We start from the raw sequence: 133,578 nt of genomic DNA on the forward strand, positions 1-133,578 counted from the left end.
ACTTTTATGGGCTTTGCAGTTGAGTGTGACCCTTGAATATCAATCTCATTTCATAATTGGTTGCACGATCTCTCAAATATGCAGTTTGGTCAAACAAAAAAACACTTAATTTTCCTATACTCTTTTGGCATAGAGATTTATACTAACAATTAGTCTTACTGAGAGTTAATATTTGGGGCAGGCAGTCTAGATTTCAACTTGCTCTATTCCATATTGGGAACATTCTCTTGCTGTCCCAGACAGGACAGCAAAATAACAGCTGCTAGTAAGCCAGACCTGCTGGCTCAGTGCTAACAGAAAGGAAAGAAGCTTGTGGCACCTGGGTGGCTCAGTTGGTTGAGTGTCCACCTTCCACTCAAGTCATAATCTCACAGTGAGTTCGAGCCCCATATCAGGTTTTCTGCTGTCAGCCTGTCAGCACAGAGCCTGCTTCAGATCTTCTGTCCCCCCTCCCCTGCTTGCACTCTCTCAAAAATAAACATTAAAAAGAAAAAAAAAAGGTGAGGAATGGGGCACCTGGGTGGCTCAGTCGGTTGAATGTCTGACTTCAGCTCAGGTCACAATCTTGCGGTTCGTGGGTTTGAGCCCTGCGTCGGGCTCTGTGCTGACAGCTCAGGGGCCTGGAGCCTGTTTTGGATTCTGTGTCTCCCTCTCTCTCTGCTCCTCTCCTGCTCACACTCTGTCTCTCTCTCAAAAATAAAGATTAAGCAAAGTTTTTTTTTAAAGGCTGGGGGAGAAAGGAAAGAAGCAAACCCCTCTGAGTTCTTGATAACCATGCACAAGTTTTTCAGGACCTTTGCAATAATCCTTGTTCCTTGGGAGTCATCAGTGTTGCACCTTCTCAAAGCTGCATTCTTTGGCATCATTAGTGTAACTATGGCTTCCCAAATTCCAGTTGGAAAGATACTTAACAAAACCATGTTGAATTACAGTCCAAATTCACTTCTTGCAGATTTTGTGAAATTGCTTACTACAATTTATTAGTAACCCTCAAATCAGAACTTCTGTTGCTTTCATGGGCATGTGTATGTTGCAGAGTAGCAGCAAATCTGTCATCAGACATGTATGGGCCCAAATGAAGTGAGACCAGGTGACACTGTCTTATCTCTGCTCTCATACTGTGAACAAGTGCCCTTTTCATGGTATATATTTTTTGCATTATATATTTTTGCATGGTATATTTTTTTGTTGGTGATTTTGCTGTTTAAAATGGTCCCTAAGTATAGTGCTGTGTAGTGGTTGTTCCTAAATGCAAGAAGGCACTGATGTACCTTACTGAGAAAATGTTAGGTAATATTTGTTCAGGCCATGAGCTGTTGGTTGAGTTTAATGTTAGTGAATCAACAACAGATTCTAAATAAAATATCTTAAAACAAGGTTATGTATTGATCAATTGATGAAAATGTGACCAGAGGTTCACAGGAACCCAATCCTAGATTCCTCCCAGATGCAATGCTACAATATTCACTAATTCAGTGTTTGACTTTATAGAAATAACTGCGAGTAATAAACTATATACAGTTACATAGTAGTGAACTAGAAATTAGAATATTTAGGACAATGGGTGTGCCATTTAGAGCTTTAAAATTATAAATTTAAAAGACTACATACAAAAAATATCGTATTACTCCATTATTACTCATCTCTAAGTATATGGCTGACTGTAGTGCATTGTTTTTGATGTTGAATTCAACTGAACTATAAATCTCAATCTTCTATTCCTCTGTAATACCTACCCACCTCCTTTCCTTTTTCCTCCTATTTCTTATCATCCTTTCCAGGGTAATTGCTCATGGCCTCAAATACTGTCTTCCAATCAGAAAACTCAAACCTAAATTTCTAATCTTTACATCTTTTCTGGCTCTGGATTTGTATTCCAAATGCCTGTCTGACATATCCACAAATTTCCCTGTTACAAATCATGCCCAATTTTACAAACAAAACTCATTTTTCCCCCTCCATAAGCCATTCTCTTCTGCGTATATACCTCATCTGAAGTAATGAACTTTCTTATCATATAGACCAGAAGTTTACTCTCACAAAAATCATTTTTTTTTTTTAAATTTGCATCCTAGTTAGTTAGCATATAGTGCAACAATGATTTCAGGAGTAGATTCCTTAGTGCCCCTTACCCATTTAGCCCATCCTCCCTCCCACACCCCCTCCAGTAACCCTGTTTGTTCTCCATATTTGAGTCTCTTATGTTTTGTCCCCCTCCCTGTTTTTATATTATTTTTGCTTCCCTTCCCTTATGTTCATCTGTTTTGTATCTTAAAGTCCTCAAATGAGTGAAGTCATATATTTGTCTTTTCTGACACAATCTTTTCTTAAAAAAAAAAAAAATGTTTATTTTTAAGGTGGGGGGAGGGTCAGAGGGAGAGAGACAGGGAGACACAGAATCTGAAGCAGGCTCCAAGCTCTGAGCTGTCAGCAGAGAATTTGATGCAGGGCTCGAACTCACGAACCGTGAGATCATGACCTGAGCCCAAGTCAGAGTCGGACACTCAACCGAACCACCTAGGCGCCCCTCAGTGAGAAACTTTATAGATGCTTAATATATTTTATAATCTAATCCTACGTTATTAGCCTGAGATCCATTTCTAACAAGCTCCTAGGCAATGCTGAAGACCATAATTTTCACAGAGACCACAAAGCAGGAAGTATTATATGGAAGTCTAAGAAAGAGATGACACTTTAGTAAGTTATTGTATGGTGGGGGGGGCAGGTGTGGTGGTAAGACTTAGACCGGAAGGTAACTAAATTTAGAAACTCCAGTTACTAAGTCTATCTTATTAGGTGCATATTCCGCTCTTCACCTAATGTTCCTTGTTCCTTGCCTTTTATGCATCCATCCCACAACATGTAATGTAGAACATCCTTATTGTAGCATTTCCTGAATTACCAGTGTTTGTTCTAATTTTCTCTTTGCCCAAGTTATTTAAGAACATTCCAAAAATTCCAAGTGTGTGATTTTCCAACATCTAGTCTTAGCTTCAAGGCTGTTTTGCAATGTGGTCATTTGTGCAATGTGATCATACATTAAAGTTTTCTCTGTATCCTAACGTTAGATCATTTAGACATGTTTCAGGATAATCTGAAAATACAAATGAAGTAGCAAAGTAATACCTACTATACATACATACACACACACACACTCCTATTTAATTACTTTATCTCCTTTCACTTACTTTACTAAGGACTATGAACGTTTAAGAGTCCATCAGTTTTTGCCATATGTATGTTAAGAATTACTTTATTAAATACATAAAATGCAACAATTTTAAGTCCACACTTAAAATGACTTATGTATACATCAGTAAAACTACCACTCAGATACTGAACATCTTACATATGAATGCCACGTTATTTACCACATAAAGCTTAAATATTACATCCTACAGCTTTATACTTTGTTATAGCTTAAATTCTGATAAGAACATTGCTCCTACTTCAATTTCTAGGACTTTGTTTCCTTGCTGTTTTTCACACTTCCTCTCCAATCCATAAAGCTGGTATATTCTAATTTACCCATAACCTTATTTCAGTGCCAAATTTACTTATAATGAACTACTACATGAAGCAGGAACTACTGCTTTTCCCTGGACAAGATGTACATAAAACAAAGTTTTCATCTACCACCTCCCCAACCAGGAATTTAGAAATTTTCTTTTTACACAGTATTCACATTATAGATAAAATTGTTACTTTTTTCCCCTCTGTAATTAAAAATAGAGGACACAAAACTGTACCGATTTCCCATTTTGTCAGATTAACACTTGGAATGCCTTTACTGTGTCCTGTCCACACTGACAAAGCCCTTTTATTTTACTTATGTTTACCTGAAGAGCTTGCATATCTTTGTCTACAATGCATACTAAAAATAACAGCTCTTACTTGCTTTCTAAATTAAACATTTACCACACCTTTGCAGTTTAAAATGAGAGAAAGTGAAATTTTACATTTAACATTTTTTGCACTTAGTCTTATAACCCCACATATAACAAGTTAATCTTAAGGCTGTTTAACTAGTTTTAATGCTTACCCAGTTTTTTTTTTTATCCTATTTTTTTCATACAATTGCTTCACTACCCTTGAATTGTTTTAACTTATGGTTTTTATGGGTTGCAGTAACGTCATTTAACAAATTTTTCAAGGACAGCATTTGGGTGATATACTTTATACTTTAACTCCTGAGTATCTGTGAATGTCTTCCAGTTGCCCTTGTATAGAAATAACTTAGCAGGATACAGAATTCTTGGCTCAAAATTATTTCCCCTTAAACCTCTGTAGACATTGCTTGTCTTTTTGGCATTCGGAGCTGCAAAAGAAATTTCAGGTCAGTCTGACTTTTACACCTTTATGAGTAACCTGCTTTCTCTAAATACTTGTAGAACTTTTTCTTTATCTTCCAGTTTAACGTCACTAGGGTATGTCTAAGTGTTGCCTTCTTTTCGTTAAGTTCTGGTAGCCTATGAGCTTTTCTATTTGCCGATCTAGTTAGTCCCTCAAGTCTGGAAAATTTTCTACTATTGGTTCCTAAATTTTGTCTCTGCTTCAATTGCTTTGTCATCTATTTCAGGTATTCTTATCATGCGTAGATTGCATCTCTTGGACAGATTCTCTAGTTGTCTCTTCTATCTTTTCCCTTTTTTGCCTCATGCTTAGTTTCTTTTTTCATTTATTTCTGTAATTCGTTTTTGTGGCCGACCGGGTTTGCATGTTTCCGTTCTCTTTCAATTCTCTTATACTTTTCCAAGTGCTCTGACAGTAGCCTCTTTATCTTCGAGCATAGGTCTGTAAGCTCCTGTACCATATGATGGTCCATCCTTAAAACCTCTTCGGTTTCCACTTCTATATCCATTTCAAGAGGCGGCATTTTCTCAATTGTGAGCGGTTTCTGAACTCAGGTATTACGACCTTTAAAACAATGAACAAAACTTAATTCCCTACCGTTTGACTGACTCAGCCCAAAGATTCCCATGGATAATTATTACAGTTTTACTTATATGTTTTCTTTTTCTTCCTTACCTTTTGAACAGCACTTCTCAGGAATTTGACCAAAAGAAACGATTAGAGAACGCCGTCCGTCTGAAGACCCAACGAAAGGTAACGAACTTCCAAAATGGCTCCCGTCACGTCATCACTGCGCGCCTCACGTCAGAGCCGGTAGCCTGGCACGTAGCTTTATTCCTGAAGGAGCTATAACGCGCTAGCCAATCACGAAGCAGCAAACTGCAGCGGTCAAGCCACACCCCCACGCGCTGTCGTGCCCACCCCCCCACCGCCTCGCCTCCATAGACCAGAGTCACGGGAGTGCGCATGCGTCTATCGCATCGCCTTTCTCTTCGGCCCAATGACTCTGCTTAGATCCGGTACCGCCTCGAAGGCGGGACTGGGTCCCAGGCGCGGCCAATGGCACCCCGGGTGAGGGTGAGGGGTGGAAGGTGCCTGTTAGCTCGTGGTGCAGCTACCAGCGCGTGTGCTGGGCTACCTGGTCGTCATGGAGGCAATCTTGGCGGAAGAGCTTGCTGAGGAGGAGCAGCTAGTGAGAAGGCATCGCAAAGAGAAGAAGGAGCTGCAAGGTGACCAGGGGGTGGGAAGTCTCCCGGACCCAGGAAAGGGCGCGTGGCGGGTCGGTTCTGAGGAATCTTGAGAGGCTTCTGATCTGGCTCCTCCTAGACTTTCCCAAAGTAGCTAGTATCCTCTTCCCTCTTAATCCCCTATCCCGGTGGTCCCTTAATCCGCCAGATCTTCAGAAGCTTTCTTTTCTTAGATCCGCCACGTCTCGGCTTCCCTATGTCACCGCCTGGGTGCTGGTGTCTGAGAATACCTCCAAGCCGTGATGTTGGGCCCAGACTCTACCGCCCCCTCCCCTGTCTCCCTTTCCCGTTCCTGAACCTGTTACCGACACTTGGATCTAATGGATGCTCTTAAAATACCTCACCTCAATTTTGAGGACTCAAAAGGGATAGTTAAAAGATTTAAAACTTGAGTCATTTTTCTTTTTCCTTTTCCTATCACACTAAACAAACGTACAGTTTTGAGGATTTTCTTTTTGTCTCCATCTGAGCTCTTTATCTGTAAATGTCTAATAACGCAGTTACTCTTCTATCATGATTTGTTTCCACCTTTCTCCCCTTATTGTCCCCATTTCTCATTTCCTCTCAATCCTGAATTGTTGACTTAATGATTTTGGTGGCTTTTCAGCCAGAATTCAGGGTATGAAGAATGCTGTTCCCAAGAATGACAAAAAGAGGAGGAAGCAACTCACCGAAGATGTTGCTAAGTTGGAAGCAGAAATGGAACAGAAACATAAAGAAGAACTGGAGCAACTGAAGCTGACTTCTAAGGAAAGTAAAGTATGTAAAGTAATGTTTCTCTTTGCCTACAGCATTTGAAAGCCACTGCCCATCTCTAATATTAAACTGTTGACTATATGACATCGTACAATTAGAGGGAACGGAAGTCACAATCATGCGTCACCATTCATTAATATTTCTGTGACCAGGTTTACATGGTAATGTGTTTTAGTAAGGGAGGTCAGCAAAAAAAGTACGTGTCAACTATTTACTTGCCCCATAGAGGAACAGATTGATAAAGTGGACTAGAGGAAGCTTCACCAAATGGAAGTTAGGACTTCTAGTCCCAGAATTGCCATTAAATAGTATTGTAACCTTGGTAAAGTTGCTTAAACTTCCTGAGCATAAACTTCTCCACATATAATGTGATATAAATACTTCTGCTTAAGCACAAGATTCTGTAAGAATCAAATGGGACAGCAAATATGAAATCATTTTTAGATTATAAAGTGCTTTATGAACAAGTTGTAATGAGTGAAAATTTACGTTTCTTGGGTAAATTGGAGCATACTGTCATTTTAACTAATACTGTGGCTAATAGGTATTGTGTGCCAAGCACTTCAACATATTTGTATTATCTCATGTAATTTTTATAGTAACATACTAAGATATTATCCATGAAGTGAATGTAAAGAATCTCATTTTTCAAGAGGGAAATAGACTCAGAGAGATTAAGAACTTACTTCTGAACAGCTATTAAGTGCCAAAGCTAGAATTCAAAATCAGGATGGTCTTACTCCCAAGATGTGATGAATTCTGTTACAACTTTGTATGGTGTGGTAGTTTATTGCATGAGTTTGGATACCAAGGATCACAGCCTCCATAACATTATTCCATTTTCGATAGTTAGAATGTTGTTATGTCTGTGCAAAGTTTTATCTACCGTAATGTGGTTTTATTAAGTTTATTTTTGGTCTGTTCTTGACAGGGAAAACAACTTGTCTGTACTGATTAACAGTGGTCATTATATTAAACATATTCTCCTTTTCTTTAGCCCTGTTAGCTAGTCATCAAGATCCTGGCCTTCTGTGCCTTAACATATTTTAATAAAAAAAAATTTTTTTTTAATTTATTTATTTTTGAGAGACAGTGAGACATAGTGAGAGTGGGGGAGGGGCAGAGAGAGAGGGAGACACAGGATCCGAAGCAGGCTCCAGGCTCTGAGCTATCAGCACAGAGCCGGATGCTGGGCTCGAACCCACAGACCATGAGATCATGACCTGAGCCGAAGTCGGACACCCAAACCAACTGAACCACCCAGGCGCCTCCGTGTCTTAGCATATTTTATTCCCAAGTAACCTAGTATGATGCCCAGGTGTTTGTGTTGTCACAATCATGGTATTCCAATTATCTTCTCATTTGCAATTTTGAGCTTTCCTACGTTTCCAAGGACAAAAATGTTTGATTCTTAAGCTACATGTTGTTTGTTAAAATACAAGCTCCCATTTTACTTTGACCTATTGTCTTTTTCATTGACTTAAGCTTGTTTTCTTTCTGAATGCTATATGAATTCTTATGTCATTGCTTTCCAGATGCTTTTCTGTTTCTTGCCTATTGTCAGCATGGCAGTTTGTAGATTTTAGCAGATTCCTCTGAAAAATATAACAATATTCATTTTATTAAAGTTGATGTAACTATTATTTGAAATCTTAATTTGGTTTTGATATTTTGATAATTTGGGAATAGCCTTGAAGAGTGCTGGCTCTATTGTTACTAGAGGTCTCTATATGCATTATGTATGTATCCTACTAAAAACTGGTTTAAGCTATAGTTGCAATAATAAAATGCTAGCTACTAATCCCTATCGTTAAAAGTCTAGCATCTTCTTTAGCAAACACATGATAGCCATTTGATGATTAAGATTGGTTGTGCTATCTGAACAATACCTTAACTTTTCTACCTATAGTTATCAGTTTGTAAATGGGAAAGGATAGAGAAAGCTCAATATTTACTACGGTCAAGAAGCAGGGTTCATCAGGTTCTGGCTAATTAAGATGGAGAATGGCCTTTCCTGCCACATTTGAGCTTATGAAGGCAGTAGTGAACTGAGCCAGTGCAGGACCTTATGTATCCTATAGGTACTGTCAACACTTAGAGAAGGGAAGGGTGGACTGCTGAATGAGTTGGCACATACAGAAAGTATTTGGGTTAATGGAGTAGGAATTGGAAGCAAGAAGGAAAAGCCTGCAGGGATGAGCATTATCTTTGGAGAGCTGTAAGAAAACCTTTTGGGAATCGGACGAATTCTCCCTTAAAAATAGAGAAAGGAGACACAACCATGTCTTGTAATAACGTATCTAGTAGTATTATTCAAATTTGAGTTGTGGGATTGCATGCATTTGTGATTTTTTTCAATAATTTAATAGTCTAATACTTTGAATGATAAAAGTATTTTTCATTAATTCGTTAATGCTTTTTGTTTCCTTCAGATAGATTCTGTTGCTGTTAACATTTCAAACTTGGTTCTTGAGAATCAGCCACCTCGGATATCAAAAGCACAAAAGAGACGGGTATGAATGTCATGTCACCAAGTAATTAAGTTAGTGCTGTATGCTTATTACTCTCTTAGGTGTTGTGTAGGAAGGGAGTAGGAAAAAAAATGATGGAGTTCCTTGTCAAAGGACCTGAGCTAACATTTATTAGGCATTTGCTGTTTGCTAGGTACAATGCTAGGCTTATTATAGATTATATGAAATCTCATTTACTCCTGATTATAATCCTGTGAAGTAGATTCTTAATCTCATTTTAAGAAAATAGGCTTAACCAGTATAAAATAACATGTTCCGTTTCTAGTTCTCTTAAGAGAGTGGGCATAGAAGGGGAGTGTGCAAAGAATATTTTTTACAAATATATTATCCCAGACTTAATAATTTAGAATCTACACAGTGTGGGCCCAGATGGTTCTGATGCACAATTTTGGTTAAAAACTATGGTACTAAGTGGTGAAACAAGGATTTGAATCTAGAAATTAAGCAAGATACACAGGTGTCCAAAATTCTGAGGTTTATGCAGGTACCTATGTAATGGTTAGCTGCAGTGGGAATTCAGAGAAGGAAAAGTTCATTGTGACAAGTGTTAAATGAGTTAGAATTTTAAGAAAATAGTTATTTAAAGAGGATATTTGAAGTACGATAAATAGCACGCATGTGGGCATGAAATAATTCTGCATCATGGTGAGAGCTATAAGGAAACTGATTTGTTGGAAGTAGTGAGTTCATGAAATCAAAACTATGGGACTGAGATTAGATAAGTAAGGGCTGTTCACTTGGGAAAAGAAAAAGGGGTTTTAAAAACAGTCTGTTTAGTCTCTAGTATTGTTTTACTAACACTTGATGTTTTATAGGATTTAAATACTTATTTTTAAGCTAACTTAGCGTTTTATAATTTAGTAGTACCCAGTTTAATTGGGCATGGTATTTGGTATCAGACTTTTGAAGGTTTTAATCCTACTTACTGTTGTGACTCTGGGTAAGATTCTCAACCTTTTTAAACCTCAGTTTCATATGTATAAAATGGGTGAAATAATACCTGCTTTGTAGAGCTATTGTAAGTATTAAGTAATGTACTGTTGCCAAAACCCTAACACAGTGCCTGGAGAACTAGCGGGTCAGCCAATGATAGTATGTTTACTGTGTTCAGTCCTGCGTAGTGTGCCTCTTACAAATTCAACCCAAGACCAGTAGCTTGTTTTTTGTTGTTTGAAAGTTGATTAAGTTGCAAATGGTCAAACATTTTCATGCTTACATAAGATTGTATTCTTGAGTAAATATTATGATTGTGAATTTCACAGAATCATGAAACTTAGATTTTATGGTATCTTGGAGGTTATCTGTTTTAACTCCGTACTTAAGATACATGTTCTCTTTGTGATAGCCTTATAGTTGTCATCTAGCTGCTATAGATCAAAAGCAAAGGGCAGAGTTTTTGCTTGGCAGTAGCATAACAAAATATTTATTGGGATTGCCTCTACTTAGTAATTGATACATCTTGGAGTAGCCTATTTAATTTTGGAAAACATAGGCCCCAACTCCTTCCTGTCTGTATCTAATCTTACTCATCCCCAGCTGGACCAAAACAAAAAATTAAACTCCCTTTTCTCAAACATTTTGTTACTTTTCTCCTAAAACAATGCATAGCTAAAATGCATACCTTTTTAACTATATCCTCAAAAAATTTAGTATCTTTTGTAGTCAGCTGCTTAAATACTTGGCAGAGAAAACACCCTAGAAGTAATTCCCAAAGTTTTTTTTTATTGCTTTGTTATATTAATAGTATTAATAAGATTCTGGAACTGAAAACACTTAAAAGTTTATATAAGAAAATGAAACTTGAACTTTTTTTTCTTTTTTTTTTTTTTAGACAAAGGCACCAAGGAATAAAAAGAATGGTGTTTGTCTTTGGGAGAGATACAACTCTCTTTTAGAAAAACATAACAAAAATTTATAAATATTTATTATTGGAGTATCGTAGGACAAATCTCTTATTTTTAATTGAGAAAAAAAGGGGAGTATTTTATTTAATTCAGCAGACTTGAATGGAAGAAGCTCTTTGGTATGCTGGAAAGAGCCCCAAGTAGAACTCAGGAGAACTGGGTTCCAAAAATAGGAAATTTGAGAGCCAGAATGAGTTCTAGTTCAATTTCTTCATTTTTCAAAATTGTCAGTGGCATACTGAAAGTTTGATACCAACCCAGGACTGGTACCCAGCTCTTAAGATTCCTCTTCAGAGTTGATTTTGCTGCATGACTTCAATGACAGGACTCTAGTTTTACTGACAATATATTTATGAAGTTAAGTGCTGTTTTCATCTTACATATATGCTTTTATTAGGTTTAATTGTTGCCATTCTGTCTCCAGCACTTGGGCTGTAGAAACCACAGTGCCTAGTGCCACTGGGAAACTATTAGTGGCTGGGAAAAGAATCCAGTGAATTTCCCACCTTGTGCCCTGGAAAGGAAACATAGTTACTGTGTAACATTAAAGTGGAGCTTGAGGACAAAAGTGAAATGCTTGGATTAGATTTTAGAAGCTTAAACGGTTTAGTATAAAATTCCACTCTTCCAGTAACTAGTACATAACATCATTAACTCCAGCTCCCATCTGCTCCAACTTTTATTCTGATTTAGGTGCCTGGATAGAAGGAGCGCTCTGTGTTGTCCTTGGTCCCACTCTGCTTCTAAACCAGCTGTATGGCCTTTGGAAATCTTTCTGCGTGCTGTTTCCTCAGAGGAAAATGAGGGGTTTTGGATTAGATGATATCCAAGGTGCTTATCCTCCCTCTCCCCTCTGAAAATGTTTTTTAGACTTTCATAAAGTAACAGTGCCATCTTGTGTTTTAAGATTTTTATGCCGCTGTGATGCACAGTTGTAGGTATGCAGTGAAATAAATTTGTTCATGTTATTTCTGGCATGGTTGGATTTGGGTGGAATAAACTTAAACAGGTGTATATTTCATTAGGAAGATAATACTGCTTTTGATTCAGGTAACTTACAAATCACTTTAGGTTCTAGTATGGCACCTACCAGGCAAGTAGTTCAAATGTGTGACAGTAGGTTACATTGAAATTTGCCTTTCCATTAATTTTTCTGCCCCAAGGAGGAATGAGAGCTAGGGACATGACAGTCTTTACCTTTTCTTACTTTTTCTTGATTTTTATTCTCTTAAATTGAAAAGCAGTCATGACCAGCATATAAATGAAGCATATTCATGGTAGAGAATTAGATGCAGAAAAGCATGCATATGTGCACACACACAAAACAAAACTTATTTTGTAAACAAAAATGAGACTCTTAAATACAGAGAACAAACTGATGGTTGCTAGAGGGGAGGTAGATGGGGAATGGGCATGGGGGGCAAACAAATTATTTTGTAATTGTACCATCCAGAGAAAAGCACTATGAATATTTTGTGTATATTTTTCTAATTTTTAACTATGTATGTGTAGATTTAATATATATTAGCTATATACATATCTTTTCTTAGCTCTTGACATGTTTCTGTGGTACCCTAGCTATATGAACTGTGTTCAGCTATGAAACAGTGCTTTCTGGCTTTGATCCTTGCTAGTCCAACTGTCAGGATTTCTTTCTTTCCCCCCAGCCTTCCCACTCTACTTCTCATCCATCCTTCATGTCATAGATCTCATGCCCCACCCATACCTAATCCTTGCATATGTTGCCATGGGAAGAACTCTTCTGACATTTGAATAAGGAAAGCAAGTTGCAGAATATAATGTGATACCATTTTTGTTAAAGTATTTTTTCTATACTTTGAGTACATCAATATTTGTTAAAGCGCTTAGGAAAAAAAATCTAGAAAGATACACACCTGACTTCTACAGCAGGCACTGAAATTGGCATTGGTCATTAGAGGAACTTTTGTCTATCATGATACTTTAATTTTTTATAAGAATGTTTTTATCTGTTGTTTCAGTTAAGTGTGTGTGTGTGTGTGTGTGTGTGTGTGTGTGTGTGTACGTACACATGCACTGTTTTTTTCTTTAGGCTAGATAAATAGAATTCCCCTACCCTTCTAAAGTCTTTGGCATATTAATACTGCACAGGTGATTTAGCATGCTAATGCCTCAGTAGTGGAGTGATAAGTTAAAAAGCTTGGATTAGCTTGGCATAAATATGATAATGATGTTGCTTTGAGGCTTAGCACAACACAGTATTAAGGCAGTACTTTGAAATCAGTAACTAAAGCTTTTAGAAACGCATTAAAAAAAAATTTTTTTTTAATGTTCATTTATTTTTGAAAGAGAGAGACAGAGACAGAGACAGAGACAGAGTGCAACTGGGGGAGGGGCAGAGAGAGAGAGGGAGACACAGAATCCTAAACAGGCTTCAGGCTCTGAGCTGTCAGCACAGAGCCCGATGCGGAGCTTGAACTCATGAACCGTGAGATCATGACCTGAGCCAAAGTCAGATGCTTAACCGACTGAGCCACCCAGGCACCCCTCATGTAGTTTTTAAGTAGACTTTAAAGAAAAATTTGAAGGTTTTTTTTTTTTTTTGTCCTGGTATAGAGCTCGGTGCTGGGTACATGCAGATGAGAAAGATAGTTGCCCTTAAAGGAGTTCCCAGTATAGAAAATTCTACAAGTGATGAGATCATCAATATGATAATGCTTGTGGGAGAAGGGACAAAAATGGCAAAAGTCTTGAGGGTCTTACATTTCTATCCCCTTAATAAATGTAAAATAGTCCTCATTATTGTGAATTAACTTTCCTATATTCTCCTCCTAGGACAAAAAAGCTGCATTGGAAAAGGAGCGGGAAGAAAGGATAGCTGAAGCTGAAATTGAGAACTTATCTGGAGCCAGACACTTAGAAAGTGAAAAACTTGCTCAAATATTGGCAGCAAGACAGTTGGAAATTAAACAGATTCCATCTGATGGCCACTGTATGTATAGAGCCATTGAAGATCAACTCAAAGAACAGAAATGCCCTTTGACTGTGTCTGCCTTGAGAAGTCAAACTGCTGAATATATAAAAGGCCATGTGGAAGACTTTCTGCCATTTTTAACAAACCCTAATACGGGAGATATGTATACTCTAGGTAATTTATTTTTCTTTACTATGTCTTGTTGCTGCTGTTAAATAAAGTGATTCCTGGCATTGAGAAGAAGAAAAACCTATTATAGTTCTTATGGAGGAAAAAAGTCTCAAAATTTAGGCAGAATTGTTTTTTATATTATAATACATACTAGTATATTGTTTAAGGCAAAAGTGGAATAGGATTCATTATTATTACTGAGAAAATTATGTTTCTGAGTTCACATGTCACAAAGTAGGCATAGAGGGAGGTATGCTTTGACTAGTCTGTGGAAGTATAGGGTCCAAAGACCATAAGCAGAGAATGATCGGAAAACCAAATCCTTTTATCCTATACTTTGGGAAATTCAATTTTACTTTCAATAAGCCACAATACTTAGGCAAAATTTGACTCTGCAAAACCAAAAACAAATGAGTTAATAACCTGCCTTATTATTCTAATACCTTTGACAATTAAGATAGAATATTTATGGGGAGGTAAAAAAAAGAAAAAAGAAGAACTAGCCAGTAAAGGAGAGAGCAGGTGAAAATCTGAAAGAGTGTTGGGGAGAGTCAGAGATATAATAGAGGAAAGTTCGTCCTAAGAGAAGATTGCAGGTGTGGCAGTATCCATTGGCAAGTCAAATGACCAGGAGGGGTAGGAGAAGGGATGGTTAAGGTTGACTTTGCTTTAATGGAGTCCCTGACTCTGCTAGTTGCAGGGCAGTGGAAAAGAGTTGGCAACTCAGCATGCTGAATTTAAAAAAAAAAGACTTAATTTCTTATTCACTTAGTCAATATTTATTGAAGGCCACTATGTGCCAGGGACTCTTCTAGGCACTTCTAGGACCCTGAGTGCTGGGAATATAGCAGTGAATGAGGCAAACACACAGGACATACTTTTCTGTACATGTCCATAATTTTTTTCCTTTCCTCTAAACAGGAAGGGTATTAGTTTTCCATTTTTAACTTTCTGTATAAGGTGTGTATGCTCAAGATGTGCCATTAAACTGCACTTAGGTCCTACTCTCATGACTAGTCCAGGAAGTCCTTTCTTTGGCTAGAACTGATACTGAAGCAAATAAGGTAAATGCTTTAAAAATAACAAATAGAGGCACTGTTTGATGCTACTGCTGGCAAAGGAGTTTCAACTCCTTTCTAGTTTTACCCTGATTCTCTTTTCACATCTTTTTTTTTTTTTTAATGTTTATTTTTGAGAGAGAGAGACAGAGCGTGAGCTGGGGAAAGGCAGAGAGAGAGAGGGAGACACAAAATCTGAAGCAGACTCTAAGCTCTGAGCTGTCAGCACTGAGGCTTGATGCAAGGCTCAAATTCACAGACCGTGAGCTCATGACCTAAGCCAAAGTTGGATGCTTAACCGACTGAGCCACCCAGGTGCCCCTCTTCTCACATCTCTTGTGGGGTCTTACAGTGGACCCAATTTAAGGCTGCAGTGTTTTAGTTCAGTGTATTTTTTCAGATGCAGGTTTGGATTTTAAAATACATGTCAAAATATTGAGTATGGTGGCAGTTTTGAGGGTTGCTTAGCTAAAGAGAGAATAGGCTTGCTATGTAATTAAGGTCCCTAGGCCTCAGCGTGAGGGAGAGAAACAGAAATGAATTGCTTTCCTCTCAGATGGAGAGGTGGTGGAAAGTTGGAGCGAGTTAAGTTTGGATCTGGGAATTGGATTAAATTCTAGAGAGTGCAGGTAGAGAAAGGAGTAGGTTTACAACTTGAGTAATGATCAGGAATTGTGGGAGCTATAAAAGGGATCTGGTAACATGAGTTATGAAAATTATTAAGTGCTATATTCTCATTTTTTCTACAGAAGAGTTTAGGAAGTACTGTGATGATATCGTCAACACAGCTGCATGGGGAGGTCAGCTTGAGGTAAGTTTGTAATTATTCATAGTATTTGTGGATTGTTAAATTACTTCTAAATCCCATATCAGATGTATTTTTCAGATGATCCCACTTTCTTTTTGAGTATCCCTTTTTGTTACGTATTTGCCATTTGCCGTTTCTCTACTCATGAAGCATTGAAATGGGGAATTAACATTCTTAGGCCGTTAAGTATGTATCTTTGGGAAGTAAAGCACTATTATCATTTTAAATAGCCCAGTGGTTGATTTGTGGGTTGGTAAGGCTAATGTTACTCTTGGGTGTTTCCATTTGTGATGCTGCTCCTGGCAATATATTTGATTTTCTGGACTTATGAAAGTGATGATTTTATTCAAGTATAGTAAGATTTAGCCTAGTGGCTTAGCTGATGACAATCACTATTATAAAGTAAAGAGAAAACCGTATTTTTATGTGAAATTATGGGTCAGATCCTGCCACAGTGCATCATAATTGGAATTCCAGTTGATACTGACTTCAGAGCAGTATCTGATGCATCAAAATTCACATGTAGGAAGACAGTATGTTCAGCCACTTGTAGGGAATTCATCAGGATTTTTTTAAAGCTTTATCTTACTTTAACTTTGTTTTATTAAAACAGAATAAACATCTAATAGTTCCAACTGGTGATAAGGCAGCCTGGGGTATTCAAAAGTCAGGGGATAGGAGAGAAAGTCCTAGGTTTGGGTCCTGGCTTTCCTTCTACCTTTCAGTTTTGAGTCAGCCATATTTCCTGAGCTCGAGTGTCCTAATTGAATAGGGATAATAAAACCCCTGTGTGTACTTGGTAGGTCATTTGTGGACATTAAATAAGACAAGTATTGTATGCATAGAACTTTGTAAGCTAACGTGCCAGATGGATGAATCTAGCAGTAGAATTAATATTGTGTAGTGGTAATTAGTCACCTTGAATGCTTTGTGGATCTGAGTATTTCACTTCAAGAACTATACTTTTTAGAGAAATGACGTGAATGCTTCTTTAACGTCTTTTTCTCAGTAAGTCTGTATTTGTACCTCTTCTGAGCCACCAGAGGGAACTGTGTCCATTCGTTTTGTATGCCTCTCCTGGGTCTCTGAAACTCAGGAAATTGTCATAGTAGCTTTGTGACTACATTAGGAGTAAAGGTGCTTGAACTTTCTTGAGGAGCACAAATTAATAGAACTACAGACCTAAGCAAGTCTTTTTAAAGAGAGAAAAAAAACTTTACAACATCTTTTGAAGGACATTTACTCATAAATTTTTGGTCTATGAATTCATTTGACATAGGAATTGCTGTTTTTACAATGGGGTAAATTTAAATTATTCAAGAGAAATTCTTTATATGATTCTTAAAGACTTCGAAGGGACGTTAAGATTTCCAGAGCTTGCTTCACACTCTCCATTCTGTGCTGGCTTTTAAAAATGTAATTTCAGGTGTAAGAAAAAAATACCTCAAAGGAACATTTTATGAGGTAGAGTGTGGGATTAAGTTTGCTACTGTGCAGTACAGAATTTCCATATATTTGAAGAAATTTCTTACCCTTCTTTTACAACATCCTAAAAGGACCATGTTCCAGACAAAATGTTCTTATAATTGGGCAAATACATAGATGTGAGGGCACTAAGATTGAGGACTGTTGAATGATTAATTTATGAACTTGGGCTCCAGAGTCAGACTTCTCAGTTCAGTTGCAGGTCACTTTATTTCTTTACGCTTGACTTTGGGCAGGCATCTTGACCACTCGCTTTAGATTCTAGGTCTTTACCTATCCCATAGGATTATTGTCAGGATTGAATGAGTTAATATACATAAAATGCTTAGTGTTCCTGGTCATAGTAGGTCTAAACAGTGTTACTACCAATATTTATTATTAACTATTATTCATCTGCCTTTAAACTCTATTTTTATAATGTATGGTATGAAATTAACATTGTGTATTAATCATGTGGAAAATCCATGAAAAGATAGCACAATTCACATACATAACTTAGCTACTCATGCCTTGAATATTATGGAACAGTGGTTTTCAGCACTAGTACATTAGAATCATCTGAAAGCTTTTAGAAGAATAAACCTCCTAATATTTCCTGTTCTTTCTCTCCTTCTCCCAGCCCCTCCCAAATTGTAATTGATTTGATCTGGTGCCTGAGTGATAGTATTTTTAAAAACTGGCAGTTTTCAAGCAGTATTCAAAAGTAGAGGGACTAGTATAATGAACCTTTACTTCATTAACTATGGTATTGCTATTTCTAAAAAGCTGTTGTGTAGCCAGGGCTTGAAATTTCTGCGTTTGATTTAATAAATATTACATTTGTTTTTTCAACAAATCGTATTAAATGTCTACTCTGTGGCAGGCAGGCTCTTGGTGTATAGTGAGGAACAGAGTAGATCTCTGTTGGATGATGGTTGCCCTATTCATGCATACTCAGTAGTTTATGACTTGAGTAAGATTTACCTTTTTATTTTCCTTACTAATACATTTTCTTTCCTATAGCTAAGAGCCTTGTCTCATATTTTACAAACACCAATAGAGATAATACAGGCAGATTCTCCTCCTATTGTAGTTGGTGAAGAATATCAAAAAAACCCATTAATACTTGTGTAAGTACCTGGAAATTTCTACTGTTACATTTTTCATAGTTAAGACAAAAAGAATTATTCAAAGGTGTTAGGTTGTATATGTTGATTAATTAGAAAAAATATGTCTTCGGTTGTATTAATTACGCTTATTTTATGTTAAAGGCAATTATAAAATTAGAAAGCATTGTCAGTCAATATGTGATTTAGATAATTGTTTAAACTTCTACTGGTTTATTCTTGTGTATGAGTTAAGAATAAAATCATTTCTAAAGATTACAGATTTTAGGATTAGTTTTCATACTGTCTTAGTGTGACATTAATAATGCTAAGTTTCAACAAGAACAAAAGCGGAAATATATTCATGTTGCCTAATTGGTTATTCCTTAGAGAGTTTTTCTTCGTATTGTCAAAGTATTTTACATGATTGAGAATTCTTTTTTGAAACACAGCATGGAGAGTTTGCTGTTGGCTTTAGTGTTGTTTATTAGCCAGACTACCAAGGTAATCATTAATGGCTTAGATTTAGGTAAAAATTTAAGGTTATTGAGTACTCAGCATCTCAGTAATTTTCCTTTGCCCCCTAATGATTGTGTTTTCCCTGACTTAAACTCAGCAGACAGAGTTATTGAACCAGATTTTACTGACTGCTGAAGCTTTTCAAATGGGTTTGAACTTTTAAGTAATATGTCAATGAAGTCTTTGAATGATACCCCTGTGGAGTGATTCATTGAGTGTTTGGTTTTATATACATAATAAACATTTATGTACAATGAATTACTTTCGTCTAAACTACTCATTTCTCCTTTTCTCATTTCAGATATATGAGACATGCATACGGCTTAGGAGAACATTACAATTCTGTTACACAGTTGGTGAACACAGCTACTGAAAATTGCAGCTAGTTTACAAAATGTTACACAATTATGTTTTAGTACAGTGTGCCGATCTGAGTCTTCTTACAAGTGCTGGATTGTTCTGACATTACTGAAAAACACAACTACCTTAAATCAGTTTTATGGCAAAGCTACTAACAGATTTTTTTTTAAAGTATGCCAGAGATAAACTTTGACCAGTGTTCCCTTTGTGGTATTTAAAAACACTTGTGAGTCGTTGTGGAATACATCATTTACAGACCAAGATAGTACCTATTTGCTGATATTTTTACTAATATAGGGTCTTGAACATTCTGTTATGCGTTGAAATAAATTTGATTTTTCTCCTTATTACTAAAAGCTTTCAGTAACCATTTTAATGTAACTTTCTTGAAGAAATGAAATGACTTGGTCATTGCAAAAATGTGGTAAAGGTGACAGCAAATCTAATTAATGCTTATAAATGTATCTGATTTCAGTAACCCTGGTACATGATGGAATTAATACTATGAAGCTTTTTATATAACCCCATCAAAGTGCAGCTAAAAAGCTTGCTTTAATAACTAAAAATTTTAAAATATTTATTCACATGGGAATCAGTTCAGTGTAAGAAATGAGAAATTTAAAGGTAAATAGGTGTTCCTATCAGATCAGACCTCTAAAGAAGTACCATCATGTTTTCTTACAGTTTTTTAGTGTCTTTTATTTTTTTTATTCTATTTTTTTATTTTTTAAGTAATCTCTCCACCTAACATGGGGACTTGAACACATGACCCCACAATAAATAAAGAGTTGCCTGCTCTATCAAGTGAACCAGCCAGAAGCTCCAGTACCATCATTTCTTGATCATATTCAAAACTGCAAATTTTTATATTCTTCATTATGTTTTCCTTGTCACCACTTAGCTGCTTTGCTTTCCTTGTGGTCTTTTCCACTTATAAATAGTTTGTGGCCTCTCATTTTTTTTTTTTTTTTTAACTTGTACACACCGAAGGAGTAGCAATGTAAAAGGGTCCAAGGCCAACTTTACTTCAAATTCTCCTCACTTTCAATTTGTCTTACCAGACCTCTGTTTTTGTTTCATTCTCCAGGATTAGAAGAAAGTTAGTTAGCCTACGTTTATTTCAGATATGTGAGAATGTTTATGTTACATATAGGGATCAAGTTGAAAGCCACTGTTTGGGAGCTAAGACTGAATAGTAAAATCAGTATACAATACTTTCTGATAGGAATGATTTATCTGGCTCAGATTTCACATTATTCTTAACACTATTCTAAGAAGATAGTATCTGTATGTAGAAACATGTCTCGCTGATAATTTGTTATGTAACTAAGTATTAATGAAAATGAAACTTTTGGTTTCATCTGTTTTTCCCAAATTAGGAGTAAATACTAAGATTTAGCATCAAATTTATAATATTTCAATTTTTGCTCCATGAGCGCAACTAATTTTTGTAAGTAAATATTGGGTTTTATGATATTAAAACCAGTTGTTAGTCTCACATGCCCACCTGATGACAATGTGGGAAGCTGGTAGGGACTGTGGTCAGCTATAGCAAGTACTGCACGAAGGTGTTCTAGCTCAAATGATGAAAAACTGTTCTGTTTGCCTAACAAAGTATATTCTGAAGGCTGACTGTTTTGTAATCCTTGATCTGAAATTGTTTGGGTCTGAAATTATAAAAGAATTATAAAATGGTAAATGGCTGACCTTTTTTTATGAAATCATCTGTTACTTTAAAATCAAAAGATAAGCATTAAGAAGTAATAAAAAAAGTATCATAAACCTAGTTAGTACAGATGCCATCTATATTTAAAATAACTTCCTCGTAATTATTTTTTCTTAATAAGATGAATGGAACCTTCTTGATTATAGGTTTATTTTTATTATTTTTTATTTTTAAATGGGCAGATATTGTTATGAGTAAGATTTGTGTGGTCAGCTTCTATTCTTCCATAAAACTTCAAATAAAAATCATTTTAGCTGTAACCAAAAACTGAAGTCTTTAAAAAATGGCAGATGTAATTTAAAAACAGTATATCCTAATTTAGTTTGCTGTATGATTATGGTCTAATGGAAGTTTCATAAGCTCTCTTTTCTCTTAATTCAGAAAAGTATATGTCAGAGTTTTGGAATATGTCTTTAGCCAAGAATTTTATCCACTTACATATGTTTACAAACTTATATAAAGCAAAAAAGAATGTATGTAACTATAGTGAGCAATATAGTTTTGCTCATGTTATCTGATGTTTGCCAAAAGAAGAATAAAAGATGTATGAATTAAATCATTTGTTCGTTCAAATTGTTATTTTTTTTTTTTTTAATTTTTTTTCAACGTTTTTTATTTATTTTTGGGACAGAGAGAGACAGAGCATGAACGGGGGAGGGGCAGAGAGAGAGGGAGACACAGAGTCGGAAACAGGCTCCAGGCTCCGAGCCATCAGCCCAGAGCCTGACACGGGGCTTGAACTCACGGACCGCGAGATCGTGACCTGGCTGAAGTCGGATGCTTAACTGACTGCGCCACCCAGGCGCCCCTCAAATTGTTATTCTTAAACAATTTTACAATTTAGAAAGGGAAAATCCTCTGTTTTAGAATTTTATCCTGGCTTTATTTTGTCCTTATATATAATTGAGAATAATACAATCCCAAATTCTTGCTTTAAGGGTTTTAGAATAAATATATAAACATAGCACTATGTCTCAGACAAAATAGAGGAAAATAAGGAGATAGGCATTTAAGCCATGGCTCTTAGAAATCAGGTTGAAGCTTAAAACCTTTTGAATAATGAAGGTTATTTAGGGTAAATGAAATTGAAGAATATTCTAAGACTCATGGGTGTTGAAGAAGGAAATTTGCACAAACTAATGCTGGTACAGGATTGTTAATGTATTGTTTTGGTCCAGGTGTCATGAACTAGCTGAAGGAGCAGATCTGTTGTGTTTCTGAGAATTTAATTGGTAATTTCATCATATTTTTACTGTTATTGAACAAATGAGTGTGATTTTTTTCTTCCTTTCCATATGTTTTCACATACTGATTCTTCTTGCCTGTCTTAGATCTTCTTTAAAACCATTTTCCATCTTGCAGAAAAAATATAACTCAAAGGGTTTTGATTTTTTTTTAAAGCCAAGTTGTAGGAATTATCATTTCTTGTTCACCACCCTTCCTACTTGAAGGCCTTTGAGCTGCCATTGGGAGTTGAGAACTTCACCCAACCTATTTCACCTAGCTTACTGTCCTGGTCTCCATTTCATCAGCACCAACTCCCACCTGGCCAGGGCTGGGTACCCCAGTTCATACATGTTGGTTTCTAGTAACCACACACTAGTAATTAGTATTATTTGTATTTAGTTTATTATTATTGTTATTATTATTTTCCTTTAGTCTGTAAGTGCTTAGAAACAAGAACTTGTTGACTTACTAAATTATCTAGCACACTGCCTGGCCTATATAGTAAGTGCTTATTAATAAATGTTGACAGTCATAAGATCAATTGAGAGGATAAGATTGGACTCTTAAGGAGTTGTCATTAGGTTAATGGACCATTAAGAGTACAGAGAGGTATTGACTTAGTGTTGTGTCTGCTCACAAAAGGGCTGCTTTCTAATTTTCCTAACCCCTTGGATAAATCCTTAAGTCTTTAGGTCAATTTAAGGGAGGAATAGAACCCAAGAGAGCTTTTCTTTTTTCTTCTGACACTGCTTTGTTTTGTTTTGTTTTGCCTTCACGTATCAATCTACAGAATATAAAGATTCTTTATAAGTATACAGACCAAGAAACTATTAAGAACTTTGCTAATATATTGGCCAGGAAGAAGTCTGTAGTTGTCTTCTTTCAGTAGAATAAGGATGATGATTAGTGTAACTTATTGAATCAGATTACAGCTCTCTGCTGAAACTATCAATGCTCTGAACAGAGATGACTTCCAGTCTTCCTGCTGATTTTTCTTCTCCATGTTACCCTTACCTTGACAAAAGGAAACCCCTGTTTACTGTTTATTTACTGTTTATAATCTTAAGCAATACAGTATCAACCTGAGGACTAGTGAGAACCCAGTGTAGGAGTTTGCTGAGCAAAAATAAGAATCTAGTTTTAAAGAATAAACTGCTGTTTTTGAATCAGATATTTTCTCCCCTGAAATGAGAAGGGCATTCTACACCTATCTCAGAGTTTGTCAACAATGACATTACAGACATTTTAAGCTGGATAACTGTCATGAGGGCTGCCCTGTGCATTATAAGACACTTAGCATTGCTGGCTTCTAGCAACCAAGTGCCGGTGGTACTCTTCCCCGCGCCCCCCACCCCCGGAGGTGTGAGGAAGGAAAATGTCTCCCAACATTTTCAATGTCTCCCTGGGGACAAAATCACCCCTAAATGAGAACCACTTACTATATCATAAGTTGTACTGCTAATGAGGTTGGCAAGTTTTAAGGAAAACCATTTAGAATAAAAATGGGGCACATTAGAGCTATTCGTCTGTTTTTTGTAACTTTGTCAACTGCCTAAAGCTAGACTTTACATGAACCCCCTTTGAAAAGCTCAATGGACCTTCTTTTTTCCCTTCTATTTTCAGACTGTATCCTGACCCAGTGAGATGTGTTTATTTGACTTTTGAGACCACTGGTGGTAGTCAGGATAGACTAAGTCTGTGGTAACAACTCAAAAATCTTGGTGGCTTGTTCGACAAAGGAGTGTTTCTTGTGTGTGCTATGTTTTTGCCAGTTGGCTGGGAGCTGTGCTCCATGTCTGTATACTCTGGGACCCAAGCTGTCACCATCTTAAACTTTTCTAGGAGAGAGCATTCTGGAGAGTTTCACTCCAACAAATAAATTCTGTGGTTCAGAAGGAACAGTCTGGTTTCCATTCGTTGACTTCAATTCTTCATACGGCCTCACCCAAACAGGAAAGTACCCAGAGGTATAGCCCTGCCATGCATGTGTCCTTAAGACAGCTGAAATAATTGGTGAACATCATTAAGGATTTTCATATGTACTGGAGAGACTGGAATTTGGAATCAGACCTAGATTTAAGTCTTGACTGGCACTTAACTAACTTTTCAAACTGTGCATAAATTGGGGTGCCTGGACGGCTCATTAGGTTAAGTGTCTGACTCTTGCTTTCCACTCAGGTCATGTTATCTCAGTTCGTGAGTTCAAGCCCTGCTTCGGGCTCTGTGCTGACAGTGCAGAACCTGCTTGGGATTCTGTCTCCCTCTCTCTCAGCCCCTCCCCCACTTACTCTCCATCTCTCTCTCGAATAAAAATAAACTTTAAAAAAAAGCGCATAAATTTAACTTTTCAGAACACCAGTTTGCTTGTTCTAAAATAGGAATAATAACATTTACCTAGTAGAATAATAAAATATGAAAGTTTAGACAACACATCTTGCATTTTAGCATATGCTCATAGCATAATTTATGGTAAATAAAAATAATGGTTATTTTGCTGTGGTGTGTGTGGGGGGGGAGAGGGGGGATGTTTTTGCTAGTATGTCACCAGAAAGGGAGGCAGACATGATAGAAAGGCTGTTGATTTCTTTTGGGAAAGTGGGATTGGGATTGTCGAGGTGGTTCACAAAGCAGAGCCCGGAGATGCTAGAAGGAGGGGGAGTTTCACTGTTGCCCTTGGTATTCAGCATGGAGGAATTTTCAGTAGCTTGTAGGCCATTATGACACGTAGGAAGCACTGAGATGGTAAAGTGAAAATTCTCATAGTATTTGTTTAGCTTCCTGTTATCTCAAAGGTTGACATTTATATTCTGTTTGGAATTGAGCTGTCAAGATTCTTGATCAGAATAGAATTTTTCAGGCTTGGCTGGGATATTCTTAACTGATTTTTTAAATGATATTGGTGAATTAATGTGAATTAAGGAAACACCTTTAGTAAGCTCCACAAAGAACGCCCACAACTGTCTGGGTTTAATCTCCACCACTGCACTGAAACTGCTTCTAGAAGCGGTGCCACTGATCACCTTCCTGTTCTTATGTCCTCCTGGAAATTTCTGCTGCATTTAACACTGTAGACCACTCACTCCTTGAAAGTCTCTCTTGCTGTTCACCACACTACTCTGCTGGTTCCTCCTCCTCAGCTCTGTTCTTGCTGCCCCTGTTCCCTTGACTGTCTTTCAGGATGTTCTCCTTGACTCCTTTTCTCTTGCTCCACCAGACTTCCGAACTGGTGGGCTGAATGTGACCCAAGAGGTATTTTGTTTGACCTATGCAGCGATGTAAAGAAAATTAGAAAGTGAATTAGTTGATAGTATTTACAAACTGGGAGATTTCACTTAATTAAGATCCATATTTCCACTTCTCAAAAAAATCAAAACTGTCAACACGGGGCCAGGTTTTCCTCATGGCAGCACTCAGCATGCATGTTGTTCGTCCACCACCACCCCCAGCTGGTCTGTGAAAATAAATTTCATGTCTCCGTCAAGAATGCCTCGGTCTCACTTTTGCACTGCTGGTGGGAATGCGCTCTGGTGCAGCCACTCTGGAAAACAGTATGGAGATTCCTCAAAAAATTAAAAATAGAACTACCCTATGATCCAGCAATTGCACTATTAGTTATTTATCCAAAGGATACAAAAATGCTGATTTGAAGGGGTACATGCACCCCAATGTTTATAGCAGCAACAGCCAAATTATGGAAAGAACCCAAATGTCCATCAACCAATGAATGGATAAAGAAGATGTGGTATAGGGGTGCCTGGGTGGCTCAGGTGGTTAAGCGGCCGACTTCAGCCAGGTCACGCTCTTGCGGTCCGGGAGTTCGAGCCCCGCGTCAGGCTCTGTGCTGACCGCTCAGAGCCTGGAGCCTGTTTCGGATTCTGTGTCTCCCTCTCTCTGACCCTCCCCCGTTCATGTTCTGTCTCTCTCTGTCTCCAAAATAAATAAACGTTAAAAAAAATTAAAAAAAAAAAGATGTGGTATATACATACAATGGAGTATTACTTGGCAATCAAGAAGAATGAAATCTTGCCATTTGTGACAATGTAGATGGAACTAGAATGTATTGTGTTAAGTGAAATAAGCCAGAGAAAGACATGATTTCACCCATATGGGGAATGTAAGAAACAAGACAGATGAACACGGGGGGAGGGAAAGAAAAATAAGATAAAAATAGAGCGAGGCAAACTATAAGAGACTCTTAAATACAGAGAACAAATTGCTGGAGGCGTGCTGGGTGGGGGGATGGGCTAAATGGAAGATGGGCATCAAACAGGGCACTTGTTGGGATGAACACTGGGTGTTATATGTAAGTGATGAATCACTAAATTCTACACCTGAAACCATTACTACACTATATGTTAACTAACTTGGATTTAAATAAAATTTAAAAAATAATATACGTGTGTGTATATATATAGATACAAGAATGCCTTGTTCTCAAGTCAAAATCTGGCTTGGTATTATAACATCCCACTTAGATTCCCCTTTTTGTTCTTTAATTCTATCTTTAGATTTTATAAATGTTTAGCTATTTTATCTTACTGGGCTTGGTTTCATCTTATTGTTCTCTTTCCTAATCCTTTCTTTTCTAATTTTAATGGTTACTCCTTTCTGTTTTCTAATGTATTTGAGTTTTGGTAGAAACTTCCAAAATATATGTATATGTGTATTGTATGTGGGTGTTTAAGTAGAATCTAAGAGTTTCATCTAGCCTAGTAATCAAATGCTGATGTATAAGCTGATACCATTTGGAAAATAAAATTTTGTATAAGATGATGAATTTTTTATAAAGCAAACTCACTGTAAATAAATTTATTTATATTCCTTTTTTACCAGAGGGGTTTAAAATGTCCTTTTATGAAATTATGGTGGCAGTAGAGGAAAGAGAACTTTTAAAAATGACTTTACTTGGCAAAATTAAGAACTGATAACTGAATTTCATACAAATGTTTGCTGTGTTAAAGCCTGTGAACCACCAATGTTTCTAACCTCATGGATAAAGAAGAGGACAGCGCAGTGCAGGTCACGGTAGAGAGACCGGTCTTTGGAACAGTAGGCTTATATTCGCACCATATATCAGTCCCAAGAATGGTACGTGCACACCTGAGATTTCCCAAAAGGTGGAGATCTTGACTTAAAATGTACAACAGGGGCACTTGGGTGGCTCAATCGGTTAAGCGTCCGACTTCGGCTCAGGTCATGATCTCATGGTTCATAAGTCCGAGCCCTGAGCTGAGCTTTGTGCTGTGGAGCTCAGAGCCTGCTTTATGTTCTATTTACCTCTCTCTCTGCCCCTCTCCCACTCACGCTCTCTCTCTCTGTCTTGAAAGTAAATAAATTTAAAACAATTTTTTAAATAAATTTAAAATTAAAAATTTAAAATAAAAATTTAAAATAAATAAATAAATAAATAATTTTAAATAAATGAATAAAAAATTAAAAATGTACCAGAAAAACCACAACTACCTTTTACTGAGCATTTACTATATGTGCGCTAACTGCTTTACATAAGTGGGCTTATTTAGCCCTGACAGAAGGCCGGGTTGGTATTCTCATCCCTGTACTAGACATAATGGGAATGAAACTTGAAGAGCTTGGGAGCGAGCAACTTGCTAAGCCACACTGCCAGTGAGTGGTAAGGCTGACCTCAGAAGGCAGGCTTCTGAGAATCCAAAACCCTTGAAATCAAAACTTCCATTTCCATATTTAAAAAGAAAATGAACGAAGACAGAGGCAATGCCCTTTTTTATTACAGGACAGAAGATTTCTACAGTAGGATTCTAGTACATGAAGCATCTGCTCATGTTTGAAAACTTTTATCCCAAGTTTCAGACCATGTTTTCATCACGAGATAAGATTGCCAAAACAAATCAAGTAAGCATGTTGTTTTCTGCCATAACCTGTTTGCTGAACTCCTGTTTTTAATGCATTTTTGCAGCTTTGAAAATCCTTTAATTTGTCATAGGGGCCCGTGTCATAGGATTGAGCCAGATTCTTTTGTGTTTTAGGTGTTAATCAATGTATTAATGTAATTACTGAGTGTTTTAAAGTCCTTTAGATTCTAGGATGCTATATATTTTAGCATTCCTACAGCACTGTATACTTCCAAAGTATTTTATAATCATTAGTTAGATGTTTCCCATACAGTCTCAGTGGGATAGATTGGTATTCTTTCTTGTTATTTTACTGATGAGGGCAGAGATAAAGCCAGTTTGACTGACTTGAAGTTTACAAGTCACTTGCTCCATCTAGATTAACATTCAGTTTAAGGTTCCTCATCTTGCGTTGAGTTCACAGGATGAGGCTGTCTCAAAAAATTGGTGATTTTTCAATTTGCCTGCAAACAGACTGGTTTCTGGTTGTGGGAAACTCTGGATGCCAACATCCCATGGGGCCAACCCACACAGCAGAACTCACAGCTCTTTTAGCTGGGTGTTTCTATGGAACACGTTTAGATGCAGGTCAAAACTCAGGTCTGAAATGGTAAATCCCATCTCCTTTACTCTATTTCTCTTTGTAGATTTAAAAAACATTTTTTAATGTCTATTTCATTTTTTTTTTTTTATTTGAGAGAGAGAGCATGAGCAGGGGAGGGGCAGAGAGAGAGGGAGGCACAGAATCCAAAGCAGGCTCTAAGCTCTGAGCTGTCAGCACAGAGCCTTACGTGGGGCTCGAACCCACGAACTGTGAGATCATGACCTGAGCAGAAGTCAGATATTCAACCGACTGAGCCACTCAGGCTCCCCTCTTCGTAGATATTTAATGCCTTCAGAAACTGGGCTTGTGCCACAGTCTCACCCTGCCAAATACTACCCAACTCTCATTGCCCCATTTCATACCCTAAGTTGTGGTTCACCTCATCTAATGTACCTACGAGATCACGTTCTAGCGGCAATCTTACCCACATTATACCTTCTCATTTCTTCTCTATCCCTTTTTCCTCTCACCTAGAATAGTACACAAATGTCAAATTGCCATCCTGCCCACAGGGCTACTCCCTGAAACTCCCCCTTCCTTCATGCTGCCAAAGTGAACGGCCAGAAATGCAAGTCTGAGTCCTATCTCCTAACCTAAACTTGCCAAGTCGCTCCCTGTTCCTACAGGATGAAGTCCACTCCTTAACATGGCATTTAAGGGAGATCCTTCATGACTAGTCCTGTGTACCTCTCCAGCATCACTTCCCATCACTTCTTTCTTTAGAATTATGCCCTCAAATTATTTATATTCCCTATGGCCCCATTATTTCATGCCTGTCAACATTTTTCTCACACTCCTTTTATTGAAATACATCCCCTCCCCCCCCACACACATGTATTTTGTCAACTGGTTAATTCTTTTTAACACTTTATGAATGGACTCAGCAGTCAACAGCAGAAAATATTCCTTGAGCCAACAAGGTGCCTCAGTGCAAAATGGCACCCAGCACGTAATGGGCACTTAATAAATATTTGATTATTGTGGTATTCATTTTGGAACATATACACATATCAGGTCATTATTTTGTACATCTTAAACTTGTACAATGTTAAGTAAAACTGAAAAATGATAAATACCTGAGGAATGAATGACCTGTTTACACTTCTAATTTCCCTCTAGATTTATGCCCCTTGAAGACAATGACTATTATTCATATTTGTCTACAAGGCATCTTGGACAGTGCCTAACAAATAGTTACTCAAAGTTTTTGTTTTAGATTTTAATTTTATTTAAAAATCTTTTTAATGTTTATTTACTTTTGAGAGAGAGAGAGAGAGAGAGAGAGAAAGTGAGTGGGGGAGGGGCAGAGAGAGGGAGACACTGAATCCGAACCAGGCTCTAGGCTCCGAGCTGTCATCACAGAGCCTGATGCGGGACTCGAAGTTATGAACCATGAGATCATGACCTGAGCCAAAGTCGAACGCTTAACCTAGTGAACCACCCATGTGCCCCTTGTATTGTATTTTAGAAAGAAAGTGTGAACTGTTGAGAGGGGCAGAGGGATAGAAGGAGAGAATCTTAAGCAGGCTCCATGCTGACATGGGGCTCGATCCCACGACCCTGGGATCATGACCCTACCCAAAATAAGAGTTGCATGCTCAACCGACTGAACCACCCATGTTCCCTGTTACTCTGTGTTTTTAACTTCTGTGCCTTCACATGTCTTTTCTTCTATATTTTCATGAACATTGATTTATGCTACTAATAGATTTTACATAAGGTGCTCTTTTAGACAACCCCTAGCCATAAAATTCAATTTAATTTAATGAATATTTAAATTAAATGTTGGCCTGCTCTATGCCAAGCATGGTGATAGAGATTGCAGTTCAAAGGTATAGCAAGGGAGAAATATGACAAGAACAATAATACAAAGTATTAAGTGTTAAATTAGAGTTTGTACAAAGTCTTCTTGAAACAAACATGGAAGCAATTCTGCTTGGAGAGAAGATCAAGGAAAATGATAGGGGAAATACTTGATCAGATTCTTCGAAGGATTAGGGACAGTTAGGCAGATAGGTGCGTGGCAAAGACATACAGGCACAAGGAATGGCAGGAGCAAAGGACTAAATACAGTTGACGCTTTTGACGAATAGCTAGTCGTCTTCTAACGGCAGCATACTAGGTTTGTGAAAGGAAATAACACAGAATGAAACTGGGGCTAGACTGGTATTTTGAGCCCCAACTCAATAGTTGGGATTTTAACTTCTAAGCAATGAGAGGCCACTGAAAGATTTTATTTAGGGTTATGGATTTATTGTCGAGGAAGATGTATTGTAAGATGACTGATGGCAGCGACAGTGTATGTAATGGCAGAGTGGCAGAATACGTAATGGAAGCGGTAATAGGTAGAGATAAGGAGAGATGAGGAGATGAGGAATAAGGTAGAGATGAGGAGACTTTGGACAGGGATAGCAGCAGTAGAAAGAAGCAGATAGATGTGAAGGGTGATGGTGTGGTGGAATTGTACTGGATCAGTTTAACTAAGCTCAGATTATATCTCAGAATCCCCTTCCCTGCATAGTTTCAGGCCAATCCTGGCCACAAGAGACATTTTGCACAAAATGTGGAAGGCACAAGTCTGGCGGAAGCTTGGAAAGTTTTTGTGAAGGCATCAAGTGTCAGTAACATGCGTACTGTTGTGAATCTGCTGGCTCACTTCTGGTATGAATCAACCATTGAGCCTGTGGCTTCCCCGACTTCTGCCAGATCTCCTTCAGCATCTCTGAATCCTGGGTCAGGGGCGCCTGGGTGGCGCAGTCGGTTAAGCGTCCGACTTCAGCCAGGTCACGATCTCGCGGTCCGTGAGTTCGAGCCCCGCGTCAGGCTCTGGGCTGATGGCTCAGAGCCTGGAGCCTGTTTCCGATTCTGTGTCTCCCTCTCTCTCTGCCCCTCCCCCGTTCATGCTCTGTCTCTCTCTGTCCCAAAAATAAATAAACGTTGAATCCTGGGTCAGGCACAGCACCACACATCAGCAACAGCCCTACATAGATGGCTTACACGGTTCCCATAATTATCTCAGGCCAAAGTCTATATAATTCTTGTTGGTCTTTTTCTCTGATACAAAATTTGCTGCTGTAACAAAAAACTTAAGCCATGTAATGGGTTCTGGGACTGGGCCTCAGGGTAAGTCAGACAGGTCTTGAAGAGACTGTTAGCAGGAGCCTGATGCCACCCCAGGAAGGTGTTGGTGAGGGGTTAAAAGAATATGAGGGAGATATTACTGGAAATGTTATTGTTATGTTGTTGGAAGAAAGGTGACTCTTGTACACAGTAGCAGGAAGGTTAGCAATGATGCCGGCAGCATTAACATGGAAAATAAAAAGTATACCTCATTAACTGGATGATCTACCTATGGGGATTTCTAGACAGAATATTGAAGGTATAAGATTCTTCTAGATGCCTATAGTAAAAGAGGAGAAAGGCAAGCAAAAAGAACTGTAAATGAGCCACAAATTGGGAGGTTTGAAAAATAAAATTTTCTTATTCATAGCCTTTCCAGACAGTAAATGTTGCTAAAATTAAATGAATTCCAGACAGAGAACAAATCAGGGAACTTTCAGGAAAATGAAGTCTGAAGAAGACACCACGGGTATGTTGAGACCTTTGCTGAGACCTCAAGAGGATGAAAGATGCTTTCTAGTCAACACATGAGAGAGCTTCTCAAGTTCTTAAGGCTTTTGTCCCGCGGTAGTCTCACAGGGAACCCAAAACAGAGAGGAGCTCTCGAAAAGACATTCTGGGTGTGGCTTCTGTTGGATGAAGAGAATTGTAAACTCAAGACAAGCCTACAAAGTTTTAAAAGGGACTGTATCAGTTTGGCTCAAATGTGACACCATAAAATGACACGATGAAGCTTCACATGCTGCTGGTAGGAAGGTAGACTGATGCAGCTACTTTGGGAAACCGTCTACCAGGTCCTCAAAAGTACTCTATGACTCAGCAATTCCTCTTCTGGATAGACACTCAAGAAAACTGCATGCAAATGTCCGTGGCATCATTTGCAACAGTTGAAAAGTAGAAACAGCCTAAATGTCCATCAACTGGTAAGTGGATAAATAAAAGTAGTAGAGACCTACGATGGGATCTTGTTAGGCAATAAAAAGGTACAAGGTACTGGTACATGCTGTGACACGATGAAACTCAGAAACACTGAGTTAAAGACAGTTGCAAAGACCATGTGTATGATCCCATCTATAGAAAATGTCAAAAATGGGCAAATCTACAGGGCTAGAAAGGATGTCAGTGGCTGCCTGGGACTGGAGTGGGTGGGAAAAATGGGAGGATGATTGCTAAAGGACACATGGCTTCTTTTTGGATGATAAGAGTTCTAAAATTGATTGTGGTGATGGTTGCACAACTTGGCGAATATACTTAAAAAAGAAAAAAAAAAACCATGAGAAGACCTTTGGAGCCTTGAACTTCTATGGACAGAGAAAGGTCTGAGAAAAAAATAGCAAACATGAGCTATGTTCTATGAAGAAGGAAAGATAATTCAAGAGCCCAGAGAGAAGACCAAGAACCAGTCCCAGGCAGTAGGGCTGAACGTTAATCAGGGATCTGACAGCATGTACCCAGTTGAGTTCCAGAATTGCTACAAACCAGGGCTGCCTCGTGCCTCTAACTTTTCCCTTTTTTGAGTGGTGCTATTGCCTGTCCTATGGTTCACCCATTGTTAATTTCTGGGTACATGAGGATGAGATAACTTGTCTCTTTAGTTCCTAGGTTTTCAGATCAAGATGGACTGTCCGTGAAACGGACTCAAAGAACTGCCTTTAAGGAGCTGCATCCACCCTTGTTACTTGATTTAGATGACGAGATTCTGTAATCTGATGCTCTCAACAGATCAAAGTTTTGGGGAAGGGGGCTCTTGGGAGAAAGGGGCCCACTGAGGTGGATTTTAAGATATTTCCACTTACCATCAAGAGGTGGGGTCTAGTTCATCTTCCTTTGAATATGGGCCATTCTTAGGGACCTGAGTTCTAAAGAATAGAATGTGGCACAAGTGAAGCTACCTGATACTGAAGCTAGGTCATGAAGTGATAAGGCTTCCATTTCACTTTCTCGCTTGAGATGCTCACTCTCAGAACTAAGCCACCATGCTGCGAGGCAGCTCAGGCCCCCTTGGATAGGCTACGTGGGGGTGTTCTGGCTGATTGCCTGAAGGTCCCAGAACCTACCACCAGATACAGGTGAATGAGTCTTTACATGATCTCCACCTCAGCCTTTGAGTCACCCCAGATGTCACCAAGAGCAACACTGATAAACTTTCTCCACTAAGCCCTGCCCAAATTCTACATTTGTGAATAAAATAAATGTATTAAGCCGTTATGTTTTGCAGTGGTTTGTTACCTAGCAATGGATAACCAGAACAGGTGGCATTTATGGGGCTGACTGCATGTTGGAAGAGAGGAGGAGGAATCAAGAATTACCAGATTTTCTAGGTTAAGCAAATTAATAGAAAGTAGTATCAGCTTGCAGTGGTTTTACCCCTTTAAAGCAAATTACCCGTGTTTGGGTAGTGTCAGCTGGTGTCCTGGCCACATAGAGTTATTTCAGAGGAGATGAGTGTCCATAAGATTTTTTTTTTTTATGCCTCATGATTAGTTTGTTTAGATAGTAACATGTTGGTTCCTGGAAAACATTTAAGTGTCAGAGTAATGAAGCTGGAAGATAGGTTTGGAAGAGATAAACCAAAGCACAGAGATTAAGTAGCTGAAAAATGATTCTACTCTAGCAACTGGAAGTCACTATTAATCAGCACCTCTTGTTTTACTGTTATGATGATACTGATGCACCTAAGACTCTTTAAAAATTCAATGATTCTCCTTTAGGACTTAGGCATTGCTTTATTCTTTTACTGGAAAAGCTCTTTCCCCTAACAGCAGCCTCTTAGTGAGGCCTTCTCTGGACGTCCTGCCTAGAACTGCAAACTCCCCACTCTCACACTCCCTATTTTCCTTACCTGCTTTGTTCCTTTTCCCCTTCCTAATGCCATCTAACATACTAGACTTACTTATTTATCTTGATTGTTCTTCTCCCCCTACTAAAATGTAAATTCACTGACAGAGGGATTTTTGTCTTTTTAATTCACTTTTTTCCCCAGTGCCTGGGACAGTATTGAGCATAGAGTAGGTGCTCCTTAAATATTTGTTGAATAAATAAATAAAGTGATTTGTGAATTACAAAGAAAAGATTGAATTGTGTCCTGAATACTTTCAATACAGTACATATTTTATAGTGTTCAAGTTTTTGGAAATCAACAACCAAAATAGGCATATTTATTTATATAACCCAAATAACCCAAATGCCTCCAAGCCTCATATGGACTCAAATCGAGTGTTTTTTTTTTTTAATTTATTTATTTTTGAGAGAGAGAGAGGGAGAGAGAATGAGAGTGGGGGAGGGGCAGAGAGAATTGCAAGCAGGCTCCACGCCATCAGTGCAGAGCCCAACTCTAGGCTCAAACTCACGAACTGCAAGATCATGACCGAAGCTGAAACCAAGAGTCGGTCATTTAAATGACTGAGCAACCCCAGCACCCCTCAAGTGGAGTTCTAATAGTAATCAGATACCACTGGTTTCAGCTCCTCCCCATTCCCGTTATTTTTGTCTTTGTCCTAATCTTTTCTCTGAATAATGAGAATAGTATAATGTACTCATATGTACCCATTATGGAGCACCAATAAGTTAGATCTGTTTCTTTTCACTCACTCCCCACACCCAAGTTATTTTAAAGAAAGTTCAAGATATCATGTCATTTCACCTGCAAATTTCAGATGCATTTCTAGATGTTAAGTACATTTTTAAGAACACTACCAGCACACCATTATGACAGATAACAGAATTAGCAATTCCTATCATCTAATAACCCGTCCGTGATCACATTTCCCCAAACAACTCCACAGTATTTTTATTCAAATCAGAATCCAAACAAGGTCCACATACTGCATTTGGCTGTTATTTCATGACAGTTTCTCCTCCCTTTTATTAATACCATGGATTTGTTGGTTAGACCTCGTGTCATTTTGCCCCGTAGAATTCCTTGTGTTCTAGATTTGGCTCACTGCTTCCGAGATGAATTTAGCTTGTTTTCCCGTCCTCATATTTTCTGTAAATGGTAGTTTTGTCTGGACACGTGATTAGGTTCAGGTTAAATTTTTAGGCAATAATATTTCATAGGTGGTGCCGAGTACTTTTTATTGTATCATGTCCATGAGACTTATAACGTGACTGTCTCAATTGTAACGATGCTAAAATTGATTACGAGTTTAAGTTATAGCCTGATTTCTTACTTATGAAGTTCTCATCAACCTCATACCTAATGCTTTTAGCATCCAATTATCATATTTCCTTAGATCTGTTATTTCACTAGGATCTGCAAAAATTGTGATTTTCCTAAATCAATTTTTCCTTCCTCATTTACAGCTTCAATTTTTCTTTGAATAGGAACTTTGTTAACTATTAGATTACACTCAAATGAACTTTGTGCTGAAAAAGCAGAATGCTTCCTTTTTTTCATTTATCAATTTTCAGACTTATGAATGAGTTGGTTCCCTAGCAATCCCTGTGTAATCAACACATTTATTTTTAAAATACCATTATGAACTCTCAGATTTTAATGTATTTTTACGTGTTTCACTCTAGATTATTCCTTATGATCCTCAAATTTTCCATTTTAGACCAATGGGAGTCCCTAGAAGTTGATTTCTGTGTCCTTTTGATGTGATCTCATTAGTCTGATAACATCCATGTCTCTGGCATAAGGTATCGTAGGCTCATCTTATACATTAACTGCTTTAAATGAAGAGTCAGCTATTTCCTATCCGTACCTTTTACACAGGAAACTATCTGATGTCTCCCGTCTTCAACATGGTACATCTCAGAATGTTTTTGTTTCCATGACACCCTAATTCTGTCATTAGAGGTTCTGAAGATGCACAATATGTAACTTAATCCCTAGTGATTACCTTCTCCCTTTTTTATTTCTTTTCTAAGGCCATGACTGAAAAGATGTTAGTAAGGGCACTGAAAGGTGGTAAAAATACTAAGATTGTTACCTTGAGTGGGAAGAAGATTACAAAGATGCCCTCATCATTAGATAAACTGCCTGGCCTCAAGACCTTAAACCTTCAGAATAACCGAATTTCCAAGGTGTGCTCAGAGATAAGCACCTTGACCCAGGTGAGGAATAAATAGCATATCTTTTTGGACTGAGGTTGGAAAACAGGAAGCGAGAAAAGAGGTGAAAGAAAAATAAGGCTTTGATCTCTGGAGACGTAGCTCTGGGGAGACTTACTGTGGAGTGTTATTGGAGAGGCATCAAAAAGCTTTCTCCCTTAGGGGATTACATATGGTAGGGGAGAAGATGTTTCAACTTATTCATGTGCTCTTTGGCCCACATATGGAATCAGAGGATTAGATCTCTGACACACTCATCTTTCTGGAGGCTGTCATCTGGAAAAGGGTTGGGAAACTGGATCTGCTTGTCTACCTTGGGGGCTCCATCTGGAAGTGAGGTTGAGGATCCCAGAGATGTTGTTCACCTTGGGGACTATCCTGAAGCTTTTGCATATTGAAGGAAGAGGCTTTGGGGTTGTAGGAAAGGGGTTCCTTTTCAATTTCCTAGAGCAGGCTGAACTTTGAAATGGGAGTGCTGGCAGGGAATGGGAAGGAGGAGACATTCATTTCTTCTGAAGCAGTCTTTTAGAGAAGATTAGTATTTTAAATAAAGAATACCCTTCTTAAAGAGCAACAGTTGACATGAATGAATCCCAGATGCTCGTGTTAAATATTTCTGCCCAACAATGTGAAACTTCAGCTGCTAGAAATCTTGAGGTTGGGAGAAAGCAAGGGATATTAACTTGTGGTTTTCTTTTTCTCACTTCTAAACTGTTACCAAGCACTAAAAGAACCTATAAACAGTAAAGTCATTGCAGTTCACTAGTTCTGAGTTCAGAGTTACAAAACAAACAAACAAAAGACAAAAAAACTGTCTATTTTCTTACCTACCTCATTTCCTTTTAGGCTCATAAAATCATTTGAACTTGCAATCTGTGGTTGAGTCTTTGCCAAAAATAAGACTAATATTCACAAACTCCTCCCTTTAATGATAATTTCCAGAAGTGCATATATATGGTTATAGGATGAGGATTTGGACTTTTCTGATAGGAGAGAGGAGTTTATATACAGAAGAATTTAGGATTTGACTGAGCCATGAGCTAATTTTCTCCCCCCTACTTGATTGTTTTTTTTCCATTAAAGTAACACAGTGCATTGTTTGAAGATAATCAAAAACCACAAAACCCTGTAAGAAAAAGCTACTACCTTCTGTCCCACTCTCCCCCATCTCCAATTCTGATCTCCATATATAACCATTTTTCACTCATCTTTTTTTCCCCTTGATTTGTGCATTTTAGATATCATTGTTCTTCATTCTTCTAAATATAACATATTTAGTTTCTCCATAGCTATCTTTTAAACTTAATATTACTGCACCTTCATTTCTGCTTTTCCCAACTACAGTCTCTTTTTAGTCCCCATTTGTAAGATGACAATGTTAGCATCTCTACTCCATCGTCAGCTCTCCTTCCCTCTTCCCCACCAAAAATTTTAAACTTGTTACTTTAAAATTTTTTTTAAGGTTTATTTATTTATTTTGAGAGACAGAGAGCAAGCGGGGTAGGGGGAGAGAGGGAATCCCAAGCAGGCTCCTCACTGTTAGCACAGAGCCCAATGTGGGGCTCGAACTCATAAACCATGACCTGAGCCAAAATCAAGAGTCAGATGTTTGACTGAGTCATCCAGGTGCCCCTAAACTTGTTACTTTGATAACATGTAGAGCGTTTACAGTATAGTCAGTTATAACTGTGGTTAAATCTCTGTCTCTTGGAGAATTCTAAACTTCTAAAATATGTGTCATTAATAATTAAATATCATTCACACAGAATCAATTAATGTATTATGATCATACCTTCTTCCTCATATACCATTTTTGCTCCCTTGGAGTTTCCAATTGCCTTTCTTTCATTCTTGTGTCTTTTGCCTTTGTTGTGGCCTCATTTTCTTTCAAACTTGATTATGTTGCATATTTTATCAAATATGCTTTTTCCTTGAGTGTCTTCCCTCCAGGAGCCTCCATTCTCCTGCCCCAGTCTAAGCTGATTACTACACAGGTTCACTGGATACTGTCAGTCTAGGGCATCCCTTTGCGGTTCTCCTGAGTTGGACCCACTGTGTCCTGTGGCCCATATGTTCCTCTTTCTTGGTTTCCCTTGTTATTTTGTAGAAGTTAAGTCTGCAGATACCATCCGAGTCTGGGTATGCGGTAGTTTAATTTTTTGAACTCTTGAGTATCTGAAAACATGTATTCTTCCTTCATGTTTGGTTAATAGTTGTTTAGTTGAAAATTACAGACTGTAAAATACATTTCCTCAGGAAAAAAAAGCCTGGGTCTGATTATCATTACTTTGTCTTCTTGTGGCTCTCCCAGTACTTACCTCCTTATCCTTTTATTTATGAGAGCCTCTAAAATTCTGACTTCTGTTAACTCACAATTTCCTTAAATAGGGAGCTGGCAAAACTCAGTCCTTAGAAATTAGGTTTCTTGTGGTCTCCTTTGTATTTTTTTTTTAAGTTTGTTTGTTGATTTATTTATTTATTTACTTCCTTACTGATCATGACCTGAGCTGAAATCAAGAGTTGGGTGCTTCACTGAACCGCCCAGGCGCCCCTATTGCAGTCAACCTTTAAAGCACTATACAAGTCAGATTCAGGCTAATGCCACTGTTTAGCTATTCATGAGTTAGCAGTTTTCTCAGATTGAGTCTCCACGGTTGTGGAATTTTGAAAAAAATCAATCTCTCCTTTATTTTTCTTAAGTTTATTTATTTATTTACTTGAGAGCAAGAGCACATGCACCTGTATGAGCGAGCGAGTGGGGGAGGGGCTGAGAGAGGGAGAGAGGACCTTACGCAGGCTTCAAGCTGCCAGCACAGGAGCCCAATGTGGGCTCAAACCCATGAACCCTGAGACCATGACCCCAGCTGAAACCAAGAGTCAGACGCTCAACCAAATAAGCTACCCAGGCACCCTTCAATCTCCCCTTTACAATGGGAGTTCTAGAAGTAGCTCAAATAAAATGTGCTAGATACCTTCAAAAGATATAGATTGTTCGTGCGGTTCAGAAATACTGCATAGCTATTCCCACGATTTCTAGCGGCAAGGACAGACGATAGTTTCTGAAAAGAAGAGAGGTAAGAGGGGCTGCTGGCCCTGGAGGAGCATTTGGGAGCCTTGGATATCTTAACTGGTGCAGCCACTTACCGGCTAAATAAAAGGAGCTTAATCCCCGTGGGTCTCAATTTCTGCCTTCATTTACTCAGTCCATGCAGAAGTATTGAGCACCATCTGTGTGTCAGGTGCTCGGAACTGGTGATTCAGCAATAGGTGAAAACCCCTGCCTTCATGGAGCTTCCGTTCCAACCAGAAGGGCTGTAAGAAACAAACAAGCAAAACAAACAGGACGTGAGGCAATGATCAGTGCTAAGGAGAAGAACACAGCAGAGAAGGCAGGCAGGGCATGTCGTGGAATTCAAGCCCAAATGTTGAGGAATGATCTAAGCCACAAAGTGTCCTTGTGATCTTTATAACCTGGTGATATGTATGTCACAGTTCTAAGATCAGAATTTTTCTTCTAACCATTTTCTACAAACCCCTGAATGTATTTTTCAAAAGTTAGTTTGAACTCTTTCTTGTATTGCTTCAGAGCCTACCTTTTATTAGTAATTATTGAAAGTATCTCCCTACCACATTTTTGAGGGGGTCTATACTGTGCTTGCTTTTTGGACTAGCCTTTTTATTTTATCATCGTAGGAAGTCCACTTTGCCCCAGTATTCTGATTTTTGGTCATATTTTCTACAAAATAAAAAACATGAAAATAGTCTTGATATTTTTTAAGTTCCTGAAACAAAAATAATACTTTTAAATTTCAGCACCCATAAAATGCTATCGAATAGAATAACAACACAAATCATTTCTTGAGAGCCAGGCACAACGCTAGGAATTCCGTTCCTCTTCAAGGAAGTTACTATCCTCATATTGTTAAATAACATGTATGGTTTGGTAAGAGGTTAAGTCACTTGTTGAGGTCACTCAATCAGTGACTACATCTATAAAATGAAGTCTCTTTCAAGGTTGCTTTCAGCTGTACAGGTTCATTATTTATATATTTAGTGTGAAATTTACCAGGGTGTGGTGTTCAATTTGTAGTTGAAACTACAACTAAACTAAACTAAAACTAAACTATAACTAAACTAAAACTGGGTTGCCTAAAAATTGCAGGTTTGAATGCTACATGGATTGTCCCCACTTTCCATTTGTTTATGTATGTGTTTGTTTAACAAATATTTACCATTCATCTTCTTGTGTCTGTGCTGGTTCCAAGAATATAAATGTGAAAAACACATGGACCCTATCTCCTTGTTTGAGGATTAAGTTGAATGTTAACATATGTGAAGCTCAAGGCCTGGTGCATAGGAACTTTTCAAATAAGTTATAGTTGCTATTATAATTAGTATTACCATTATAGTGTAACTGGCAACAAGGGTAAAGCGGGAGGAGTTTCTTTAGAAAATATAGATTGTATTTCTTCTTTCTTTGCTTATTTGACTAGTGAAACTGGAAAATTTTAATCACTTCTAATGACATGAAAAATATGAGTTGATGCCCTATAATTTATGGTGAGTGCATTTGGTCTGTGACTGATGAAGTGCTGGGATATCAACAATTTTCAAAGAAGCATTTTATAACTCTTGAGGGCGGTGACCTTGTCTTGTTCCTAGTGCCTGGCACCTAGTAAACCATATAACGTAGACTTGAGTGGAATGGGATGGAAGCCATTTTCCGAGTTCAGCTTAACCAAACACAGTGTTACCATAATTATGGCATCATCAAGGAACAAAGTTCCCTCATGGGTAAATCAGTCATAGTTTCAAAATCCCCAGAGAAACAAATAGCCATCATCTCTAATTGTGTGTAGCAGTGTTGACATGCATCATAAGGTCCAATGGCAGTACAGTAATACTCCTTTATGAGGCTCACGTGTGTGGCTGCCCAGAACAAAGATACGGTCTACCAAAATTTCTTATTTGACCATAAACAATTGACAGTAAATAAGGCCAACCCTAAGCAGAGTTGGGTAGTTTGTAAATTTGTTATTGTGTTCCTGGTCTCTCCTTTTTCTATTTTCACTGTCCTCCTTGATGACCCCTAACACAATCAACTTCCTTTTTGCCTCCGACCCTCCCTCCCTCGCTTACTAGCTTGCTTCCTTCTATCGGTCCTTCCTTCCGATGTTCAGCAAATAGTTATGTGTGCCTGCAGTGGATGAGGCATCGTGCTGGATTTGGGCAACAAAGAAAGGAACAAAAACACTCATGTGTCCCAATTCTCAGGTTTAGTGGGAAAGGCAACCAAAAATACAGACAGATGTAAAATTACTATTGTGAAAAGTCCCATGAGGGAGAATTATACTGTGCTAGGAGCATCTCTATTTAGAAAATTAAGAGAAGGTGGTCCTGAGAAGTGCAACGGAGTTAAGACCTGGAGGATGGGTTATGCAGAGGAACACAGGAGGGATGGCACAAGCAAGGACTCCCCTCTCTCCCTCCTTGGGTGTTCTGGGTCTCACTCTCTAAGCTTAGTAGAACAGAGGGAGCTGATGTCATCTGTCCTGTTGGTCAGCAGTGCTATCCTTTCTTCTGTCCTTATCCACTGGAAATCTCTTCTTCTTCCATCAATAGGTAATGCTTCTGTTTTCTAAGCCTGGCTTTTCTATCAAACAGAGATTGATTATCCTGCTTTCCTGTATCTGTCCAGGTACAGAGGCACCTAGGAGTTCCTTCTCTCCAAGCTTCTTTACTCTTCCTTTGCATCTGCTTCTTTGCCCAAGCCTGTGTTAAGCCTCTTACACCCTTTCTGGAACTTCAGCATCCTCTGCTAGAAGCAGTCAGCCTCTAGAAGAGACTAAGCCTCTTTTCTCACTTGCTGGCTGGGTGATGTGAAACAACTCACAGTATCTCTGTGCCCCGCCTGTCTCATCTCTAAAACACGCTTCATTATTCTTAGTGCCTAAAGTTGCTATTAACATTACCTTGGATAGAGTGCCTTCATACTGGTTACTTAGAAAGTTTTAGCTCCTACCCTAAAGGTACCTAAATATAAGGTATTAACATTACCTTGTATAGAATGCCTTACCCTACTGGTTACTTAGAAAATTTTAGCCCCTACTACCCTCAGATATCCAAACGCTCCATTCTTCCAAATACTTCAGGTTTTACATTTTTAATTGAATGTCAGTTTTGTGCTGTAATTCCCCTTTTCTGAAAGTTTGAAACTCTTGTCTGTTTCCTCTGTATTCTTTCCCTAAGAAGCTTCTGACAGGATGCTAACAGGTAATTCTTTGTTAATGATTTTAGTATAAATGCTAATCAGAGAGCCCTTCTTATACTGAGTGAATAGGACTTGCCCATTCCATGACACTGGATTTAACCCTGGGCTCTAAGGGGACAGGGCTTAAAGGTTGCAGGAATCTCTGGAGATTAGATGCCATGCTGGACCTTAGAACTTTTGCCTCTCTTTCCAATGAAATTACAATTGTTTTGAGAAATCTGACATTGTGTACTAAGAAGTTTCTGTGAAATTAAATAATAGTTTTGAAATCTGTAAACTTATTCAAATAAACAAATTCTTTCAGAAATAGCTGGACTTAGAAGAAGCATTTGGCAATTGTGTTAAACTGTGGTTTTAAAGATGCCACAGATTCCTTTAAAAAAAAAAGCATTTATAAGAATTAGCAGAGTGAGCCATAATGCCACCCTCCCTGATAGGCCTTGGCCATATACACGCTAGTAAAAAATGTAAAAATTCTGTTAGTTTTCTTCTCTCATTAATTTGGTTACATTATTTTTATTAAAGAGCTTACAAAACTTAACATTATATTATGTACTACTTAGGTATAGCAAATGGGAACATTCACTGTCCTTAAGGAATTTAAGGATTAATAATTACATACTAGATCAAACATATACATATACATGTTATAGGCAAGTGATCGAACAGCTTATTCCAAAGTGGTATCATCAAGCATGATTTAGCTCAAAAACATGTCCAGATAAAATGGACATTTGAACTCAGTTTTTTTACACTTCTAAAAATGTTTTTATCCAAGTTAATCATAGATATCAATTTTTTTTTTAATTTTATTTTCAACGTTTATTTATTTTTGGGACAGAGAGAGACAGAACATGAACGGGGGAGGGGCAGAGAGAGAGGGAGACACAGAATCAGAAGCAGGCTCCAGGCTCTGAGCCATCAGCCCAGAGCCTGACGCGGGGCTCAAACTCACGGACCGCGAGATCGTGACCTGGCTGAAGTCGGACGCTTAACCGACTGCGCCACCCAGGCGCCCCCATAGATATCATTTTAAACATCAAATAAACAATTGAAAGACACAATAAATAGCACAAAGTTCTCCAGTGGTAATTAATAGCTACAAGCACAGTATAATTAAATGTTAGGAGAAGGTTCCTGGTATAAGTTCTAGGCATACATATGATAGGTCTTACATTGAAATGAGTATAGGGGCTAGTGAAAATGAGCAGATGGCTAGAATAAGGAAAGCAGGCAACCCCTTAGAAGAAAGTAAATCAAGATGGGAAGATTGGAGCTGATTGAGCTCAACAGATACTTGGTTTTGAAATTAAAAAAACATGATATAGAGCCATATGAGTATTCCACCCACAGTATGAACCATTAGCTCGCAGAAATGATCTAAGCAGGCAGCATTCAACTAATGTTTATTGAGAAGCTATTCTATCTCAGCCACTGTTCTTTGAATGCTAGATGAACACAAAGAGACCCTGTCATTGCAAAATTTCCAACTTAATAATAAAGGTATAACATATACATGAATCACTACAACACAGAGCAGAAGATAATAATTGGTCATAGAAAGCACGTAGTGCTTGGGGTGCCTTGGTGGCTCAGTCAGTTAAGTTTCTGACTTTGGCTCAGGTCATGATCTCATGGCTCATGAGTTTGAGTCTCGTGTTGGGCTCTGTGCTGACAGCACGGAGTCTGGAGCCTGCCTTGAATTCTGTGTCTCTGTCTCTCTCTGCCCCTCCCCTGCTCACCCTCTGTCTCTCCCTCTCTGTCTCTCTCAAAAATAAATAAACATTAAAAAAAATTAAAAACAAGAAAGCAAGCAAGCAAGCACACAGTGCTATAAAACTACAAAAGGAAGGTGGCTTCCTGGAGAAGATGGTTTATGCCAAGGGGGACCAGTAAATACAAAAACCTATTACAATAATTGGAGAACTAAGGTATAGTGATAGTTTAATGGAAACAGAATCCTGAAACACATTATCACTAGAAACAATAAAAATTTTTTTCCCATCAAAATTGACAATTTAACAGAAAGTCATTATTCTGTGGCCAACATTTTTCTCTTCCCTGAAAACGTCATCGAAAAGGGATCATGACCTCAGCCAAAGTTGGCACTTAACTGACTAAGCCACCCAGGCACCCCTGGGTGCCTGGTATTTTTGAAACCCTTTGTGAATTGAATACCATTTGGAACAGTCTTGTCAAGGTATCTCAAATACCTCACCTCAAACAACTTGTCAAGAAATCCCAGTTTGCTCGGCTCAAACATCACTTTCTCAGGGAAGTCTTCTCTTATGACCCAATCTGGCCTTGAGTACTTTCCAACCCATTATCCTGTTTTCTTTCCTTTATATGAAGCCCTTAACACTAACAGAAATTACTTGTTTACTTATTTGTTGCCTGTCTCGCTTCCCAACATATAAGCACTATGAGAGAGGGACCGTGGGTGTCCTTGTCACTCTAGCACTCAAAACACCATGCACATAATAGACACATAATAAATATGATTGAGTTAATAGAGCATTTAGGTTGGGTCTTGAGGTGTTTGTCACAGGTAATTCAGTCCTGTTATAGTGTCTCTGGAACTTCTGTATAATTTATGTAATCTAGGCTGAACTTCTGACATATTTGTTCTGATGACAGTGTAACCCCACAGTCTTTCAGATACCTTTATGAATTTAAAGGTCATAACCAAATCTTCTTTTAGTTACCCTACTCTATCAAGAATAATTCCAGTTCCATTCACTCCATCTTAATGTTAACACTGGAATCCTTTAAATCTTGAGGTTTTCATGTCACAGTTTTGGTGTGGAGCTCAGAATTTCACATGGTAGCCTTTTCTAGCCAAACGGCCATGTATTTAATGTGTCCTCCAAAGCAGGTGAGTTTTCCTGGGTCATCTATCCATTTTATATCATCTTTGGAGCTGTTCAATCAGAAAACCGGCTGTGATTTTCACAGCTACCCTACCACATTTGCTCAGATTGCTCTTCAAAATTACATTTCCTCAAACCTCATTACATCTCCTCCTCCAAGCAGATGGTTTTGTTTCATATTTCATTGAAAAAATAGATACTGTCAGTCAGGAACTCCCTCCTATTTTATCACCCAATCCATCCATGGCCCTGATCTGCATGTACCTTCTCCACCTTCCTTCATACAACCTTGGTGAAGAGTCCTTACTCTTATGCAGGGCCAGGACCCACATGTACTCTGGATCACATCCTTTCTCATTTTCTAAAGGATTTTTTTTTTAAAGTAGGCTCCACACCCAATGTGGGGCTTGAACTCACCATCCTGAGATCAGGAATCGTATGTTCTACGAACTGAGCCTGCCAGGTGCCCTTCACTTTCTAAAAGATTTTGATCCTGCAATGATCCCTCTCCTTATATCATTAGTTTCTCATTCTCTGCAGAATTATTTCCATCAGCATATCAATAAGCTATCCTATCTTTTATTTTTGAAGAAACAAACCCTACAGCTCCCTGATAAGTTTTTAAGATCCCTTTATAGCAAAAGTTCTTAAAAGAATTGTCTGTTACCCATTATCTTCACTTTTTCACATTTTCTCCATAGCCCACTTCAATCAGCATTTCTTCCCCAACACTTCACCCCTATTGCGAAGGCCACTAATGATTTTCATGTTGCTAAATCCCGTGGTTATTTCTATGCTTTTATTTTACTTAACTTTCCCTTGGGATCTGACCTGTATCTTCTTTTTAAAAACAGCTTTCTTTTCCTTTTCTTTCCCCTTGGCTTCTGTGACACCACGTATGTTGGAGAACCTAAGTCACAGATTTTTGTCATTTATTGAAGCTGTGCTCTCAGAATAAACCTGTAAAAGTGTGAGGAAGAAGAACAGGGCAGGGAAAGAATTAAGGTTATGATGTGATTTCAGGAGAAATTTAGCCTCAGCCTTATCCCATCAGAGTTCTGGAACATGCCTTGCACCACAGAGGCAAAGGGGCTGGCTGTTACATCCCTGCATCCATTATGGGATATAGGCCACCTTAGGAGGATGGAGTAGAGGCATAACCTTCCAGGCATTTCCAGCTAAAGTGTCTCCTAGTAACCAAAGGAAATTCTTCACAGAAGGATGCAGGAGAAAGTCCTCCATAGGAAAAATCCAGTTCCTGAAGACTGAACACTGTCTCAATAAAGCAGATCTGCTCTACCAGACGCTGTAGGTGTCACACCCTCCCTGTCTACCTCACTGGCCATTCCTTCTCCTCCTTTGCTAGTCTCAATCCTCTCCTCACACCCTCATCCTCACTGATCTCTTACCATCCCACATGATACCTTTTACCTGGTAAAAGCTCAGATTTCACCTCTGGTCTTGACTACTGCAGAGAATTCTAGACTTGCATTTATAACTGTCTACTTTTCTCCAGAAAGAAATGCAGCCCTGTCAACCCTTTGTTTTTAGGTCAGTGAAACCCATTTCATTTCATCTGATAATAAATTTGCCTTGTTTTAAGTCGCTAAGTTTGTGGTAATTTGTTATAGTCCAATAGGAAAGTAATATAAGCATAGACTCTGGATTAAGTCTTTCCACTAGAATGGCTACATGAATATATTTGAACGTCACCTTTACAAAAGAATAAAGCCTTCAAGATGGTATATGATGGTCATTTGCAGTGGAAGGCAGGTATAAAAGCAAAACCTTTTCCATGAATTCTCAGGACATGGAATTTCATTGTAAATATACTATGCTTTATATTACTTTAAATCGTTAACATACATCCAAATCAAATACCAGATGACATTGAAATATAAACCATAATTTGCCTAAAAATTCTTATTTTTCTTGTCTTATGTTAAAGTCATTAATTTGTCAAGACTCCCATGATTCTGGGGCACCTGTCTGGCTCAGTCGGTAGAGCATGTGACTCTTGATCTCGGTATCGTTAGTTCAAGCCCCACCTTGGGTGTAGAACTTACTTTAAAAAAAAAAAGAGGGGCGCCTGGGTGGCTCAGTCGGTTGAGTGTCCGACTTTGGCTCAGGTCATGATCTCACGGTTCGTGAGTTTGAGCCCCGCGTCGGGCTCTGTGCTGATGGCTCAGAGCGTGGAGCCTGCTTCAGATTCTGTGTCTCCCTCTCTCTCTGCCCCTCCCCCACTTGTGCTCTGTCTCTGTCTCTCAAAAATAAATAAATGTAAAAAAAAAATTAAAAAAAAAGACTAAAGACTCCTGTGATTCCTTTTTTATACCTTTTAATATTAAAACTCTGAAGGCTGGTATTGAAACCAGGAGTTGGTATTGAAATATGAATGGTAAATTCTGTTTGGGAGTGAAAGAAAAGACTCTTTTTATATCTTAGAGGTTACAATTAGATCTCAAATTAAAAAAATTATAATTTTTTAGGGACCAATCCTGTATCAGTGATATACTGGATTAGAAGATCAAGGAGTATCTTTCTTTCTTATGTGCGGTTCTTCCTACATCTGACCAATCAGTCATTATATGATAGGAGGATCTCAGATCCTGGGTCATATTTCTAATTTCAAGAAATTAGCCCCTTTGCAGAGTTTTTTCTTTTTTAATTCAAGTATAATTAACAGACAATGCTATATTAGTTTCAGGTGTACAATATACTGATTTAAGTTCTATATATTTCTCAGTGCTCATCAAGATTAAGTCTACAAGATAAGAGGGGGGTGAAACAGATAAAGGGGATTAAGAGTACACTTATCTTGATAAATCCTTTGCCAACTTTTTAAAGGTTTTGATTCTGTGGGTCGCAATATTAGGATACTCTTTGAGATGCTCAAGTGAATTACGAATGAATCATTTGTGTTTTTAAATGCCTTTGGAATGGTTTGCATTACAATTTTAATAAAGTTCAGTGGTTTAATTAAAAATTAAATTGTGCTTTAATTAACATAAGATGTTTGAACATGAAGATTAAATAAACTTTAGTTATAAAGCTCATTTTAAGTGTATGTGAAATAATTGTTTAAGATTTTGCTGACATTTTCTTAGGTTACATGAATCTCAACAAAGGTCCTTTTTAAAATATATATAAAAATAATTTTAATGTTGAAATTGTAAGGTATCACATATGTGTAAGGCATTGTCAGACATAAATTTTGAATAGAAAGAATTTTATATAGAACAATAACCAAGAATAATGATGCTATTTTTCATAGCAGTCAATTTAGTTGGCCTTTCCTTGTTTTGAATTACTATATTATTTTCAGCACATTCTTCCTAACATTTCTCATTTCTATTCCAATATTTTTATTCTGACATGCACTTTTCTTGTGTCTTATTTCAATTTTTCATGCAACATACCCAAAAGACTTTTTTAAATTTAATTTTTTTCTTCCAAGTATTTATTTCAATTCCAGCTAGTTAACATACAGTGTAATATCAGTTACATGTTTAGAATTTAGTGATTCGTCAGATACCACATCCAGTGCTCATCACAAGCACCCTCTTCAATACTCATCACTCATTTAACCCATCCCCCTGCTCACCTCCCCTCCACCAAATGTTAATTTGTTCTCTATAGCTAAAAGTCTGCTTTATGGTTTGCCGCTCTCTTTTTCCCCCACTATGTTCATTTGTTTTGTTTCCTAAACTCCACATATGAATGAAATCATACAGTATTTGTCTTTTTCTGACTTATTTTGCTTAGCATAATATTCTCTGGCTCTATCCACATTGTTGAAAATGGCATGATTTCATTTTTTTTGATGGCTGAGTGATATTCCATTCTCTCTCTCTCTCTCTCTCTATATATATATATATAAAATATTCCATTCCATATATATATAATATTCCATTCCATATATATATATATATATACATATATATATGTGTGTATATATATATGTACACACACATCTTCTTTATCCATTCATCAGTTGATGGAAATTTGGGCTCTTTCCATAATTGGCTATTATTGATAGTGCTGCTATAAACATTGGGGTGCATCCCTTTGAATCAATATTTTTGCATACTATGGATAAATACTTAGTAATGCAATTGCTGGGTCTTAGTGTAGTACTATATTTAACTTTTTGAGGAACCTCCATACTGTTTTCCAGAGTGGCTGCACCAGTTTGCATTCCCACCAGCAGTGCAGATTCCCCTCTCCCTGCATCCTTGCCAACATCTGTTGTTTCCTGTGTTGCTAATTTTAGCCATTCTGACAGGTATGAGATGGTATCTCATTGCAGTTTTGATTAATATTTCCCTGATGATGACTGATGTTGAGCATCTTTTCATGTACCTATTAGCCATCTGGATGTCTTCTTTGAAAAAAAAGTCTTCTGCCCATTTTTTAACTGGATTATTTGTTAGGTGTGGAGTTTTATTAATTATTTATATATTTTGGATACTAACCCTTTATCAGATACGTCATTTACAAATATCTTCTCCCATTCTGAAGGCTGTCTTTTAGTTTTGTTGATTGTTTACTTTGCTGTGCAGAAGCTTTTTATTTTGATGAAGTCCCAATAGTTTATTTTTGCTTTTATTTTCCTTGCCTCTGGAGACATGTCTATTAAGGAGTTGCTCTGGCCGAGGTCAAAGAGATTGCTGCCTGTGTACTCCTCTAGGATTTTGATTGTTTCCTGTCTCACATGTAGGTCTTTCATCCACTTTGAATTTATTTTTGTGTATGGTGCAAGAATGTGGTCTAGTTTTTTTCTTTTGCATGTTGCTGTCCAGTTTTCCCAGCACCATTTGTTGAAGAGACTGTCTTCTTTCCATTGGATATTCTTTCCTGCTTTGTTAAAGATTAGTTGACCTTATGGTTGTGGGTCCATTTCTGGGTTTTCTATTCTGTTCTATTGATCTATGTGTCTGTTTTTGTGCCAGTACCATACCGTCTTGATCACTACAGCTTTGCAATATACCTTAAAGTCAGGAACTGTGATCCTCTATCTTTGCTTTTCTTTTTCAAGGTTGCTCTGACTATTCAGGGTCTTTTCTTTGAAGGTGAATAATACATGAGTTCATTAAATTTATGTATGTTTACAGTTGACAGTACTAAATCTGGGAAATAATCTTTTAGAAGAAATTCCAGAAGAGATGAAATACCTTACATCCTTGAAGAAGCTTCATTTATTTGGAAATAAGATTTGTAAATTTGCATCTGGAGCATGTGGTAAGTTAGTCATAGAAGAGCAACATTATAAGGCCAAACTTAATATCCTTATATTGAACAAATGCAAAAGTAAAAAATTTTACCTTTTAATAATTTTTTGTTGGAGTTATTTACACATTGCTCTTGAAATTAAGGAATTCTTGGGACTTTTTTTTCAACTATTGTACTAGGTGGATCTAAGAAAAGAAGTTAGTATTAGATTAATGAATATCCCGTTTTCAGAATCAGTGTATATTTTGACTCTTCAATCTGGGCACCCTTTCTCTGTACCTAAGAGGAGACTAGTTGAAAATCAAATCAAGAAAAGTTCTCCTTATTTTTTACACTTTTTATTTTGTCTCAATTTTAAGCTACAATCTTTGATCAAGATGTTAAGATTGAAATCAATTTGAGGAGGACTTTAAAGAAAAAAATATGAGATCCAATAATTGGCATTTTTTTTTTTTTTGGTGTTTCCTTTCAAACTATAACTTCTCCATTCAATAGGACACTCTTCCAATTGAATACAGGTAGAGTGGGCTTAAAGACAAAACATATGACAAAGAGATCTAGGTGATTTTTATAGCTTCATATACTCATGTACAACACTTTGTCATTATAAGGCTTTGACCCTACTAATAAAACTAAAGCTATGTTATGAAATTTATAAGGTTCTGTGGACTTTTGAGATATGGGTGCTATATATAATCCCTGTCATCATTAAGCAGCATTTACTAAGGATATCATGGGAAGGGGGGCGAAATTAGGGGTATATTTGGCAAACAGCACAAATAGACTTTGGTACCATCTTTTTACTTTAAGATCCTAAATCATGTATCTTGGAGAAATATTTTTTTTTTCAAAATAAGAACAGTAACAGACACTTATTAATGTTCATGCACATTATATATGCAAAGCCATTGATTCAGGGTTCAATTACAATCTACTTAGGAAGAAAACAGTTTACATGCAAAAATATTAAGGGCATGAAAACAAGCAGAGAATTTTATAAACTATTTTACAAACTCTACTTTGGGGACAAACATGGGCAAAACCTGATACATATAAATAATATTATGCAACCTAATTGATGCTAATTTAAGGCTTTCTTAAAGAAAAATTTTGTCTTGTGTGCCCATAAATTTGAGGTTTATAAAATATATGTAATCTCTGTACAGCAGTCTCTGGATTTCTTGGTTTTGGGCTGTTGAACTTTGGAAATCCCATGTGAGTGGCAGAAGTTATGTTCTATGGCATGTTCTTATTAACCAAGGGCAGAAGCAGTTTTGTGTCAGGTAGTTGAGCATTATCTGGCATGTATTACATGACTCTGTCCCCCCTCACCAGACCAGGGGGCTGGGCCAGAGCTAGATTTGTGTCCCATGGTGGGCCAGTATTTGTCTCTTTCTTGGGAATTACGATAGAATCCAAAACAGTTTAATCGGTCTGAGCTAATCATATGAACTAAGGCGGAGGTTGCAAACTGGTGGCCTGTGGGCTGAAACTGGTTCACCAATAAGTTGGTTCTATTTTGACTGCCTTTTAAAAAATGTGAATTAGGGTACCAAAACTTGCAAATCAAAAGAGTTCACAAAAAGAAAAAAATCTGGTTCTCTGGATCTTTTTCATCCACTTGTTTTAAGAAAGAAAGACAAGGCAATACTGGAAGCATATTCCTACATGATAGCAATGGCCAGGGGCTGGCTGAATGGCAGCTGGCCTGTTAGATAAGGCCGGTGCTCACCAGTTCAGCACACTCCTGCCAGTTACACTCTGGCCAGGGCCACTACCACCGTTTGAGTTAACTTCTCAGCTCCTGCAGGCATTTCAGTTCAAGAACTGTCTACCCTGTCTGTGAACATACAAACGCAGGAGCTGTAGGATGGCTATCCATATAGGGAAAATTAGAGAAAATCTGTTCAAAAGAAAAGCCTGGGGAATGGGGCAAAGAAAGGAGTAGCGAGAGACAATATGAATGTGAAGCTGAGAGAAGCTGTAATGAGAAATAAAACTCTACGTTCTGCAGAGACTCCCGGAGAGTATATCCCCCCAGACTTTGAGCAGCTCCTGGGAAAGACAGCATTAGCCTACAGCGTGGTATGGTGTCTTTGGACATCACAACCTGGTTCAATGGTTCAGAAGCAGCATGAAAAGCCCAAGAAACCCTGGCATGATCATTTCTGTGATTACCAAGAGCAACCAAAGGCCTATGTATATACATACACAGCCCAACATATCTATATGAGCCTATAATTACATAGCACTCCATATAGATTATGTGTATATATACATATATTTATATTAATATGATATACCCCCCCCCCCCCCATCCCGAGGCCTGAGGGCCCAGTGTATTGGGAGGCAGGAACAGCCATGGCCTGGTTCTCAGGGAAGTTCAAAGCCAAGCCCAAAAGGGAGAAGCTTACCGCGGAGATGTACCTGGAGCCACCGTGCACCACATCTGGAGTCACAGATGTGGAGTTCAAGGGCCTGGTGGTGCTGCCTGGGGAGATGGGCCTCAACGAGAGGCTGGCAAGCTGCACACCTGGAAGTTTTCCCACTGGCCGGCCTGCAGGACAGCGCCATCTCAGAATTCTGCGCCGGGGAGGTGCGCCTGATACGCTGCGTGGACACGCAGTGCTGTCGGTTCAACGAGCCGGCAAGGAGGATAAGTGCGAAAGCCCCCAGTCCGTCCATCTGGCCTTGAGCTCCGTGCAGAGAGGCTGGTGGCCGAGGAGGACGCAGCCCCCAGGAAATGCGACAGAGAATGCGTCAGCCCCTTCCGGCCCGGGGCGAAGAATATCCGGGAGTACTTCCGCCACGTGCTAGCGCACGTCGACGTGTCCCCGCTTCAAGGACACGGGGGCCCTGGAGCTCCGGGGGCACTTGTGCACACGGTACGCCCATTTCCAGTCCTCCTCACCCGGCAGGTTCACGGGCTCGGCCCCAAAAAGAGCGCCACCCTGGGCCGCCTCCCCGCGGTCACATGCAGCGGTGGGGCTGCGGGGGGGCACAGTACCGGCCTGACGGGCGTGCGCATGTGCGGAGAGACGAGGTACGCGTGCGTGCCCGTGTGAGTGCGCACACATTCCCGCAAGGTCGCCGGAGGTCTGGGAGGCCGCTCTGCGCACTGCCCGTGCGACTTGGGGTCTGCAGCCCGGTTGCTGTGGGGGGAAGGGGTGGGGGGTGGCTCCCGTGGCGGGGGGAGGGGGTGGTACCCCCCCCCCCATTTGACTGCTCTCCCCAAGTCTTGCTGATGGATGGGTGAGTGTGGCCTGTAAGGAGGAACCTTTGGAATGATTCATTCACTCAACAAGCATTTATAGGACAACCCTTGTGAGTTGAAACTAAAGCATAACCTTTATTTCTCCAAAGGATACAGGGGTGCTGTTTCTAAGGGGCATGCGCACCCCAGTGTTTGTAGCGGTGCTATCAATAATAGCCAAAGTACGGGAAGAGCCCAGTTGCCCAGCAACAGATGAATGGATGAAGAAGATGTGATAAATTCCCCCCTTTTTAGCTGAAGCTAGTTTAAGAGGGTATCTGTCACCAGGAACCCCAAGAGCATTAGCCAAGGCAAGAAACCAGAAGGAAAACAACGGTATATAGAAAAGTGGCTGCAAGTTATTTTGTAAGAGATGGCTAACGTGATTAAAATGATCTTCTGACAGATGGCTTACAGAATTTGATTCTGCTTAATCTGAACAACAATGAGCTGGCATGGATTCCTCAAGAAATCAGCAGGTAATTTTGTTTATAGTGAGACTTGGTTAAACAGCCCTTCCCCAGCCCCACCCTGGTCATCTGTTGTGCCTCAGTGGCCTCAAGTCCTTGTGGGGTTTTAATTTTAAGCAGGTGATTAAAATTTTAAGCTAATTTTAAGCAGGTGATTCTTTGAACACTTGAGGGAAATGAGAAATAGCATAACTTGGTGGTCTTGGTGTAAGGGTGAGGGTTCGAAACATTAAAGTTCTAAAGTTGATTGTAATATTGATTTCCTAACTCTGGGGTTCTTGGAGTCTGCCCTGATATGGGACTGGGGACATGAAATTTTACTTCATATAAGTATTGGAAAACATTTTCAGCTTGATAGAAAAGGTAATAGAAAAGCAAGGTGTTGAAAATCAAGATAATCATTTTCATTAAAACCCCCCACATTTTATTATCATTAACAGCAACAAAATGCTGCACATCTTGTCCTGCACATCTGCACAGATGGGCTGCCGTTACAGTGGCTTTCTGGAGCCAGCTGAGGGCCTTGTCCTTCTGCAGGCAAAATGCTCTCTTGGGCTTTTCCTCCGACAGATGGAGAAAAAAACCCTACTTGAGTTTACTTGACTTTGGAGATTCTCTTTATTGCCTGTTGAATAGAAACAGATGTGTTACAACATAAGAGCATCCAGATTTTTGAAGGATACAAAACTATGAACAGTCTTTAACAAAGGGATTTTTGCAGCCCCTAAAGTCTATTCCAATTCACTTGTCTATATCTCTAGCCAATATATTATGCTTCCCAGAGAGATTTTCACAGAGAAAGTAATGTTTCTAGTCAGAGTAACTAGAAAAAAGTTTTAAGTGTTCTACTTTATGAAGAAAAGGAATATTTATAATGGTGAAAATGCCAATAGCTGTCCGTTTGCTCCTTCATTTATTCAGCTTCTCAATGGGTTTGTGTATCAATGATACAATGAAAAAAGGGAAGATCTCGTGGACTAGGTCATATCTTTGTGCAACTAGCCTTATGACTTTGGGCGAGTAATTTAACTGCACCTTAGCTTTCTTACCTCTAAAGGAAAAATTTTGAGCAGATGAACTTCAGAACCTTTGCAGCTATAACATATGATTTCACAATTCAGCTTAGCTCTGTTTGGAGTACTAAGCGTAATATTCAAAGAACTATATAAATCTATAGCGATATGTTAGAAACTGCAATGAAATGAAAGCTTTTACTGAAGAAAGTAGGGTTACAAAATACATAGGTCGATGCTATTTTATAGATAATTCTGGATTGTCTGTATTCTGGCTGTGTCCTTTATGTAAGCTGATTGGTCACCTCCTCAAGCAGTATTTCCATTTTCTGACCTTGGGAAAGTTTCTTCGCCTTCCCATGCCTTAGTGTCTGCAACTGAAACAGGAGAACAATAATAGTGCCTGTTCATAAGGTAGTCTTGACAGTTAAATATTCTAATTAACCAAAAATATTTAGGGTTGAGCCTGGGATGTAGTAAATTGCTCCGTGGATGCCAACTTTTATTATTATTGGTTGTTTTTTTTTTAAATTTTTTTTTCAACGTTTATTTATTTTTGGGACAGAGAGAGACAGAGCATGAACGGGGGAGGGGCAGAGAGAGAGGGAGACACAGAATCGGAAACAGGCTCCAGGCTCTGAGCCATCAGCCCAGAGCCTGACGCGGGGCTCGAACTCCCGGACCGCGAGATCGTGACCTGGCTGAAGTCGGACGCTTAACCGACTGCGCCACCCAGGCGCCCCTATTGGTTGTTATTTTTATTTTCCCTTCTGTTCCTCCCATTCATTCCTTTTTAAAGACAGAAGATTGACTTAGTGGTGAATTTGGGAAAAGCATTGAGCATACATGGCTCAGCATCCTCTTTTTACTCTGCCACCAACTAAGCAGCTGCCTTAGGAGGAAAGGCTGTGACTGGATGGGTGTGGTTAATTCAGTGGAGGGCTGGTAGGAAGCCTGAGAATGTTCATGGAAGCTCTATGCTGATGTGTGATTACCTTCGTTCTGAATCTCGTGTCTCATTTCTCAATTTGTTTAGAACCTGGGAGGGGGAGCGTTCTGTTTGTTGGCTTACATAAACTACAGAGTAATGGTTTATGGACTTGGAGTGGAACCTGGACAGGTTAGAGTTTTGCCCCTAAACAACTCTATATGGGCAGAGCGGCACAACCACAGAAGGAAAACGAGAACGTGGGGCATCCTGGGAACAGAATGTCTCTGAAAGAAAGAGGGAGAAAGGAAGAGACGAAACCAGTAGGCTCAGTTCTTCCTCCAAACTCGCCAGTCAGTGAAATTATTCTTTGGCCCACTGGAGAGGAAGAGGGCATGGAGAAGCTGCAAGTGTACCTCCTGTGGTTTTCTCTTGGAAGAGTAGGGAAGGTCTCCCTGCTCCTGGAAATGGCAACATAGCCATTCCTTGTTTTCTCTTCTGCTCTTTTTCAACCAATGAGTGATGACTAATTTACAGTAGCCTCTGAGCCCAGCTTAGTGCCTTGAAATAATGACAAAATGAAAAGCCAGCTGCCATAATATTAATTCAGAGTAGAATCAGTTAAAATAGTGATTATAACAATGATTAATGAAGAAAATTCCTTGTCCCTTTCTCCACAGGACCTACTCCACACATTTTCACTCTTTTAACACTAGGTCGTCCATTTTTGACTCTATATCCTCTCTGCAAATGACTTTGCACCTTATTTTACTGAGAAATTTGCACTCCCTTCATTCCTTTCTTTTCAGCCTCTTTACCTTGCCTTAAGCAGACCTTAAGACAAAGTCTACTTCTTGCCTTTTCTCCTCCCTCATGGTCTCTCCATAACCAGAGTTCTCTAAACTGCCATCTGTCTATTGCTTTTGTTTCCTACTTAACCCCTTGAAATTCTGTTTTTTCCCTCTTCGTTCTACTGAATATTATTTTCAAAGTTCATTAATGTCCTTTGGGCAATCAAATCTAATGGCCTTTTCTCTCTGCTGAATACCACGTTACACAGAAATAGTGAGTGTTCCATTCAATGAGTTTGGACAAATGTATACACACCAGTAAGGTATCAGACATTTCCTTCAACCTACAAATTTCCTCTTACACTTCCAGTAAATTCTTACCTCTCATAAGCAACTACTATTCTGATTTCTACCTCGACAGATTAGTTTTACTTGTTCTGGAACTAAAGAAATGGAATCATACAGTATATATTATTTTGTGCCTGTCTTTTGCTGAGCATATGTTTTTTTGAGATTCACCTTATTGTTGCATTTGTCAGCAGTTTGTTGTTTTTTGTTTATCCCCAGTAGCATTTCATTGCATGAATTATGCCACAAATTATTTTCTCCTGTTTATAGACATTTGGATTATTTCCCATTTGGGGCTATAATGAATTAAGCTATTATAAATATTCTTGTGCAAGTCTTTTTGCGGACATATGTTTAATTTACTTTTCATTTCAATTCCTAGGAGTAGAGTTGTAAAGTTGTAGAGTAGGAGTGTAGGTGTATATGTTAATTTATAAAGAACTGCCAGTTGTTTTGCAAAGTGGTTGTACCATTTTACATCCCCAGCAGTTTTAAAAATGTTAACCATTGTAGTGGGTATGAAGTCACATCTTAGGGTATTTTTAGTTTGCATTTCCCTAATGTCTAATGACAATTGAGCACCTTTTCATGTTCTCATTGCCCATTTATGTATCTTCTTTAGTGAAGTGCTTGTATCAAATATTTTTTCCATGTATAAAAATTATGTTTTTTTCTTTCTTAAAATTGACTTGTAAGAGTCCTTTAGGGGCGCCTGGGTGGCTCAGTGGGTTAAGTGTCCTACTCTTGATTTCGGCTCAGGTAATGATCTCACTGTTAGTGAGTTGGAGGCCTGCCTAGGGCTGTTCACTGACAGTGCAGAACCTGCTTGGGATTGGCTGTCTCACCCTCTCTCTCTCTCCTCTCTTTGTCCCTCCCCTGTGCGCATGCATGCACTCTTTCTCTCAAAATAAATAAACAAACATTTAAAAACAGAGTTCTTTATGTATTCTGGATATAAGTATTTTCATAAGTGTATGTATTACAGATATTTCTTCTATTATGTGGCTTGCCTTTTAATTTTCTTAACAGTACTTAGAGAAGAACTGAAATTTTTAACTTTGATAAAGGCCAATTTATAAATATTTTTATTTTCAGATTAGTGCTTTCTGTGGCCTTTTAAGGAAATATTTGCCTATCCCAAAGTTATCAAGATATTATCCTATACTTTCTTCTACAAGCTTTATAGTTTTAGTTTTTATATTTAGGTCTATGATTCACGTCAAATTAATGTTTGTGCATAGTGTGGGGTAATAGTCCAAGTTTCTTTTTTTCCCACATTATCCTATATTTTCTTCTACAAGCTTTATAGTTTTAGTTTTTATATTTAGGTCTATGACTCATCTCAAATTAATGTCTGGTGTGCTGTGGGGCAATAGTCAAAGTTGATTTTTTTCCCCATATGTTTATCCAGTTCTAGCACCATTTGTTGAAAGACTGCCTTTTGAGGGGAGTAGGGCACTGGAGAAGCCCACAAGCAGGGGAGGGGTACAGGGAGAGAGTGGGAGAGAATCTTAAGCAGGCTCTACACCCAGCATGGAGCTGGTCTTGGGGCTGGATGTCACAAGCCGAGATCATGTTATAAACTGAGAGAAATCTCAGTTATAAACTCAAAGAAACATTACTAAGAGTCAGTTACAGCTGACATATATTATGAAATAAAATAAGAGAACCAGGAGACAGACACACAGAGTCATTTTTTTCTTAAAACTTTTTTATTTTTTTGGTTATTTATTTATTTTGAGAAAGAGAGAGAGCATGAGTGGGGGAGGTGCAGAGAGAGAGAGAGGGGGAGAGAGAATCCCAAGTAGGATCCACACTATCAGTGCAGAGCCCAAAGTGGGGCTCAATCTCACAACCCTGGGATTATGACCTGACCGAAATCAAGAGTTGGGTGCTTAACTGACTAAGCCACCTAGGCTCCCCTTGACTTTGTCTTTTTTATAATAGTTTTGGCCACACTAGTTACTTTGAATATCTGTATAAATTTTAAAATTGATTTTTCAATTTTTACACAAAGAAACTTAAGATTTTTATTTGGGCTGAGTTGAACTGTAGATAAATTTGGGGAGAATTGGCATCTTAGCAATATCGTTTCTTTTTATATATGAATAAGACATATCTCTACTTTTATTTAGAGCTCTCTTAAATTTTCTGTCATGATTTACAGTTAGTTGTTGGTGTAGAAGTCTCTCATATCCTTTGTTAAATGTATTCCTAACTACTTTATAGGTGTTTTTATGTTACTGTAAATGGAGTTTTCAGACCTATTATTTTCCAATTGTTTGTGGCTACAGTATAGAAATCCAATAGATTTTTCAATAGTCACTTTGTAGTCTATGACCCTGCTTTTGGTTCTAGTAGGTTTGTTTGTATTTCCTCTCTTGAACATTAAAAAAAAAAATAAATGTTTATTTATATTTGAGAAAGATAGTGTACAAGCAGGGGAGGGGCAGGGAGAGAGACGGAGACAGAATATGAAGCAGGCTCCAAGCTCTGAGCTGTCAGCACAGAGCCTGATGCGGGGCTCGAACCCACGAACCGGGAGATCTGACCTGAGCCAAAGTTGGATGCTTAACTGTCTGAGCCACCCAGGCGCCCCATATTTTCCTTATTTCTAAATTAAGGGTAATAATTCCAACCTTAGGGTTGTACTGATGATTAAATTTAATGCATAGGTGCATAGTTGGTGCTCAACATTACTAATGTCTTTCTCCTTTATTCAAAATATTAGTATTTTCTCAGCTTATTGTGCCCACCATTGCCCCGATTTTACAAGTTCTGTTATTCAAAGCCAAATTCAAAATGTTTGTTCTTCCAAAATGCTTGTGATAGACATCATGTACCATATCTGCAATTAGAAACTCAAATTTCCTTAATCTCTTTCCCCAGGTCTGATGGCATTTCCTATCTTCATATTATGGCTCCATCTAATATCTCCTTCTAGACCCTGACATACATAAGGGCAGAATGTGTGGCTGATTCATCTTTGCATCTTTCATAGCAGCTAAGAGTGCTTATATCTGTTTGGTGCAAGACATTTAATCTGTACCTGTATCTCTATCTCTGCCTCTATCCATTTATGTCTACGTATGTATGTGTATGTGTATTTGTGCATATGTATGTCTTCCTTTGTCCTCTGGCTTCCTCTTCAGTATAGCCAATGTATAATACAAAGAGTGAAAATGGAGTTTCTTCTTTTTTAAATCTACGTTTTGATTTTTTTTCCCTTAAATCATTTATTATTTTTTTTTGATTTTGATTTTTGATTTTTTATTATTTATTTATTTATTCATTTTTTATGAAATTTATTGACAAATTGGTTTCCATACAACACCCAGTGCTCATCCCAAAAGGTGCCCTCCTCAATACCCATCACCCACCCTCTCCTCCCTCCCACCCCCCATCAACCCTCAGTTTGTTCTCAGTTTTTAACAGTCTCTTATGCTTTGGCTCTCTCCCATTCTAACCTCTTTTTTTTTTTTTTTCCTTCCCCTCCCCCATGGGTTCCTGTTAAGTTTCTCAGGATCCACATAAGAGTGAAACCATATGGTATCTGTCTTTCTCTGTATGGCTTATTTCACTTAGCATCACACTCTCCAGTTCCATCCACGTTGCTACAAAAGGCCATATTTCATTTTTTCTCATTGCCACGTAATATTCCATTGTGTATATAAACCACAATTTCTTTATCCATTCATCAGTTGATGGACATTTAGGCTCTTTCCATAATTTGGCTATTGTTGAGAGTGCTGCTATGAACATTGGGGTACAAGTGGCCCTATGCATCAGTACTCCTGTATCCCTTGGATAAATTCCTAGCAGTGCTATTGCTGGGTCATAGGGTAGGTCTATTTTTAATTTTCTGAGGAACCTCCACACTGCTTTCCAGAGCGGCTGCACCAATTTGCATTCCCACCAACAGTGCAAGAGGGTTCCCGTTTCTCCACATCCTCTCCAGCATCTATAGTCTCCTGATTTGTTCATTTTGGCCACTCGGACTGGCGTGAGGTGATACCTGAGTGTGGTTTTGATTTGTATTTCCCTGATAAGGAGCGACGTTGAACATCTTTTCATGTGCCTGTTGGCCATCCGGATGTCTTCTTTAGAGAAGTGTCTATTCATGTTTTCTGCCCATTTCTTCACTGGGTTATTTGTTTTTCGGGTGTGGAGTTTGGTGAGCTCTTTATAGATTTTGGAGACTAGCCCTTTGTCCGATATGTCATTTGCGAATATCTTTTCCCATTCCGTTGGTTGCCTTTTAGTTTTGTTGGTTGTTTCCTTTGCTGTGCAGAAGCTTTTTATCTTCATAAGGTCCCAGTAATTCACTTTTGCTTTTAATTCCCTTGCCTTTGGGGATGTGTCGAGTAAGAGATTGCTACGGCTGAGGTCAGAGAGGTCTTTTCCTGCTTTCTCCTCTAAGGTTTTGATGGTTTCCTGTCTCACATTTAGGTCCTTTATCCATTTTGAGTTTATTTTTGTGAATGGTGTGAGAAAGTGGTCTAGTTTCAACCTTCTGCATGTTGCTGTCCAGTTCTCCCAGCACCATTTGTTAAAGAGGCTGTCTTTTTTATTTTTTTATTTTTTAATTTTTTTTTTTCAACGTTTATTTATTTTTGGGACAGAGAGAGACAGAGCATGAATGGGGGAGGGGCAGAGAGAGAGGGAGACACAGAATCAGAAACAGGCTCCAGGCTCTGAGCCATCAGCCCAGAGCCTGACGCGGAGCTCGAACTCACGGACCGCGAGATCGTGACCTGGCTGAAGTCGGACGCTTAACCGACTGCGCCACCCAGGCGCCCCGAGGCTGTCTTTTTTCCATTGGATGTTCTTTCCTGCTTTGTCAAAGATGAGTTGGCCATACGTTTGTGGGTCTAGTTCTGGGGTTTCTATTCTATTCCATTGGTCTATGTGTCTGTTTTTGTGCCATACGTTTTGATTTTATAAAACACTTTTAACATAAGGGATGCCTGGGTGGCTCTGTGAGTTAAGTGTCAGACTTCAGCTCAGGTCATGATGTCACCGTTCATGAGTTTGAGCCCTGCATCAGTCTCTCTGCTGTCAGTGCAGAGCCTGCCTGCTTCAGATCCTGTGTCCTCTCCCCGCGCACTCCCCCCCCGCTTCTCCCCTGCTTGTGCTCTCTCAAAAATAAACATAAAAAAATACTTTTAACATAAGTTATCCAATTAAAAATAGCTTTAAAAGTTAAATTATAGAAAAGATTTTTTATGCTCAACGTATTTGTAATAGTTGTGAACCGGTGACTAAAGTAAGGCTCAGGTGAGCTACAAAAGAATGAATTGACACATGACTTCTGATAAGTGGTATGCCCAATGGACTTTCTTATTTTCATGAATATCATTCATATCCTTTTTTTTAGATTAAAAAACCTTAAATATTTGAGTATAAATCATAACCAGCTAGCCAACATTCCTAAAGAACTTTGTTTTCTTAAGAATCTTTTTGAACTTCACCTTAACTGCAATCAGCTCATTTGCATACCTGAAGAGATTAAGTTCTTGAAGAAACTCCAGAAGCTTCTTCTGGTCAGGAACAATATTGAAGTTCTGCCAAAGGTAAGCAAAACGTGGAACCAAATTTTCATGGGTAAGAACTCATTGCCACATGATGGGGAGTGGCTATGGAATAGATTTGGACATCTCAATACAAGCCATCATTTGCTTTCCCTCCAATTAGACAGAGTTAGTTCCCAAAGACCTATGACATAGGAGGGTAATAACTTGGATTATTCCACATAGTAGGGGTGCCAAATTTAATAAATAGGGACGCAGGATGCTCACTTAAATTTGAATTTCAGATAAGGAACGAATAATTTTTTAGTATAAATATGTTCCAAATATTGCATGGGACGTACTTATAGTAAACAAAATTGTTCTCTGAAATTTCTATTTAAGTGAACCTCTTGTGATTTATCTGGCAACCCTGTGTATGGCATAATATGTAAGTACACTTTAGGTTTGGAATATGTGCTATCTGTCTTCCATTTTTCCTACACAGCTACTCTTCATCCTCTTCCAAACTGTTCTGTGCCTGGGAGACTGACCTCATGGGCATCAGTAAGCTTCTTTGTCCTCTGACTTCCTCTTGGATGTGGCCAATGATAGCCACTCGTAGGATGTGAAAGGGAGGAGGAGAGTGTGTACCAGATGGTACTCCCCTGGTACCCTCCCTGATAGGATGTTGTAAGTTGCTTGCACACTTTTCTGGAAGACCGTAGTTAGTAAGTATAAGGTGATCCTCATATGGACCATTACTACCTCCCTTGGCTCTTCAGGCCTGTGGCAGTAAAGAACTCCCTGCTGTTTGGGGGAACTTTGTCAGAACCTTGCCAAACTTTTATATGTGGTGGTTTTATTAAACTCTCCTCAAATTTCCCATTTTGAGAGTACTGTTTCTTGCTAGGAACCTGTCAATGGGTTTACTTTCCTTCCTTATGCAAATTAAAATTAATTTGATAGGAGGGAATTCATGTCATACAGTAAATTGAGGAATACAAAAGGTAGATCCATTCCTACTGTTTCATTTTTCTCTCAAGAGGATAATATTCCCTTTAAAAATTCTGTGCACACTATAACGTGATAAATATAGCAAGGTGTATGGGGCACCTGGGTGGCTTAGTCGGTTAAGTGTCCAACTTCAGCTCAGGTCATGGTCTCACAGTTTGTGAGTTCGAGCCCTGCATTGGGCTCTGTGCTGATATCGTGGAGCCTGGAGCCTGCTTCGGATTCCATGTCTCCCTCTCTCTCTGCCGCTCACCTGCCCATACTTTGTGTCTCTCTCTCTCTCTCTCTCTCAAATGTAAACATTAAAAAATTTTAAAAAAATATAGCAAGGTGTAGGCTTTAAATAGGTGTATTTCAAAAATGTTATTCTTGGGGTGCCTGGGTGGCTCAGTTGGTTAAGTGTGCAACTCTTGGTTTCAGCTCCGGTCATGATCTTGTGGTTTCATGAGTTCAAGCCCCTCATTGGGTTCTGTGCTGAGAGCACAGGGCCTGCTTGAGATTCTCTCCCTCTCTCTCTGTCCTTCCTCGACTCATGCTGTCTCTATCTCAAAATGAATAAATAAACTTAAAAAAATTAATTTTTTTCTTAAGTTTCTTAAAAATCCTAATTTCTGTAAATAAGAATATTTCCTGAAATTACAAAGTAAATCTGTTAGAAGTGTAACTCCTTTATTTGAGGGAAAAATAATAACAGTAGTAACAGGATCATGGTCATGAAGTATTATATTATTAGTGTTCATAACTCTGGTATGTTGCTCTTCTTATTTACCCACTCAAAATAAGGAACCAAACCCAAAATAAGGAACAGAGAGGTTAGACGACTTAAACACACTTTACAAAGGTCAGAGAAAGGGCTCAAACCCATGTCTGTCTGACTTAAAAGTCTGGACTTCCCATCAAGACTCTACTACAATTATTTTTTTAATCCCGAGGAGTTTGGACTCTAAAAATTTAAATCCTAGTAAGTCCTGTCCTAAGGTATTATGTAAAGAATGCCTATGATTATTTATGTCTTTGTACATTTAATCTGATTCAGTCTATCATTGTGCTTTTTGGTCTGCATTATACATAAGGTATTCTAGAAAATACTAGTTTGTTTTGGTAATGAGCAAATTATGAATCATTTTCTGGTACATTATAAATTATGTGTGTGTCTGCACATGTGTGTGAATGTATATGCCTATTCAGTCACATTGGACATGTAGATAGAGACACTAATAAGTTTAATTTTTTTTGTATAAGGAAAGGATTGAGTGAGCACAGAGCTAAGCAAAAGGTAGATGTGAAATAAATGCCTTTGGAATTGTTGATAGACCTTTTACATCTGTTTTTCTCTTTCTCTAAGGTTCTATTTTAGTTTTAGTATGTTTACTGAGTTCTCTCACTATAAGGCCTTTCAGTAAGCACTTACTGATTAGTAACTTATTTAATCCATTCAATAACCATATCAAAGTAAGGGCTTCCATTACCATTTTCATTTTACAAATGGAGAAAATGAAGTACAAAGAGATTGAGAAATTTGTCTGTAGTTACATAGTGTTGGAGATCTGAGCCTACAAATAGTCTAACTCTTGGCCACCATGTTATGTTGCCCTGGAGTGGTCAGAGGTAATGGAGACCTTAGAGAATCTGGGACCCCAGGACATAGTAACTCCTCAGGGAGGATGTACTGAAGAAGCGATCAGGTAATTAGGAAAGATGGTCAGTCCTATAAAGTTTGAACTTAGAAGAAATATTTATGATTCTACATACTAGATTTTTAAAAATCTCTCTTGTTTTCTGACACAGGGAGTTTGTCGTCTTAAAAACCTAAGAATCCTAGACATAGCTGGAAATATTATTCAGACATTTCCATCAGGAGTAAGTAGAGCCTACTTCTATTATAACTAGAACATGACTTCACTTATGCTATTGAGATTAGAGAAATATGCATAGTCTTAAAACCTGTAGTAACTGGAACCTTGGATTATGTAAATGACTCAAAGATTTGCTTCGTTCTAGAATTTCAAAACCTGTTCTCTCCCATTCCTTCCTGTGTGTTCTCTGCCTAATGCAACTGTTTGAACTAAGTGAACTCTGATTGCTATCATAAATATTTTAATATATTGGTTATGGTTAAGTGTTTTTTGTTATTATATACTGCTTTAGTCACCTCAGACTTTTTGAAAATATGACTTTTCAAAGGATAAATTGTTATCCTTTGTAATTTATCCAAGGTGACACTTTTGTTAGTTGTTTTTGAGCCATAAACAATGAAAAAATATTTTTTTCCCATTTATAAATGAATTTTGACTTTACCGTATTTCAGAGAACTGAGAAACAGTTGGTCTTGACAAGTTTTGAATTTTGGGAAAGAAATGGCAGTTTTTGATATCACATTTTATATCTGAGCAAGTATAATTCCACATGCAAGGTAATAATTAGAAGCCCATCAATCCAGAAGGTGTACAATAAATAGTTTTTGATCTATTAAATCCTTTTTCTGATCAAGTCCAAATTGAAATTTCAATGCTTTTTACCCTTAGAGAAATTGTTTGTACCGAAGGTGACTCAAATATGAAAAATAAGTATAAAGTCTGTTTTAGAAAAAATATAGTTATTGTTGTGTTAAAATATACATAACACAAAATTGATCATTTTAACCATTTTTAAATATTTAGTTCTATGGCACTAGATGTACTCAAAATGTTGTACAACCATCATCATCTATCTCCAGAAGTGTTTTATCATCTCCAAACCTTGTTTCCCTTAAACACTACTGCCCCGGATAGCTGCCATTTTCTGTGTCTACACATTTGACGACTCTGGCCACCTCCTTGAAGAACAATATACATCATACAAACATACCATAATTCGTCTTCTTGTGACCATATTTCACTTTTAACATGTCTTCACGGTTCATCTATGTTATAGCCTTTGTCAGAATTTCCTTCCTTTTTTAGGCCCGAATAATATTCCATTGGATGTATACATCACATTTTGTTTATTCATTCATCTGAAGCACTTGGGTTGCTTCACCTTTTGGCTTTTGAGACTAATGCTGCTATGATCATGAACATACAAATATGTTTGATTTTCTGTTTTCATTTCTTTTGGGTATATACCTAGAAGTGGGATTGCTGAATCGTATGGTAATTGCACATTTACTTCTTTTTTTTTTTTAAGTTTTTATTTAAATTCCGGTTAGTTAACAGTGTAACATTAATTCCAGGTGTACAGTATAGTGATTTAACACCTCCATACAAAACCTGGTGCTCATCATAACAGGTGCACTCCTTAGGAATTGCCAAGCTGTCTTTCAAAAATACACAGTTCCGAATGTTTAATAATAATTGGATGTTGTTAATATTGACCTGGTAAAGGCTACCAAGTTTTTAGCATCTTACAAGTCTTAGTTCAACTCTGTCTCTGCCCTGTGATGCCTTCCCTGTTTCCCAAAGCACCATTATAGTTTGTACCACTAGTAGAATAACTCTTTTCAAGTCTGTCTTGAAAAGCTACCATTAGGCTGTAAGCTAATTAAATTGCTGAGTATTTTAGTTCCTTGAAACAAATATTTTTTAATATTTTAATTTTTATAATTTTAATATTTAATATTTTAAATATTTTTAAATTAAAAAAAATCTTTTAAGCAAAAATCTTTCTGTAACTCCTCTCTCCCTTAAGAGCACAGTTATTTTTCATTTATTTGAAGAGAAAGTTGACCTGATAGAACTGAGATAAAGTTTTAATGATCATCACCAGGGGCATCACGACATTTGTCTTTGATATGAAGTTTGTAACAAAATATCGTCTATAAAACATTTGCAGACCTAACAGAAAACTTCACATTTCTGTAACACTCTTGATCAGAACCCTCCATTAGCAATCTAAACTTCCTGAACTATCATAATTGTACTTTTCAGATTAAGAAGTGGTGCTAAAAGTTGTATTTCTTTTTTTTTATTTCTTTTTATTTTTTTAAATTTTATTTTTTATTTTTTTAAATTTACATCCAAATTAGTTAGTATTAGTGCAACAGTGATTTCAGGAGTAGATTCCTTAGTTCCCCTTACCCATTTAGCTCATTCCCCCTCCCACAACCCCTCCAGTAACCCTCAGTTTGTTCTCCATATTTATGAGTCTCTTCTGTTTTGTCCCCCTCCCTGTTTTTATATTCTTTTTGCTTCACTTCCCTTATGTTCATCTGCCTTGTCTCTTATATGAGTGAAGTCATATGATTTTTGTCTTTCTCTGACTGACTAATTTCACTTAGCATAATACCCTCCAGTTCCATCCACGTAGTTGCAAATGGCAAGATTTCATTCTTTTTGATTGCTGAGTAAGACTCCATTGTCTATATATACCACATCTTCTTTATCCATTCATCCATCAATGGACATTTGGGCTCTTTCCATACTTTGGCTTTTGTTGATAGTGCTGCTATAAAAATGGGGGTGCCTGTGTCCCTTCAAAACAGCACATCTGTATCCCTTGGATAAATGCCCAGTAGTGCAATTGCTGGGTCGTAGGGTAGTTCTATTTTTAGTTTTTTGAGGAACCTCCATACTGTTTTCCAGAGTGGCTGCACCAGTTTGCATTCCCAAAAAGTTATATTTCTAAAGCAGTTCTTTGTAGTTATTAGTAATTTGCATTTTTGCAAAGCAATTTTGCATGTTATCAAATATTTGTAACAATTTGATATTGAATAGCCCATTGAAGAAGACAGATCTGGTATTATTATTCCTGTTCAGCGCTCTGGAGAATTAATTTGGCTTCAGCAATTGCCCTTAGACTTGAGAGGGCATCAGAGTACCTGGGTGATTTGTGAAAAGGCAGAGGGGCTGGGCCACACTTGTAGAGTTTCTGATTCAGTAGGTTGGGGAGCCCAAGAATTTGCATTCCTGGTAAGTTCTCAGGTGATATTGATGCAAGTCTGGGGACCACACCTGGAGCACCACTGGCCTGAAGTATAGAGCAGTGAGAGAGTTTGAACTTGCACTCCGGATTTTCAGCTGCAAGCCCAGGGCTCTTCCCATAATAGAATGCTGCCTCTGAGAAAAAAAGAAATGCTGAGGAATAAATTCTTTGTCTCAGGAGTGACAGGCAAGGCCGTCTCTGTTATGTTACACAAATAAATGAGACATTTCTTTCATCTCACTGGGAGTTTGGGTTCTGAGAGTTTCCCTGTGCCCTCCATGAAAATGATACTCAAGGAACATGCCTTGAACAATACAATTTTTGTATATTCTGGAAGACACAAGGAATGCCTGTAAAGTTGGAAGCTGAGTTTTGTATGTTACTTACTCTTCTTCAGCCACCCCGTGGATGTATTTGGAGCATGTGTGCCGTTGACGTAACTTCCTAAACAGTTATTCATCAGCCAATCTACACATCAAAGAGATTTTTAGCATGTGACTTCAAACACTAAATTTTATTTTTGGAGAAAGTTTGGTCAAACCATCATCATGTAACTTTTAATTGTTTCTGAGGTTTGTCTTTATAAAGTTTCCCATTTATATCAGGTGGTTGTATTTGGAAGTGAGGCTCAGGTCTAGCTACAATATTTACAAGGACACATATAAATATGAAACTTACGGGAAGGTGCTTTGCTGAGCATAGACATTGAACAAATATGCTTTAAAAGATGTAAACCATAGCCAATGCTACATTTTCCACAGTTGCTGATTGCTTTCAGTTTCAAATTCATCATATTAGCATTCATTTGAAGCTGTGGCCTCCATAAACAGATTCTGTGTTGGAGTTAAGAATCTTGAGTATTTGTATATCCCTAAAGTCTGTAGACATACAGTGTTTTTATAAGAAAAAAATACAAGGAGAAAGAGCTTCATGCAGTGGTGTTGTCATGAGAAAAATATGCTTGGACTATTTATGGGATGGATAATAGTTATAGCACCTATTCCATTTTATCAGTGCCCCCCCTTTTTTCCTTGAAGAATTCTTCAGTCGTCATAAATCATATTTGAGAACAGTGCTAACACTTTCCCCTTTCACAGTATGAGAAACATAGGAGGGAAAAAAAATGTAAGTAACTTTCCCAGAAACACAAATCATTTGAATGGCAAAGGGACTATTCAAATCCACTGTTCCCAAACAAAAATTAAATATGCCCAAGTTAGTAATTTATCAGTTGTGTGACCTTGAGCACATAACTCAATCACTTAGTGTTACGTTTTTTTTCCCCTATGGAAGTTGGGCATATTAATAACGCTTACAACATTGTTGGGAAAGGGGTGACACAGCACTTGGTGTTCAGCAAATATAGAATGAGTGAATGATTAAATGAGATAATACATATAAATCTTTTACTAGCGCTTGGCACGTGATAGATGGCAAATGTTATTTTCTTTTTATTTTAAAGTTGGGTCTGAGCTACATGCCACTGAATCCATCCCAGATATAGGGACATTTTTGCAAGCCTTTATTTTATTTATTTATTATTTAAAATTTTTTTTAATGTTTATTTGTTTTTGAGAGAGAGAGCAGGCACACATGCAAGTGGGGGAGGGACAGGGAGAGAGGGAGACACAGAATCTGAAGCAGGCTCCAGGCTCTGAGCTGTCAGCACAGAGCCTGACATGGGACTCAAACTCCTGAACCGTGAGATCATGACCTGAGCCGAGTCAGACGCTTAACCGACTGAGCAGCCCAGGTGCCCCTACATGCTTTTAAAGTCATGAGAGCACCTGATGATTTTAACTATTTGAGATAGCAGGGTAATGGTTGATCTGTATGTGCGGGTATACTAGGGAGATACAGGTTTATTAGCAGTTTACTGTGCTTCCTGTTCTCCATGTGTTCTTTACCTGAATAGCTGTTCCAAGTTATTTTCCTCTGTAGACCCATTTACAGTCTTCTGACCTACCTTGTTGAAGAGTAAAACATAACCAACAGATGATTTCCCTGAAGATGGTCCTTCTTTCCCTCGATCTTCACTTGTGATTCTTTTTATTTCTGTCTCATCCTTTCACCCTATCTCTTGGCTCACTTGTTTTCTGATTGGCACACCCGATTACGCTGAAAATAGGACCCCTCATCACTGAACTCCCTTTCTCTTAGACCCTTTTCTCAAATTGTTGTCTATTATCCTGAGGTCTTTTCTTTCCTCAAATACTTTCAGTTTAAAATGGTATCTCTAGAGGTGCCTGGGTGGCTCAGTCAGTTAGGCATCTCTTGATTTCAGCTCAGGTCATGATCTCCCAGTCCCCAGATCGAGTTCTTGCATCAGGCTCCACCCTGAGTGTGGAGCCTGCTTGGGTTCTCTCTCTCTCTCTCTCTCTCTCTCTCTCTCTCTCTCTCTCTGTCTCTCTCTCTCTCTCTGCCAGCTCTCTTTGTCTCTCTCAAAAACAGAAAAACAAAAAAACAAAACAAAAAAACCTTTCTCTACGTATAGCCAATGCTGATTGATTTTGATCCATGCCAGTCTAAGCATGTCTTGCTGTAGTGGTCTTGATTCCAGACACTTGCCTTACATCTAACATGGCACAGATCCTGGCTTAGTGTCATTTCGGCCTCATATTTGTCTAACCCATAAAGCCTAAATATTTCACAAATGCTTCCACTGTCTTTTGTTTTACTTTTCTGTGGTTAATTCAATATCAAGTGAAGAAAGCCATGTTATTTTTTTTAAAGATATTTTTTAATGGTTATTTTTATTTTTGAGAGACACAAAGCATGAAGGGGGAGGGACAGAGAAAGAGGAAGACACAGAATCCGAAGCAGGCTCTAGGCTCTGAATTGTCAGCACAGAGCCCAACACGGGGCTCGAACTCACAGACCATGAGATCATGACCCGAGCTAAAGTTGGACACTCAACGGACTGAGTCATCCAGGCTCCCCGAAAGCCATGTTATTGTTGAATGACTTTCATCGTTTATACGTAAGATCACCTGCCTTCAGTAGAATGATTTCTGTATATGAGCAGTTGCATACACATATGTGCACTACACATAGAGAGGCCATTTAGCTTTGGATAAAGAGAAATATTTCTGTGAAACTGACCGAACATGTGGAGAACGGTTATATAAAATTTCAATGTCCATGATCAAAAGTGTCCTTGAGTGGTCAAAAGTGCAGTGCAATCGTGAGAAAGGAGATGCTTGGGAAGATGAAATTGTGATGTTTCCTTAAATCAAAACTTCTATCCAAACTTTTGAAACTCTGTTGCAAGATGCTTAGAAAGCAGCCTAAAAGTTTAAAACTGATAATCAGGGAAATATCCATGAAGCTGTGTTCAAGGACACTTCCAAATGTCTCCACCATCTAGTGTTTTGGTTTGAGGTATTCATTTTATTCAATAGCCCATGAGAAATTTCAATCGTCTACCTCATCCTCTTTGCTTTTCTGCCTCTTGAACAGCAACATTAGAGATCTGCTTTGTTCTTGTTGCCATATCTGTAGTTTATTTTCTGTCTCTGTTGAATATTAAGGAAAGGTCTACCGTATCCTTGAAGCTCATTAAATCCTCTCTAAAATTTAACCTTAATTTGAAAATAGTGTATTTTCTTTGGTTGTTGGTGCTGCCTGCAGTGGCTCAGTTTATTAGGAGATATACATTTAAAACAACATTCAGTGACCTTTAAAAAAATGGGATATGGGCCAACGCTTGCCTAATGAAAACCCCTTGTGGCCTCTGTGGTTTTATGTAAGTGATGTAAGCTTAGCTAATAGAGAATTAGTGAGTTCCAAAACTTGACTAAATGCCTTGCCTGTCACTACTTTTACGAGAATGAGATCATGTTTTCTGCTCTTTCTTATATGGGGGAAGGCAAAAAGGAGGGTGTCGAATTATATGGGATTGCTTCTTTCACCATTCTAATTCTAAAATTTCATGAGATAGACTTTTTGAAATGAAAAGCTTAGAGAAAATTCATAAAATATTGCCCTGGAAGCAGTGAGGGTTTTGTGAAAACTCTGGTTCAAAAATTGAGGGCTCAATTAAGTTATAGGTATAACTGATATTCCCTGCTTAGCTAAAGTAAATAACCTGAGTTCTGCCTTTTTACTTCTGTACGTGCGCATATCAGAATTCAAGACGGGCTGGTCTTGGATTCCTGTAAGTGCCACAGAGTACCCTGTTCCACATGGTGGGGGTGGTTGGTGGACAAGGTTTAACTCTCATTTGTTACCCTTGGAAATTTTCTTGTTCTAGCCCTGTAGTTAAAGACACTGAGGAGACAAAAGGGATGCTGTTTATCTTCGAAATGGAGATCCCCAAATTTAAGTTACACCCACCTCATGTGTTGAAAGAAAGGGAGCATAGGGTTATTTGCTCATAGAGTCAGAGTGAGAGGTACTATTTTTTTTGCCTTGATAAAAGCTGATTTTAAATGATTTCAAAATGAGGGCCAGTACTTTTCAAGGGTAGTAGAAAATGAGAAAAATTTTAAAGAGAGACTTTGATTGACATTCAGTAATGCAGCCTATTTAAGCATTGATTTTTATTTAGATGATGACTTTTTTTCCACCCCCTATCCCCACTCCCAAATGTAAGCTCTTTGAAAGCAGGGATTGTTGTGTCTTTTCAATGATGTGTTCCCAACACCTAGAACAGTGCCTCTAATGCAAACTAGGCACCCAGTAGATACTTGCTCAATGGACAGATGGTGGATAGAAGGATGGATTGGGTGGATATGGACTTTACCTAACAAACATATCTGCTTTGTGTTGCCTGAAAAATCAAAACTCCTGTGTGAGAATGAGTAACCAAAAAGTTGCGCTAAGGCAGTAATTTTCAACCAGAGAAGATTTTGCCCTTCGGGGACTTTTGGCAATATCTGGAGGTGTTTTTGGTTGTCACCACTGAGGAATTGTGGTGGTACTGTTAGCTAGCATCTAGTAGGTAGAGGCCAGAGATCCTGCTAAACATTCTGTCAAGTACGGGGCAGTCTCCTGTAACAAAGTACTGTCTGGTCTAAAATGTTGGTGTCTTGGTTTGGAAACCCTGGTTTTAAGGATTTACTGTTTATTCCTCCATGGTTTCCGGCTCATACTCCTTAGAAAGTGTGTAGCCTTATACGGATTTTAGAGTGCATGGGAATCATTAGTGGTGCTTCTTACAATTTTGATGTCTTGGCTTCATGCCTGTGTATTCTGAATTATGGCTAATAATGCTTTTTTTGCTTTAAAGTTGGATTTTCTCATATTAATGTGGCTGTATCAGCTACATCTATTTTGATTCATGTTTGCAGAATAGATCTATTTTAATTCCTTGCTTTCAGCCTTTCTATATCCTTAGGTTTTAGATATATTTCTTATAAATAGCACATGACTCTTTATTTTAAAAAGCCCAATATGATAATCTTTGTCTTTAAATTGCAGCATTTAGTTCCTCTAAATTTAATGTAGTCGCTGATTTATTTGGGGCCGAATCAGTATCTTCCTGTATATTTGTAATGTGTTCCTTTTTCTCTCCTTCCCTTCTTATGACTGGAGATTGTTTTTTTTTTATTTAAAAGAAGTTTTTAAATATTTATTTATTCTTTGAGAGAGGGAGAGAGAGCACGAGCAGGGGGAGGGGCAGAAAGAGAGGGTGACACAGAATCTGAAGCAGGCTCCAGGCTCTAAGCTGTCAGCACAGAGCCCAATGCAGGGGTTGAAATCACCAATCATGAGATCATGACCTGAAGCTGAAGTCAGACGCTTAACTTACTGAACCACCCAGGCACCCCGATTGGAGATTTTTATGATTCCATTTTTAAAAAATTCTTCGTAAAGAGTTTGTATACAATTTTGTTATTCTTTTGATTTACTACCTTAAAAAAATCCTACTTGCTTTTTGAAAGTGTATTATTAAGAATTGTGCAGGGGCGCCTGGGTGGCTCAGTCGGTTGAGCGTCCGACTTCGGCTCAGGTCATGATCTCACAGTCCGTGAGTTCGAGCCCCGCGTCGGGCTCTGTGCTGACAGCTCAGAGCCTGGAGCCTGCTTCAGATTCTGTCTCCCTCTCTCTCTGCCCCTCCCCTACTCACACTCTCTCTCTCTCTCAAAAATAAATAAACATTTAAAAAAAAAAAAAACAACAAAAAAAAAAAACAAAAAAAAGAATTGTGCAAAAACTTTAGGATACTTTAAATCTATTTATTGACCTCCATTCTTAGATATTTTGTATGTATTATAATTTCGTATATTAAATAAAATAGTATTTTGCGGTGCCTGTGTGGCTCAGTCAGTTAAGCATCTGACTCTTGATTTTGGCTCAGGTCATGATCTCATGGTCGTGAGATTGAGTCCTGAGTCAGGCTCAGCATGGAGTATAGAGCCTGCTTGTGACTCTGTTTCCTTCTCTACCCCTCCCCCACTTGTGTCTGTGCGTATTTCTCTCTCTCTCTCTCTCTCTCTGGATAACTTTACAAATAAATACATAAATACAATTGTATTTTAAATGTAACTTTCTAGTTTAAAAGGTTTTATTATTATTTTACACGGATAGTATTCATTTAGATTTATTTGCAGGTTTCAAATTTTTGTTGTTGTTCATTTCCCCACGTATCTTGCATCTTCCTTTGGGATTCTATATTTGCTTCCAGCTTCAAATCACAGTTTTTAGTCTTCTTTGAGAATGAGTATACTTGTTCAGTTTCCCAGTTTTTGATAGTTTGAGTTAAAACTATCATTCTTTTAACTTTATTTTTGACGAATAACTTTTACTGGGTATAGAATTTTAAGTTGACAGTATTATATTTCATTACTTTCAAAACACCAGCTTCTAGCGTCTATTGTTGCTGCTTAGAGTTCTGGGAAAACTGTAGCTGTTGTTCCCCCTCAGGCAATCTGTTTTTCTCTTCCTGGCAGCTTTAAACATTGTCTCATTGTCTTTCATATTCTGTATTTCCAATATGATGTGTCTAGGTGTGAACTTCATTTAATTTGTCCGACCTGGAATTTATTTGGCTTCCTAAGTATGTAAATTACTATCTTTCATTGTTTTTTGAAAAATTCTTAGTTATTGTCTTTTTCAATACTGCTTCTGTCTCCCCCTTCTTCTTTGGTAACTCTAATTTCCTATATGTCACAACCTCTCACTTTATGTTTTTTTTTTTTTGTCTTACCCTGTTTTCTCTCCTTTTGTCTCTCTGTGCTTCATTCTAGATATTTCTTCCTATTGTATTTTGTATTTTACAATGTGATAATTTACTCTTCAGTTGTGTCTAATTTACTTTTAAACCCATCCATTAGGTTATTTCCATTTTATTCAGTGGCACAATTTTTGGTTCGTTCTTTTTCAAATCTACCATGTTTTTTTTTTTTAAAGTTTATTTATTTTTGAGACAGAGACAGCGCATGAATGGGGGAGGGTCAGAGAGAGAGGGAGACACAGAATTCGAAACAGGCTCCAGGCTCTGAGCTGTCAGCACAGAGCCCGACACGGGGCTCGAAGTCACGGACCGCGAGATCATGACCTGAGCTGAAGTTGGATGCTCAGCCGACTGAGCCACCCAGGCGCCCCGTCAAATCTACCATGTTATTTTCCATATTTTTCAGTTGTCTACTAAAAAATTTAAGTTTAGCTTTTATTTCCTGGAACGTGTTAAGTATGGTTGTTTTAATGTCTGAGTATGGTAAACTCAGTATTGGGAAGTACTTTTGGGTTGACTTCTGTTGTTTGTGTAGTTTATCTGTATCACTCAGAGTTCTCCAGAGAGATGCTATTCAACCCAATGTACCATCTTTTCTTCTTATGTGATATATAGATATGGATCAATATTCTCTCTCTAAGTGTACACACACACACACACACACACATATTTAATATTGCATTAGTTTCAGGTATATAGCATAGTGATATGACAACTGTATATACAATGCTTGGTTATATTTGATTATATCCAGGACATTGTATTTGAAAAATTATTTTTGAAATAGCTTGAGGTCCAGATGATGTAACTTCCTGGAGAAGTTTTGTTTTCTTTTTTCTTTTCTTTTTTTTTTTTTTTTTTGCCACTTTTACAGTAATGTAATGGCATCACTGTAATACAGTGGAAATAATAATACGGTACCACTTTAGTTTCAATGCTTAAGAGTTACCTAGAATATTCAAAGTAGGGCTGCTATCTATATGGGGTGGATATTTTTTTTATTTACCCTTATTCAAATATGAAAATTTCTTTCTGGTGTCAGGGAACAAAAGTGGTTTTAAATGTGGGACTCGTTTCTTTCAATATCTATCTGCTCCTAGATCATGTCTTGGTTTTTCTATTGGTCATATTAGTTCTTTGATACCTTGAAGATTTCTAATATATATTTATGTTTATTGAGATATTTTGTCTGAATTACCTTATTTTCTATTACTGGATTTGGAAGTTTTTGATAGATTTCATTAAGACAGTGAGAAAACTTGAGTGACTTTATTCTGAAAACCTCATTTGCCTTCTTCAGCAAGCAACACATTTCCTTTTCTTTAATGAACATTCACCTCTCCTCATTTCTAGGTAGCAGACTATGAAACAACAAAGCACTCTGTGACTCAGATCATTCTCTTGCTGATGCATAGATACTAGATCTGGTTCTCTGGTTAAGTAGTATTTATGGTCTCCTTATTTCCTGCCTTTCTGAGGAAATAGTCTTCTCTCATCTCCCCATGCCTGGCTCTTTTGTATCATTATAGGTCTCTGGGTAGATATCAACTTCTCAGGAAATCCTTCCCTGGACACCCAATCAAAGTAGCCATCTCATTGTTATGTCAATTAAAAAAAAAAAATCTTTATGGTACTTACCACTGTTATAAACATTTATTTGTTTACCTGCTTTTTGTCTGTCTTTATCTAATCTCCATTCTTTTATGCCCAAGGGAATATAAATTCCCATGACAGGAGGATACTTGTCTGTTTATTCATTGTTATACTCTTATTGCCCAAGGGAGTGCTTGGCAGGTAGTAAGCATTCAATATGAATTTGTTGAATGAATGAATGGCTGATGGCCTGATCATAGCCATCCTTTGATTTCCCTACTCCCTACTCTTCATCTGATGCCCATAAGTCACAAGCATTGGGAGGGTCTCAAGATTCTTCTCTGACTTTGAAGTCTGTCCCTACTTCCTACATCTTCCACTTTATTTACTTGGTTATATATTGCTTTCCTGCTCCATTTTCTTTAGAGGACTCTGTGTTCCTTAGTCTTACAAGACAACTCTAAGGTAAATTTCTGTTTAATAGCTGCATTACTTTTCTTTTATAGTTATACTTGCTTTTTAACTTTAGGAGATAATTAAAGTTATACAAGCTCTAGTCTTCTTTTTGCCTTGGGTGCCAAGAAGTTCAGAACAGAACTGAGAGATTGAAGTTTGTTTGTTTACTTATTTGTTTACTTTTTAAATATTTTATTTTTATGTAATCTCCATACCCATTGTGGGGCTCAAACTCACAACTCCAAGATCAAGAGTCAGATGCTGGGGTGCCTGGGTGGCGCAGTCGGTTAAGCGTCCGACTTTGGCCAGGTCATGATCTCGTGGTCCGTGAGTTCGAGCCCCGCGTTGGGCTCTGGGCTTATGGCTCAGAGCCTGGGGGCTGATGGCTCAGAGCCTGGAGCCTGTTTCCGATTCTGTGTCTCCCTCTCTCTGTGCCCCTCGCCCGTTCATGCTCTGTCTCTCTCTGTCCCAAAAATAAATAAACGTTGAAAAAAAAATTAAAAAAAAAAAAAAAGAGTCAGATGCTGTACTAACTGAGCCAGGCAGGCACCCCTGACAGATTACAATTTTAGAATGATCATCTTTTTCTATATTTTTGAGTTCTAATTATATTGCCCACATTTTATAAGTCTTCTACTATAAATCACCTAAAGTTCTTGGAAGATAATTGAGACTATATTAAAATACAAACCGAAGCAAAAATAAAAACCCGAGCCCTGGCTGAGTAGGTATCCCAGGAGACTTCCAAACCTCCCTATATTAAATTGCAGGGCATTTAACATTCTATTTATAATCAGTAGTGAGGGTAGGAGGAAAGGAGGCCACTTTTCTCATTATTCATAAGATTTTTATGTGGCGAGGATCAAATACATTTATGGAAAATTACTCATGTATAAATGTTAGCTTTCTCTTGTTTTTTTGTTTTTTGTTTTTTTTGTTTTTTGCCCCTTTAAGTTTTTTGTTTTTTGTTTTTTTGCCCATATGCAAAAAATTACACTGATGTGCAGAAGAGATATAATGGTAGATAGGTACAGTGATTAGTGACAGTAAAGACTCAATGTTCTAGAGCATAATGAAGGGGGAAAAAAAACCACCTTTATCAAGAAGACAACTACCCAGAAGTGTCAGGGAAGTAGGCCCAGAAAGTAGTTCTTTCTCTTGTTAGTACCTGGGCAGCTTTCCTTTAGGAAATTCTGGAAAGAAAATTCCATGGACTAGATTGAGTCTGAGCATAGGGGCAGAACCATCAGGGTGGACAAATGCCATCCTAGGAGGGGTGCTCTTCAGTTTGTGATATATTGTTGTATTGTTAGTAATTAAGGATTTCATCCACCCAGGTCACAGATGATTGCCAGAAATACTAATATGCTAAGGAGGATGTATAAAAGTTACTGCATAAAAACCAACAGTGATGACTAAAATTCTTTGAAAACTATATATTTGGTTTTGTATTAAGTACTTTAGAAGCACCATCTTATTTAATCTTCAGATAGCTCTATGAGCTAGGTACTATTGCTTTTCCCATTTTACATATGAGAAAACCAAGGTCTTGGGAAGAGATTAATGTACCTATAGCAGAGCTGAAATTCAAACCTAGGTCACTTCAAATTCCAAATACTCTTAATTACTGGTAGCAACTTATATAAATATACCATGCCTGATTATCATAGATGGTTCCTGTTTGTCAAGATTGTATGTTCTTTTAATTTTTGTGGAAGGCATGGCTGAGTTGAACTAGCCAGAGATAGGACTGATCTCTGAATCCTCTGCCCCTGCTGCCTAGCTCCCTATGCTCCTATAGGCTCTGGCTAACTTTACAAAATTGAAGTCAAGACCCTTGAAATAGGTTCATTTGAGATAAAGAGTGGAGATTGGAAGTTGATGCTGCAATCTCTTGCTGAAATGGGCTTTTTGTGCCTAGTAATTAGGAAGAACAATTGGTAACATCTGAAGGCTTACTCAAACGGAACCTCTAACCTTACTGCTGAGGGCAAGAAAACATAGTGAGTTTGGAGCATATTTTTAGGTACATGTCAGAGAGTTTGTTGCTGGCGTTCCTGGATTAAAGGGGGAACTTCAAAGAAACTGCAGGTGCGACTCTCTAGGAGGGTAGACTAAAGAGAAAGCAGTGCTATAAATCAAGGAAATAATTCCAGACAGAAGACACTGGGTTCGTACAAGGCTTAAGACAGCTAAGCAGTGCAGTGGATATCAGAGAACGAACTCACAGATGGGGAGACAGTAGGTGAGCATGTCGCTGTGGGGAGACCGTGAGGCTTTTGATACTGTAGTTTTTTTGTTTCAGAATACACACATTGTGCTTTTAATAATACAGATAATACTGGCTGTTGTAGTAATTGACTGAGCTAGCAAGTGTAAGTCATTAGAAACCTAGCTAGTGCTTTGTGTTACATTAGTCCTGATTCCTGTCTTTGCCTCTCACCTTCAAAGCCCAAGCACTGTTACAGTGCCATGGGGTTGCCATCATTGACGTCAAGGCCTTAGAGAAGTTATGCTAGAAGATACCCCTCACTTTTTCCCCTAGGTTATCCCTTTCATATATCTAGGTGCCCCTTGGGCAATCTGACCCAGAGACGAATGAGGGGTTGGAGGAATAATGGAAGAATGGGGTTGGAGGAAAAAAAATATAACCTATGCATACCTGAGGTGTATTGTTGGAAATCTAATTAGTGCTAGTAATTTTTTAACTGGATGGCAGGAAGAACAGTTATAGCTTATGCTCATGGATCAAAGATGCACTGCAAAGCAGGAACAAAACAAAATAAAACAAACATGTAGCTTGTGTTTAATATTACAGTGGAAGAGACCACTTTATGAAATTATTTTACAACACTCCCATGGAATTTTTATTCAGGTATTCACTGTTTTGGAGTACAAGTTCCACTGAATGTCCTCTGGGGAATAACAAGTAGAGTCAGTCCAGCACTAACTGTCCCCATAAAAGGAACAAGAGGATTTATGCGTCTTCCGAGTAAGACCAGGACTGCCAACCAGGCGCTGTCTTCCAGTAAAAGTTCTGCCCCTGCCCATTTTCATAGACAGAGAGCTGGTCATAAATTCTGCTCTTCTCTTTCTCCACCTACACCTGATGATCTTGCCTGATTTGCTTATTGAATAGTCACAATTTTTAGTTACTGTATTGCTCCACCCTTGTTGGGCTGTGATCCTTATTCAAAGATTTTGAGATTTGGAAAGTGGAGAAAGCAAGAGGAGGGCACCATGCTGAAAACTCAGAGTCCCACAGAAGCAGCAAAGTAAGGACAGCTCCTAGGGAGAGAAGGAAGGGTAGCTCATCTAAGTGCTTTCAGGATGAATAGATAAGGAAGTGGGATGGAAAGGAAATACCCTGTGGTGTGCCAGTAAGTGTTTGACAACTAGCTCTTTTTGTGACATCTACCGATTACCATGGGGTAAAAACTCCCACCATAGTCTGTTTCAGGTTACCAACATGATATCACCAGAAGCCAAGTTGAACGTTGATGCTCATAATTGCCTTTCCTGATCTTGTACCAGTCAGCAAATCAATGGCGGTCACCTTGGCACCACTGGTTTAGAATTTAAGGAGATGATATGTCTTTCTTTTGTGTCAGAGATTCATAAAACATTAGCTTTGCTATTTATAAGCTGTCTAATCTTGGGTAGAAGTCCTACAATTCCGTTAGTCACATTTCTTTACTATTAATTCATTTGTTCAGTATGTATTTGCATGTCTTTTGTAGGCTAGGAACTATTGTTCTAGGCATTCTGGATACAGAGGTGAATAAAAATAAACTCCTTACCCTCTTAAATCTTATATTCTAGAGGGGGAGACATAATATGCAAATACCTAAAATATAACTTTAGGTAGTTCATGAAGAAAGCACACAGGGCACTTTATGTCCTGGAGGGCATATTTTGTGTGTTTTGTGCACTGCTCTGTTTGCAGGCTTACAACATTGCAAGAACAAATCACAGTATAAAAGAGAGTCTGCTACTCATACGATCAGAGGGACTTGAATGAACCTATGTGGCAGGTGCTGTTGGGAAGCTGGTTGATGGCTCCATCTCAAACCCTCTACCTTTGAACTCCTTTTGTGGAGAGTGGCCATGTGTCACAGTTCTGATCAGAGAAAATCTTTTGGATGGGGTTTCTGGAAAAACTTTTATTATTGTTTTAATATTAACTAATGTTAATAGCTGTCAGTTGACACTTCTTCAAAGCTTTGGACGCTTATATTTGAAAACAGAAAGCAACACAATGCTTAGAAAAAATCTAGCATTTTATAATTTTTTGTCTACACATTTGAGTATACAGGCAAGTTGTTGAAGAGTCAATTGGTTGAGTTTTTAAAACAAAAGAACATGTGTACATACGTGTATGTGTGAGTATGTGTGTAATAAAAAAATAAATAAAAGTAGTGAATGCTCTAAGCAACCTGAGAGAGGATATGTGAAAAAAAGAATTTGGGTTTTCTGTTCCTATAGCTGAACCAACATTTCTCACTATTTTTTTTCCTTTTTTTTTTTTTTTTCATTATTGTCCTCCTCCTGCTAGGAGATTTTTAGATATTTTCCCCCTAATAATTCCTCCCTACCCCATTACATTTTAGCACTAGAGAGAGAATGTACATGTTTATATTGTCAAGTAGGATTGAGCTGTGAGGGCCACAAGCAATTATAATATCTAAGATTGTTTTGCCTCCTCCATAAACTAATTTTCACCTCCTTAGGGATCATAACAGCCTTCACTATTGAAATGCATGAGCTGAACCAGCAGAGAACTTGAAAAAATACTTCCTACATTCTTACGTTTATACTTCATGGGCCAGATATGTGGGAGAGTTTTCAAACTTCTGAGAGAATCTTAGAATCAGCACAGATGTTGAGATAGCTTTCTTGAAATCCTTGAAATACTTTTAGCCCTGGGAAAATTCTGTCTACTTTGGGAAGCTGTATTTTCAGTCCTTTAACCCAGTACAGGAGGCGTCTATCTCCCATTGCTGCCATTCCCAAACACATCTTCTGAAAGTTTGCAGATCAGAAATCAGAATTAGGGTGATGTAAGTTTAATCATTTCAGAAAAAAACTTTTGAAATATCTTTTCACTGTGGATTACTTGGAAAATAGAGATAAGCAAAAAGAAAAGCAAAATGACCTATAATGCAAGCATACTGGGGCCGAGGGAAAGCGCCAGGGAAACCAAATTAACATGTTGGTTTATTTTTTCCTATTCTTCCAGTTTTGTTTTTTTTTGGGGGGGGGAGGAGGGACAGGGGTGTCTGTGAATGCATGTGTGTACATGCACATGTAGATTTTTTTTAATGGAATAGTCATATATGCTAATGTGTTAGTATTATTAGTATTACTCATGCATATTAGTGTATTATTTATATATACATGTTTTATAATCTGCCTTTTCAATTTTTATTTAAAAAAATTTTCCCATTTCTTAAAGTATTTCCCTTCCTTTCTATTTCTTTCTTTCTTTTTTTTTCCCCATTGGGTATCTAGATTTATTGTGGACATTTGACTTAATTATTGAATTTTTTTTGCTTGGCCTAGTTTGTGTTAACTTTTTTTTGAGTTACACTTGACATTAGTATCAGGTGTACAATGTTATGTTAGTTTCAGGTGTATGACATAGTGATTCAACCATACCTCTCTATTTCTAATGGATGCATCATATTGATATTGTTTATATTAAAGCAGTCTCCTATTTTTTGACAAGTAGGAGATTTAAACCTGTGTGCCACAATTAAGATGTTTCAATGAATATCATTGTAGCTAATCTTTGTACATACCATTAATTACTCCCTTAGGAAAGATTCTTTGAAATGTAATTGCTAGATCAAAATTATGCATACTTTAACTGCTTTGATGAATGTTGCCAAATTTTGCTTCAGAAAGCCCAACATTTCCAAGTTTTAAAGTTGGTTCTTATTCTTGCTTTAAGCAATATTTCACATACCTCTTTAAAGATATTAATTATACTAATTACTTTTGAGTCTTGTTTTATTAGCTCTATTTCTTCTGGTATAAGTTCTTACCTCTTATTTTCAGGTAATTTTATTTTTAAACTTTCGTCTTATTTTTGAATTTGGAACACAAGATTCCTGAGAGCTGGCAGCTGTCTTTGCAGTTCACCTTATTGGACAAGATAAAGTTATTACAGGAGTTTGTATTGGTCAATGACACTACAGAAATACTTAAAAATATTCCAGCAGGTATAATGCATTCTGATAGCTGCTTATTCTTCCCTTGTGTTGCCAGCCACTCAGGGTCCCTCTTACTTCTTTCTATTCAAAGCACTGCTCCTATTAGGTGTATAGGTGTGCAGGATTCAGGGAAAGGAAGTTTGGAGATGGGAGGTGGAGTGTGGCTGTGGGATAAGAATGGGTGAATGAGCCCAGTGTCTACCTGCTTCTGAAAGAGTACAGTAATCCTCCTGTCTGTTGTTTCACTACCCATTCTTTTCTGGAGACCTCTACTGCCTTTGTGTACTGAGTTCCTTCATTTCTATTTGTGTGTGTGCGTGTGTGTGTGTGTGTGTGTGTGTGTGGAGGGAATTTTTTCTGGGGTTTTCATATCATCCTGGGTTGATACTTCCTTATTCAAGTGATACTATCTACACATGATTTCTGTTCCTATGAGGATTTCTCTTCCTGTATTTAAGTGACTATTCTTTATTTTAGAAGGTATCTTTGTGTCATTTCTAGGATTTGTCGTGGGACAAGGATATTGCTGATTGTGCTATCTTACCATCTTGAAACTGGAAGTACTTATATCAGTTTGCTAATACATTTGCAGCATGTGAAATGCCTTTACTCTTGCCTGGTAGAGCTTAAATAAGGAAGACAAAATACTGGCTGATCCTAACAAGCCAGAAAAACAATAAACGTGACTTGCTAAATGGACTACATGTTGGTATAGTACCTAATTTTTCTAGAATGCTTTAAAGTTTATTAAGTATTTTATACTTCCTCATTTGATCTTCACAGTCATTGAGGGGGGTATTGTTATGTTTATACATTAAGAACAGTCTCAGATACTTTAAATGACTTGTACAAAGAAGTTGTGTGGGGGCGCCTGGGTGGCGCAGTCGGTTAAGCGTCCGACTTCAGCCAGGTCACGATCTCGCGGTCCGTGGGTTCGAGCCCCACGTCAGGCTCTGGGCTGATGGCTCAGAGCCTGGAGCCTGTTTCCGATTCTGTGTCTCCCTCTCTCTCTGCCCCTCCCCCGTTCATGCTCTGTCTCTCTCTGTCCCAAAAATAGATAAACGTTGAAAAAAAATTAAAAAAAAAAAAAAAAAAAAAAAAAAAAAAAGAAGTTGTGTGGAGGACTTGGATTTGAACCAGTTCCCGGCCTTTGAGGACAATGCTTTCTCTGTTCTATTACCACATATAGATTGAGTTATATGAAGAGCTTAAAAGAAAGGGTGTTTTAGTTAAAATAACAGTGAATTAAGAGAAGGTAAAGAAAAGCATTCAAGAATTCTTGAAACATTGATATCTAATATGAATAAAGAACAAAGGTATGCTGAGTGGAATTAAAGGTGTTACACCTTTGAGGAGCTTTACTTAAAACCACATTGGGGCTTGCGTGGAAACCAATGCAGAAGCTACAAATTGGCATTCTTTCTTCAGTTCTCATCAAGAATTTGGCCACTAAAATTTTAATTTCCTGTCAGAATAAAAAAATGGAAGACCAAAGATCTCACAATTGGTTTTCAAACCATAAACAGCTTTCACAAAATCTTTGAATATCTTTCTTCTGGTTCACTACTCTGAATTGTTGCCTGGTCTGAATAAATTTTAAGATGGAATTCTTCAGTTTAAATTGTAGAATATTTCAGGGCAGAGGTTGGGAACTTTGATTTCTTTGTTATTCCCCAAGGAAAGTGCCTTTTATAGTTTAGTTACTGCTGATTACTGCTTTTTATCTGTACCTAGGTCTGTGAGATTTACAATTATGGGTGAAAGAACATCACTAGGTATACGGCTTCCCTATCCTGTGGAGAGATACTAATTACATAATTTTCTTTCAAAAGCCTGAAACTGTTTTTAAAGAGTAACTAAGGTTTGAAAGTCTTAGTTAGATTGAGAGGAGGGAGAAGTCAATTTTTATGTTTTACAAAGAAGGATTCACATTAAAGTACCCAAGAAGGTTATTTGGAGCAATTCAGAAACAGTGGAGAGAATCATTTATCTGTTGAAGGTGGGACAAGAAAATTCTATGACATGTTGAAATTGGTATATGTGTTTTATTTTGGCTCTTTGGTTACAACATAAATAGAAACTAAAGTTACATAGAGAAGATGTAATGAAGAGAATTTCACAGGTATTTAAGAAGGAGCTACAGTAAGGCTGGGCAGAGCCCAAAGGTATTGGAATGAATGTTCTCAGCTCAAAGAGCATCTGGGATCTTCAGTGGCATGAACTATTAGGTCATCACACTTGTTGCAATTGGTTGGTATAATATTGGAATAATGTGGCCATATTCCAAATGCTGCTCTGCTTATACCTTGGTTCCAGTCTCCTATAAATTCAACATACACATAGCCTACTGTGGAGTCTCCAGGTCCTTGACGTAATAACTGTTCTATTCCAGCTTCCAGAACTCAATTGCAAATTATTTCCATATTTCTTGGTTTAAATTCCCAAGAGAGTATTTGATTAGGCAAGCCTGTTGGATTTCAGATGATTGGATCAGGCCTATGATTAGCTTTCTTTGGCTCAAGAGTCAAGCCCCTGTTCAAATGTCCAAGTAGTAAAACCATACCATGTAAAATCTGTAGGTAGCAGACTCCCTGGGTAGTGGTAGAAGATGGGTGTTGGGGAAGCATCCGCAGAGTAGGAAAAGTTTGGTGGTCCCAGTATAAATTTCAGTGGAGCTGAAATTTAAATAAGGCAGTTTGATTCCGAAGTCTGTCGTCCTAAACCCATACATGTCATATACTAAGTCCTGCACTAGGAACTGGGAATATAATAGTGAGGAACCAGATAGGATCTCTGCTCTCTCAGAGCTGCAGTATAGTGGGAGACATATTAATCAAGTAATTAACATTATGAATGTATAATTACATACTGAAATCAGTACACTAAAAGAAAGAACCCACTGGTCTGTGAGAGAAAACAGAAGCCTGGCTCAACAGATTGGTTAAGGAAGGCATCCTGGAGGAGGTGACAGCTGAGAGCTGAAGAGTGAGTAGGAATCAATTAAGTGAAAGGAAAAGACATATTTCAGACAGATGACAAGTATGTGGAAAGGGCTTGGAGGGAACATGGATGTTCAGGGAACTGGAGATAATTTAGTGTGGCTGGAGCTCAGAGATTGGATGAGAGGAGGCCATGGCCAAAGAATATAGGATATGGTAAGGATTTTGATCTTTATTTGAAGAGCAACACAAATCTCAAAGGATTTTAGGCAGGAAGTGACATAATCAGATTTGCATTTTGAAAAGATCATTCTGTCTGAAGTGTGGAAGACGTACTGGAGGAGATCAGAGGGAACGTTGGGTGGACTTCTGGTAGTTCTTTACCAAAGCCAAGTAAAAAATTGTGGTAGCTTCGTCTAAGGTGGTAGTAGTAGGAGTGGAAAGACCTGAATGGATTCCTGGGATGTTTAAGAGGTAAATTTGGAAATGGTGATGGGCTAGTAAGCTTTTTGTGGTCTGGGATAGAAAACACTGGAAAAAGACAAGCCTCAGGAGAGCAGATCATGAGTTCAATCTTGAACATGGTGAGTTTGACTTGTATTTAAGACATTCAAGTGAAGATTTTGAGTAGGCAGTTGGCTATCATGTGTGGAACCAGAGTCATTGGCACAGAGATTTAATTGAAATTGTGGATTTGGGTAAAATTGCCTAGGGAAAAGAAAATAAAGTGAAAAGAAAATGTGGTGAGCTCTGTGGTGGACTCTTTCATGGTTGGGCAAAGAATGATAGGCCCGCAAAGAAAAAATAGAATTAATGTTGGCTAGCATACTGAATAGAGGAGAATTTCTGGCAACCACTAAGAGCATTTTGGAAGTTGGTGACTATGATTCCTGTGTACCCTAATGTGTGACTCTGCAAATGGGACTTCTTTATTTGGGTGCAGAGATAGGGAAAACTGATGGCAGGGATGACCCAGGGTTTTGTTTCCCTAAACATAGGGAATTAAAAGACAGAGGGCAGAGGATTCAGGTATGTCCTATAACTTACCAGGTCATTTTTTTTTAATGTGGGAAAAGATTTTTAAATTTTAAATAATTCTGAGAAACATACTTTGTGTATAAACATTTGTTCCCATTTCAAATATTTATTTTGGGTGAATTCCTAGTAGTAGAATTAACAAAGAGTAAGAATAAGAATAAGAATTTTAAGCTTTTTGATGACATTGCAAATTTGCTCACAAACTGATTGCCCCAATCTTGTTTACATTGGGCAGTGGGTGTTCTAATTTTAATTTTTAATTTTTTCTGTAGATGGATCTAAGAAGCTACTTTATTTATTTTCATTGAAGTATAATTAACATACAATGTTATCTTAGTTTCAGGTGTACAATATAATGATTCAGCAAATCTGTACATTACTCAGTGCTCATCACCGTAAGGGTACGCTTAATCTCCTTTGTCTATTTCACCCATCTCCCCACCCACCTCCTAATTTTTATTGTTTGCATTTTGGTAGGCAGAATAAATGTATTCCCCCAAATTTTACTTTTTGTTACTCTCTTTCAGTTGCTTTGTGTCTTGAGTAATTTTTTTGGTTAAGGTAGTTAGCTCATGCATGTGAGAATACCTTTCCATTGTCTTTGTGCATTAATGAAAACTTTTCTGGCTGTTGAATCTGAACTCCTAAATGTATGAGTCCATTTTATTCTGAATTTTAATGGTATGGACAGATCTGAGACCAGAATGCCAAGAAGAGGTGCAGAATTTCTGGAAAAAAAGCCAACATTGCCAGAGTGGAGGGATAAATAGAGAAAGTGAGAGAATGAATGCTCAGGGTCAAAGATGGTGCAGGGTCCAATCATAAGAATCATATAAGCCAGTGTGAGGAATCTTGTGTTTCATCTTGAGTGAGATGAGAACCCCTGGATGGTTTTGAGCAAGGGAGTGATGTGATCTAATTTCCATTGTAAGGAGATCACACCATTGGGGATGGAGCACACAGGGCCTCGTGGAAACAAAATCCTGTTTCCCTGCTGGTTCTCAGGTGGTATGAGGACAAAAGTGGGGTCTAAAGCAGGTGTGGGATGGGGATTGTGAGAAGATACAAACAAGCCCTTGCAGACCAGTTGTTCATTTTACAGTGATATTTAGACCAAGAGTCCTGACAAGGACTCTGGAGCCACTGTCCCATCAGCTTTAAGGCCAAGTGTAGTGAAGGCAGGCAGGAAGGGGCTTGAGCTTGGGGACCTTTGGTCGCTTCTCCCTGGCCAGAATTGAGGAAGGGGTGTGTGTGTGTGTGTGTGTGTGTGTGTGTGTGTGTGTGTGTTTAGAGCCTGGAGTTTAGTTATCTCCTCCTTCCAGGCTTCTCTTGGCCTCCTCTCTTCAACTCCTTCTAAGGGTCTTCTCTTGGGACAAGTATCCAGCAGATACTAAAGGATCCTCACTTGAGGTCACTTTGTGCCTGTTTTCACTCCCACTTGTACAGGGTGTGTGAGACAAGGGTTCCCAGAAGAGAGTTTTTGGCTTTCTTATGTTCAGATGATATCATCAGCCTACTCATTACACAATTCTGATTAGATATGAAGTGTATCACTTATTTTCTTGAATTTCTCATTGGTCACAAATCTTATTCATGTCCCTTTTAGAATTGTTAACATATATTTTTTTGAATGCCATAGCCCCACACTTAAAATCTTTTCCTCTTTGCAAGTTAGGCTTTAGCTTATTTAGAAATTCTAATTCTTCCTAATGGGTAACCCCATGAGTTCTGAAATGGTCTGAAGAGTCCATATTAATTTGCTGTTAGCCTACTTATCACTCCTGGTTTGGTCATTATTAAATCCTAGCCTCCCTTCTCCTTGTTTACATTAACGGTGTTCTTGCTACACCAGATCCTTCTGATCTCCCTCACTACTTTAGGCTAGTGGAAGCAACAGAAGGACTTGCTGAATGTATACATTGTTCCTGAGGCATGGGGCTTTGGAGGAACAGTTACCACAATTGACCACTTGTGGAGAAGGAGGCCTTTGAAAATTTTGAGTTTCCAGGGAGAGCTGTGGGTACCTGGGGATATCTGAGAAGACATTTGTTAATATAGCAATTATTTACTGGGCATCAGCTATGCTCAAAGTACTGAATTTAGAAGTTGCATTTATAGGCACTTAAGATTTCATTCTTAAAGAGACAAAAGCCTGGTAGATGAAGATAGACTTTTCAACAATGATTATTTCATAGTGTTTGTAGGTGGTATGATTTATATATAAGGCCCAAGGAGTGGACGTGGAAACATTTGGCAGAAGCCAGAGAAGCTTAGGTGGGTGATATTTTCATTTTGAAGAAGTGTTCCAGGAATGGGGTGAGAAGAAGGCGCAGCATTAGTAATAACTGTGAGATAAGACACAGGCCTCTTGTGAGACCCCTAAGTACCTTGGGATGGCTGGCATGTAAGGGCAAAGGTTGAGCTTACCAGGATATAGGGTTGGAGAAACCAGCTGAGGAGAGCCAATTATGACATACTAAGGATTTTGAATTCATTCTGTGGACAAAAGAGAACATTGAAAATTTTTCAGCAGGATTGTATTATGATCAAATTCTTATTTTAAAAGACAATTTTGGCAGCAGAGGTTTGCATGGAGACTAATTTGAGTACTACTGCAATAATTCATGTAGGTTGAAGGCCTTAAGGCAGAGTGTTAGTGGCTGGGGTCGGAAGTAGGAGGAGATTCTGCAGAAGTAGTGAGGAGGTTGGTGGGAGAGCGAGATGGAAAGAAAGGATAGATTCCAGAAGTTTCAAGAAGGTAGAACTGACAGAACATGGCGGGAGATTTGATGTGGCTGATCAGGAAAAGGAAAGAGGAAAATTTGGAGGAAACATGAGTTCAGTTTCAGATGTTAGACTTTTTAGTCATTGTGGGACTTCCAGCAGGAGATTTTTCATAGACACCCAAATATTTGAGAGAATTACTCAGGAAGTTCATTTGTAAAGGTGGTTGATACAAGCAACCTTCAGCTTGTGGTGCCTGGGTGGCTCAGCCAATTAAGCAACCAGCTCTTGGTTTTGGTTCAGGTCATGATCTCATGGTTTGTGAGTTTGAGCCCCATGTTGGGCTCTATGCTGACAGTGCAGACTCTGCTTGGGATTCTCTGTCTCCCTCTCTCTCTGCCCCTCCTCCACTCACACTTTCTCTGTCTCAAAATGAATAAATAAACTTTAAAAAAAACAAGGAACCTTCAGCGCAGAGCACCTTGAATCCTTGATTTTAACGAGTTTTTCAGTGTTTACTTCAACAAACCACCTCCACTCTCACGTCTGGATCTTTTCTTCTTTTTTGTTAAAGTTTATTTATTTTTGAGAGAGGGAGGGGGAGACAAAGAGGGGGGCAGAGAGAGAGGGAGAGAGAGAATCCCAAGTAGGATCCACGTTGCCAACATAGAGCCTTATGTGGTGCTCGATCTCACGAATTGCAAGATGATGACCTGAGCTGAAACCAAGAGTGGGACACTTAACCAAACTGAGCCACTCAGGTGCCCCTTATGTCTGGATCTTAACATCATCTTCATCTGCTCTAAATTGGAAGAATTACAGTCCAAGATGGCAGTTTGAGCACTGGTTCCTTCTATGTTCCAGTTCCCTATTGCTTTATAGCCATATCTTTTCTTCTGGGTCACTGAGACTTCACATCCCTTTACTTCTCCTTTTACTCCTGGTTAACTGAAACATTGTACTATCATTTCTTTTTCTATCTAGTCTAGATCATAAAGTCCAAATCATTTGCTCTTTAGTACATGCAATGCATTCATTCCCTTGCTTTCTGATGCACAATTCTCAGTGTTGGATCTGGGCTACTAAGTGCTAAATGGAAGCACAAAATATATGGACGGGAAAAACCACAACTGTGTGGATTCCAGTAGGTCATCCCTCAGCACCTCTGTCTGTGGCCAGGTTTCTCTTCAAAAACCTGTAGCATATTCCCAGCTTTCACCACCTTCTTCATGCCTTTTTCCACAATGACACCTTGCTTCACAACTCAGTTAACAGATGGTCTTACTCTTTATTTTTAAGACAAAATTGAAGGCATCATGTCTGATTCCTTCAGTGATCCAAACCTGCACCTTCAAACTTATCCATGCCTACATTTATACCTCCTTTCCTGTGGCCACAGAGGAAGAAATAATGCAAAGATGTTAGTATTCAAAGGTCATTTTGTGTTCACCTGATCGTTATTATTTCAATTATCCTTTTTCTCTCCTTTACATTAATCTATGTTGGCATTTACCTTCTACATGCTCAAGTGACCCTTATCTTAGAAAAGTAAAAAAAAAAAAAACCCTCATTTTAACCTTTATTCCTCTGCAGCTGCCAGTCCCTTCTCCAGATATGACAGGTCAGTGAATGCTTATGATGTTCCAACTTCAACACTACTTTGGACCTGATAATTCTTTGTTGTTGGGGCTGTCCTATGCATTGTAGGATGCCTAGCAGCACCCCTGGCCTTTGCTAATTAGATGCCAGCAATACTTCCCCTTACCCAGTTATGACAACCAAAAATGTCTGTAAATCTCTGTTGTGGTGGAGGGGCAAAATTGTTTCAGTTGAGATAAAACTCATAACTCTTTTTAAAAAAACTTTTTTTAGTGTCTATTTATTTTTGAGAGACAGAGAGAGACAGAGCATGAGTGGAGGAGGAGCAGAGAGAGAGGGAGACACAGAATCCCAAGCAGGCTCCTGGCTCTGAGCTGTCAGCACAGAGCCCAACGTGGGGTTGGAACCCACGAACCGTGAGATCATGACCTGAGCCGAAGTTGGATGCTTAATTGACTGAGCCAACCAGGCGCCCCGTAAAAAAAAATTTTTTTAACGTTTATTCATTTGTGAGAGAGAGAGAGAGAGACAGAACATGAGTGGGGGAAGGGCACAGAGAGAGAATGGGAGACACAGGATCCAAAGCAGGCTCCAGGCTCTGAGCTGTCAGGACAGAGCCCAGCTGGGGCTCAAACTCAGAAACCACGAGATCATGACCTGAGCTGAAGTCGGCTGCCCAACTGACTGAGCCACCCAGGTGCCCCAAAACTGATAGCTCTTTTTGAGTAAGCACGTGCAAAGAGACTCTGACAAGCTGTAACAACATTTTACTAATAGAAAATAATGTAACTGATTTTGCTACTGGACAAAAATATTGTTCTATTAAGTTACTAGGCTGACAGGAAATCCAGTAGTGAACAGAAAGAGAGGGTACAAAAAATGTTTTTTTCTGAATATTCTGGGGAATATTCAGAGTGGACATTGAGAGATTTTGTCACTTTGCAAAACACATGCTAATGAATTTCAGTAATTAATTTCATTAGGATCACCTCCTTTTAAATTTTTTTTTCTACGTTTTTATTTATTTTTGGGACAGAGAGAGACAGAGCATGAACGGGGGAGGGGCAGAGAGAGAGGGAGACACAGAATCGGAAACAGGCTCCAGGCTCCGAGCCATCAGCCCAGAGCCTGACACGGGGCTCGAACTCCCGGACCGCGAGATCGTGACCTGGCTGAAGTCGGACGCTTAACTGACTGCGCCACCCAGGCGCCCCAGGATCACCTCCTTTTAAAATATGTGTGGTAAGTTAGCAAACTGAATAACTCATTACCATGTATGATGGAAGTGTAGTGACAGGATTTGAAGGAAGAAAAGCATGATTTCATATAGAGAAATGTATGCTCTTTGAAGCACAGTTCAACTTGAAATGAAGTTAATGATGTTTACACATACCAAGATATTCAAGTTTGTATCTGTTTTGAAAAAAGTGGCTATGAGTTTGGTTATAAATTATGGACTGTTGTTCTTTAGGACAGAAAGGAAACTATGATGGTTCCGTTAAGCACAGGGAGTGCTTTCTTCATTTCAACACACTCAGCACTGACTGGGGGCTACCATTGGATTCAACTGTCTAGGTTGCTCCCTTATGGTGGGCAACATAGGAAGCTGCGTTAGGAAAGGCAGAATGTCTGTGGTGGGACCAGGAGACAAGGTGATTCCAACATGGCCTTGAGCTCTGTGTTTTATTTCAAAATCTTGTCTGTGTTGTAGAGATTTCTGGAGACTTTTGAGACCTAGTGACATGACACGCTGGAAAGATGTTTTAAATCAATTATTTTAGTTTATTAAATGCTTGCTATGTTTCAAACCCTAGGCAGAATTCAGGGAACTATCTGTAACTTTCCTGTAAGTGTGAGACACAGCGGTGTGATGATGTCAGCGCATCCTGGCTCATAAGAACCAATTTTCCATATTTCTCCCCAGCTCTGTGTTTTGTGACTGTAATCGCCATGGTAGAAGTAGTTATACTAAGGAATAAGGAACCAAAATATGCCACAAATCAGGGCTTTAAAAAAATTATATTCTTTCCAGAGAACTGTTTTACCAGCACACCACCAAAGATGGGTCTTCTTTTTTTTCCATTTCAAAGCTGAAACTGAAGTTCAGGAAAGTAATTCCCTAAAGTGAGTTTAACTTTGAAAACCACATGAGTTCCTGGGAGGCAAGGCACACTATTAGTATGAGAGAATCCCTTATTTTTCTACTCAAATGGTAGAGTCCAGTTGAGGTTAGGTTTTATTCATAGGGCGTTTTGATTTTCCTTTGTTTCTCTTACCTTTCTTACTGAACATAAATGGGTCATGGTTCACAGTCTTTCAGACCTGGATTTTGGTGTAAATTAGAATGTTATTTTTCATCATACTTGGTTTTCTAACAAATACATTATTTGCAAAATATTCCCAGCATTTGATTATTTAACTAACCCCTATTCTATTACTAATCAGTTCTGTTATCCTCAACAAGTTTCCTCTGCTGTCTAGTATTGGGGATGCCACCAGGGACCTCTAAGGTCAATGCCATTCATTCCAGCATGAAGACCTTTATGCTTTTAACAATAGAATATTTCCATGTGAAAATACTAACATGGAATATAAGTTCTAAATAAAGTAAGATGAGCCTCAAAAGTGAAGTTTGTTATTTTATGATGAAATGAAGTTTTTATTTTGTTTTGAAAGTTTCAGAACCTGAAGCTGAGGGAATTCTACTGTGAAGGAAACCCTCTGTTCCTGAAGGAGCCAGTTACCGCTGTACAACAGGATGATGTCTGGAGTCTACAGGTGAAGCCTTATACCATTCACACAGCTCTTGAAACTAAAGCTATGATTTAAGTTTTAAAGAGTTTTCTTTTAAAGCATTCTTGCCAAACTGGTAAATGATTACAGCAACCCTAGTCCATTGGCAATGTGGATCCTAGACATAATCTCTTTGACTGGCTTATAGAATCCAATGTAATACTGATTTCTAGAGTGACCAAATTTGGAGAAATGGAAACATTTTATTGGATGAAAAGAAAAAAGAGGAAGTTATTTTCACTTTAACCTTCCAAGTATTTTTTCAGTATTATTTAAAGGGTGTATTTGATTTGTTTTTACCATGGTTTTTGCCTCTTCCTTCCCATTTTCACTTGTCCCTGTTTCTACTGGATAAAGGAATCTGACCCAGAAATCATGTTCACTTTAATCAGACAAATTGATGATATTAAAATATGGAATAGAAGAGCATAGTAGAGGACTCTCTTTGTGTGTTTTTTAGTGACAGATGAATTAAGATTGCAGATCTTCCCACAGTTGAGTATGAGTCTCCATCATGAATTTGGACTTCTCCGATTCTAAGTACTTAACAGGAATGAACTAATTTATGATTTAGTCCTCCGATAACCTTAAAAAGTAGTGCCATTATTGTCCCCCTTTTACTGATAAACTGAGATCAGGGTAAGTTAAATAACTTATCCATGTTCACAGAGCTAGTATGTGTTAGTATCATGATGCCAACCTAAAAGCTGGGCTTCAGAATCCATGCTTGGAAAACTCCATTGTCTTAGAAAGAGTCTGCTGGAAGGTGAGGGAAAGGGAAACAGGGCTAGTCCCTTTCTGGAGGAGGGTCTGGTTTGTGGAGGGGACCGAATGAGCAGTCAACCCAATGTGGCAGTAGTTTCATTGGGATCCCTTGAGGGCAAGAATGTTGCTGTGTGTCCAGCATGAAGATGCAGAGTGAGAGAGAAGTATTCTTCCCCCTTTTCTTTCTTTTTTTTTTTTTTAAATTTTTTTTTAACATTTATTTATTTTTGAGACAGAGAGAGACAGAGCATGAACGGGGGAGGGTCAGAGAGAGAGGGAGACACAGAATCTGAAACAGGCTCTAGGCTCTGAGCTGTCAGCACAGAGCCCGACGCGGGGCTCGAACTCACAGACCGTGAGATCATGACCTGAGCCGAAGTCGGACGCTTAACCGACTGAGCCACCCAGGCGCCCCTCTTCCCCCTTTTCTAAAACTATAAGGACCCAGGAGCACAAGAATTTTATGCAGGCATGCGCGTGCGTGTGCACACACACACACACACACACACACGCACAGTTGAACCTTCAACAACATGGGGGTTAGGAGCACAAATCCCCAGGGAGTCAAAAATCCATGCATAAATTTTGATTCCTGCAAAACTTAACTACTAATAGTCTACTGTTGATGGAAGTCTTACCAGTAACATAAAGAGTTGATTTACATATTAACACACAACAAATAGGTGTTAATGTATATATGTATTATGTACTGTATTCTTACAATAAAGTAAGCTAGAGAAAAGTGAAGGTTAAGAAAATCATAAAGAAGAGAAAATACATTTATACTACTATGTTGTATTTATTGAAAAAAAATCATTGGTTTTGAAAAGCAGAGGGACTTAACATTGTGAGTTTTTATAATCAGTGCGGCTTAACTCCTGGAACTTTAAAAATCAGCAGCTTGGGTCTGGGGGAACCAAAGGGTGGTAGAAAACTGGTTCCCTGCCCTTAAAGAGACTGCAGTATAACAAACAGCCCCAGTGATATGGCATAGAAGCTGCGGTTTGAAAAACACCAGGGGTATGGGAAGGCTATTTGTTTACTTATCTCAGAGCCTCTGCAGCAGGGGCAGGGATCTTTAGGAGACTTTTATAAGAACAAAAGAGCTGACAGGCTCTATTTCCCTCCCCCACCCCCTAGCCTAGATACATGGAGACCTGCAGGAACCAGTACAGTGTGAACACTACCTGGCTTGCTAACAGTGTACCCCATACCCATGAAGTTCTGCAGACTCACCCCTCTAGCCCCAGTCTCCCCGGGGAGTTTTCCAAAGTGACTACAGGTCCCCTGACACAGTGGACCTGCACAAAACTTGCTAACACTGTGCACACCACCCTCGCATTCTCCTATTGACCCACCTCCACCAACCTGTCCTCCACAGGAGTCCAGAGGTGTGCCACAAGTGTGGCATTGTGCAAGCAGCCCCAGTAGGGGCCAGCACCACTCCAAAGTGACTTCTGTCCCAGGGAGTGTGGAAGATAACCACACATACCAGTTGAACTGCAGCTCCAGCAGTGGGCTAGGCCAGATATCTGGTCCCACTATAGGCCCCACCCACCAACAAAAGCCTCCTGGGGGACAACACAGGGAGAGTATCCTGCAGTTTGGTGCAACTGCATCTCTGCCCAAGGCAGCCCCAGATTGGTCCATTAACAACAGGGACCAAACCTTGCCAACAACAGGGAAAGTGAGCCATTGTTGGCAATTCCACTGAAGACAAATGCCGCTCAGCCACAAGAGTAGGGTGCACAAAATATATGTAGGAGACACCCTTGAAGCTCCAGATTCTGATGAACAGGAGACATTGCACTACAGGGCATCACAGGACATTTCCTTCATAAGGCCATACCTGCAAGAGCAGGAGACATAGTTGATCTTTCTAACACATAGATACAAAGAGACAAAATGAAAAGACAGAGAAATATGTCCAAAATGAAAGACCAGGACAAAATCATAAGAGAGCTAAACCAAATGGAGATGAGTAATATGCCTGGTAGATAATTTAAATTAATGGTCACAAAGATACTCACTGGGCCTGAGAAAAGAATGGAAGATCTCTGTGAGAACCTCAACAAAGGCAAAGAAAATGAAAAAGAACCTTTTAGAGATGAATTCAAAAGATGAAATTAAAAATACACTAGAGGAAATAGAGAATAGATTACAGGAAGCAGAAGCATGGATCAGTTGACTTGAAGGACAGAGTAATAGAAGGTAAACATGCTGAACAGGAGAAAGAAAAAGAGATTAGTAAAAATTGAGAATAGATTAAGGGGACTCAGCAACACCACCAAGCATAATAACATTCACATTATAAGGATACCAGAGGAGAAGAGAGAGAAAAGGAGGCAGAAAATATGTTTGCAGAAATAATAGCTGAAAACTTCCCAAATCTGGGGAAGGAAACTAGATCCGAATCTAGGCAGCACAGAAAGCCCCCAACAAAATCAGCCCCAGGAGGTCCACACCGAGAGCATTGTAATTAAAATGACAAAAAGTAGTGATAAAGAGAAAAATTTAAAAGCATCAAGAGAAGAGAAATCAGTTACATAGAAGGGAAACACCATAAATCTACGAGCTGATTTTTCAGCAGAAACTTTGTAGGCTGGAAGGGAGTGGCATGTTATATTCAAAGTGCTGAAAGGGAAAAAAACAACAACAACAAACCTTCCATCAGGAATACTCTATAGGAGAGTTAAAGAGTTTCCCAGGCAAACAACGGTTAAAGGAATTCATCACCACTAAACCAGTCTTGTAAGAAATGTTAAAGAGGAATTTTGAGTGGAAAGAAAACACTATAATATAAGCAAGAGTAAGAAAGATAGGATGGATAAAAGCAGCAAAATTAAATATATCTATAAAAATCAAAGGATTCATAAAATCAAAGAATGTGAAGTATGACACTATACACAAAAGACATGGAGGGGAGAGAAGTTAATATTTAGTGCTTTTTAGAATGGGTTCAAACTTAAGTGACCATCAACCTAATATAGACTGTTATATGCACAACATGTTATATATAAACCTAATGGTAATGACAAAACAAAAAACCAGTAATAGATGCACAAAAAATTTAAAAGAAAAAGGAATCTAAGTATAACACTAAAGAAAGCCTGCAAACCATGAGAGAAGAGAGCAAGAGAAGAAAGGGACAAGGAACAACTACAAAAACAGCTATAAATCAAGTAACAAAATGTCAATAAATACCTACCAGTAATTAATTTTTTTCATGTTTATTTATTTTGAGAGAGAGAGAGAGAGAGCATGTGTGCACACAAGTGGGGCAGGGGCAGAGAGAGAGAGAGAGAGAGAGACAGAGGGAGAGAGACAGGGACAGAGAGAATCCCAAGCAGGCTCCACACCATCATCACAGAGCCGGCTGTGGGGCTCAAATTCATGAACCATGAGATCATGACCTGAGTCAAAACCAAGAGTTTGACACTTAATCGACTAAACCATCCAGTTGCCCCGGTAAAGGAATTCAAATATATCACTAAAGAAAGCCAGCAAACCATGAGACAATAGAGGAAGAGAAGAAAGGAACAGAGAAGAACTACACAAACAACCATAAAACAAGTAACAAAATGTCAATAAATACATACCTACCAGCAATTAATTTGAATGTAAATGGACTAAACACTCTGATAAAAAGACATAGTGTGTCAGAATGGATTAGAAAGCAAGACCTTTCTATATGCTGCCTACCAGGGACTCATTTTAGACCTAAAGATACATGCAGATTGAAAGTGAAGGTGTGGAAGAACACTTATCATGCAAATCGAAAATAAAGCCAGGGTAGCAATATTTATATCAAACAATATAGACTTTAACACAAAAGTTGTAACAAGTGACAAAGAAGGACACTATATAATAATAATAAAGGGGGCAACGCAAAAAGAAGATATAACAATTGTAAATATTTATGCACCCAACACAAGAGCACCCAAATATATAAGGCAGCTATTAACAAACATGAAGTAATCAGTAGTAATACGATAATAGGGGGTTATTTAACATCCCACTTATACCAATGGACAGATCATCTAAACAGAAAATCAATAAGGAAAGAGGGGGGGCGCCTGGGTGGCGCAGTCGGTTAAGCGTCCAGCTTCAGCCAGGTCACGATCTCGCGGTCCGTGAGTTCGAGCCCCGCGTCGGCCTCTGGGCTGATGGCTCGGAGCCTGGAGCCTGTTTCTGATTCTGTGTCTCCCTCTCTCTCTGCCCCTCCCCCGTTCATGCTCTGTCTCTCTCTGTCCCAAAAATAAATAAACGTTGAAAAAAAAAAATTAATAAGGAAAGAGGGGCTTTGAATGATACATTGGCCCAGATGGATCTAATAGAAATATTCAGAACATCCCATCCTAAACAGCAGAATACACGTTCCTTTCAAGTGCACATAGAACATTCTCCAGAATAGATCACATGAGGCCATAAAAGAAGACTTAAAAAATTAAAAAAAAAATTGAAGTCATATAATGCATCTTTTCCAACCATAATGCTATGGAACTAGAAATCAACTACAATAAAAAATCTAGAAAGAACAAAAATGCATGGATGTTAACAATGAGTGGATCAACCAAGAAATCAAAGAGGAAATAAAAAAAATACATGGAGACAAATGAAAATGAAAACACAATGGTCCAAAATTTGGGGAATGCAGAAAAAGCTGTTCTAAGAGGAAAATTTATAGCAATACAGGCCTATATGAAGAAGCAAGACAAATCTCAAACTAACCTAAAGAAGAAAAAGAAGAACAAACAAAAACAAAACAAGACAAAAAAGAAAAGAAAGAACAAAGCCCCAAGCAGTAGAAGGAAGGAAATAATACAGATTAGAGTAGAAACAATGGAATAGAAACTAAGAAAACCAAAACCAAATAAACAAACAAACAACAATAAAAATACCCATAGAACAGATCAATGAAACCAAGAACTGGTTCTTTGAAAAGATCAACAATGATAAACCTTTAGCCAGATTCATAATGAGAGAGAGAGAGAGAGAGAGAGAGAGAGGGAGACAGAGAGATACAATTCAAAATCAGAAATGAAAGAGAAGAAATAACAAACACCACAAAAATACAAAGTATTATAAGAGAATAGTGTGAAAGATTATAGCCAACAAATTAGCCCAAAGGAGATGAATAAATTCCTAGAAACATACCTCCTAAAGCTGAATCAGGAAGAAATAAAAAATTGGAACAGACTGATTACCAGTGATGCAATTGAATCAGTAATCAAAAAACAAACAAACAAAAACCAAAACAACTCTGAACAAACAAAAGTTCAAATGGCCTCACAGGTGAATTCTACCAAGCATTTAAAGAAGAGTACCTAGTCTCCTCAAACAATTACAAAAAAATAGAAGAGGAAGGAAGGCTTCCAAATTCATTCTATAAGGCCAGCATTACATTGATACCAAAGCCAAATTAAGAAACTACAAAAAAAAGAGAGCTACAGAGCAATATCTCTGATGAACATAGATGCAAAAATCTTAAACAAAATATTAGCGAACAATCCAAAAATACATGAAAAAATTCATTCGCCACAATCAAGTGGGATTTATTTCTAGAATGCAAGAGTGGTGCAATATTTGCAAACCAATTAATAGGATACATTACGTCAGCAAGATAAGGAATAAAAACCATATAGTTATTTCAATGGATGCAGAAAAAGCATTTGACAAAGTACAATATCCATCCATGATAAAAAAAACTCTCAACAATGTAGGTTTAGAGGGAACATCCCTCAACATAATAAAGGCCATATATGAAAAATTCATAACAGACACCATACTCAATGGGAAAAAACTGACGGCTTTCCCCCTAAGATCAGAAACAAGACAAGGATGTCTGCTCTCACCTCTTCTATTCAACCTGGTACTAGAAGTCCTAGCTGCAGCCAGCAGACAAGAAAAGAAGTAAAAGACATCTGAATTGGTAATGAAGAAGTAAAAGTTTCACTATTTGCAGATGGCATGATACTGTATATAGAAAACCCTAAAGACCACCAGTAAGCTGCTATAAATGATAAATGAATTTAGTAAATTCTCAGGATACAAAATCAATATACAGAAATCTGTTGCATTTCTATACACTAATAACAAGGCAGCAGAAATAGAAATTCATTGAATAAACACTTTTATTTATAATCGCACCAAAAATAATAAAATACCTAGGGCAAACTTAACCAAAGAAGTGAAGACCTATACTCTGAAAACTATAGCACATTAATGAAAAAAATTGAAGATGACATAAACAAATGGGAAGATAGTCCATGGTCATGGACTGGGAGAATAAATCTTGTTAAAATAGCCACACTACCCAAAGCAATCTAAAGATTAAATGTAACCCCTATAGAAATACCAACAGCATTTTTCACAGAACTAGAACATCTTAAAATTCGTATGGAACCATAAAAGACCACAAATAGCCAAAGCAATCTTAAAAAAGGAGAAAAAACTGGAGGAATCTCAATCCCAGATCTCAAGATACACTACAAAGCTACAGTAATCAAAAAGTATGGTACTGGCACAAAAATAGACACATAGATCAATGGAACAGAACCCAGAGTCCAGTAATAAACTCATAATTATATGGTCAACTAATCTACAACAAAAGAGGCAAGAATATGCCATGAGAAAAAGACAAATGGTATTGGGAAAAGTGGATAGTTACATGCAAAAGATTGCAACTGAGTCACATTCTTATACCATTTACAAAAATAAACTGAAAATGGATTAAAGACTTAAATGTGAGACCTGAAACCATAAAAATCTAGAAGAGAGCGCAGGCAGTAATTTCTCTGACATTGGCTGTAGCAGCATTTTTCTTGATATTTCTCCTAAGGCAAGGGAAACAAAAGCAAAAATAAACTCTTGGGACTACATCAAAATCCAAAGCTTCTGCACAGCAAAGGAATCAATCAACAAAACAAAAAGACAATGTACTGAATGAGAGGAGATATATGCAGACAATATATCTGATAAGGGGTTAATATCCAAAAAATGTAAAGAACTTCTATAACTCAACACTGAAACAACAAATAATCCAATTAAAAATGGGCAGAAGACATGAGTAAACATTTTCCCAAAGAAGATACACAGAAGGCCAAGAGACACATGAAATGATGTGCTCGACATCACTCATCATCAGGGAAATGCAAATCATAACCACAATGAGATACCACCTCACACCTGTCAGAATGTCTAAAATCAAAAACACCTGAAGCAACATCTGTTGGTGGGGAAGTGGAGAAAAAGGAACCCTGTGCACTGTTGGTGGGAATGCAAACTGGTGCAGCCACTCTGGAAAACAGTATGGAGGCTCCTCAAAAAATTAAAAATAGAATTACCCTATGATCCAGTAATTCCACTAGTGGGTATTTACCCAAAGAATACAAAAACACTAAAACAAAAAGGTATATGCACCCTACATTTATTGCAGTATTATTTACAATAGCCAAATTATGGATCCATTGATAGATAATAAAAAGATGTGATACACACACACACACACACACACACACACACACACACACACGTATCTACACACACAGTCGAATATTACTCAGCCTTAAAAAGAAATGAAATCTTGCCATTTGCAACAATGTGGATGGATCTAGAGGGAATAATGCTAAGTGAAGTAGGTCAGTCAGAGAAATACTGCATGATTTCACTCATGTGGAATTTAATAAAAAAAATTAACAAAGAAAAATGAGACAAAAAAAACCCAAACTCGTAAATATAGAGAACAATCTGGTGGTTGCCAGAGGGGCGGTAGTTGGAGATGGGTGAAATACGGGAAGAAGATTAAGAGTACATTTATTGTGGTGAGCTCTGAGTTATGGATAGAATTGTTGAATTACTATATTGTACACCTGAAAGTAATATAACACTGTATGTTATACTGGAATTTAAAATAAATAAATAGAAAAGAAGGAAGGAAGGAGAGGGAGAGGAGAAGGGAGGAGAGGAGAGGAGAGGAAAGGAATCAACATATGACTAGATCCACACAATTCAAACCTGTGTTGTTTAAAAGGGTCAGTTGGGGGTGCCTGGGTGGCTCAGTCGGTTGAGCGTCCGACTTCAGCTCAGGTCACAATCTTGCCGTCCGTGAGTTTGAGCCCCACGTCGGGCTCTGGGCTGATGGCTCAGAACCTGGAGCCTGCTTCTGATTCTGTGTCTCCCTCTCTCTGCCCCTCCCCCATTCATGCTCTGTCTCTCTGTCTCAAAAATAAAAAAAGTTAATAAAAAAAAATTAAAAGGGTCAATTGTACTTAGTAGAAAAAATGATTTTTACTTATATTAATAATTTGGGTATTTTTAAAAGTATCTCTAAGACTTTTTTCTTAGAAATGTGCCAAATTTATTATACATTTTATATTTGTACTTAATCATTTTTACTGGATATTTGGGTAACGTTACTGATTTAAACTACTTTAAAAAATATTTTTTAAGAGTTTTAATTTTTTTAGTAACCTCTACACCAAGTGTGGGGCATGAACTCATAACCCCTGAGATCAAGAGTCACATGTTCCACCAACTGAGCCATTCAGTTTGTATTTTTTAAAATTAATTAATTTATTTTGGGGAGTGGGGGAGGGACAGAGCAGAAGGGAGAGGGAATCCCAAGTAGGCTCAGCACTGTCTCCACAAATCATGAGATCATGACCTGAGACGAAATCGAGTCAGATGCTTAAACAAACTGAGCCACCTAGGTGCCCCTGAGGCGCCCTGATTTAAGTACTTTGTCAAAGAATTGTAGCGCTTTGATTTAGGCTATGCCTTGGTTAGGATTTTATTTTTAAGCTTATTTATTTATTTAGAGAGAGAGAGAGAGAGAGAGACAGAGAGACAGAGAGAGAGAGAGAGAGAAGAGAGGAGAGAGAGAGAGAGGGAGGGGAGAGAGAGTCCCAAGCAGGTTCCGTGCTGTCAGTGCAGAGCCCAATGCCGGGCTCAATCTCACGAACTGTGAGATCATGACCTGAGCCGAAATCAAGAGTCGGAGACCCAACTAATTGAGCTACCCAGGCACCTCTATTTTTTTTTTTTTTAATTTTTAGAGACAGAGAGTGCACAAGTTGGGAGAGAGACCTTTATTTTTAAGAGATGTCCTAAAAAATACTGTTGGTCATGCCGATAGTATCTTACTTTATATATACTAGCAGTTCCAAGTAATAACTTTATATTTCAGTGGTATATGTTATTCTTCCAAAGTAACATATTGGCAGCAAGTAGGAGAATAATATAATTAATGGGTAATATAAGAGTTATCAAGAGACATATCAAGTGCAACAAACATGTTTGGTTCCAGAAATCATAAATGGAAAAAGTGAACTGTATAAATTGTGACCTTTTTATAGGTCCCATGTATTCCAACAAATTTTTCTACCATCTGCTGTTTTGGGGAGTGAATCCTTATTTATTAGTTTTCTGCTTTATAGTGAGACCTAGCCTTTGAGTTCTGGTAGCTAAAAACTTACCTCTAAAATCATTATTTCACTCTGAATCACACACTATGCTGTGTGTAAGTAGTTAAAGAAAAGGTGATAATAGACATCTAATTTAGAAGTCCTGGTAATATTAGTGTGAAAGAGTAATTCTTTCAGAAAGGATAATCTTTTTATGTCACCATTCAGGAAAAAGAGCTAAAATGAGTAGGAGGTTATTCTGCTGAAGGATCAGACAGTTAGGGAGACTGTGCATAAAGGCAGCTTCTCAGTTTCTCAGATGCTTGTTAGGTGGAATGGACAGAGTAATAAGGAACAGGGAGACAGCAATTTATAGGATTTTGTTGTTATTTTTTAAGATTTTAATTGGGCACATGAGTGAAGATTATGTATGTACATATGTATGTATGTATTTCCAAAGATTCCTGTTAGAGCCTGTTGTGGACCATTTTAACACCAGTGGGAAATCTTTCACTTTGGCCAGAAAAAAACAGTTCCATAAATTATTAAAATTCATGCAATGTTTGTGGAACATTTATACAGGGCTTCCATGCTACCAGCACAAGAGGCTCAGTTAGCAGAGTAAATCAAATATTTGTTTTATTTGCTTGCTTGGTAAAGATTTGATTTTATGTATTATATAGCATTTTACTGTAAAATGACGACGTTGTTGATGGTCATGGCAAAAGCCAGCTTATATTTTCTAGCCACCCTTTTGTTATTTAATATTATAATTATTACCAAAAGTTAAGTTTCTGGACATGGCTGTGTGGATAGGTTTAATACAGATTGAATTCAGACATTTGGGTAATAGAAATCAGTGCTCTTTGCTAATATGACTCTATTCAGGTGCTCACTGAAGTAGGTAACTTAGACCAGTGCATCTTAAAGTTGAACAGGCATACTGATTACCTGGAGAAACTTGTTAAATTGCAGATTCTGATTCAGTAGGTCTGGAATGTAGCTGGAAGTCTGAATTTCTAATAGGTTTCCAGATGATGCAGATTCTGGTCCTTGAGCCACAGTTTAAGTTCTAAGGATTTAGGGGCGCCTGGGTGGCGCAGTCGGTTAAGCATCCGACTTCAGCCAGGTCACGATCTCGTGGTCCGTGAGTTCGAGCCCCGCGTCAGGCTCTGGGCTGATGGCTCAGAGCCTGGAGCCTGTTTCCGATTCTGTGTCTCCCTCTCTCTCTGCCCCTCCCCCATTCATGCTCTGTCTCTCTCTGTCCCAAAAATAAATAGAAGTTGAAAAAAAAATTTAAGTTCTAAGGATTTAGACATTAGTAAATATGACAGACTCAGTTATCGAGTCCAGTATGAATATTTGCACAGTCCTTGCTGCTTGTAATGAGAGGTATAAAATTTGAACCTAAACTTGAATAATGTAATTTTTTTTAATTTTGGATTTATCTTTAAAAAAATTATTATTGTTTTTATTTTGAGAGAGAGAAAGAGAGCAGGTGTGAGTGGGGGAGGAGCAGAGAGAGAGGGAGAGAGAATTCCAAGCAGTCTCCATGCTGTCAGTGCATAGCCTGACACAGGGCTCTGTCTTACAAACTGTAAGATCATGACCTGAACCAAAACCAAGAGTTGGATGCTTAACTGACTGAGCCACAGGCACCCCAATTATGTAAATTTTTAATAATTTGGATTCCTCTATGTAAGAGAGATAGAAATATTAAGATGGAAGTAACTTCCTTTTCTTTCTTTCTTTCTTTCTTTCTTTCTTTCTTTCTTTCTTTCTTTCTTTCTGTTTATTCCTGAGAGACAGAGAGAGACAGGGCATGAGCGAGGGAGGGGCAGAGGGAAAGAGAGACACAGAATCTGAAGCAGGCTCCAGGCTCTGAGCTGTCAGCCCAGAGCCTGATGCAGGGCTTGAACCCACAAGCCGTGAGATCATGACCTGAGCCAAAGTCGGACGTTTAACCGACTGAGCCACCTAGGCACCCCTCTTTTCTTATATTATTGAAAACTAATTTATAGTGCCCATCATTGGCAATAAAATTCATTATATAGATTATGGAAAACTAATTTAACAGAAATTGTGAAGAATAAGCCAAAAATGTAAATTAATATAATTAATATAATTTTTTTTAAATCTAGGAAATAACATCAAGATTTATAATGAATGAGCTCTCAGAAAAGAATCCTTTTGTAATGCAAGCTATAACATGGCACCCACTGGTCAGGAACATAATGTCTCAGAGAAGAAAATGTGCAATATGTGAAAAGTACTTTTTAACAATATGGCTGGAATGTGTTGAATTTGTTCCTCCATCAAAGGTAAATAGTGCTTTTTGTGTGAGTAGAGCATAATATCTTCTCTTTTTCTTTATCCTTCTCTAAGTGAGCCAATACTAACTAGATGTTTATCTAAGAATTGACTTGTATGATAGTATAATGGTTCTTATTGAGCTTTGTTGAGATATGATTGACACATAACATTATGTAAGTTTAAGGCATAAAGCATGTGGATTCGCTACATTTATAAATTGCAAAGTGGTGTTGGGAAACAACAGATGGTGGGGAAAACTGGACAGCGACATATAGAAGAAAGAAACTGGACCACTTTCTTACAGCATACACACACCATGAGTTCAAAATGGATGAAGGACCTACATGTGAGATAGGAAATCATCAAAATCCTGGAGGAGAACATAGGCAGCACCCTCTTTGATCTTGGCCATAGCAGTTTCTTACTAGGCACATCTCCCTGAGGCAAGGGAAACAAAAGCAAAAATAAACTATTGGGACTTCATCAAGATAAAAAGCTTCTGTGAAGGAAACAATCAACAGAACTAAAGGCAACCTTTGGAATGGGAGAAGATATTTGCAAATGACCTATCAGATAAAGGGCTAGTATCCAAAATCTATAAAGAACTTACCAAACTCAATACCCAAAAAAACTATATAATCCAGTTAAGAAATGGGCAGAAGACATGAACAGACATTTCTTCAAAGAAGACATAAAAATGTCTAACAGATACATGAAAAGATGCTCAACATCAGTCATCATCAGGGACATGTAAATAAAACCACAATGAGATACCATCTCACACCTGTCAGAATGGCTAAAAGTAACAACTCAGGCAACAACAGATGTTGGCAAGGATGCAGAGAAAAGGGGATCCCTCTTACACCATTGGTGGGAATGCAAACTGGTGCAGCCACTCTGGAAAACAGTATGGAGATTCCTTAAAAAGTTAAAAATAGAACTACCCTATATCCCAGCAATTACACTGCTAGGTATTTATCCAGAGGATACAAGAATACTGAGTTGAAGGACACATGTACCCCAATGTTTATAGCAGCACTATCAACAATAGCCAATTGTTTGGAAAGAGCCCAAATGCCCATTGACTGATGAATGGATAAAGAAGGTGTGGTATATATACGTGATGGAATATTACTCAGCCATCAAAAAGAATGAAATCTTTCCATTTGCAATGGTTATGCTAAGTGAACTAAGTCAGAGAAAGATACACCATATAATTTCACTCTTATGTGGAATTTAAGAAACAAAACAGATGAACATAGAGGAAGGAAGTGAAAAATAAGATAAAAACAGAGAGGGAGGCAAACCATAAGAGACTGTAGAGAACAAACTGAGGGTTGCTGGAGGGGTGGTGGGTGGGAGGATGGACTAGATGGGTGATGGGCGTTAAGGAGGGCAACTGTTGTGAAAAGCACACCGGGTGTTATATGTAAGTGATCAATCACTAAATTCTTCTCCTGAAACCAATACTATACTATATGTCAACTAACTTGAATTTAAATAAAATCTTGGAAGGAGAAAAAAAAAAACCTGGGAGTGTCAGAAACTTGTGAGAAGAAAAAAATTGGAAAGGAAAATTGCTTTGCATTGAAACAACCACTGATCCTAACTTTATTAAAATAATTGAAAAAATTAAAACAGTAACATTTAGTAAGTATGTGATAGTGAAAAAGTATGTAGCATGGAATTAGAATAAGTGTATAGTAGGAATTTATAAATTATGCCAAAATATTAAAGATATTTAAAAATTGGATACAGAAAATTTAGATTGGGGGGGGGGTGCTGGGTGGCTTAGTTGGTTAAGCATCTGGCTTTGGCTTAGGTCATGATCTCATGCTTTGTGAGTTCAAGCCCCTCATTGGGATCTCTGCTGTCAGCAAGGAGCCTGCTTTAGATCCTCTGTCCCCCTCTGTCTCTGCCCCTCTCTCATACTCTCTCTCGTTCTCAAAAACAAAAACAAAACCAAAAACAAAAAACATTAAAAAAATAAAATTTAGATTGGAATAAACATTACCAGGGACTTAGCAACTGAAACATGGTATTTTCATGGGTTTGTTTAGTTCCCTGTTTCTTGAGTGAAAACGTGCACAAAATACATGGGGATGATAATCAGATTAACCATGTTGGTAAACAGTTGCTTTCATATATTTTTAGGATTTTGTGCTGCTTTTCCCAGTTAAGCAGAAAGAGATTATACAAAAACTAGTTTGCCTAGAAGCCTCCCTTTGTATTAAAAAATTTTAATATCTTAATTATCTTTTAAGGAGCTAAACTTAGAGAATGCTGACCTTTAGAGTAAATACTTCATCATGACGGGAGAGCCCATTTGATAATGCCAACGTCTGGTCGCTCTATTGTGCCTTACAGAATGTTCTGTCTCTGATGGAATTTGCCATCTGAAGGCACAGTTGAAGGAGGGTGACACTTGATGACAAATGGGTCTTTATTCTTGACATAAAACAACTAGAAACAACCAAATATCAAATTGTAATTGCTTTTATTTAGGTGAATATGAAATGATGTGGTACTTATCTTATGAAGTAGTGAGGTGAGGAAAATAGTTGATGAAGAGTTTTGCTCAATATCGAATATTATTAACCTTTACCATAATTTATCCAGATGCTTTTGTCTTTTTTCAAATGTTATAGCTGTTGCCATCTGAGTTCAGTGAGTCCTTAGTAGTGATAGAATTATCAATAATTTCAGTGTAATTGATATTTAAGTATTAACTGCTAATGATATAAATCTTTGAAATTAATCCTTTTTAGTTACTACCAACTTGGGCCATAGTGACTTAGAAGTAACCTAAATGGTGTTATAAAATCCATTCCAAACACTTGAGAGTGATCCTGAGCCCAAGATATGCATTTGATAGTTTTCATTTTGTATAGTTACATTAGTTGAACTTAACATTTCCCCAGATACCTTTAAAGTTGAAGAGTTTAGGGAGGGAACAGTTTGGAACATGAACTCTCAACCCTGTGTAGAATGATGTAATGTAATTAAAACTACCCTCAAAAGAGATTAGATTGAGTAAGTTTCACTACAAATGAATGAAAATGCTGATCTACTTTATGAAAATAAATGAAAATTTGCAACCTTAATTCCTTTTTTATGACAAGCTGCCAGTAATGAAACATAATATAAGATTACATTTAATAATTTTATTCATTACTTATAGAGAAAAATCTTACTTTGCAGTAAAAAGTTATTACTGTTTAGATACCACTGACATTCATTTATGAAACTGATCATTTCAACCAGCCAACTGTGAAAATGAATGTAGGTTTTAAAACATTTATGCAGTGGTTAGTCAATTTAATGTACATTAGCCACTAAGAGGATCAGAAGGCATCACATTTCTAATTCTAAACAGTCGTGAAAGTAATATGTATTTATTGTTCAGAAAAATTGAAATGGTGTGAATGATCCTTATTATTTTATTCAGAAAATAACAAAACAATTATAGTATAAATTAACTCACTGTATCTTGATTACTTCTAGGGGAAGTCATTGAATTCTCTTTTTCTTTAGAAAACTCTCGTTGTTGTTGTTGCTGTTGTTGTTGTTGTTCTTCTCCTTCTCCTTCTCCTTCTCCTTCTCCTTCTCCTTCTCCTTCTCCTTCTCCTTCTCCTTCTCCTTCTCCTTCTCCTTCTCCTTCTTCTTCTGAGAGAGGGTGGGGGGCGGGGAGAGGGAGAGAGAATCTTTAAGCAGGCTCCACACCCAGCTTGGAGAAGTGGGGCTTGAATCCTGAGATCGTGACCTGACCTCCCTTTTGTTCTTAAACTGCTGGGTAGAGTTGCAGTTGTCTTCAATCTCTATGATTATTTTTTTCTTCTAAAGAATCTCAAATTGCATTCAACTTCAGTACATTTTTCTGAAGCTATGTGTCACCAAAATGTTTGAACCTCCCACGTGAAATTCAAAGGACATTGGTTACGCAGAGGTGGTGCTTGAGAGCAGGGTTGCTCTGGAGAGGAGAGAATGCTGCTTAGCTGGATGGGTGGCTGCAACATGAGCAGGATTTTCTTTCTGGTTTCTGCCTCAAAGTGCCCTGTGGGTGGAACAGCCATATAATCTATTAATTAAGCCAAGATGCTTTTGAGAGTAAAAGTGAACATTATCCATGAACTGGAAAACCAGCAGGAAATCGGGACTGTCCTGGGCAAATTCAAATGTATGGCTATACTTCTTAAATGGTGCCATTAACTTTAGAGTAGTGCTCATTGCTGGCTTTTATCACTGTTGATGTGGAGGAGTTGTCATTCTGAATGTTCATCTTAAATTTTCAAATTATTTTTGGTGGCTCCATACATTTTTGAGGTCCTGCTTTAAAAGGGAAACTCTGGGTGCTAAGTACAGTGCCAATAGGTGGGGGGGCCTGGTTGGTCCCAAATGGCTTAAAATCTAAGAGTTTAAACTCTAGAGATGCAAAAGACACTGGCAATAAAAACTAAAATGAGTGGTAAGAGATTTAGTGCTTCAAAGTGGAAGGTGAGATAATTGTAGGTTGTCTGGCCTGGGAAATGCCAGAAAGATTCTGGGACTTCACAAGACCTTGATATAGGTAGAATTCAGATACATGGAGAAGGAAGCACAGGGGATATTTTAGGAGAAGAGAATGACATGGAGGAGAATGAATCTTGTTCATAGGGCAGTGAATCAATTAAATTGGTTCATAGATGGAAATTGGAAGAGGAGACATTATTTAAAAAATGAGGTCAAATTCTATGAAGCTGTAAAAGGATAGAATAAGGAGTTTGAATTTGATCCCATTTGGGAAATGGAGTCCTACTGAATATGTGGGGACAAACCAATGATATAAAGAAAGATGTATTTTAGAAGGAATCATTTGGCAGTATTGTACAGGATTAATTGGAAGTTGAAGAGGAGGGAAGCTGAAGAAAAGAGATCTATTAGTGGTTGTCTAGCGTGGGTTTAAGAGGTAGTAGTAGAAATGCAAGGAAAGGAACCTCCATGGGGAAGGAAGCATGGCAGGACTGAGTGGTTGGATAAGGGAAGCCACAGAAGGGTGTAAAAGAGAAAACCAGAAAACTCCAGAGGAAGCTTTCTGTGAGAGCAAGACCCCAGTTTTTATCTCAGATATACTGTTACAAGTGATGTGTGATAATTCAAGTGAATATGTTTAGCCAGTTGGAGACAGGTTAGAACAGCGAAGCAGTGTACTTCTGTGCATTATCTGAAAATGTGTGCACTTTTCAACAACTGTTCATTCTTTCAGAGAGTTCTGCACATTGTTATTAAACCATAATCAGAGCCCTCCTTTGGTAAAAGAAGCTGGGAGGCATGCTATGACTTAACGCAGATCGAGAGTTTGGTGAACTTAGATTCTAGTCCAGTCTCTAGCTTGAACTCTGAGGCTTAAGGTAAACCACATTCCTTCTCACTATATCTGGACTAATTTCCTTATCTGGGCCACGAAGAGATGAGATCAAAGTCTCTTCTAGCTCCAGAGTGACCGAGGGGCTGTCATAGTCATGCTTTTCATGGTCCTGCTAATTTGGAACATGATACTAGTATTAGTTTCCTATTGTTTCTATAACAAATTGCCATAAACTTGGTGTCTTAAAAAAATTCATTATCTTGCAGTTTAAGTAGGTCAGAAGTCCAGCATGAGTCTCGCTGAGCTAAAATCAAGGTGTCAGCAGGGCTACATTCCTTTCTGGAGGCTCTAGGGGAGGATCGATTTTCTGGTTCTTTCCAGCTTTTAGAGGCCACTGACGTTCGTTGGCTCATGGCTCCTTCCTCCGTCCTCACAGCAACATTAGCGGATCTGGTCCTTCTCATGTCACATCACTTGGATCTTCTCTTCTGCCTCCTTCTTCCATTTTTAACAATCCTTGTGATGAAAACAAAGCAAAACAAAACAATCCTTTTGATGAAATTGGGTCCACTCAGATAATACAGAATAATTATGGGTCTCTCAAGGTCCTTATCTTAACAATACCTGTAAGATCCCTTCTGCTATGTAAGGTAACATACATATTCACAGCTTCCAGGGATTAAGACATGAACATCTTTGTGAAGTGTTGGGGGGATATTATTCTGCCTTCTATGATACTTTTCCCAAGAAACAGGAAACCATGTTACTTTTTTTTCGTATTCTGTATGCTTCATGTAATACTGAAACCTTATTCAAAGCTTTAGTTTATACTGTGTGCTATACATATATATTTTGTGATAATTTTTTATTTCTCAGTTTAAAAGATGACAGTGACTATCACCGATAAGGCATGCGTTGAATGATTTTTTAAAAAAAATCTCAATTCCACCATTCAATAAATATAAAACTTAGTGAATATATCTTTTTAAAATTAAAGTACAGAGCTACTTTTTCCTAAAATAGGGAGAAGATGTAATCATATGTTCATTTGCTTTATGAAAGAATGCATTTCACTATAAAGAGTGAAAAATTAGCCTGTAGTATAGCTCTTTTACATTTTAAAGCTTTTGCTACAAAGATATTTCAGAATAAAAGTATGTCTAATCATAGACCAATTCCTTTTCCTTTCCTAACCTCAACTTGACAAAAAGGGGCTTTTGAGTGTTTCAATTTCTATCTGCAAAGAGCGACCAAAGCAGTAGTTATCTTACAGAGTCCTGAAGTTATGTTAATTGATGTTTGTGAAGAGAGGTCCTCTATAAGAGGGTATGTGATTATTCCTTCGTGACATGCTCATGTCAAATGGACAGGTGTCATACTGGCAGAAAGCACTATCATGATCCCACAAGTGGACATAAAAATTTAAATGGTTATCAATAGGCTAGGTATTCAAGACTTTCTTTTTTTATGAAAACATTACTGAGTCCAATGACTCTAGGTGGAAAAGTATATGGCCAAGGAATTATGTTGAGTTCATTTTTCTCAGTAAAATTTCCAGGAAACAGTTTATAGCCCTGAGAAATATTTTATCAGAAATAGTAATAATTAAGTTATAGAATAATTACAAAGTTTCACATTCAGTACAAAACTGATAATGGCCCTTGGTAAAATAAACTTCTAAAAAGTTAAATAAAACATTTTATTCTAACTAAACAGTAATACCCCCAAGTAGGGGAAAGAGGGATACAGACACTTCGTATTGGCACAAGGGAAATGGCTAAAACCACAGTGGAAATAGAAAATACCATCCATCGTTTCTATTATAAACCTTGTATCTCATGGAGAAACTGGACAAAGCAAATCAGATTAACTGTATGGCTCCACTTGTTTCCTTGGTAGATGTTTGACTTTCTATAACCTCTTGGCTCATGGCTCTACTCTTTGTTCTAACTCCTTAGACAGCAGCTAAGTGAAGTGTGTTAGCATGGTTTATTTTGATAGCCCTTAGTTCTAGATGATAGGTACTTCAGTAGTAAGCCAAGGTTGCTGGTGGCATGAGAGGCCTGTCTACCATATGCAAAGGGAAAAAACACATTTAGCTTTTGAGTGCAGTTTCAACACTTTGTCATTATAATCTAATCGGCCAGTAGGATCTCTTGTCTATTTAAAATACTATACATAATGTGTGTATCATTAGAAAACTGATTATGAATTCTTCTTCCCCTAGACTAATGTAGTCACATTGTTGATATCCCATGATTCAACATTTTATGGTCTATTTATTGTTTATACTGTGTTGTTTCCCCAATACAATATGCACATTCCTGAAGTTTTGCTCCCACAGCTCACTCTTTCTGAATGTCCTTCATGTCCTTTCTAGGCAGTCACATCCTAGTCATCCTTTAAAACTCAGCTCACTATTTTCTTATACTGTGAAATCTTGCTTAATGTGCAGCCTATGGTGGTGTCTCCCTTCTTGGAAATATCATAGAACCTATCATAGTATCGAGTCTTTTGTTTTTAGGTTTTTTGTGTGTTTATGTCTTAGCTTTCCAACTAGATGCTGAAAAGATTCTTTGAGGCAGAGATTATTTGTTATATCTCTGCATCCTTGGCATGTTGCTTAATGTGGTTCAAGTTTTAGGTTGCTTATAATTTTTCAGAACTCTTGGTTGCAAACTAATGAAACGCAACTTACACAGTAACTAATAGCAAGTGATAAAGAAGGCTTAGGAATGGGTCTGGCTGAATATTTAGTCATGCTGGATCAGGTAACCCAAAGTTATCATGAGGAATCTCTCCTTCTATGTGTATTGTGTCTGCTTCCCTTGGTCTCCATTTTGCACTTATTGTAAGCCAAACTATGCCTTCTGGCAGTAGAGGGAGAGCTTCCCTCAGTAGATCCAGCAAAGCCCTGGGGCCGATGTTCATTGGCTTTATTGGACTGTCCTGGGTTATGTGTCCAGCTTGAATTATGTGGCTAAGTCTTCAGCCAAGGAGTGGGATCAGTTGTCTTCTCTGTTCCATAACATACGCACTGAAATCAGTGAAAAGGTGGTTCCCAAAAGGAAAAGATGGGCTTTTGTGCCAGCAGTACAGGGAATAGATGCTGGCGAGACAAAAACAAGATGCTTATTGGAGATTTCAATAAATGTTGGCTGATTGATCAACTAAACCTCCTTCTAGGAATAGAGTCAGATTTGTAGAGATTCTATACCATTTTCTACCTTCATCCAAAATATTTTATCATTAGAATAGTTCCATGTATCCTCTGAGCACTTCATAGTCACGGTTGGAGGTGGATGTGAAGGTGATATGATGTATGACTTGGACTCCCCACCGATTTGCCACCAAAGCTGAAAGGCTCTTACTCTCTCAAGGATGGATTAATAAATGTGCTTAGGTATTTGAACCTTTAAATGGGCCCTCAGTTCTTTTGTGGAAGAGTGAACAAAACAGTAATGAAATCTCTCACTGGGGCTTGTGATGATGACAGCCCAGTGGGCTCATGAAAGTAGCATTGTCGACCAATTAAACTACTAGTTGTGTGACTCTGTTTTGGATTATCTTACTAATAGCTATGTTGACTTCAGAAGTTGTTTATAAAGAATGTAAATGGCAAGCTTTTGAAGTTGCCATTATTTCCAGTATTCGTGCTCAAGACATGTATACTAAGTTGGCTAAGAGTTCTGACTGCCTATTTTGTGCATGGAGAATGAAAATCAGAGATTTGAAGAACAAAAACTTAAATCACGCAGTGGGAATCCAGCCAATGAAAATCAACATTATGGATAGTGAACAAAGAATACTAATTTCCATGGGAAATGGGTGGTGGACAGACCAAACGAGGACATTCATTGGGGAGTTCAGTAAATGTCTGCTGACTGATCAATTTAACATCCTGTAGGACAGATGTCAGGTTTGTGTGGATTCTGTATTTTTACCTTCATTACAGGCACTTTATTGCTAGATAGTATAATAATATATTTGGGTAAGAGCATAGACAATCCTTTACCATTTAAATTTTGTTTAGTGTTGAATATGCCTTTCTTAGCTAGTTAATTTGTTTATTTGTGCATGAGAAAGGAGCACATCAAGCATAAATAGAACACTGTGCCCTTTAGAAATTAATGCTGTGAAATCTCTGAGAAAGCTAATATTTATCTTATTCAAAAATATTGGAATATTGCTTTAATGTTATTTTTAATCTTTACCTTTTAGAAATGGAAGATAAGCAGAAATCTACAGCTGGTACCTCTTCAAATATTAATTTGTTCTTACACATGTTTTAATCAACGCGGCCCTAACCTCTTTGGAATTGCTCAAGTGTAGAGGCGGTGAGAAGCTCACTTAGAGACTCACATGACTTGCCCCATCAGTTCTGCACACAAAGTCAGATTATGCCCTACTATGGTACCGTGCTGTCTCTCCTCTCTTTGCCAATACATTAAGCAAAGGAAGAAAAAGAATTTACTTGTAAAGATCCCAACTTAAGCACTATAGTCTACCGTTAGCTTGTTTAGACTCTAGGTGTGCTGTTTCTTCTTTGACTTAAAAACAAAATAAAGAAGGGAAAAATAAAGGTCTGTGTGGCAAGTGTCATTCTTCCCTGTCATTTTATGACCACCACCCTCCTTTTCTAGATAAGTGTTGAGAGATTGTGATGGGGACAAGGATTTATTTTATGCATGTTTTGCAATTGAAAGAGAATTACTTTTTAATGTTAGACCGTTGTATCCCATTTGTATGATTTCAGCTGAGCTCTTATTTTTTAAGAGGCACTAACGTCTTATTGACTAAAATAAAACCATTCCACTTAAAACGGAGTAGAAGGCTGGAATCAGGCTTGGTTACTCCTAACATCCCTTTGTTTCCACTTTTAAAGTTTTATTCTATCTTTATTTTTGTTTTTCACAAGAAACCTACAGAAGCCAGGGCAGTAGCACTGAAATGAGAATTTGACTCATTTTCTCTGAAGGACAACAGAAAAGTAGAAAAAGAAATTACGAAAATGTACAGCATAACATAGACTAGTAGTCTCTTAAAAAAAAGGTTTTTTTAATGTTTATTTATTTTTGAGAAAGAGAGAGCACAAGCCGGGGAGGGGCAGAGGAGGAGGGAGACACAGAATCAGAAGCAGGCTCCAGGCTCTGAGCTGTCAGCACAGAGCCCGACACAGGACTGGAACTCATGAACCGCAAGATCATGACCTGAGCCAAAGTCAGACTCTTAACCAACTGAGCCGCCCAGGTGCCCCGGACCAGTGGTCTTTGGATGTGTGGTTCTGTCCAGCAGCAGCCATATCACTTGAGAACTTTGTTAGAGTACAAATTATCTACCCCAGACCTACTAAATCAGAAACTGGGGGAGTATGACCCAGTAATCTGTTTTTTGTTTTTTGTTTTTTTTAATTTTTTTTTTTCAACGTTTATTTATTTTTGGGACAGAGAGAGATAGAGCATGAACGGGGGAGGGGCAGAGAGAGAGGGAGACACAGAATCAGAAACAGGCTCCAGGCTCCAAGCCATCAGCCCAGAGCCTGACGCGGGGCTCGAACTCCCGGACCGCGAGATCGTGACCTGGCTGAAGTCGGACGCTTAACCGACTGCGCCACCCAGGCGCCCCAGTAATCTGTTTTTTAACAGATCCCCCACGTGCTTTCGAGGCAAGCTGTCATTTGAGAACCATAGGTACTGACGAAGAGAAATTTGCTTTAGGTTCAGAAAAGCAAGAAACTTAATCATAATTTGATATTTACATCCCACTAGAAATACGTTTCTTCATGTAAGTATTTGATGGTACTTCTGGTGGAAAGCTGAGCGGGTTCTCATCTTCCATATAGTTTATTATCATGACACTTTCCTAACTAGGCCTTTTATTAGTTCACTTTGGGATGGAATCCTTTATGAATCAGAGTTGCCTTTGGCATACCTGGGAAGCCAAATCAATGGAGCGCAGCTGAAAGGCCTTCAGTCCTAAAGAATACAAGAGTTAGGCCCCACTGAGACAGAGATGGAGCCTCAAGGTAAATTTCTAAAGGCTCCATTAATCAAGAATGCATTTTAAACAAAGATAAAAAGCAAAGTACAAACGAAAGTCATAGGAGCTCATTAAAAATGAGTTATAGGAATAAACTGCATGTTTATTGAGGGAAAACCACTCAGAAAATTGATTTTGATTAAGGAAATATTTTTGTGCAGCATGTGCTGCTCAAAAGAGTGTTTTGTTTACCAGTTGAGTCTCATGACCTCAGCCACAGTTTATGTGCCATCTTGGTTCTGGGGAGAACATTGTATCCATTCATTCATCTGAGTAATCATTTGTTCAACAAATATTTCAGGTACCTTTGAAGCCCAGGTGACATGAAAACAGAATGGTAACTCTCCACTTCCACCTTTTCACCCCATCCTCTTCATGTGTCAGGGTCCTGAGACCTGGTTTCTGCCTTCTATTCCCAAACTGGTCTTTTGGAGGTTGTCAGTGACTTCCTTCCAATCCTGCTGCTGCTCATCTGGCTGGGCTTCCCTGCAGGTTTGAGCTCGATTGACCATCTTCTGCCTCTTGGGACTATATGCCATAGGTTCATTCATTCTTACTCTGGTGGGCTCTTCCCCATACCTTTAGCTGAATTCTCTTCTGTATCTTCTTCTCAAGAGAAAGACTCTGGTACTCTCTTCCCAGTACCATTTTCTTCTCTCTTAGCACTTTGTCTTTACCTGAAGGAGCTCATCTACTCCTACCAGTTTCATTTAGCTTCATTTATCACCTCTGCATGAGTAGCCACTCAATCTCTTCAGTTTTACCTGCTATTTCCAAGCTCTGCCACTTCCAACATTTCTAAAATAGGCCGGATTCTTTTCTTCACAAATTGTTGTCAAACCATTTATTCATGTAGGAAACACATATGTATTGAGGCACTACTGTCTGCCAGGCACTGGTTTTTTGTTTTTTGGGTTTTTTGTTGTTGTTGTTGTTGTTTTTTGTGTGTGTCTTTGTTGTTGTTGTTGTTGTTGTTGTTGTTGTTGTTGTTCTAGTAATATAACAGAACACACTGGCAGGGCCCCTGCTCTCAGAAAGCTTATATTCTAATGGGGCAGGGGAGGCAAACAAGTGTAAATAGGCAAGTAATACGGTGATATGTACCTTGAAGAGAGTAAAATAAGATTTGGGAGGTAGAGAATGATGGGAATACTTTTTACAGAGGGTGGTCTGGGTTTGATAAGGTAATATTTGATCAGAGATCTGAAGCAAGTGAGGGGAATGAGCTCTACAGATAGAATATAATGAATCAGAATAAGTTGAGTGTTTGAAAGGCAAAAAACTCAGGATGATGCTAAAAATGCCAAGTAACCAATGGCATGCTAAAGCAAAACCACTATTCTGGTGTCAGGAAATTTAGGGTTGCTGGATGCATGGTCATGTGTCAGATATCAGCATGGCAACCAGATTGGGGAAGGATGCATCTGATTTTTTATTTTTTTTTTTATGTAAAGTGTTATTTTATTTTATTTTATTTTTATTTTATTTATTTATTTATTTATTCAATATATGAAATTTATTGTCAAAATGGTTTCCATACAACACCCAGTGCTCATCCCAAAAGGTGCCCTCCTCAATACCCATCACCCACCCTCCGCTCCCTCCCACCCCCCATCAACCCTCAGTTTGTTCTCAGTTTTTAACAGTCTCTTATGCTTTGGCTTTCTCCCACTCTAACCTCTTTTTTTTTTTTTTTTGGATGCATCTGCTTCTACCCTGTGGGGCCACCCCATGTTCTGGTTCATTGGTTAATTAAATCAGAAATTTAGTTCATCTTATTCCATGTGTACATGGGTGTGCCACATGAGTTGGTGATCTCTTCTGGCCAATCTGTAACCCATTCGAGACACTATCGGAATCTGAAACATTGCCAAATAGTTTTACTTCCTAACAATTACAACCAACCTTTATTTATTCAGGTGAAGTTGAAGCAGCTGAAACATTGATGTTTTGTGAATTATTTGGATTCAATTTTTTTTTTCCTTTTTTGTCTCTTCTATGGGTGCTCTCTGGAATTTTTTTGGTTTACTCCCATTTGCCTCAGAAAGATGTGGGAGAGGAAAGAGAGAGAAATTAGGTCTCTTTTACTGTTTTCATAAATTCTATCATCATGAGCTATGGGGAAGTAGTTTCCAACAAGAATATATATATATATATATATATATATATATATATATATATATACACACACACACACACACACATATATACACACATATATACATATATATATATATATATAATTTTAGGGTTATTAATGAATTCTATTTGTCCCAGTTACTAATTTCTTCCCAGTCTGTTCTATTCATATTCTGTTCTATTCTATTTTCATTCTGTTAATGAATTTCTATATGTCTCCAGTTACTATGAGTAATTCAAGCATAATCTCTGATTATTTATATTTGTATATCTCCTTTGTCTACACAGTCTAACATGGATTTTTCTCCCAATATTAATTACCCAATATTTCAAACAGTTGTTCAGAGTGGTGTTAGTTGAGTCCAGTGGGCAAAGAATCAATAAATCTAGCTAAGTAATGATACTACTTTTGTATAATCAAAGCAATCAGCCATTAACAATATTTGCCTTTTTTAAAACCTTTTTGGTTAAAAAACATTGTTTTCTTAACATTAATGTTTACATTAAGGTTTATTAATGGGGATTACTGAGAAGGTTTTAGATAAAGGGAGATTTAATTGTCTTTCATCTGATAACAAGCTTCCAAAAACTTGAGAATAACAGTTGGAACTCTCATTGGTATTTCTTCATAAAATACCTCTTTGCAATGTTCTTTATTGTCTAGCTTATTTCCCAGACTGCAGCTGTGAAAAAATAAATAGCTGGAGGTCAGTTGCACTTGCTAAGAAGAATTGTTTTGCTTCTTGGTGCAGAGAAAGTCCCCAGGCAGTTTAATTTGCAAACCCACTGCTGGAACTTGGGGAGCCTTCTGTAGACCACACAGCTCCAAATCACGTGGTCTCCTGACCTGCAGTTCAGAAGGGACTTTGAGGCACCTAGACCAGCTGTGGCACGCCAGGATTGATGAGGGGGACTTTTCAATAATCCTCATTCTGCTAGAGTGGGTATCCTGAGGGGCCAGAGCAGTCACCTGAGGTGGAAGGGAGTGCAGGATGCGTGCCCTCTTTCTACATCCAGGGTTGGAGTGAGTGAGGATGGCTAATAGGGCAACACCATTAGTGAACGCTGGGCTGGTGGTGGAAGAGTGAGCTACCAGCGCTGAAAGAGGGAGGCTGCTTTAGAAGGTGGGTGGAAAAAGCAAAGGATCTCTCATGTTGTCTGGTCATGCCATTCAAGGGTAGCTGAGAGATCGGATACATTCAAGTCCTCATGTCTTGGCCTCCCGAGGAGACGTGGGGCTTGTCAGCCTCACTGCAGACTCAAGGTGAGGACAAGTTTGGATCGTGGCTTGCAGGCAGATAGCATGGCGCAGGGGCCATGTGGGGCAGGGTGTTCACAAGATCTATTTTATGGTAAATCTCTGCCTTTTGTTCCCTTAAAAAGTTGATAAAAATTTGGAGAGGAAAAAGAGTGTTTTGGAGGATGAGGAATATGGATGCAGGGAAACGGATCATAAATAGCTACCACTCTCCTGGTAAAATTAGAAAAAGCTTCCAGTCCATCAAATTATAATCAAAACCTTTTATTTCTTTCTGGTGTAAATGAGGGCTTACACGTAATTTCTTATTTTATCTGTCCAAATAGAAGACAAAATAGAGCATTTAAAATGTTTTAAAGCTTACCACTTAAAATGTCTCAGTCAAGTATGTGATATTGTCTTTAAAAGAAAAAAGCACTTAGGAGACTAAAATATCTATATTCCATTGAAAGACTTCCATTTTATGTTTATAATTGCTCATCCAACAAATGTTTCTTGATACCTTCAATAGGGAAGACATTCTCTAAAGCTAGGAATGGATAAAGCCTTGTAGAGGTTCTATCTGTTCCTAACAAAACAACATCCCCCCACCCCCACCATCCCGCAGGGAATACTTCCTTAGCCACATATTTATTTAATTGTAAGTTCCATCCCTGGCATGACTAAACCATTTCACTCCATAATTTCCTTACCAGTTTTATTTAGTGTCTGCTCATTCGACTCTAATGTAAATTCCATGAGAGCAGGGCAGGGCTTTTCCCCTTAACAGTTGTTATAAAAACTCTCAAACATTCAGAAAAATTGGGAGAATTTTACAGTGAACACTCATGTGCCTATCGCCTAGATTCTACAATTCACATTTTACTATATTTGCTTTATTATATATCTATTCATCCCTCTATTCAACCATGAATCTGTTTTATTTTTGATATATTTTGAAGTTGGAGACATTAGTGTGTTTTTCTTCCAACATTTCAGTGTATACGTCACTAACTAGAGTTCAATACTCGTTTCTTTTTTTCCCCAAGGTAAAATTTACATGCACGTGCTTGCATGCACAGTTACGTGACTTTGGCAAGTGCATTTATACACCTTTATTGACATATGCAGCACTACCACCATCCCAGAACATTCTTTCATGTCCCTTCCTTTCATGTCCCTTCATCTCGTTTCTCTGCCACGAGTTTGATGAATTGAGAGTGACTGGCATAAAGCTGGAGTTGATCACTGATGTCCACCCATTTCACTTTTCCAGCATCATCTCCAGCTTCTAGGGTTGTTAGATTTGACAAATAAAAATGCAAGACACCTAGTTAAATTTGAATTTCAGCAAAACAATAAACACATTTTTCTTTATTTTAAAATGTAAAATGTTATTTATTTATTTAGTTCCAGTATAATTAACACACAGTGTTCTATTAGTTTCATGTGCACAATAGAGTGGTTCAGCAACTTTTTACATTACTCAGTGTTCATTGTGATGAGTGCACTCTTTATCCCCTTCATCGGTTTCATCCTTCCCCCCCCACAGACCTCTCCTCAGGCAACCAACAGTTTGTTCTCTATATTTAGGAGTCTGTTGTTTCCTTTGTTTTTTTCTCTTCTTTCTTAAATTCCACCTATGAGTGAAATCAGATGGTATTTGTCTTTGTCTGACTTGTTTCACTTAGCATTATATCCTCTAGATCCATCCATGTTGTTGCAAATGGCAAGATTTCATTCTTTTTTTAATGACCGAGTAATATTCTGTGTGTGTGTGTGTGTGTGTGTGTACTGCGTCTTCTTTATCCATTCATCTTTAAAAAAAAATTTTTTTTTCAACGTTTATTTATTTTTGGGACAGAGAGACAGAGCATGAACGGGGGAGGGGCAGAGAGAGAGGGAGACACAGAATCAGAAACAGGCTCCAGGCTCTGAGCCATCAACCCAGAGCCCGACGCGGGGCTTGAACTCACGGACCGCGATATCGTGACCCGGCTGAAGTCGGACGCTTAACCGACTGCGCCACCCAGGCGCCCCTATCCATTCATCTTTTGATGGACACTTGGGTTGCTTCCGTATTTTGGCTGTTGTATTCAAATTATGTTTTTTGTTTTATTTGAGTAATACCCAGGTGGTGGAATTATTATATCGTATGGTAATTCTATTTTTAATTTTTTGAGGAACCTCCATTCTGTTTCCCACAGTGGCTGCACCAGTTTGCATTCCTACTGACAGTGTACAAGTGTTCCTTTTCCCCACGTCCTCACCAACACTTACTTGTTGTGTTTTTAATTTTAGCCATCTCACAGGTATGAAGTGATATCTCATTGTTTATAAACACAACTTATAGTGATCATCCACGCGAGTGCACTCAGTGGGAATTGAGTTAATGGAAGTGAGAATTGAAAATGTGAGATAGATTCGGATGACCTTTAGAGACAGAACCGACTGACTGAATGTCAAAGAGTAGAGTAAAGGTGGAGACATAGATACCTCTGAGTTTTTATTGCTGTTCTACAAACCTAAGTCCTCTTTTATACTCGCCCTGGATGGGATTCTAACAAGTAAACAACTCATTTCCTTCCACATTACATTCTCAGGTAACAAAGATACGGGGACAGATGGAAAAGGCTCTTTTAGTGGTAGCGGGTCAAAGACACATCTGAGAAGCCTGTTTAAAAGTCAGAAATGGCAGTGTTTGAAGGGAACCACTTAATAAGGTCTGGTTGTGGCTGTGATTCTTTTCTTCTTTTTCTTCTTTCTTCTCAAGGATTAAGAAGACTTTGACACTTTGAATCACTGTGTTTCAATTTGCAGTTTAAGGTGGATTATTTTAAGTCCAAAAACTGAGAGGAAAAAGATGGAATCAGTGGGTGGCCATTATATTCCTGATTTCAGTGCAGGAAGTCAGTAGTACGTGATGCAGGGAAGAGAGAGAGAGGGGGGGAAGTGTGTATTGTCTGTCTTCCTTGTTTTGATTCTTTTCTACTGCGAGGCAGGAATTGGAGATCAGAGAAGCATCTGGCACTGCTACTGTGGCCTTCCTTTGATCTAATAAAAACTTCCTAGTCATAGTGCTGGAGCTTTGTGTCACTTTTTAGAGAATTAGGTGTATGTAATTTTTTATCTATTATTCTATATAATTTTGTTACAGTGTGTTGTAACAAAAACTACCCAAGATTTCCAAGCTGAAAAGTCCCGTTGAGACATAATTACTCATTAAGAAAAAAAGAAACTGATATGAGTTAATTATTTTCTCTGGATGTATTTTAAAAGTACACAGGCAATAAATAAAGTGCTGTCTTCTTGGTGGAAGTAGTCATGGAATCGAATTCTTTCAGTCTAACATTTCCAGGGGTCATTTATCTAAACAAGTGAATCTACTCACAATATGTCATTTGTATTTATGTTCATAACAAGGGTTTGTATTGTGAACCAGAATTCTGATATATTAAGTTTTTAAAGAGGTATTTAGACAAACTGAGAGAATCTTTCATGTAATAGACACCACATGTCCAATTCCGAACTGACTACTGATTCTGAACTTCTCATCTCATGACAGGAATTCTTTATGGTTAGAAGTACTTTTTCACTGTACTTACTGTGTTTTGTGTAGTGCTAAGGGTATTCCCATTAGCTTAGCACTCATAGATTTTCCAGGGCGCATATCCCAGAATCAGTTCTTCTGGTGGAACGTGTCTTGCTGAATTTCAGAAACATCTAAGCAAAGCACAGTGACCTGGCATGAGAGAAACCTGAGTTCCAGAATGCTTGTGTAGGTGACAGGAGGGCAGAACTAGTGAAGATGTTGCCAGGCATGCTAAATGGGCCTATTTTGTGGTGCTGGTGGTTGTTGACAGAAAACATCCACAGGATGCTAAATATTGGATACGACAATCAGTCACTGCCTGTGCCTAAAAGGCTTATCATATATTTCTGTGAAGCCTCAATCAAAATAGAATGTAGATCTTTCTAGTCCTGTAATTCTAAGAAAGGTTATACATTTCCGAAGCTGGTGACTATTGACAAATTAAGATTTGAAAATTCTAGCTAAGAATGATGCTCAATGTTCATTGGGAGAACTGAAGCATGTTGGGAATATCTCTAAGTTGGTAGAGAATGCCCTGGGTTTGCAAGATGCTCCTATGGTCTTGCCTGATTGTATTTAAATTGTTTTTAGAAAGATCCTTTGGAAACCCTGAGGATCATTTATTTCAGCCTAGTTATGATGCATCAGGTTGACTCTTAAAAATATAAACCAGGGTGAGCCCAAAAGGAGGGAAAAGGAAATGTGAAGAGAAAAAACAACAAAGAAGTTGGTCACTGGAAAGACAGTGTGGAAAGGGAGGAGGCTGATTTCCCCTCAGAAAATATGGAAGAGGGGCACGTAACTTGATGTTGTCTCACTTTTGAAATAAATGTATTCCTGAAACCTGAAAAGGTATTAAAGTAACTCGTCTGAAATCACTCAATGTGTCAGTTGAAAAGCCTTCCTGGTTAGTTCAATTTGTTTTATTTAAAATATGCCTTGCCCATGGAGTCTTCCAGAGAGCCAGGCTTCCTATAACATAGTATATTAACTTTCTTGTTGCTACACAAGGCCATTCTTTGTGCGATTCTTTAGACAGTTAAATGTAGTTCTTGCCTTCCAGCCCCATCACTGTCCTTTGCTCTTTTCTCTTTTCTCTTCTCTAGCACCCTTAAAGATGATATCCAAATATGAGTTCTCAGAAGCATTTGCTTCTTCCAAATAGATCAGATAGCATAGGTAGAAGAACAGAGCAATAAGAAGATTGGATTTAATTTGTTTGCCATGAATCTGGAATTTTCACATTTAGCCTACTTTAATTTCTTTCCAACAAGTATAACTCTCAATTCTCTGAAAGTTTCAGTGTTTGGTTTTTTCTTGCTCTTCAAAGCATGACCACCTCTGGGGGTGGAATGTTGGTCAGGAATATATTTTGGAGATTACTAGCTTTATAACTTGATTGGTTTTAATCAAGTCTATTGGTCATATCACAAACTTTGCTCTTTAATTCTTGCTCAAAAGTGTTAAACCCATTGTTTTTCAGAGTGGCTTCCCAAAGTCTTAATAGTTGGTTTGTGTATTAGGAAATTCCCCTAGGTTTCTTAAGAAGAAGAATAGGAAGTAGACTAGTTGCTTACCATTAAGTCATTACTAATATATATACATATTATATATGTATGTATATATATATATGTACATATATATACATAAATATATATACATACATATAGAAGTTATATATATTTGTACATGTAAAAACATATATTTACATATATTCATATTATATATATATATATAATTATTGCATAGATTACATTTAGGTAGCTCCTCTGTTATTGTTTATAAAAATGCTGCAGAAAGACTTGGCAGCAGAAGGCATGTATCTTTGCCTATTTTTCATTTGTATATTTGTATGTATTTTTCACTTGCTCATTCTCAATTCTAATTAGGGAATTGAGAGCCCAAATTTTGAAGTGTATGATGATCTTAAATAAGACAGCCAAATCTGACTGAGAACTCTATATTATTCAGATAGGAAATTATCGTGATTGAAAACAATCTTCCCATTCAGTGAGTAGACATATTATGACCAAGCTGTCATTGTATTGCTACTTGGTTTTCTCAGACACATTCAGATAAGCGGTACACTCAAGGAAGAACATGTCATTCCTTTCCTCACCTGACTCACATGGATGAGTTCAAAGAGACTTTGCTATGTCACCTGTTACTTCAAGTTTACCATTACTTCTAAGAGCAGTTATTCATGCCCTACAAATAGACATGCCATGAATTAGTCAGCTGGATTCCCAGCTGTGGAGGAGCTGGAGGTCCTTCGAGGATTAAGTGGTCCGACTCTGTTGCTAGACCTGGGATTTCTACAAGGTAGAATTGTGTCTTAGCACAATTGTGTCTTAGCACCTCTGGCCATTGAGGGCTTAGTCCCCAGATTCTGAAAATAAGCATCAGGGGGAGAAGGAGCAATGAGAGGAGTTGGAAGGAAACATCACAGGAGATATATTCTTCCCTCATGTTTAGGGCTGACTTTGGGGACACTGGCATGCACTTTCTAATAAATTATCCATGTGCATATCCTTACTCATTCCAGTCAGGAGAAAAAGAGGACATCAAAATTCCTAGCAGTCTAGGAACATTGTGAAATAATGTCAGCCATGAAATATTTATGAAAGATTCTGGACAAAGCAGAGTCTGGGGAAGGAAAGGACTGGGAAACGTCTGGGAGACACAAATATTTTGGTAATTGAGAATCATTGTCTGGGGATTTAAACACATATCTAAAAAAAGATTGGTTCTTTGAAAGGACAGATTCCTAATGGATGTCTAAGATATATATATTTCTCATACACACACAGGAAAAATTTCTAACAGCCATTGATTAATAACTCTTAAGTCATATTTGAGTTGATACATTATCAGTTTTAATGCCAAGTTTAGTTAATTTAACCATTTCCTGACCACTAGTATTTTGGTTTGGAACTTCTATAATATTCTCATAAAAGATTAAAGAGAATCAGAGTAAAATCTCACCCCAAAGCTACTTGGGATTCTTAATTTCTCTTGACATTTCTCTTGCAAGTGGAAAAAAACTTCACTCTTCATTACTTTTGAAACATTTTACTTACATACATAGCCCTGTGAGCTATAAATCTCTTATCTCTTTGGGAGGCCCTCAGGACGGAAACTATAGAATATATCTGGAGTTGACACTGGTCCCAATTAATACAGAAACAAAATTTGTAATATATTTATATCTCAATTTGAGTTTTGGGAAAATAGTATCTTTTATTTTCCCAAAGAAAAGCGTAGATCCACTTGACTGCGTGAGAAAGGAAAAAGAAACATCTAACCTAAATAGAAGGAAAAAAAAAATTGAGTCTGGTAATTGAGCAAGCCTCAAGCTTCAGATTTCCAGCTCTCCCCACCTCTCCTTCCCGTTCTGCCGAGGTTTCAGAGAATAATAGTCAGAAGAAGCCGTGAGAAGTCCAAAATCCATTTGAGTAATTTCATAATTCAGGCATCCTGGGCAGCAGGAACTTGTTTCTGTAACAAAGTATGTTTGATTGTCAGACGAAGTGGGGAAAAGCAGCAAATAGCCAATATCTTCTCGATGACAGGGCCCAAATAATTTTGAGAAGATAAAGTGAGAAGAATTGATGCACTATATTACAGAAAATATTAATTACCATCAATAGTCATCCCTGATGTAAATTCGGTAAGTTCTGCGCAGGTAAAAGCCCTAGCAGTCTTTATCTAAGTCATTATTGACTTAACAACCACTAGGTGTCACTGTTGCTTCACCGAGTTAACGCAGGACCCTCCATCAACCGTGTTAAGTTGTAGAGGAAACACTATTTATATTTGTCATAAACATATTTTTTATAGTTTCAATATGAATATTTGATTTACCAGCCTGACATGGGACTAATATTCATTGTCAATATTCCTGAAAACAGTTTTGACAATACTATTTACTATATGAAATTTACACATGCTAGAGTAAAAGAAACTACTGTTGCTGCTGCTAAACACCAACGTCTAAGACGCATCAGCTGCTTAGTTTCTGACAACCTTTGTGCTTAGTCTTTTAGGTAAGTTGTTTTATTTGATCCTTCTGCCAGTCAAGCTTGCTAAAGATGCCACAGCTGAGCAGTAGCAGGACTGGAACTCCGACCCCATCTGGCTGCTTCTCCAGCCCCTTCCTTAACAGATGAAGTGGCCAGTCACCTGGTAGGTTAGTGGCAGGGCACTACCTGAGCTCTGTCACGGTATTTCCGATCCAGTTCTCTATATCAGAATAAGAGGGTCTAGGGAAAATTAGTTAGAGCACGTTTAACACACACATAATATGGTTTCCTTTACATTATTTTTAAAAGCTATTTTTGGGAACTCATATTTGTGAAAAAACCGTGTCTATTTGGTATACCTGTTAATGTTTTTATTCACAGCAAATAACCTTAATTTAGGATTGCTGCATAAAACACAGGATCCCCATGTACATTCGTGTTTCAGATAAATGACTTTTTACTGTAAGTATGTCCCATGCACAAATCTGAATTTCTGACAAACAAGAGATGCATTTATTTTTTTGCATAAGTCTGTTCCAAATATTGCATGGGGTATATCTATATTTTAAAAAATCATTCTTTGTTTATCTGAAATTCAAATTTAGCTAGGTGTTCTATATTTTAATTTGCTAGATATGGCAACATTGACTTACCTAGTTAGTTTGGGGCAGTTTAACAAAAACTCAATTTCCTTTCTCTCTTTCTTGGACTTTCTCCCTTTTTCTATATCTCTCCCTTCCTTCCTGTCTGAGGAATATGCATTTAACCTTTTAGAGGATGATCTTGTGATCTGTGCCCTTCATCCTTTTGCTTCCTGCCTTTTTCCAGACTTGCCCCATCTGGTATCATGCATGTTTCATTTTCACTCCCCCCTTCCCCTGACCTTGCCTATAAAAGTGATTGGAGATTTCTGTATCAAAGAACCTCAAGCTTCTTCTGCATCCTGTTTGGTTATACTTCTTGAAAAAGTTGCCCACCATTTTCTTATCATTTCTTAGTCTTCAAATGGCTGCAGTTTGGTGCCTACGTCCATTACTATAATAAAACTTCTCTCCTGAAAGTCATTCAACACTTTTCTAATTGCTAAATTCCACACTTTTCTAAGCCCTCATCTTTTCCCCCTCTATTTGATGGTGTTCCATCTCTAATCCCTTAGTTCGGTTCTCCATATTACTTCCCATGGATGAATCATCACTTTCTTGGGGTGCATTCTGAGATTCTTAGTCTCTGCCTCTATTGTTATAATAGCATCACCATAGACCCAGACAGTAGACATATTTGTTTTTGACATTTTTTTTTAGCCCTGATACTTTTGTTTTATTATGTGGCTACTGCCTCAACTGTATTCTTGCATATCCATTCCTTCTGATATTTAATCTGATTATATTAATCAACCAAAGGAAGGGGATTTTTCAAAAGAATTTAAGATTAACGGGAAAGGAATTGTGTTCCATATTTCTCATTTTCGTCTCCTTACTTAATGATTATCCTGGGGTGATAGGAATAAAATTTGTATTCTTGTGATGGGGTTCTTTATTTTTCTGGACTTACAGATAAGTTGATGAGCTCTCTGCTTTCAACTGGTTGCTTTTGGGCAGTGATTCCTTGGCCCATGAAAATAGAGATGGGAGATGAACTGCTTTTCTTGTACCTGACGTGAGCCATCAGGTTCAGAAATTGCTTTATTGATAAATGTGATAGAGGCACTTTCATTATATTCACTGTTTTGAACATTATCTACTCAAGATGTGGTCAAGTATATGGGAAAGAACATACATACAATTCGCCTTATTTGTAATCTCAAGAATCAATTCCAGAAGGCACTTTATACCTTGAACTCTTAAATCTTTTGTCCTTGGTTTTACGATCCTAATTATGTTAGGTCTCCTAAAGTATAATGCTTCCTCATTCTGAGACTTCCTTGGAGATGGGTAATCCATGGAGATATGTCAGAAAACATGCTAATCATCTGCATAATTTTGAAAGCAACCCATTAAAACAGTGGTTTCAGATAATAAGAATGTTCATTGGATTGGAGACTTTGGGACCATATATTTAATTAGGTGGAGATTTTCTTTTAAGTACAGGTTAGTAGACTGTCCGTCAAAAATAATTTCTTCTCCATAGACAACTAAAAGAATTGATAAGCATAAGTACCATGTGCTACTAAGCATATTCATCACTTTTTACTTTGCACTAATTTTAAATTTCTAAGTGCAATAAAACCTTGCTTTTTATAGATTGGATTGAGACTCACAGTCAATTTGTTAAAAGTAATTGTAGATAAAAATATGAGAAAATGTTTCTTCTAGTTGTCTTAAAGAATTGCCTTAAATTAAAAACTCCTAGGGCAATAGAGCAATATAAGTTTACACTGCATGGATGGTCACTCCTGCCAATGCCTATGGAAGACATTGCTGATGGATCTTTGCAAACTTTCTGCTGAGCATGGATGCATTGCTTTAGATTTTTTTTTAACTTCACATTTCAGTAATTTGACTGAGGAACTAATTCATCTCTATTGACAGGATACAGACGGCCTTTTGTTAATTATACTCAGAATATAGAGGATAAATACCAGAAGATAGAGTCAAGAGTTTAGGAATGTCAGGAACACCTTGAGGACATGACAAAGTTTAGGATATGAACGGAGAGAGTGGAATTGACATGTAGATTTCCAGACTAGACAGACGGAGTACATGACCATGTTTGGAGGAGAAATAATGCTGTACCCAAGTCAAAATTTCAGATTCAAGTA

At 38.1% G+C, this 133,578-nt stretch overlaps 2 protein-coding genes and 2 long non-coding RNA genes across 7 annotated transcripts; 2 read left to right on the forward strand and 2 right to left on the reverse strand.

The window, feature by feature from the left end:
* Window positions 1–3,237: 3,237 nt before the first annotated feature.
* LOC125156241 (uncharacterized) lies at window positions 3,238–5,227 on the reverse strand. The gene is made up of 2 exons (XR_007148503.1): window positions 5,029–5,227; window positions 3,238–4,917 (listed from the first exon to the last, which is right to left on the reverse strand). It is a non-coding gene; the product is annotated as an uncharacterized LOC125156241 (long non-coding RNA).
* Window positions 5,228–5,365: 138 nt separating this feature from the next.
* On the forward strand, window positions 5,366–21,497 carry OTUD6B (OTU deubiquitinase 6B). Of its 2 annotated transcripts, none has more exons than XM_047841999.1 (7): window positions 5,366–5,582; window positions 6,208–6,359; window positions 8,789–8,869; window positions 13,606–13,918; window positions 15,723–15,784; window positions 18,269–18,375; window positions 19,172–21,497. In XM_047841999.1, the coding sequence occupies exons 1-7, from the start codon at window positions 5,501–5,503 to the stop codon at window positions 19,254–19,256; spliced, it is 882 nt and encodes a 293-aa protein (XP_047697955.1). In that variant the 5' UTR covers window positions 5,366–5,500; the 3' UTR covers window positions 19,257–21,497. The 2 variants fall into 2 exon arrangements, with proteins under 2 accessions (XP_047697955.1, XP_047697956.1); XM_047842000.1 differs by lacking the exon at window positions 5,366–5,582 and adding an exon at window positions 11,485–11,622 and having other exon boundaries at window positions 6,301–6,359.
* LOC125156243 (uncharacterized) lies at window positions 7,865–36,529 on the reverse strand. The gene is made up of 3 exons (XR_007148506.1): window positions 36,487–36,529; window positions 25,264–25,446; window positions 7,865–7,951 (listed from the first exon to the last, which is right to left on the reverse strand). It is a non-coding gene; the product is annotated as an uncharacterized LOC125156243 (long non-coding RNA).
* A 69-nt stretch (window positions 36,530–36,598) lies between these two features.
* Window positions 36,599–118,356, forward strand: LRRC69 (leucine rich repeat containing 69). 3 transcript variants are annotated; one of them, XM_047841995.1, is made up of 8 exons: window positions 36,599–36,838; window positions 51,091–51,217; window positions 54,868–54,940; window positions 63,389–63,584; window positions 66,321–66,392; window positions 95,849–95,950; window positions 108,276–108,455; window positions 118,013–118,356. In XM_047841995.1, the coding sequence occupies exons 1-8, from the start codon at window positions 36,656–36,658 to the stop codon at window positions 118,121–118,123; spliced, it is 1,044 nt and encodes a 347-aa protein (XP_047697951.1). In that variant the 5' UTR covers window positions 36,599–36,655; the 3' UTR covers window positions 118,124–118,356. The 3 variants fall into 3 exon arrangements, with proteins under 3 accessions (XP_047697951.1, XP_047697952.1, XP_047697953.1); XM_047841996.1 differs by lacking the exon at window positions 66,321–66,392; XM_047841997.1 differs by lacking the exons at window positions 51,091–51,217; window positions 54,868–54,940; window positions 63,389–63,584; window positions 66,321–66,392.
* The last annotated feature ends 15,222 nt before the right edge of the window (window positions 118,357–133,578 follow it).

Source organism: Prionailurus viverrinus, chromosome F2 (assembly GCF_022837055.1).
Source record: "Prionailurus viverrinus isolate Anna chromosome F2, UM_Priviv_1.0, whole genome shotgun sequence".
NCBI classification, from domain to species: domain Eukaryota; kingdom Metazoa; phylum Chordata; class Mammalia; order Carnivora; family Felidae; genus Prionailurus; species Prionailurus viverrinus.

What these genes read in the sequence shown, in the direction of transcription:
- LRRC69 (XM_047841995.1), top strand. Translation starts at nt 36,656, where the DNA reads ATGACTGAAAAGATGTTAGTAAGGGCACTGAAAGGTGGTAAAAATACT. An exon ending in ATTCCTCAAGAAATCAGCAG is followed by an intron (nt 54,941 to 63,388) that starts GTAATTTTGTTT and finishes CCTTTTTTTTAG; the next exon opens with ATTAAAAAACCTTAAATATT. An exon ending in ATATTGAAGTTCTGCCAAAG is followed by an intron (nt 63,585 to 66,320) that starts GTAAGCAAAACG and finishes TTTCTGACACAG; the next exon opens with GGAGTTTGTCGTCTTAAAAA.
- OTUD6B (XM_047841999.1), top strand. Translation starts at nt 5,501, where the DNA reads ATGGAGGCAATCTTGGCGGAAGAGCTTGCTGAGGAGGAGCAGCTAGTG. An exon ending in AGAGAAGAAGGAGCTGCAAG is followed by an intron (nt 5,583 to 6,207) that starts GTGACCAGGGGG and finishes GTGGCTTTTCAG; the next exon opens with CCAGAATTCAGGGTATGAAG. An exon ending in GGGAGATATGTATACTCTAG is followed by an intron (nt 13,919 to 15,722) that starts GTAATTTATTTT and finishes TTTTTTCTACAG; the next exon opens with AAGAGTTTAGGAAGTACTGT.